General features: G+C 43.6%; 6 protein-coding genes across 9 annotated transcripts in view; 2 read left to right on the forward strand and 4 right to left on the reverse strand.

Annotated features, from left to right (window-relative positions):
- LOC126401338 (formin-like) overlaps nt 1-10,528 on the forward strand; it is a 51,869-nt gene extending 41,341 nt beyond the window's left edge. For both annotated transcript variants that reach the window (XM_050062531.1, XM_050062532.1), the window contains 4 exons: nt 477-528; nt 5,424-5,573; nt 8,417-8,498; nt 8,585-10,528. In XM_050062531.1, coding sequence (XP_049918488.1) covers nt 477-528; nt 5,424-5,573; nt 8,417-8,498; nt 8,585-8,629 — 329 coding nt within the window. In that variant the 3' untranslated portion in view covers nt 8,630-10,528. The remainder of the gene's footprint in view (nt 1-476; nt 529-5,423; nt 5,574-8,416; nt 8,499-8,584) is intronic.
- A 1,376-nt stretch (nt 10,529-11,904) lies between these two features.
- Nucleotides 11,905-14,123, reverse strand: grem1b (gremlin 1b). The gene is made up of 2 exons (XM_050061811.1): nt 13,656-14,123; nt 11,905-13,180 (listed from the first exon to the last, which is right to left on the reverse strand). The coding sequence occupies exon 2, from the start codon at nt 13,177-13,179 to the stop codon at nt 12,631-12,633; it is 549 nt and encodes a 182-aa protein (XP_049917768.1). The 5' UTR covers nt 13,180; nt 13,656-14,123; the 3' UTR covers nt 11,905-12,630.
- Nucleotides 14,124-15,996: 1,873 nt separating this feature from the next.
- On the reverse strand, nt 15,997-23,099 carry arhgap11a (Rho GTPase activating protein 11A). Of its 2 annotated transcripts, XM_050062515.1 has the most exons (12): nt 22,419-23,099; nt 21,527-21,594; nt 21,322-21,418; nt 20,958-21,214; nt 20,672-20,835; nt 20,441-20,581; nt 20,226-20,300; nt 19,447-19,620; nt 19,225-19,354; nt 18,933-19,041; nt 18,120-18,234; nt 15,997-18,016 (listed from the first exon to the last, which is right to left on the reverse strand). In XM_050062515.1, exons 1-12 carry the CDS (start codon nt 22,545-22,547, stop codon nt 16,545-16,547), a joined length of 2,931 nt encoding a protein of 976 aa, XP_049918472.1. In that variant the 5' UTR covers nt 22,548-23,099; the 3' UTR covers nt 15,997-16,544. The 2 variants fall into 2 exon arrangements, with proteins under 2 accessions (XP_049918472.1, XP_049918473.1); XM_050062516.1 differs by lacking the exon at nt 20,226-20,300.
- An 894-nt stretch (nt 23,100-23,993) lies between these two features.
- Nucleotides 23,994-27,253, reverse strand: LOC126400648 (actin, alpha cardiac muscle). The gene is made up of 9 exons (XM_050061525.1): nt 27,212-27,253; nt 26,024-26,174; nt 25,805-25,933; nt 25,524-25,634; nt 25,347-25,431; nt 24,888-25,049; nt 24,612-24,803; nt 24,336-24,517; nt 23,994-24,242 (listed from the first exon to the last, which is right to left on the reverse strand). The coding sequence occupies exons 2-9, from the start codon at nt 26,150-26,152 to the stop codon at nt 24,099-24,101; spliced, it is 1,134 nt and encodes a 377-aa protein (XP_049917482.1). The 5' UTR covers nt 26,153-26,174; nt 27,212-27,253; the 3' UTR covers nt 23,994-24,098.
- Nucleotides 27,254-31,516: 4,263 nt separating this feature from the next.
- On the forward strand, nt 31,517-57,164 carry eif2ak4 (eukaryotic translation initiation factor 2 alpha kinase 4). Of its 2 annotated transcripts, none has more exons than XM_050061513.1 (39): nt 31,517-31,922; nt 32,052-32,167; nt 34,686-34,788; nt 34,873-35,046; nt 35,495-35,575; nt 35,671-35,822; nt 35,897-35,997; nt 36,077-36,234; nt 36,321-36,859; nt 37,374-37,489; nt 37,849-38,003; nt 38,098-38,531; nt 38,610-38,685; nt 38,764-38,853; nt 38,936-39,058; nt 39,282-39,386; nt 39,512-39,575; nt 39,670-39,749; nt 39,848-39,949; nt 40,033-40,083; nt 40,181-40,417; nt 41,040-41,115; nt 41,470-41,591; nt 41,885-41,934; nt 42,243-42,411; nt 43,016-43,132; nt 43,279-43,344; nt 43,451-43,621; nt 43,704-43,838; nt 44,003-44,110; nt 44,507-44,635; nt 49,121-49,207; nt 49,795-49,907; nt 50,001-50,056; nt 50,429-50,532; nt 51,568-51,636; nt 52,491-52,535; nt 53,416-53,531; nt 56,722-57,164. In XM_050061513.1, the coding sequence occupies exons 1-39, from the start codon at nt 31,788-31,790 to the stop codon at nt 56,777-56,779; spliced, it is 4,983 nt and encodes a 1,660-aa protein (XP_049917470.1). In that variant the 5' UTR covers nt 31,517-31,787; the 3' UTR covers nt 56,780-57,164. The 2 variants fall into 2 exon arrangements, with proteins under 2 accessions (XP_049917470.1, XP_049917471.1); XM_050061514.1 differs by having other exon boundaries at nt 40,184-40,417.
- A 1,826-nt stretch (nt 57,165-58,990) lies between these two features.
- Nucleotides 58,991-103,104, reverse strand: crim1 (cysteine rich transmembrane BMP regulator 1 (chordin-like)). Its single transcript, XM_050061521.1, has 15 exons — nt 102,339-103,104; nt 97,228-97,389; nt 96,765-96,938; nt 86,652-86,894; nt 80,236-80,415; nt 76,397-76,600; nt 75,435-75,563; nt 74,925-75,078; nt 71,816-71,937; nt 68,997-69,215; nt 66,849-67,064; nt 64,728-64,949; nt 63,776-63,898; nt 63,219-63,397; nt 58,991-62,022 (listed from the first exon to the last, which is right to left on the reverse strand). The coding sequence occupies exons 1-15, from the start codon at nt 102,634-102,636 to the stop codon at nt 61,828-61,830; spliced, it is 2,820 nt and encodes a 939-aa protein (XP_049917478.1). The 5' UTR covers nt 102,637-103,104; the 3' UTR covers nt 58,991-61,827.
- Nucleotides 103,105-129,921: the final 26,817 nt, after the last annotated feature.

Genomic DNA, 129,921 nt, shown 5'->3' on the forward strand with positions numbered 1-129,921 from the left:
CACATCTGCCTTGCATTTAGACACTTTTACATGGCAGGAGTCCACAGGAGCCTCCAGTTCCCAAGCCTTTCTGCTCAACCCTGCGCCCCTGCTCCAACACGCACACGTATGTCGACACAGGCACCTCGGCAAACAGACCACCGCTCCCCGCCCCATGCCCAGGCGTCACAGGTTCGCACTCTCATGCGTCAACACACAGAAGCATGGCAAACTTTACAATGTGCTGAACTGTCACTTGGATAACACGCTCACTGTGTCACTGACATCTCAACCCAGAGCCCTTCTTCTTCTTCTTTTCTTCCTGTTTGACCACTCTAAGGACGGCTGATGAACACAGCACCCCCCTCTGGACCTACTGGTGTTGCAGGGCTCAGTTCTCAGTGGCTGTCAGTGGAAACATTTAATTATCTATGTCACCAAAAGCTCCATAATCCACCCTATTATATAACTTAATCCAGTATTTTCTCTTTTTTCAGCTCAAAAGGATCATTCAGCTGAAGAGGAGCAACTCAATTCAGCACAGAGGAGGTAAGACACCAACTTAAACAACCCCAAGCAGAGATACATTCAGAATTATGAATGAAAATATTTACATTTCCTGTGGATTTCACTCCTCAACAAGGGAGTCAGGGGTTGCAAACATCACATAGCAGTTATTTAGCATGCTTAGATAATACAGCTGGTTTCTGATAGCACTAATGCTTTCTGTTTGTATAGTTTAACATAGTTATTAGCAGCAGCTGATAAGGTTTCCAGTAAAGAGGGGCTTCATTCACAGCACTGTGCTGAGAAATTCCATTTACCGTTTCATATACGCAGTATTTTGAGTATTTCTACACCTGTTCTAACGTCTAGGCTTTTTGCAATCTGTCTTAAAGACAAATAAACATCCTTGTCAGAGACAGCGGGGGATTTCTACACACACACATAATGTGCCGTGTACTGTATTTTCAGCCTGAACGCCCTGTGCTTCCTCCCCTGCAGTTCCTATCATTCTTATCTGCCATGTTTTGTGCAGAAGACTCCCGAGAGTTTTGGGAGAGATTTATAGACGTAAGACACACTGGCAGCCGCTGAGCTCGCCGTCCGAGCGAAATCATATCTGGAACATTTCATATTGGAAAAAGATGGTGGAGCAGACAAATAAAGCAAATAGATTATTTTTGCCTTGTTTGGATAGAGAGCAGAATTGTTTGCTTTATATCGCAACTCTTCCACTTCCAAAATAAATCACGATCGCACATAAAGGAGAAAGTGAAAGACGCCGGACGCAGGAAAATGGAAACTATAAACAATTAGGAAGTTGATTGCTTTGGACAATGCTATAACTCAGCGCACGGCTCCAAACTGTTCTGTTTCACGTTGCTGTTTTTAAGCCAAGAGAATCGCTGCACCTCTCGCTCTCTGTCCTGGTCCCTCACCCCCACCCTCGCCATGTAGTGATATCTCTACCTGCTAAACTGGACTTACACGTGTGCGTGTGTGTGTGTGTGTGTGTTTGTGTGTGTGCGCCTTCTCGTGCATGAGTGACACCACTGTAATGAAGGCGTTGAACTTGGAGGGGAATATTGATCAAAAGGGCCCCGCAGCTGACAGCACCTTTGCCTTTAATGAAGTTTTCCTTTAATTTCATCTAAAGAGGGGGCTGGCTGACTGGCGCTAGGTATAGCAGGCGGGAGGAGGGAGGGGGGGGGGGGCTCTTTCTCAGGTTCCCACAGAGCCACCTCGTAAAAGTGACACGCTGTTGATGAATATGGGCGTCAGCGGGCTCACCGGGCCCTGGGTGGGCTCTCACATCTGCACTGGATGAGGGATCCTCACACAAACATACACAACAGCAGCAGTGGCCGCAACATTATGGTGTTGATAAAGGAAATAGACAACACATCCTCAGTGCTACCTAATACTTCAGCCTCGTGAGGAGTCTGTGAGTTTAGACTGCTGTGAGTCCAAGTCAGCCTCCAGTGGGAGGGATATTGACAAAATTTGAGCTGGTTTCAACTGAAATGTGGAGAAACTGTCAGTATACTATTTTCTTGATTAATCGTTTGGTCTTTAAATTGTAAGAAAAAGGTTTAAAAAAATCACAATTTCCAGAGATAGTTTGTGGGTTTGTTTGACCAACAGTCCAAAAAAATTGAAAGAAGAATTTGTGATTTTGTATTTTATGTAAATAAGATTGACATCACTTCACTATTTGATGAGATGGTTTTTATTATAAATTAGTTTGGCGTCTTTACTTTTTTTATGTTTGGAGAAAGATATTTTTAGATGCCTAAAACTAAGTATTTTAAATGAGCATATTTCAAAAAATGTGAAAAGGTAGCACATTCTAAATTTAAAGTAAAGGATACAAAAAATGCTCACATTTCACTTGTTTAATTGGCTCACATTAAAATAAAACATGCATCTCAGAGCTTCATCAGAACATCTGAACACTACTTTTTCATACATTTTGGAGAATATGTTCATTAGATTTTAGGTTCTGCACTCTGAGCTCCATTGTTGGAGCGCAAGTATAATGAATATTGAAGATATTATTCGAAATATTTGTATCTAAACTCTGATATTCTAGGAAATATATATATATATTTGAGCCACGCTCGCAGTGTGGCTCTACAGATGTCACTTGGTCAATTGGTCCACCAGTTTGGTCCAAACTGAAATATCTCACCAACTATTGGAACTATTGGACAACTATGGATTGCCATACCATTTTGTATAATCATTAATGTTACCTACTGGAGGAATTATAATAACTTTCATGACCCTTTACCATTTCATTTAGTGACATTATCAGGTCAAAGTTTAGATTTGTCCAATAATTTATTTTCTGAACTGATACCTGCAAAATGAATGACATTCCTGTCAGCCTCAGCTGTAATTTGCGTTCAGTGCAAACTAGCTAATTTTAGCATGCTAACAAGTTAAACTAAGTTATGAACGTACCTGCTAAACATCAGCATGTTAGCATTGTGATTGAAAGCATGTTGACATGTTAGCCTTAGCATTAAGCTAAAAGCACTGCTGTGTGTGACGTCACAGAGCTGCTAGCGTGACTGTAGACTCTTAAGGTGCGATCACACATGGCGCAAAATAAACAAGCGAATTATACCCTCCCAGTGACTTCCATTCAGTGCGAGGGCACAGCGGAGGGTAATTAGGGGTATACTGGGTATACCCGCCTCTTTTCTGGCTATTCACAGTATACATACATACATAAGAGTATACCCATTTCCTCCTCTGTAACCAGCCCATCTACCTAGACATGCACACACTTCATCAACCACCACTACACCACTGTTTCACAGTCTTTATTAGCAAGCTAGCAAACATTAGCTAGCAAGCTAGCAACCTGCCACATTCAGCATGAATATTGCCTCAGCCTGATTTGGTGTGAACACAGCTGTAATCTTTTTCCAGTGTTGATACCATCTATGTGTAATCACATATAACGTAGCTGATGTCAGTGCAGAGGCCTTATGCAAAATCTTTCACACATGTGAGCCTTGATTTTTTGTTGGCCTTAATACTAATTACTCGAGATGTCATTCCAATGAGACGTCGTGTAGCACAGTTATTTGGCCCGTCCGTGGCGAGTGGCAATGCCTTTCCCTCAACATGCAGTTCTAATTTGTCTGCTTCATGTTTGGGTTCACTGAGGTTTTCTGGTTCTGTCCTCAGTTCCGTCTCATTAAGTTCCCTTCTCCCACATCATGCTCAATTTCATTTGGCCCAACCACCTCCTCTACAGTCACCATGAAGTCATGCTTTCATAGATGCTAGCTCGTAAGTTATTCTACTCGCACTATTGTATGACGACAATGGCACAAACCGTCTTAGTGCCTCTGCTGAATCAGCCGACAACACCGAGTTTACTTCTGTAATCTTTTTGCTGGGGAAACAAAGGAATGCAGAGTTGCCTGTCCAAATATTTCCCTGATTCTCACGGCTGCTCATGGTTTTGTAATGGGTCTTTTTTTATAGCTGTCAGTGAGGAATGCCGGCTGTGGGTGCTGCAGTAAACCCTCTCACGGCAATGGCATCATAGCATGGATTACAGAAGTGTGTGTGTGTGTTTGTGTGCGTCTGTGTGTACAAGCGCAATTGTTCTGCGCTCGCAAATGAACAAAGGTCCGCTTGATTTTGTTTATGTTTCATAGGTATACTCGCATGTGTGAGTGTGTGTGTGCATCTGTTTTGAGTGAAGCTTTTGTGTATCTGCTTGTTGCATATGCTCGGGAGGGTGAAAAGGAAAAAGCGCCGTTGCTTGATTTGTGCATGCTTTGACATGATGACCCAGGGTCAGCAGAGGAGCTGATGGAGAGGAGACCCTGTTCATCATGCCAGACCAGGCCTGGCTGCAACAAAGCTACCTGGGACGGAACGTCTGCTCGGCCAGTCTAAACATCCCAGAGCCTCTGATTTCTTTTGTAGCGTGCAGGATGATCTACAGTGTTCTCCTTTTTTTTTTGAGCACCTCAGCATCACTGGGAAATGGGAAGCAGGCTCGTGCAGAAGCGCTTTTCTTCTCAGCTTTTAGTACACCGTCTGCGCAGCATATTGTGCTATTTCACTCCGCATGAACATGTCTTAGATTAGCGTCGCAAAAAGCCACCTAGCATCTGGAGGTCAGAGCCTGATCTGGGTGTCAATGGGACAAGGAGCATCGCTTGAATCATAGCGCCCTTTTGTCAATCCTCTGACAGGCATGGCTAGAAAATGTCTTTCATGTTTGGGTTAGGGAGGGAATCTGACGCAGCGGGCTGCTTCACATGCCATGTGTGTGCTGCTGGGAGCCATGCAAAGAGTTCAGATTTGGTTACAATTGAATTAGGCTGAGGAGCTGGCCTACAACAGCGCCGCAGTCCCATGAACAGAAAACAGAAAATCCAGAATCTGTTTATTCCCACAGATGTGATGTTTTTCTGTGTGCACACCTGTCTGACTGAGCTCACATGTGCATATATCACATTCACATCTTTGGTTGTCTGCCAGTAAATACGTTCCTGGAGGTGTATGTGTGATTTCTACAGTCCTGTGTGTGTGTGTGTTTGTGTGTGCCTGTTCTTGGCTGTCTCTGTCTCCTCTGGCAGTCTTCCCAGCAGGCCGTGGAGGTCAATGTGATAATGGAGCCACCGCTACTGGCTCTCCCCTGTGGCCCAGCAGGGTGGACACTCTCCTTCCAGCTCTGTTTCTCACCTCTCTGTCTGACTCTACATCCATCATTTTCTGCGTGCGCTGTGTCTGTATCGGACTCTTACCATCTATTCATCTGTTTTTCTTGGGCCATTCACACCTTAGCTTCCTTGTGCTTTGTGACCTTAGGGTCGTTTATTGGAAACCAGTCTGAGGTCATTTATAAGTGTTTGTGTGTGATGAGACAACGCTATTTGTGCCTCTGTTCTGTTTTCTCAATGCAGTTTCCAGGACATGGTGAACTACTTTGGGGTTAAGCCAAAGGGTGGGGAGAAAGAAGTGACCCCAAGTTTTGTGTTCATGCTATGGTATGAGTTTTGCAACGACTTCAAGAACTCTTGGATACGACAAAACAAGAACATCTCCAAGGAGAGGTGAGTTTGATTCTGTTGGGGTTGCTCCATTTGTTGATTGATACATAAAGATTACCACCTAACCTGTGAATGTCATGGGCATTTACCAGGCAAAACGGGTCTAATAAAAGATGTTACTGAGTTGCATTTTGGGTAGTCTCGCTCACCAGACCTTTCTCAAGAAAAGAAAGGTCTGGCTGGGCCGACTCTCACTTTAAGATTGGAGAAAAAAAAACGCCCCGGCTGCTTGTATTTCTTTCAGCCAGTCACAATCGTTCTTGGCGGTGCCACAGCAACGGTGCGCTTGCAAAAATATTGCCGGGGGAAACAGGTTTTGGTGTAACACGCCCACAAAAATATCGGCTACAGGACGCGAACCATGGCAGAAAAATGGCTACATCCCCGCAAGATCAAACACCGCAAAAGTTAGTAAAGGACGTGTTGAAAACTGCAACTGGAGGTGGTAGGGCGGGACTTCAGCGGGTGGCTCCTTCCACCCAATGAGAGGCTGATCTATGCAGCAAACTTCCTCCCACTCAGACTACATTTTGGGATATGTTGGAGCAAACTTCCTCCCACTCAGACTACATTTTGGGATATGTTGGACCGAAAATGTAGAATGAAGAGTCTGAATATCTCTGCGTCATCTGCGTAGATTTTTACCATTCTGTTTTAAATCTGACACTTCATGGTCACCCAGCTTAGGGGTCGTATTTCCTTGTATTTTGTCTTATACATAATGTTAAAATGTCAGGTATTCATTTTAAATGTCGCCGAAGTTTAAAAACAAAAAGAGGTAAACCTATGTAAAACTGATCCCTCTGGGCAAAAAACATTCTGATATAGCTGTTTCCAACTGTGCTTTCTAATTCTGAGACAAAAGATAGTGACTGATTTCTTTATTTGGTCCCATGTATCGGCTCCAGGCACGTTATTGCAAGTGTTTACATTACATACTGCTACATGGAGCTACATGCTAACATCAAGGAAACCAATGTTGTTAATTTCTCCCCAATTTCAGATGGCATTCCTGCTGGAACATGTCCAGCTTTGAAGATTTAGGTTTATGTTTTATAATAGAAAGTGCTGCCATACATACCTTATAGTCATTCTCTGGTGCAGAGAACCCAAGAGCGCAAATGCAGAAGACCTGAAAATGCTGACCAATCAGAGCAGACTGGGCTTTTTTTTGGAAAGAGAGGCTTTAAGAGACAGGCGCTAAAAATGTTGTGTTGTTGAACATGGTAAATGTGTTCAAATGGAAACCCAAGACACAAGTAACCTAAAGTTAACCAACATTAGCTACTAAAATTAGCCAGACAGCGGTGCATCCATGCGCAGAGTTGAAATGTAAAAGACAATTATTCTCAAGCACATTTATTCACCAAAAACAAGATGGCAGTTGTTTCAGTCATGGACCCAACTGTACGCAAAATTTAGTCCTCTAGACTCTTGTACACTTTCATCGGCTCACAGTGTGACTTTAGTAACATTAAAAGGGTCTGTAGGACAAAGTCATTTCTAACAACGATTGTGTCTACACGAGGCAAATTGGTCAAGTTGTGGGAAAAATCACTTTTATTCATTTTGTATGGATCTCATCAAACATGTGTTTCAATTTTCTAAAGATACCTGCTGCCAACAGGTTCATCCAACTCTTTTAAGTATTCACTTTCCTCTCTATCCAGTTCACACAGTACATGGATTTATCATTTCCTGCCCTCCATCTGAATTTTGCATGTCATAATAGTCACATGATTGCAAACAATCTTATAATGGTCATAAAAACATGACTGATATTCTCTTTAAAGTGAGATGTTTAGTCTCCAGTGGAAAGATTTCTGTAAAATATCTTGTTTCTCAGTCAGTGGATGTCCGACTCTGCAGAACACCAAACCGACACTTAGCCATTTCATCCTTGGGTGATACTTCTTCTCCGCCACCTTCCGATAGGTGCTTAATGACCTTTAGACATCACGTCAAATTAACACTAATTGTGATGTGCAGATATGCTGAATTAAAGCAGAGCGGGAGGCCCCCAAAAGAGGAGGCAAACAGGAGTAGCTGAGGCCTCGGCCCTCTGTCTGAAGGACTGGGGCCTGAATTTATGATGTTTCCTCTGACCTGAGGCGTCACGTCGGGGGGAGGCATTCCACCGAGGGATGGCAGACCCTCCTGGCGGCCGCCTGGCTTTACTAGCAGGCGTTATGGGAGAACTGATAAACACTGTAATGATGCTGGACATGCAGCCTAAAGGGCAGGAGCGCTGCATGTGCAGAGATGATAACGGGACTGAAGCTGTCCCGCCAGACTGCGTGGTCATTGTGGGTTCATGGCTCTTCACACTCAGAAGTTGTCATATCATGAAACTTTAGTGTCCTCCGACCATCGCTATCTGTCAGATCGTAATCGTAATCGTGTCCCACGTTACTCACAGCTGATTGTGCTTATGTACAATTAACTTTATTTTAAATACTGTTTGCGCACTCATAAAAGCCAAGTGTTTTTTAAAGGCTGCCTCATTATCTCATCAACCCACTGTCATTCTCTACTGCTTCTCACTTACAGGGCTTTCACTGACCGCAAACTCCTGAGAGGATCTGTGTGTGTGTGTGTGTGTGTGTGTGTGTGTGTGTGTGTGTGTGTAAGACTCTACATGGCTCCATGACACAGGGTGCCCCAGGGAGATACTTAAATGTCTTGCCCTTACAAACAGCTTCACTGGAACACAATGATGAGAGGCTTCTGACTTTATATTGTTTTCACGAGTTTCATGATTTCGCTCCAAAGCTTTCAGTGTGTGCGTCTTGTTTTAAAGGGTCTGCAGATATCAAGTCCTCGTGTATGTTTTACCCCCTGCATAGGTTGAAGGAAGCCCAAGAAAACATCAAGAAGATCACGGCGGAGAAAAGAGTGGAAACCAAGAAGATCAATGCCAACAGTCTGGTAAGAGCTGATCTGCATACAGCTGCTCTTTCTTGTCTCTGCGCTGAAATCGATACACTGAATCTTCTTGCGCTTCTCGCCAACAGAAAGAGAGGCTGCGGCAGAAGGAAGCCGGCGTGTCTTCCAGCTGAGTGAAACGACGAGTGACACAGCAGAGGAGGAAACGAGGAGTGGGTGGAGGAGATCAGGAAGCGCGCAGGCCTCATTTCTCCTGCGTTTAACCACCTGCCTCAACAACAGCAGACTGGCCTCTGCGCCCTGTACGGACACAATAAAACCTCGCTGGACTCTTACTACTCCCACTGCCGTATCTCTGCCCCTACTAACACCCTCCCCTCCACCACCCTCATGTTGAGCATTTTCTGTCTGCTGTACAGATTGAAGCCGGGCCTGCAGCGAGGATGCATGGCTGACACAGCCCAAGTGATGAGAGCCTCAGAGGCCAAAGGTTGATCTCATTCATCCAGCAGGGCGCGACCTCTGAGTGCCCAGCTTGTGAAAGGTCTCAAGGGGTCAGTGGGACTGAAAACAGCTGACACATCCAAGAGGTTCCTTCTAGTTCTTCTAGAGCTGAGTTTCTTTCTCCACTGTAGCAGAATGATGAAGCTACATATTCAAAGTTTTATGGCGTGGTAGTTTCTGTTATGTGGACAGATACGGCTGCCTGAAGAGGAAAATCCCCATTGACAAAACGGATCTCTGTCTCTGGAAGTGGTAAAAAAGGCAGTTGCGAGCGTTCTTTGCTGTAGCGAATAGTGTTTCATTCACCACGGCTCATTAGAAGTCTTGTAAATATGTCTTTGTCGTAGCATCGGCAGGGACCGTGCAGCGTTGTGGAGCATGATAAATGATCCGCGCTGGGCTTCAGATGAAGACGTGTTGCGTATAAAACTCGTGGAGGTTTCACTGTATTGTGTAGCACTGCACCAGACTGACCTCTCCTGGGTGACGGCCAGAGAGGAGCAGAACCTGGCAGCGAGCCCCGGCTCCCCCCTCACACGCACATAAACATGTACTTAAAGACATCAGAGTTTTGGCCGTGCACCCACTCACCCGAGATATTAAAACACACATTATGCAAAATTGTAACTCCTTCATTGAGTGCTGTGCGTCACATTACGTCCAGCACGCCTTTAAGCACTTTACTGCTTGCAGTAGCTGTATGTCGTAGCTCGCTATAAAGCCACACTCCCCTGTTCTGCTAACTGCGTGCATTTTTTTAAAAATGTCTTGCACTTTTTTTGCACCTCTTTTCCTATGCAAGGGGACGTTCCTCCTTGTTAGGTGATTTATGAATTGTATTGCTTCATGATTAGATTTTTTATTTCTAAGAAAGCCTATTAAAGTGTATGTTTTATTTTCTCTAATGTAAGATGTAACCACGCTCCTGTGTCACTCAAGAAAAGTCTATTTATGTAAGGAAAGATTTATTTTCTGCAAAAAAAGCATCAGCTTTGTTCCCTTTACAGGATGTATTTGTATGAGTTGTAATAGACTGAGAAGCTTCCTCAGAGGTCAGTCAGATGAAAGATATATTTTCACATGGATGATACTTGTAATGACGTGCCCACTGATTTATGTACGCGATGATTTGTGGAATTTAAAGAATTTGAATGAAGCCTTTTTTTGTTCAGTTTTGGAGAAATGAGGGTTGTGTTTTGAGTATGGAGAACATTTAAGCATATCACCTGAAGCCATGTGAGTTGTTATACCTCAGACAGACTTCCATTATCAGACGATCCGTAAAACTGCACCTTGGATTACTTTTTTTGTTACCCTCCAAAGTCTTTCACATGTGCCATTTATTTTGTAAAAAAAAAAAAGATATTTAATAAACTGCTATGTTTTACTTCAGAGGGTTTGAAAAGCAAAAAAAAAAAAGAGCTGATACTGACCAAGGAACTGCTGTAGCCTCAACTGTATGTATGTATGTCGGTTCATGTAACCTTCAGTAGCTCTCGTATAGGTGCTCTGTAATTTTATGGAATTGTTTTAAATTTCAAGAATAAACTACTGGATGCCGAAACAAACTGGACCAGCGTCTCTAAATTTTCTTCTGTCAACACCTCTGTAAGGCAGGCTTTTTAGAAGCGCCGAGCAGATGTGATATTTATGTAAGAAACTTGAGTCATCAAAGAGGATCTGATGACTCAGAATTCAGCTGCAGCAGCCTCATTTTTAGACGTTTAAACTTGTTCCTTAAAGACTCCTATTTTAGGAATCTTCCAGTTGGGAATGTGTCATGTTAGTTGAACTTTGTTGGGAGATTTTGGCACATTTTATGAGATGGACATTTGAGTGTTTTAGACTGTTTGTTGTATCACTAAAATACCAGTCATTCTGTGCCTTAGTATGGAGATTTAGGACCTGGTTTCACATATTTACAGTCAATTAAAAAACTGCTAGATTCATTTTTGATTGCTCTCAACTTTGACTTTAGTTTTACACCTGTGGGGATTCCCATTTTATCACATTTTTTATTCAAACACCAAATTAATCCTACAGTTTGTGGCTTAGACCAGATATTTATTAGTAGTGTGGAAAATAAAGTACATTTACTCAAGTACTGTACTTAAATACAGTTTTGAGGTAGAGTATTTCCATTTCCTGCAACTTTATACTTCTTCTCCACTTCATCTCAAAGGCAAATATTGTGCTTTTACTCCACTATATGTATTTTAAAAGTTTAGTTACTTAATAATCAACAAATGTATTATAATGTGATATTTTATATTTAAATAAAACTTAATTGATCTGTTAGGGAAATAACTTACATAAAATAGTTTAAAAATAGCTCGTTGTTAAGCTGGTGAACACATTAATGCATTAATAATTAATTTAATAATGTTTATTTATCCTGACAAGGCCCATTACTTACTTGAAATATATTTTGATGCCAATACTTTTTCACTTGAGTAAAAATTTGAATGCAGAATATTTCATCTGTGGCAGAACTACATTACTTTATTCTTCCACCACTGTGTTAGGGTGATAATAAATATGGATGGCTGAAGAATGATGCCTTTTCTTAATATGAAAAAAAAAAAATCTCCACTGTGTGAGACATATTTATGAAACGGAAAATTGGAGAAATCCCACATCATTTGCACTTGAACGCCACATCCTCCCTGTTCAATCCTCCAATAGATTTGCGAGCCATGTAACAAACACACTGAAGTTAAATAACCTAATTTGAAGGGATAATTGGAGCAGCTAACTCCATCTTTAATCATTAAACTGACTGCTTTTACGATGACATTTATTCCAGGCTCTGAGCGCAATGTCTCCACAAGCTGCGGCTGCACGCAGGAGGAGCGCAGCACATGATCAGAGCAGAATTTAACATTCATTGAAGACACCTTCCTAATTTACATCAGATGTAAAGCAGCAGATGATGTACACAACATTCCAACATCCGTTTATTTTATGTTTCCATGGATAATTTAATCAAAGGGATAAACAAAACCGGTTACATCAAAGATGGCTTTACATTTGACAACTATTTAACCTCGATACTGTAGAAACCATCGCTGTACACTGTCCGCTCAAACTAACACAGAAGCCTCTACAAAGTCTTTACAACTGAGTTGGCACCAAACTTTAAAAAGAAAATAGCTGATAAACTTCGAAATTCACAAAAAGATTCTTGAAATATAGAAATAAAATCACATTTTTTTTTTCATTTACAAATATCGCAGCTCATCCGTCAAATTCCACACAGTGGAAACATCCAGTTAAACAAACTAAAAATATGCACACACAAAAAAAAAAAAAAAAATGGACGGGAATGTTTTCCTGTCACACAAAGCGTTTTGATTTATTAAATAAACCGGGGTTATGCAGTCCTCTCGGGGTGTGGAAGCCGTGCGTAAAACGTGCCCATTCCAAGTTCCTGTGCGGTGATGCTTTGCTTCAAACTTGGCAAACTGGTGAGGAGTAAAATGTTGGTTGCAGTTCATAAGTCGCATGTCCATATTTGTTCACACGTTGTGCAAGAAGAGGATCATTGTAGCCTTCGTGGCTGCTTCTTCCTAGATGGAGACAGGCACGTGTTCTTGGTTGTGACCGCCTGTCTTTATTTTAAATCCTGTCCGCAAAGAGTGAGAATATTAAAAAGACGCACAACTTTTCTTTAGTCCAGGTCTATGGATATACAGCGGCACTGCTTGACGCGCTGGATGCGTTTCTTCTTGGTGGGTGGCTGCTGGTCCGGACAGTTTAAAGTAAAAGTCATGGTGGTAAAACGCTTTGGCTTGCAAAACGAACAGGACTGGAAGGCACCCTCCTCCCTGCGGATGTGCCGCGGGATGTAGAAGGAGTTGCACTGTCCGTAACAGAAGCGGTTGATGATGGTGCGGCTGACGCAGCCCTCCTCGTGGATGGTCTGCTTGAGAGGCTGCGTCTTGCACCAGTCCCGTTTCAAATACTGGCGCTCCGTCACATGTAAAGCTTCCTGGCTGGACTCCAGCACCTCGTCGGCCGGTGAGGATGAGCCCTGCCTCTGGCGGGACCCGGAGCCCGCCTGCGGAGGCTGCGGTTGCTGCTCCGATTCGTTTGGGTTGTTTTTGTCAGGATGAGGAATGGCGCCTTGTGAACCTCGGTTTCTTTTGGAATCCACGGGAGAGGAGAGCAGCCCCATGATGAAAACCATACTGCAGAAGATACGCGTTGAGTTGGCCATCCTTGGGGAGAAGGAGAAAATAATTCATCACATATACCGTTTCAACTCTGGACGGGTTACGCACAGCTGTCAAGGCTTTTACGCTGCGTAAAAACGCACAGATAGGGCTTGGTTTGAAGAACAAAAACGCATGCAAATCCAGACTATTGTACAAAACCAACATAATTGTATATTTGAATTATGCCAGTTTAAATATCTGACTGAAAAATATAATGTCTCTTATGTTCCCATACTTTGTAAGACTGTAAATGATCTGTTACGCACTTGAATGCAATCAGATTTAGCCAAAGTGAACGCATATAAACTTTCCTCTAAGTTTAATAAACCATCTGCGTATCCACACATGCGCACCAGTGGATAACAAGTATGCAGTTTTGTAATTTCTATAACCCATAAACCAAATAAAGTTCAGAATTTAAGTGTCGGCAGACGATACGCATGGGTATTATATCCCCAAACAGTCCAAATTTACTCACCTGTTCGAGCCTCCACTGCCACAAGTGCGATGATCTGATCCCGTCACTCCTCTACGGCACCTTCCGACGTGATAGGCACCTACTGCTGTCGACTGTACACTGGCGGGGCTGTGGATGGGTGGGAGACTAACCGCCCCATAGACAGGGGCCAGGGGGTTTAATACAAATTGCTCCAGCGCCGGACTGTCTCCCTTTTAAATGTCTGCCAGCTGAGATGTGCACAACAGTTCCCTCTACATTATTGGCTAAGCACGATGTAGAGAAAATCAAAACTATCCGCCCCCTCAACACTTCCCTGAACCCACTTCAAGAAAACAGACAACCGAGGAACAGCGAGGGCAGGCAGGGAGGAGGAGGAGGAGGAGGAAGAAGAAGAAGAGGAGGGGGGCGAGACAAGCCGAGAGCGGACAGGCCTGAAGTTTAAGCGCACATGGAAAAAGTAAAACTCATCTTTTTCCTGTTTTTTAATCAAAAGACGCATGATGATAATACTGTGCAATATATCACAGATTTAAAACTGAAATGAGGCGTTCAGAGTCCTCACGTAAATTATGAACATGCAATCCAAGGATTCTTAGAAACAAGATTGGGAAGATCAGGAACGCAGTATGGTATGGTGTATATACTGTATTCCTTGCTCCATTATATAGCCATAGCCCTTTAGTTCATTACTGTACATGTCCCCAGTGCATGTTTATTTACGTATGCCCAAATTAGGCTACAATACAAATGAGTTATCAGTAAATTAAGGTGAACGTCTTTTATCAGCACTATGGTAAAAGTAATTACAGGAAGTTTATTATTTATTTATTTATTTATTTAAAAAATGCTTGCACTAATAAACCATACGTTTGGAGTTATAACTGTTAATGAGTTGTTGATTAGTTGATTTTGGTCAGGATAGGCTGCAGGTTTCTCCAAAAGGTTAACCCCCTATCAGAGTATCTACTTGATTAACTAAATTAAGTGTCCTGGTGAATCAGGATGAACACCAGCTAAAGGGATTTTTCACAACCTGGCAACTCAAAAGTGATGTCTTAAATGCTTTTAAATGCTGTGTGAATGTAAATTAGTTATTCAAATATATAAAGTCGCATTCTCAGGCCTTTTAATACTCTGGAAAGTTAAACTCCAGCACTCATATTGCTGTTGGCTTTGTGTTATAACATCCCTCTGAGACTCCATGTCCTCAAATGAGGATATCACATTTTGGGTTTACTTGACCTTGTACTTGATTCTTCTTCATTCGACTTAACTTAGACCTGTTGTTTGTTTGTGGACACTTTTTTGTGCCATCCAGCGGTAGTAAGAGCTCAATACACTAATCCATGTAAAAACAAGATGGCAGCCATCTCTGCCAAGTCAGTCTACAGCCAATCCTGACACAAAGGTGGACAAGATCCAAAACCTGATTACATTTTATGGTTGAAACTTGTTTGTATCTTGATATGGCAACAATTTTGACCAATTTTAGCAACAGTAACAAGCTAAGACATTGTTTATTAGGAAGTACAGCTTGCAAGATTAGGATAGTTTCACCAGGCTCATTAGCAAATTGTCTGTTAGTGGATTTTCTGTACAAGTTTTTTTTGTTTTTTTTACATTTCAGAAAGGGGAAGTGAACCTGTTGAACACATGGCCTCTGCCCAACCACCTAGTGTGTAATATGTATCATAGTGCGACGCCTGAACGTGGAGATTCAGACCAATAAAACAGAGTGTGCTTGTCACTGCAGTGAAAAATAATCACAATAATGATAAGAAGAAGAAGCTCCTGCAGTAACACAGATTTTGTCCAGGTCCAATCTATCCTACTGCACATGAAAAGCACGCGATCCTCCCAGTAGGCTGTGGAGAATAAATCTAAAGGAATGATTTTGACCTTCACCTTTCCACTGTCTACTCTTCAGATTCTTTACAGGAAAAAAAATGCCTCGGCCATTCACCTCTTTCATGTCAACATAAGTCACTGAGCCGGATCCGTTCAGCCCTCTCAGTAGTAGCTGGGCGTTTCAGATACCTGATTTTACCCTGAGCCAAAAGTACATTTTTTATTTCCCGAAGGAATCTCCAGAGACGCAAATGATATCTTTTCAAATGTACCGGAGCCAACTCTGTTCAGAGAATGCTGCAAACAAGCAGAATTACATTATATCAAGATGTAGTTGCAACAGGTCACTCTGGGGTTTTGACAGAGTAAATTCCTGAGCCTTACTCCAGTATGAAGTTTACTGAACGTGTCAGTCTAGTGGGTGTACGACTCCCCCTTGTGGCTCCAACAGTTGCCAATAATTTACACAAACCAGAGGATTCAACTGAAGAGAAACAAGTAGGTGTATGTTGTTTGATTTTATTTGTCTGAAGCAGTTCACAAGGAAGGATGGTTTTGAAATGAACGGACTGCGATAGACAAGATTATGTGATCAATACTGTTTGGCTTTTTTTTTTGTCATAAAATCCAACAAAGGTGCATTTCTCCCATCTTTTTGTTCCTGACAAGAAACAGTTAGAAAAATATTCTGTAATGAAGAAACATCTGCAGCTTCAGTAAACAGTTTAACATCTAGCTAAGATTAGATATAAAATGCATAAATAAAAAGCGCAAGACTTGATCTAAACATTTCCAGTCATACCATCGATCACATTTCACATAATTTGGCCTGCACGCTACAGTCTACACACTATGCAACAGTCCTGTAGGCGGATCCTAAACTTAAGGCATATGAACATCTCCCATTAAGGCCCTAACACAACACATCCAGCACCTACTGTAGCTAAAAATAAATTAAAACCCCTGAAAATATGGATAACATAAGAAGGAATGTTTAATGTCATATCATCCTAGCAGACAGAGGCTGCATAGTGAGGAGGAAACGTAAAAGATTTTAAGCTATAAATCGACAGGCTTGGTGGCAGACAGCAGTCGTACCTGGTTGAGGGGGTTTTTAGGTGAGCCTCTGTAATAGTTCATGTCCTTCTCTACTACCTGCTGCACGAGAGGCTTCAGAGCTCCTGATAGATCAGAGTCAAAACAGTCCACTTTGGTCTTTGCTTGGACCTTGTTGGTCACATCGCCCAGAGCACACACTTTGGACTTCCGGGCCAAGGTGCTTGGCTTCTTGGGTGGGATGGGAGGTGGTTTCTTTTTGGGCAAAACACTGTTGGACAGTTCCGCTTGTGTGTCTTCGTGGTAAGGCTGGAGCTGTGGGCAAGGGGAGAGGCCACTCTCCAGACTCACTGCCTTCACCACCTGACTGCTGCGGCCGATGGTAGCGGGTCTCCTGCTGTCTCCCAGCAGAGAGTTGATCCTACGGACGGTCTGGCGCACGGGGGTGCGCTGGAACTTGAGTGGTGATCTGATTTGCTTGGCGTTGGAGCGTCTGGGAGAACGAAGGGTGAGCCTGTTGAAGTGATGAATGTGGTCCAACACCCGACGCTTCTCATTCTCCAGACTGCATTGTTGTTGGTTTTGGACTGCGATACCACCGTCTGGGGAAGATTCATTTTCTTCATGTACCGCGCTGACTATAGTACCAATCTTAGGAGGTGTGCTGAACTCATGTCTTAGATCACGGCCCCGCTTGTATGGAGTGGACTGCAGTCCAGAGGGGACACCCAGTTTGAAGTGAGCAGGACTCTGGATGTCCAGAGCTTCTATCAGCCGGCTGCAGTTCACCTGCTCCACCTCCTCTTCACTGTCTCCCGCCACAGAGCTGTTGTGGCTACTGACGGGAGCAGCACAGACAGAAACGTTATCAGCTTGTACTGCTGAAGGACGGTATTCACCGGACTCAAAAATTACACTGTCAATATGTAAAGGCGATAAAGCGGCAATTTCAATCTGGCCAAAGGTAATGTTCTGTTCATTCGCCAGAGGGCTCTGCTGGGCAGGACAGCTGTCGGCCTCTGCTTCCACAGAAACAACTGTCGGAGTCTCTGGTGGAGGGACTAAGAGGATGTCTGGTAGTTTTGTTGCGTCTGTCCCCGTAGAGTTGCAGGGCTCCTGTATGACGGCCTGGAGATCACTGCCGGACTCCGTGAAGGCCTTCTTTATTTTCAGCAGGGTGGGGCCCGTTTGGCTCTGGGCTTCAGTAATGCAGCCCTCGCTCTCTAAGCTCTCAGCGCTGGAGGCACAACACAGCTTCTTGGGAAAGCTGGCCATCGCTGGGGGCTTTGATACGATAGCTGGCTCAGATAGGTAGGTGTTCTTTAGGCACATGTTCATAGGGGTTTCAGTGAAAGACCCTCCGCTGAAAGCCTGGGCTCCCAGAGGAGTCTCCCCGCTCCATGAAGTCCGGTGGGCACTTGAGTCACATTGGGGGGTCAGCAAGTTGTCTTCAGACTTACTGATGTATTTGGAGCCTGAAAAACAAAGGAGGGTATTAGCAAGTATTAAAACTCAAAAGACTACTGAAATAGAAATGTTTTTTACTAGCATTTAGTTGGATTTCTTCACAATACTCACTTTTGGATTCTGCTTTTCTCGGCAGAACCGCTGGACTGAACTCTGTCTCTTTGGTGAAACAAAAACTGGTGGTGCTCTCCTGAGTGGCAAGTCGCCAGCCAACGGCCTCAGATGCCTTTATCACCAGCATGGAATGAGAAATGAAAGATGACAGAGCTTAAGTGTTATTTTTGTTAAGAAGGACCCCACAGGTGTTACCCAGAATGCAACATTAGCATGTTAATAAAATGACCGCGGGGGTTAGTTCTTCAGAGGATGATAAAAGTCACTCAGAAGAAACAAGATAGTGGAGGTGTTGATCATCAACTCTTTATTAAGTCATGAATATACATAAAACTATAGAGCATTAGAAAGTTATGTAACGTAAACAGCTCACCCAATGTACCCAAAACAGGTTACAATGTATTTTATTTATATACTATATGGTATATAATAACATTCTTTCACCTGAGTGCTTGACATAGTAAATCTCATAGGACATAACCCTGTGGCTTTGTACCAAACAAGTATGTACACATCTTATTTTGTAATATTACAAATGTGAAAAAACAATCTTTTTAAAACAAACTGTGCATGCTTTATTTTAAGAAATGTTAAATGTTAGCGACTGAAAGTAAACTTAGAGTGTTACACAATAAGAAAGTGCTAATGTGCAACAATTAACCCCAACAACACCCCATGTGCAAACGTCTCTTGATTTGAACACAGTTAATTGCAGCATATGCCTGAATGCAACTGATTAAAACCAGCTGTTAGCGTCTATCTGTGAACCAGATAAGTAGAATGTGAAGTCTATCTGACAACCACACTTACAGCCTCCTTGCTGCTCTTCCCCAGGCTAAAACGCATGCGCAGGGACTTGCGTGGTGCTTCTTTCTTGCCGACTTTGGGAGAAAAGCAGCCGGCTCTTCCAGATTCAACTCTAAAAAGGAGATACATCCGAACAATCATCAGCATTAGATAAGAGTGACATGAAGCTGAGGTTAATGTTTTACAAACTCTTATCTCTCTCATTTCTATGTGGCAGCACTTCTGCGTTATTTCCCTAACAGACCAACAATTTGTAAATTCTGAAGGACAACTGGAGGACAAAGAAATCATGTACCTGTTGATGGCATTTCTGTTGCTAAGTCGTCGGCTCTTTCTCCTTGAAGAGACAGCAGACTGCCTTCTAGACTTCCCTGCCGACGACAGTGTATTTTGGGAAGAATCCAACACCCCTGAAGCACTGTATGCTAAAAGGGAAAATAAAAACATGTAAACTCAACTACATGCTTTTGCGATACCAGAATAGTTGATTTCCATTCGATCAAATAACCATCAATACCTGATCCAGGCGTGGAGGTCCCGCTGAACAAAGTATTGGGAAGTAATTCTATCCCAAGGGTCTTTTTGACAGATCTACGTTTCTTGTTTGAGAATCCGAAAGAGTGACCGGATTCCAAAGGAAGCTTTCTCTTTGAGGTTGGTGTTGCAATCACAGGAGTGGCAGAAGAAAAGACTGGCAAAATCACAAGAGGAATTAATATCTTTAGATGTACAGTATAAGATTTGCTGTTTTTATATTTGAAAACATTCCAAAGATGATTCGGGGCAAAAGCGCTGAGAAGAGTTAGCAAGGACCGACTGAAATTTGCAGCAGATGATCCATGCACACGACAGCCAGACAGGCAATGAAAACAAAAGCCAATAGAGGCATTCAAAACAAGGCATTATTTCACATTATTCAAATGACTTATGTTCATTACCAATGCAAGATGTGGATCAAAAGATTAAAGTGGAACTAGACAAAGTTTTTGCTTTAACTTATCATTATGAAGTCAGTGTTGATTGCACTGTAATGGCTATGGAATAATGACACCATCAGCATTGAAAACCATAAGCGATCAGGTTGTCTTTACGACAGTGTTGCCAACAGTAGTACCACTAAGAAATGCCAGGGGGGTAAAAGTTGTCTGTTTCCACTTTAAACATGAAGTAAATTAAAGAGTTTGATTTCTGTGAAGAACAGAAAGCTTGCCGTTTCATGTGCATAGCAGACGGATAAATGGAGTATCATCAAGCTGTATGACAGGCAACGTTATCTCATCTGACCTCAGTACCTACCAAGACTGTCTGACTGGGTGGCACTTGTGGGTGTTCTATTAGTTTTTATCTTATTCAGAGCACCATTGACCATTTCTGAAATATGAGACAAACCCAACCATGAACAGTATTTACTGACGGTGCTACTTGAATTTATCTGGCCAGTCTGATATCTGATTTAAATCTTTGCGTATCGCAGCTTTCACCAATAAAACAAATCTCTGATAGTATCTTACCTCCGAAGCTGCGTCTGTGCCTTCTCTTCATCCCTGAGTTTAAATCCAGCTCCTCAAGTCCATCGTGACTGGGGGACAGAGCCCCCGCCTCACAGCCCATCATGGCTGGAACTTTCTCTTGAAGAAACTGCGGTAACACACCTGTGACACACAGACACAGCAAAATAATTAGGGCTAGGAAAACTAGACTGACATACAGATGGCCTGCAAGTAAGATGCTTCAAGTCATACCAAAGTTGTTGGCATTCTCTATGAAGCAGTGCACTATGGCTGCCTGGAGCTTGAGGCGTTTCTCAGTGTTGGCGTTCATCTTCTCTGTACCGTCTCCGGTGTGAAGGATGTTGGGAGCCAAGATTACAGACAAGTTGCTGCTATCCATTTTATTCTCTGCACTCCTGTGATTAAGCAAAGAAAAACAGCAGTAATGTAATTATGAAGGTGAAAAGACCATATTTAATTGTAGATGGATGTTTGTAAATAATAAAGTGGGGAAATAAATGTCAAATGTAACAGGCACCTCTTAGACACATTGTGGAGGAAGTCAAAAAAGTATCGCAGGACGCTTAGGTTTTTATCGGGTAGCACACAAGACAGCAGCATGGTGGCAGAGGTCCTATCTTCCTCGGTGGGGAGCTGCTGGGCCTTGAGGAAGGCCTCCTGCAGCTCTGTGGGTAACACGGGCTCCGGCAGCTCCCTGAAGAACTGCTTCAGCAGCCCAGCCACGTCACAGGGAAGCGCAGTGGACAGGCACTCCTCACCCGCATCCAGTTTTGCCTGAATGCACAGACAAAACACACTCTGAAAAACGCTCTGCTGTGTTAGACCTCTCTCAGGGTCAAGATGCCTTACTGAATGCAAGGTCAACTTCAGCCATCACTCACCCTGAGTGCTTTCAGGCGAACGACAGAGCCTGACTTTCTGAACAGCCCCTCTGTGTCGACATGCGCCAGCAGTATCATGCATGCGTCAACCAGGAAGCTAAAGAGGCAGTGAAAAATCATTAGTATAAAATGTACAACAACATTAGACAAGAAATAACTTGTCAACTGTATGCTTGAGTGAAATTAAATAAGCATGCCAACTTGCCTTGGCACACTCCCACATTCCATATTATAGTAGGGTAAGCTCTCCAGGGACACCCCGAAAACCTTTGTCTGAGGAAACAAACAAACATTAAGAATAAGGCATTGAAGGTTAGATTAAGCAGGAAGGCTGAACAATAAGCCTAATCTGTTGATAGTTTCCTCTAATGACCTATCAGCAGCATCACATCCCTCGTGTATTCATTCATATCAAAATCTTGCTTCATTTCTGTTCCTGATTTTTTTTTTTTTTCCCCAAGTCTGGGTTAAAGTTTGTGGCATTCGTTTTTGATTACTACATTGAAAAGGCATTGTCTGCAAATGCAGAAGTTCAGTGTTCATTTGAAAAGTCACAAAATCTCTTGCAACACACCTTGTGACTCCTGTGAGCCAATTACAAGCAAAATGCACAAGAAACAAACAGTGCCTTCAGAGTTATTGAATTAACTGCCATTAAATTAAGTATGGCATATTCTGTAGAGGATTAACTGTCCTATGTAATTTACTTCTATTTCCAGAATGGTCAAAAACACCACTACAGTGTGTGGTAAAGATTTATGAGAAAACATTGCCCCTTTGTGTCCTGTTAGATTTGGCTTTCTATGGCTGGTTAAGAAATTTATGGTGTGAATAATCACGAGAACAGCCAGACAAAGCACTTGTAGAGACTGACATGTGTGACAACAGCGTGTGAACAAACGGGTCTCGTCACTGGGGTCAGGCTTTCAGTAATATGCAAATTAGATTCAATTGTCTAAACAATAGCATGTCCAAGGCTGATACTGTGGGCTTGTTGATTCTTGGTCTCTAATAACAGATTGCCAAGGTGAAAGTTTCAGAGTCACAGAGTATGGTAATGATGCTGCACATTTGTAGTTGGTTTTCTTTCCACTTACCGAGCTGCTGGTTGCTGACTTGAAGCTGGCTGCTTTGTTTTTGTTCCAGTTCTTTGTCTTTATCCCATACGCTGCCCGGAGGTGTTGCACAGCCACGAGACGCATCACATTTTTCTCCATGACTTTCATGTTACACTTCTATCTTGTACTTTCAAATAAGCCTAAACAACTGGTTCACTCTCTTCTGGCAGTGACCACAGTACACTGACATTCACAGCTGTATCAGTTCTGCCCTCCTGAGTCCTCCTTAATTTATCACTTTCTCCAAACCTAAGTCATCATCACGTGGATCTTAACTGTTCACAAGACGCTTAATCCTCACAACTATTCGCCAGATGTGACCTCGACAGTAAGAACTACAAAGTTACTTGATGTTAACGACCTGGCTAACGTCACATAACGGAGCGCCTCACTACTGGCTAGCTTCGTGCTCCGGTTGCAATGCAGTTAGCTCGCTAACGTTAGCCAGCTAGCAAGTTACATTAGCGTATTCACAAGCCTCATACGAAAAAATAAAAACAGCTTCTATGCGTCACACGACTTACATTTGGTGTTAACCTCTTCTCAAACGGTAGACTGTATGAGTTATATCGATTTAACTCGTTAGCTAGCTAGCCAACTGCATTGTGCTGTGGTTAGCTCGTCAGGTCGGTTGCCAGGATGTCTGTTTCCGCAGAGCATTCAAACAGCGGCGCTCCCTACGCTCTGCGCTGTGATTGGCTGCTAATGGTTCGAATAACAATCTAAGGGGCGTGTGTTTTATTCAGCAGGGCAGCCCCACTGGGCGGGGTGGTTTCTGTGCTGCCAGATTAACCTTCAAGTGGACGCTCCTTGACAACCGGTTGACTCGGTGATTAAAGCAGTCGCATCTGTAAAATGGAAAAATGTACAACCGTGTGATTGTATATTCTGATAATATTGTGTACACTGTAACAGACAAACGCCTATGTTTGAGTAGTTTCTAATTATTTGATGTTTTGTGCACCTTTTGCACATGATGCATAGCCATTCACCATTTGACAATTCTTTTGAATACAATATTAATTATCATATTATGTTTACTGAGATAGCTTAAAACAAAATAAGAAGACTGAAAAATGTAAGATTAGCAGGGCCAGTCCTCATGGATATCATGACAAAGAGATTAATCAAATGCTGTAAAGCAACAAATGATGACAAGACTGTGTATTGCACAATAAATTTAACTTCACACACAATGTTAACTGGCTTCAAGAGGACCATGTAGTGTAATCTCATGTGCAAAATTTCCTCATTTGTGGCAAGAGCCCTTTTCAGTCCAAATCCTTCACTGCTCATAAAGCTGTATCAAATTACTCTGGATAGGAAAGAAAGTATTTGGTCAGTTTCTCAAGTGAATGTTCACTTCTGTCTTTAACCACTAGGTGGAAGCACCACCACCCATGTTACAGCAAACTCTTGATCATTCAGGTGAGGGCATAAAGGTTGTTTGAGGCAACATGATATACACAACCTGTGGTGTATGCAGAAATCTACCAGTATATACATAATTATTTTGTGTATTTGCTTTGATGTAATAAAGCACATTACAGGGGATAACTCTCACAAGGGCTTATCTTTATTACAACAGAACATACACATATATATATACAGGAGGCAACAACGTTCGAATGCATGGACGGAAGGAGGTTGGCTGTGTGTTTAGAAGCATTTCCTGTGGACAATGGAGGGACCGGCCTCATCGTACTCCTGCTTGCTGATCCACATCTGCTGGAAGGTGGACAGGGAAGCCAGGATGGAGCCACCGATCCAGACGGAGTACTTCCTCTCAGGTGGGGCAATGATCTAGGTGAGGAGTAGACCAAATTTAAGTCTCATTGAGTGCTGGATCGCAATGTTGATGAACTTAATGACCTAAAATCATTGCAGGTCTCTCACCTTAATCTTCATGGTGCTGGGGGCCAGAGCTGTGATCTCCTTCTGCATACGGTCAGCAATACCAGGGTACATGGTGGTACCACCAGACAGCACATTGTTGGCGTACAGGTCCTTACGGATGTCAATGTCACACTTCATGATGCTGTTGTAGGCGGTCTCATGGATACCAGCAGACTCCATACCTGGTAGAGGACAAGTAAAGGAGATGAGTTTTGTCTGAGAAAAAGCACTGCATTTTTTAGATATGTCAAAAAACAAATGCAACCAATTGCTCACCAATGAAAGAAGGCTGGAAGAGGGTCTCTGGGCAACGGAAACGCTCATTACCAATGGTGATGACCTGACCGTCGGGCAGCTCATAGCTCTTTTCCAGGGAGGAGGAGGAGGCAGCGGTGGCCATCTCATTCTCAAAGTCCAGAGCCACGTAGCACAGCTTCTCCTTGATGTCACGCACAATCTCACGCTCAGCTATGAAGCAGAAAGTTCACGTGTTGAGAAACAGCACTTATACACCTCTAATTAGACAAATTAACCATGATGACATAGACCTACCAGTTGTGACGAAGGAGTAGCCACGCTCAGTCAGGATCTTCATCAGGTAGTCAGTCAGGTCACGACCAGCCAGATCCAGACGCATGATGGCGTGTGGCAGAGCGTAACCCTCATAGATGGGGACGTTGTGGGTCACACCATCACCAGAGTCCAGCACGATACCTTTAACAAGCAGAGAAGGACCACAGTGAGTCAGCTATGCATGCCTGTGAAGGTTTGCCCTCTGCAAGTATGTCTCACATCATAAACTATACAATGCTGCTGACATCACATGACACACACCCAGCAGCAGACAGATTAACACCTCCCCTTGACAATAAGGTAGGAATCTATCTGTTGATGACACCCTCTGAGTGTAAATGTTCAACACTTTCTCCCTTGCCGTTCAATTTCCTTTTATTTTAGCTCACCGCGTATCTAACCACCGACTAAATTGAGAAAAGGCTGCAATGTACTGACCGGTGGTACGGCCAGAGGCGTACAGGGACAGGACAGCCTGGATGGCCACGTACATGGCGGGAACGTTGAATGTCTCAAACATGATCTGCAAGAACAAGTAAGCACGGCATGAAAGGTTTGTCTTAAACTGAAGACAAATACGTGAAAGCAAAGCAGAATGTAGTGAGGGTAAAATACCTGGGTCATCTTCTCCCTGTTGGCTTTGGGGTTCAGGGGGGCCTCAGTAAGCAGGGTGGGGTGCTCCTCAGGGGCCACACGCAGCTCATTGTAAAAGGTGTGGTGCCAGATCTGACAGGCGAGAAAGAACAGCTGATCGTCAGGACTGAAACAACTCAAGTGAACAAACGACAACCATGTTATCCAAATATAAGCAGCTTTTACGACGGCTGTGAATTCTCAAGGATGCGGAAGGTCAGCTGCCGTGAATGTTGTAAATGAGTCTCACTGTCAACACACACCTTCTCCATATCATCCCAGTTGGTGATGATGCCATGCTCGATGGGGTACTTCAAGGTCAGGATACCCCTCTTGCTCTGGGCCTCATCACCTACGTAGCTGTCCTTCTGACCCATACCCACCATCACACCCTGAGGGAAGAAGCACCAGAGGAACATAAGACATAGGAAGATGCTACTTTTACTCATACTTCAGCGATGGAGGAGTTTCTTTCAGCGTACCTGGTGGCGGGGCCTTCCAACAATGGAAGGGAAGACAGCACGGGGAGCGTCATCTCCGGCAAATCCAGCCTTGACCAAGCCAGAGCCGTTGTCGCACACAAGGGCGGTGGTCTCGTCGTCGTCACACATGATTAGACTTTCCTGGGGTGGTCTAAAATTTGCAGGGTGGGGTAGAAACACAAGGAGGTTTAGAGTAGGTGTTAGGAGCAGCTGTCTAAACTGCCAGTCATAGAATAAATAGCACAAAAGCCTGTTATAATTAAACAATCACAGACACTTTATCACTGGAGTGGCTAAAGATGTGATGACGTGACTAGCCCATGAACTAACATAATTAATAAGTGTATTAGCTGTGATTCAGAGCGCCTTTGAAGACCTGCCAACACTCTGTCATAGCTGCTCTAAAGTTATTATCACTTCCAAACACTGATACAACTCAATGGGGGCTATTTATAGAGAGCTAATTAGACATGCCTTTGGATGCTATTTTAGTCCCAGCTTTGTGGTACAACTACTGATACCATATCACCCCAGCCGTGATTGTTCCTGGGACATCTCAGAGCTGCTGAGGTAGCACCAAAAAGGGGCATAACACAGAGACCTGGGATCTATTTTAAGCTAAGCACCCACACTGTGCTTAACAGGGTGAAACAAGTGACACATGGATCTCCTGCTATTTCAGGTCTGAGAGGGCTTGTCTGAGAGCCAGGCCAGCACCCATCTGTCCACACACTGTGACACTTTTGTTTTACTACATGGCTCCATGCCCCAGCTGCCTATTAACTTCATTCATTGGCACATGGGTGAATCTGGCCAACTGCTCCCCCACTGATCCAAATAATACTTCCACAGGATATGTTTGAGAGTTTCAACAGAAACTGTCCATATGACAGAGTGTATTTATCACATAAAATAACATCATATAATATGTTAATTTCAACATCTTATGGCAGCCAACCTAGCGTAACCAGTAACTCCAGTTTTACTTGTAATCATCATGTTCAGTTAGTCATTATTACAACACGTGAAAACCATTAGCTAAAGGTAAATCATTCATTCATTCATTCATTCATTCATTCATTGAAGCCTCATCAGCTCAAAGCACAACCAATGGACTTTGTGAAACTCATCACACAAAAGACAGATATCCAGAGCAAACCAGAGAGACAAGTTGTGAAATGTACTCACCAAGGTGCACTGGTAGGCGGATGCTTCCACTGGGACAGAGGCTGAGGGTGAGAAGAGCCCCTTAAATAAGACCCGGACCGGGTCTGGGGACCAGGGGCGGGGCCGGGGGGTTCACACAAGTCCAAATAAGAGCTGGCAGCAAAAAAATCAACAAGCCAGAGAGGTGTTTTACATACATGGATGGGGCTTCTCTACAGTGAAGTCACTTGGATGACACAGTTTTAATGAAATGTTGATGGAGAATAAAAAGTGTTGAAGTTAATGGATTATTAGTGGATTTAAGATGACAATTTAATTGCTGACATTAACATAAAAGTAATCTGCATTTCTAAGATGAAAGTTTGCCTCACAGACCTATAAGTTAATACATTAAAACAATGCATGTTTGCATGTTATGCAGGATAATTGCTTTATAGCCCTGCAGTCAATAATCAGACAAGGTGAATGCAATGCAATCAGAGTTTTAAAATACTGTATTTCCTGTTGCTCTGATGCTCATATGTCATATCTCTTAGGAGCTTTTTTTCTATACTCAGAGGGCTCACTTTGATGACCCAGTCAGAGCAGCGCCACTCCTGTCTTGTTAAGGAGATGAAAACATTGCATATGTCTGTGAACCACGCTGCTGGTATGTGCTCTGAGCCTCCTCAACAGCGTGGAACAGCTGATGGTAACGCCAGCCGGGCTCTGTGTGGGATCTGGCTGTCTGAGTGGCCTGTCGGTGTCGGTGCTCCTTGCTGATTGGCCCAGCTGTCTCCTTTTATGGTGAGCAACTGAGTCATTAATGAGCGGCCACTGAGGTTCCCGAGCCGCAGGCCTGCAAGAGGAGGTCCATATTTGTGCCACCCACTTTTCCATATATTATTCTTGATGTACAGTGTGCCTTATGTGGTAATACACTCATCTATGCAGGAATGATACACACATTTGACAGATTATTTGTTGATATGACATAATTCCCAGGGAAGACATCATATATGGTCAGATCTCAAGGGAGCACCATTCATGTATATGTAATAATAAAAGCAATTTATTGATTCAGGTCTTCAGGTGAAGAAGAGTGACTCAGATGTGAAAGAGCAGCATGGTGTGAGGTTGTGTTAAGCTGGAGGTATGTGAGAGCATTCCTCTGCTGCAGGCTGCCCCACCAGATACAGTCTCCTATATTTAGCTGTGTTACCTCTCTATCTCCACAGATAGGAGCTGGATGCAGCCGAAGCATCTCGTAGTTATTTGCATGCCAAAGATGATTTTCATAGATCGGATTAATATTGTTTTGATACATGAACAAAGGATATGTGATTCATGGTCAGGCTTTTCCGCCAAGCAACAGTGACAGACAGCGCTCACTCTTACACCATATTATGGGGGAACTCCATTAAGGTCAGTTTACCAGCCAAGAGGGGCTTGAAAGGTGTTTAAAGTCACAACAGAGAGCTGCATTACAAAGTGGAGATGTGGAGTTTAAAAAGACGTGGCATTAGCTTGGTAGAGTCCACTGTGGGAGGTGCAGGATCCAGTGTTTTGGGATGTTAAAGGTCAGGATATCTCAGCCTCTGTTGCATCAATTTTGAGCATTCTTCTGAAGTCTTTCTCTTGTGAGTCCTGTAATTTTATGGAAGCAGGCTAAGTCACTACAGTGTCCCTTTATGGAAATTAAAGGGTTTGATTAAAAAAAATCCCAGTTATAAATCCATTCTTAAAGCATAATTGCTACACAGAGTCAGCACCCTCGACTTCAGGACTCCTCGACAAACAGAAGATACTGGTCAAGACCTTTTGAGTACCAAAGGGGGGCTGATTAGAGTGACTCTAATTAGGATTGCAGCATAGAAAAACTGTAAAACCTTTGTATCTGGTAGGACTGATAAAGCCCCGGCTAGCTTTCGTGTCTGGCAAGGAGGTCATTTACAGTATCCCGTGTAGCCTGGATGAGCTAATTGAAATTTAACAAAACAAACTACCCTGGAAATAGATGGAGGAAATGCTCCACCACATTACCTATTGCCCATGACATAAGGTGGGAGAAAAGCGTAGGACTTGGAGCTATAAAGGGACAGTTCACTCTGAAATCTTGTCTATGAGCACTGAAAATTTCAAATTCACTTATTTAATAGAGATTATACTTACTGTTACAGTATTGTTTTTTTTTATAATCGTAGATGGCCATACCAGACAAAGACAAGTCAGTACTTAATAACAGCTTTAACAGGAGTTCCCTGAAAGTCCTAATATCACATACCAGTAATTCAAAGATTGTTTGTAAAGTAAGTAAGTAAATCTCTCAAGACTACCAAAATACCAGTGGTTACATTACGTGTTGATAAACTGATGTTAACTTCACTTATAGGAATCCTATTGAATACTGTTCCATTTTTATATTATCATTTCATTATTAGAGGCCAAATTCAGCTACCAACAAAGCAAAGGCTGTACAACTGTGTCTATCATTACACATTACTTGTTCTTCTGTTTCATAGGTCAGGCCTCTTCTGTGTTGTTGGCACTCCTGGACAGCTGAGAGTGGATATCAACCAATCATGCCAGGACAACCCCCACACCACCCTCTTCCCCCACCAGCCAAAAGGATGAGGACCAGCCCTGGCCCGACCAGCACAGAGGACACCGTTACCATTTGCTTCTTCTGCTGATGGATTTAGGACACTCCTCACCCACACAGGAAGCTGTCACCACCTGTTTGCATCTGTGCTCTGAAATCAAGAAAGAAACAGACAGTTTAGGCTCAATGAAAGAAAACTTCTTAAAGTAAAAAAAATACTTAGTTTATTACACTGAATACAATATGTGTGGCGGTTGCAAACTGTTTATCTCCTGGATAATACAATGCAGTGTGTCAGACAAACTTACTGAATATTTCTTTGTATTAGAGACATTAACACAATATTTCACATATAATTTAGAAATCTGACAATGTATGACAACCTATTTAAATTTAAAAAAAAAAAACAGTGCAAACTATGATTTAGAGAAGTCAAGTCAAGTATGTCAGAATGATAGAGTGCTGTTCATTGTTATGGAAAAGCTTGATGAGGCCACAAACAATACAGTCATTGAAAAACTTCACTGAGAATGCATTGCACAATATCAAAATAAAAATATGATGTGACGAGGTCATTTCACAACCCTTAGACTATTCTAAAGGTAAACTATCTTTGTTTACCAATGTATCCTCCTCCCTCTATAATGCACAGACATTGATCTGCCATTTTGTGAATACTTCAGACCATGCCTAACACCCTTTGTAAATATGGAGAAGTTTATTCCTTCAGAGGCATAAGGTAGTTACAACGGGCCCCAGTGCACGCTATTATGACGGGCCCTAAGGCACACTAGTTACTTGTTATATGCCTTAACTCGCTACTATAAAATCTTATCAACACATGATCAAATAGAGACTTGAGATTGGATAACACCAACATACATATTACCCAGAAATCATCATCACATATATTTATATATGGAAAAAATTATAAGAAGAAATAAGGGATTATTAATCGAATAGTATAGTTTTATAGTTTGTGTAGAGTGAGCATATATTTTATAACATATTTTGTGATAAATGCTACTACCTTTTCAAAGGCATATATAGCAAATGGCAAATGGAGTTTTTCTTTGAACACAGGCATATTTCTGAGGTAGCAATCTAAATTACTCACAAGGACCTGTATTCTGCCTAACTTATAGTTAGAGGGCCCACTCTCTCTATGGGCCCCCTCACTCCATGGGCCCCAGAGCAATCGCCCTGCATGCACTGTTTGTATTTACGCTCCTGCACATAATGTATCCCCTCTGTGTAATGCAAAAATGATTCCCTAATTAAATATTTAATTTTGTATCATTCAGATCATGCTTATAGGCTACTTGTTAAGAGAGGTGTGGACTCCAGTCACAAATTTCATGATTTCAGAATTGACAAGACTAAAAAAAAAAAGACTTGCATTTCAAAAATACACATTTTGAAAATAATTCATTCTTTAAAATGTAATATATTACTGCTCTGTTGTTAACCTATCATTACATTTAGTGAGGAGGACATTATGACTTGTTTAGGACTCGAAATTCAATGTTCAGGACTTGAGACTTAACTTGGGACTTGTGTGCAAAGACTTGAGACTTAACTGTGACTTGTAAAACAATGACTTGGTCCCAAATCCGCTTGTGAATATAGAGAAGTTAATTATTTCCTGTACATTCTGTTCCCAGCATCAGCTCAGGAGAACTACTGCCCCCTACAGGCCATTGCACGCAGAACAACGTGATGACGTTTCACCTGCGACGCCGCCTGCGACAGCCATGCGCCACTTGGCAGCATAGCTGCTTCAGCCTGCCGTGCTGTCGCCTGTGATAAGTGATAAGTTAGCGACTGCGTAGTGCTTAATGGCAGCTCTGTGAATACCTGCTAAAGTTTGGAGGTAACAAAGTGACAGAGGAGCGGAGGAGGAGGGCGGTGAGTGCAGCGGAGAGCCGAGCGGAGCCTCTTCTTCCTCCTTCTTCCTCCTGACGGCTGTGCGTGTGTGACAGGACAGGAGCACTGCCATGTAGCCGAGGCAGAAGAATGAGCGGTCAGCACACTCCAGCAGCAGCAGAGGGGACAGACGACTACACGGTCCAACAGGAAAATGAGCTGGAGGCTCTCGCGTCCATCTTTGGAGATGACTTCCAGGATCTGCGGAGCAACGACCCGTGGAAGGTAGCTAGAGGTGTTAGCTGAATGCATAGCCTGTAGGTAGTGATGGGGAAGTTGACACGTTATCACTGTTAGCTGCAGTGATCCGAGGTGAGCACATCATCAGTGAGGGTGTGCTGGCTGTGTTTTCAGGTTAAAAGGCCTCCAGAGGTGCACCTCTGCCTGCGGCCCAACGGGCTGAACAATGGACAGGAGTGCTACGTGACTGTGGACTTGCAGGTCAAATGCCCACCGACATACCCAGACGCGTGAGTACTGACCTCTGACCTTTGTCATGTTTTCACTGTTCCCATTATTCCCACTGCACTACAGGGTGTCCATACACATAGTGAGCAGCTGCTCTAAAAAAGTGAGGGAAGTCTCTTTCCACCATGCAACTCCTGTCTCTAAATGATCTTTTGCAATGTAAACTATGTCTATAGGACACTTATTCATTGTCTGTCCACATACTGAGACATCCTGGACTCTACTGGTCAGAGAAATGCATGTTTAGGACACCTTTATCTTATTCTTAAGCTCTCTAAATAACTGCATACTTTAATTTTTTGGTAACCCTAAATTATTTTTTATTTGTAAGATGAGGCGGTGCAGAAAAAACGTGGGCACTTATCTTACTTCTTAAAAAACAACTCCAAAAAACATAAATAAGCAAAAGATATTTATCTGAATGTGGGATTATAACTTGTGACTGATGACACAGCACTTAGATTGTATCAGACGGAAATGCCTCTGGCAACCTTGTTTCTGCCAACAAAACAACTCTTAATTAGTTTTGTTTAGATTTTTTTTCTTATAAATATATACACAGTATCATACTATAAAATATTGTTTTTGCACAGTGCAGGTATCGATGCTGTATTACTTGTATTATTTCTGACCGTTGCACTTTGTTTTTGATGCAACAAAGAAGATAAAAACAGCAACTTTGATGCACAAAAATGGCACATCTTATGGCATTGGCAAGCTTATTTTTTTTTTATTTATTCCCAGTTATAGTCCCCAAATAGTGTCCTGTGCTTTTGGATACTGAGGTTTTTGAAAGCTGAGAGTGTCTTGTGTCAAAGCATGTGACTGTGAACTCAATAAAGTACCCCTCATGCTTGGAGCAAAAATTGTTTTCTTGTGTATTCAAAACAGAGTTGCGACTAAGAGTTATCTAAATCCAACACAATGTAATAATGGCCAAAGCCATTAAATCCCCCAGAAGAAAAAGGCATTAAAAAAGGAAAAAAAACAGTCTAAGAGCACCTGTCATAGGAGACCGAAAATGTATCTGCAGCACTGTTAATGCGACTGTGAAGTGCCAAAGCTGCACTGAGTGTGTGGTCAGATTCAAAATCTTGTCTGCTTGTTCTTTGATCAGATAGTTCCAGATTTAAATCAAAATGTTTGCTTATTTTAAAGGATTTACTCAGGCAAAGGTCTTGTACAGAACCTTGGGCTGCATCGATAGACTAGAAAGCAATAATGTGCTGTCACAGGCCCTTTCTGCCTCCACCTCCACCTCCACCTCCACCTCTCTCTCTCTCGGTCTGTCTTTTTTTAGCATTGTCTGCTCTGTATATTTCCACATTACCGGTTTCTTCCATGCCCGCCCACTACAGTGTGTCTGATACCGTACAAGCTAGAAATCAGAGTTATAAAAACAGCTTGTAATGTGTTGAATGTCAGAGATATGACCTGGATTGACTCACTGATTTTGGATCTAATGTCTGACCAATAGGAACTAGCACATGACCACACTATATGCAGTACAGCTTTAAGGGAATAGGACAAGACGCTAGAAGTGCGGCCAAGGAAATTTACCACATCACAAAAATGGAGGGAAAATTGCTGGAAAAGGTATTTTACTACACCCTCTTAGAAATCCCACTATGTGAAGAACCCCTGTTTGCTGGAGACACTGTGGAAACCAAAATGCAAATGTCTTCTGGGACTGCCCTGTTATTAAAGACTATTGGAGAGGGACACACAAAGCCCTGCAAGATATTTTCAAGAAAGTATGTTTATATTTTTTGGGTGTATACCCCAAGAATGGCTGAAAAGAGACAGATGGCTGATGATATACTGCTGGAGGCTGGAAAAAGACTCCTACCAGGACATGGCTGTCACAGGAGAGCCCAACTTGAAATGGATGGATGGACATTACAATGGACATTTAGAAAATGGAGAAGATAGCACCATATGTGAACCATAAATTAGAACAATTTTACTCCATCGGCCTGATTTTATTTTATTTATTTATTTATTTTATTAATTAATTAATTATTTATTTATTTATTTTTAACAAATTATTGATTATATTGTAATAAAAAAATATTCTTTTTTTTTTTTTAATTTAATTTTTATTTTTTCTGTCTGTGTGTCTGTGTGTGAAAAGACTGCTGTGGGATCTGTGATAAACATGAATGCCTGATGTATACGGTGTATGTTTAATGTTAAATGCCAATTTAAAAAGTGAATTACAAAAAAGGACTCTCACAACTAAGTGATTATCAAGATTTGTCCACTGACTAATAACTAACTAAAAACATTTTTATCCTCATGAGCCCACATGACTTGGGAAATGGAAATGTTGAGAAAGACGCTGCATATTTCTCTACAGGCCAAACTGCGGCTTTTTAACATTCCAGGAAAACTGCCCTGTGCGCCTGATGGTAATCCAGGCACAATCAGAGCAAAAATCCTCTGAGTTTTAAAAGTCATCTCACTGTTTTTACCAGTGATCCTTCACTCTTGGTAACTCACATGTTGTGACACCTACAGGCCCCCGGAGCTGGAGCTGAATAATGCCAAAGGTCTGTCAAATGAAAACCTCCAAAACCTCCAGAGTGAACTCACCAAGCTGGCAGCAGCTCGATGTGGGGAGGTGAGCATACACACACACACACACACACACACAGATACAAGTACATACACAGATTGCTTCTAACCTACCTACCTGTCCACCTAGGTGATGATTTATGAGCTGGCAGACTATATCCAGGGCTTCCTGAGCGAGCACAACAAGCCCCCTTCGAGCTCCTTCCACGAGGAGATGCTGAAGAACCAGCGGAGGCAGCAGGAGAAGCGAGCCCAGGAGGAGCAGCAGAAGATGGACCAGCGGCGCAAGCAGGAGGAGGAGATGGTGAGAAGGAGAGACGTTCATGCTGGATTAGTTTTATCTGGGGTTTTGCACTAATGTTATTTCTAAGTGATTTGTCCGGCCCATTCATGAAGGATCTTAAATGTCCTCTTGTGGGAGCTGTAATGTTAATCCTATCTGTTCTGTGTAATTGAAACTAAATAATTACAGCTAATACTGTGAACAAGAAGCAGAAAACCCATCAGCTAATTAATAGATGATAATTGTATATACCAGAGTCGCCAGAAATTCTACACTTTAATGTAACTACACACAGAAGATGTCTGAGTTTTGGGAATGATACAGGGTAGTTTTTTTTTTCTTGCCTGACCTGTAAAGATTTGACAAACTATGCACCCTTTTGGTATTTCCTTAAATAACCAAACCTTAAACAACTGACATAAGCTCTAGTTAAATGGGGTGTTTACTGAAGTATTTTTCATTCATGTAGGAAAAAGAGATCATGGCTGAAATCCAAAGACGAGAGGAGGAGAAACGAGAGGAAAGGAGAAGAAAGGAGATAGCCAAACAGGTGTCTGTAAAACATACACAGTTTATATTATATTGCCTGCAAATCAACATAAATGGAGTTGTAATTGAACATCTGTGTGGTTTCTATATTCACAGGAGCGACTTGAGAGTATGGAGCAGCCAGTCCTTGCTAACGCCTCCCCGCTAGGCAGGAGCCCACCCAGCCCAGGTGGAGCTACTCCTGAATTGATAGAAGCCAAGAGAGCAGCTATTAACCGCCGTCGGACTACCTCGAATACACGCCACAGGTAGATGGCAAACCAAATGCATTTTGTGTTAAAGAAACTTGTAACAAAGCTTAAAGTTGCATCTGTTTTCCCAGACGTGACACCGTTAATGAAGACAACCCTCGCTCACAGGAGCTCCTTCATTTCAACAGCAGCACTTTTGGAGAACTTGCTGTCCACAGAGGGAAAAGTTTAGGTGAGAGCTGACGCATAAGTCGCTTATTTCACCCAAGTACCCTCTTTGTATGCTTACATCTGTGTTCATGTTGTAACAGGAGAAAGCGAAAGGCTGCGGCGTAATGTTTATTACGGATTTGAGGCAAACTCAGGAGACTTTGTCGTGGTCTACGAGTGGTCGCTGCGCTGGAACAAGAAGAAGAGCAAGTTCTTCACCAGCCAGGAGAAAGGGAGGATTGAGAACTGCAAAAAGCAGGCAAGTAGACAAGGAAGCAAGTTTTATCATTGAGAATGTAGTGATTAAGTAATGTAATTGACTTCTGAAATACCATTCCTGTGTAGATCCACGGGGCAGAAAATGAGTTCAACTCCCTCCTGCGGCTGGATCACCCAAACTTGGTGCACTACATGGCGCTGAGCTCCACAGAGAAGGAGGACTGCCTCGTGGTTAACGTGCTGGTGGAGCATGTGGCCGGCATCAACCTGACCCAAAGCCTCACTGCCCACACTCCGGTCCCTCTGGATAAACTGTGGCACTACACGGCCCAGCTGCTGGCCGCCCTCGACTACCTTCACTCAAACTCTGTGGTGCACAAACAGCTGGGGGCCTCCAGCGTGCTGGTGGACTCCGAGGGCAACATCCGACTGACTGATTACAGCTTATCGAAGAGGTTTGCCGACATCTGCAAAGAGGACATTTTTGAGCAAGCCCACGTGCGTTTCTCAGAGGACACGGTGATGCCGACCAAAACGGGCAAGAAAGGGGACGTGTGGAACTTGGGGCTGATGCTGCTGGGTCTGAGTCAGGGGAAGGAGGTGAAGGAGTATCCAGTGACGGTGCCAGCCAGCCTGCCTGCTGACTTTCAGGATTTCCTCCACAAGTATGTATGGATGGATACCTCACCATGTACCAGTGTTTCAGCCCATCTACTAACAATCATGTGCTGCATGCTCTCCATTAGTGCTGACAGTCTTCCAGAGCTTACTGTTTACTTACCACCATTTAAATTTACCATTTGTTTTGTTTTAACATTAGTCCAGACCCCCAAAATATTTAATTTGCTGCATTGTAAGACCGAGAAAAGCAGAATATTAAATGATCACTCAGTTCATTTTCTCAATTTGATCGATTAACCGACTTATAGCTGCAGCTCTACACTGAGACATATAATGCCTTAAACTTAAGAGAGTTTCATGTCTCTGTGAGTTGATTTTCATGCTGTACAGTGATGAAGGGAAATCAGTGACTGCCATTTGGATTATACAGACTGTTTCTTTGTTTCTGGTGCTGTATATCTGTTCTGTGCTGTCAGCAGAGCACCAGCACACTGTGGACTTGTGCCATAGCCTAGATTGTTCTTGTCTTTCATACTGTACACTGTGTATTTGTCATAGGTGTGTGTGCCTGAATGATGCTGAACGCTGGACAGCCCAACAGCTTTTGGACCACTCCTTCCTCAAGCCTCCATCACCTAAAAACCTGCCACACCACCAGGAAACAAGCCCAGAAGGTGATATATACGTCCATATGCAGTGTGGAAATGAGGGGGATGAAATATTAGGAACACTTTTGAAAGTTGAGGACAACAAAGTCACAAAGTGCAACCAAAGAATCCTAAAATTCAGTCAGCGAGCAATTCATTTTGAGGACCATATAATTTTCTAGTGCAGTGGTTCCCAACTGGTGGGTCACAGTCCAGAAGTTGGTCCTGGGTCTGTTCTGAATGGACCACATGTGACTCTAAACCATGTTACGTTTGTAAAAATGACATTTTATTTTGAAGTACAGTAAATTGATAAATGAGAAAGATCATCTCCAGCAAGACAGTACAATAGTTCGTCAAGTTTGGTTTGTTTTTTGTCATCTCAGATCCTGCGGTGGACTTCCCATCATCAGTCATCCCACGCAGCCACATCCTCAATGCTCCCTTCAGCACCGGGGTGCAGAGGCAGTTTTCTAGATACTTCAATGAGTTTGAAGAACTCCAGCTTCTTGGAAAAGGAGCCTTTGGTGCTGTAATTAAGGTGGGCTCTTTAGCCTTATCAGGAGATGGTGTTACAGTGGCAAAAAAGTTGGCTGTGATTTCTTTATGTCCTCTTTTTCACTTTCCTTCTCCAGGTTCAGAATAACCTTGATGGTTGCTACTATGCTGTAAAGCGCATCCAGGTCAACCCGGCCAGTAAACAGTTCAGACGCATCAAAGGCGAGGTGACGCTGCTCTCCCGCCTCAACCATGAGAATATAGTCCGCTACTACAACGCGTGGATTGAGCGGCACGAGACGCCCCCTGGAGGGGTGCTGAGCAACACTGACAGCTCTGAGCCTTTTAGCTCCCCTGACAAGCCTCCTCAGCGCAAAGAGCCTCCGCGGAGCATCAACGAGCTGGGACTCGCCGATAACGTGGAGGACATTGCGCCGCCTCCGGCTCTGTCCAGCTCGGTGGAGTGGTCCACCTCCATCGAGAAATCCTCCAGTGCCAAATGTGGCGGACAGCAGTCAAGCGATGAAGAGGATGATGATGAGGAAGAAGATGTGTTTGGCGCTTCTTTTTTGTAAGTATTTTTTTTAGAGGCAGTAAGTCCAGCAAGACTTTCACTATCTTCACTATCTTTTTTTTTTTTTGCTTCCAGGCCATCGGATAGTGACTCAAGTAGTGACATCATTTTCGACAATGGCGACGATGAAAGCACAGACGAGATGTCACAGGTTTGAATATTTACACTACATCATTCATTCACTCATTAGTGTTTGTCAGAGCAACAAACATGATGTTTCCTCTCGCAGGGTGAGCCAAGCAAAAGGCCCGTGATTGACATGACGGAGAGCACGGACTCAGATCGACCCCCCCTTATAGCACATTACTTGTACATACAAGTAAGCCTCACCTCCGCGCTCCATTTCTTTACCACTAGAGATCTCTGCCTCACAGCTAAAGCATGTCTTCTGCTCCCGACAGATGGAATACTGTGAAAAGAGCACTTTAAGAGACACGATAGATCAGAGCCTGCACCGAGACCAGACTCGCTTGTGGAGACTCTTCAGGGAAATACTGGATGGCCTCGCTTACATCCACGAGCAGGTGTTCAGTCTGTGTGTGCTTATGTGTTTAAGTGTCCACCCTTCGTTAAAGATCATAAGCCTATTTGCCACGGAAGTGTCTGATTACCGCAAGGATCACACTAAGAAATCCAAGCCATGTGCTTCTCATACTTAAATATAACATAAATGTTAACAAGGAGGATGCCATGTTTTCAATTACCCATGAACCAGCAGAGCTCTTCATCTATCCTCCGCTCTTTCAGGGTATGATTCACAGGGACTTGAAGCCCGTCAACATCTTCCTCGACTCGCAGGACCACGTGAAGATTGGGGACTTTGGCCTGGCCACGGACCATCCTGCTAATGTGGTACGCATTAAACCTAATGTGGTATTCATTTAACAGGCTGCACTGTGGCTGCTTGTGCATATTTAATGCATAATTCCATTGATGAAGACATTATGCACTTCAGGAGATACTCTTATCTCTCTCAGGCTGCAGGTAAATTTGAAGTGGAAGATGGCGGCTCAGCAGTGATGCCCAAACCGGACCCGACAGGTGCAGAAAGTTTAAACACATTAACACAGTGTACTGAGTTTTGTCTGATATTTTCGTTCTTCCCTGACACTGCTTTTGTGTCACTGCTCTGCAGGTAACATGACAGGCATGGTTGGCACTGCACTTTACGTCAGCCCGGAGGTTCAAGGGAACACCAAAGCCACCTACAACCAAGTAAGATGTCAGATTTTTATTGAAAAATAGATTTAATTAAAGCTTGTGCAGCTGCTTCCTCGTGACTTTTGTTATTCATCTTTTCTCTCTGTTCTCAGAAAGTCGACCTGTTCAGCTTGGGCATCATCCTCTTTGAGATGTCCTATCGGCCCATGACCACGGGGGCCGAGCGCATCTCTGTCCTGAGCCAGCTGCGTGTGGTACGTCCATGTTCAGAAGAGAGCAATCCATGTAGGTAATTGAAACTGGCTTTTTACTGACCTCGTCTCTCTCCACGCTGCAGGAGCCCATGATCTTCCCTGAGGACTTTAATGCGTATGAGCAAGGAACACAGGTCAGGATGCTGCAGCATTTTGATATGAGTCTTTTCCCTCTCTGTTCTAAAGTTAACACTAGAATGGTTCTCTGTCATTCGTCTTCGTGTCTGTCAGAAGAAGGTGATTGAGTGGCTGTTGAACCACGACCCGGCACTGCGGCCCACTGCCCAGGAGCTGCTGAAGAGCGAACTGCTGCCTCCGCCGCAGATGGAGGAGTCGGAGCTGCATGAGGTGCTGCAGCACACCATGGCCAACATCAACGGCAAGGCATACCGCACCATGGTGGGCCAGCTGTTTGCCCAGAACACCTCTCCGGTCATGGACTACACCTATGACATAGATCTACACAAGGTGAGGCTGCTGCTGGAGTTGAGTTGGTTCAAGTGTTTGCATTTATTTAAACAAAGCACATGTGGTGTTTAAAGTAGTAAAAATATTAGACATACTTTGTACAAGACCAGAGGGAAGGTCATGTGTCTGACATTTGAACATTTAGGGAATTTATGAGTCATATGAGAGTTTGTAAACAGATGTTTTAATATAGTTTGCTGTTGTTAGACACCCCCACCCTACGACTCCAATTCATCGAGAATTTTGTCCATGTTTAGATCTGTAGTTCATCATGGAGGCATGCAAGGAAAGCTACGTTTTCTTCATAAATTCTATTTCACACAGGATGAGTAATTGATACACAAATGGTCATTTGGGGAACAAAGTGGTCCTTTAAGACTTATGTGTTTTGGGTATGTTGTAAATGTAAGTGTAAAGCTACAGTAAAAAGTTGGCTCATATACTAAGCAAGTAGTTCCTCATTCTTCCTGAAGATGTCACTGCAGACATATGAATAGCAGCCCCAACCCCTCAGTGCTCCTTCACTCATCTGCTCTGTATATTCGACCAGCAGAAGGCCTGTTAGTGCTTAATCGATGTCTCCAGATCCCTAACAGAGGCTGTTTGTTTGGTCTCCCTCCAGGGCAGCTTCAGCTTCAGCAGTGCCAAATTGCAGCAGCATGTGTATGAAACAATCACCAGGATCTTCAAGAAGCACGGTGAGTACACTACACTACACTACACCACCTGGCCTGTTTGGTGTGTGCGTGTGAACGCGAGCCTTTGTTGACACTCCACTGCAAACCACTTGGACTCCTGACCCTGCTGTAAGCCCTGTTTTCAGGACCCCGACATCTGCTCCAGTGAGTGGCAGCTAAACAATAAGCACACTGTTGGGCAGCGCAGATTCTGTGCAGGTGCGGGTGTTATTTCTGCGCACGCCGCTGATGATGTCCAGCTGTACTTATTTGTTTACGCTCAGTTCGTCTCGGCTCGCATGCATCATCTCTTTTAGGGCGAGGGTTGTGTTGTCTTATGCAGATGTAGCAGTAATACACCATGTTTGTTTTCAGGTGCGGTGCGTCTCCAGACTCCGCTGCTCCTCCCCAGAAACAGGAAGCTGTACGAAGGCAGCGAGCTGGCCTGCTTCATGGACCACAGCGGAATGCTGGTTACACTGCCCTATGACCTTCGCGTGAGCCCAACACACGCACACACTTTACACGTGCAGGCGTGCATGTCCGTGCTTGCACACAAACACTAATTACACAAGTATTTGCATTAGCACATGCAAACACACACACACACACCCACAAACACACACAGTGTGAGGCTGCAATCAGCAGCCGCCTTAAGATCCTGCTACCTCAGGAAACCCTGAGGACTAAATGGTTGTTTCCACACTGTGATTGATTACAGCCTGTTATGCACTGACTTCACTGTCATTACGCGGGGCACCTAATGTCTCGCCTCTCTTTTTTACTTTAGATGGCGTTTTCAAGGTTCATCGCTCGCAATAATATAACTCACCTGAAGAGGTAAAGTTTAATGATTTAACACATTGTTATAATGATTTTAAAAAAGCTCTACTCAAAATGATGACAGGGTTTGCTGCATATATGGAAATCACATACTGTTGCAACAAAATTATGAAGGTGGAGAAAATTTTTGAAACAATGATTGTATTTTTGTTCCATAATAAGTCAAATCAACATCAAATTAAACTGTTTCGCTAATTCAGAAAGCCTTATCACAAGTAATGCTGGTGCTTTTGAGTCTACATGAAAACTGACATCCCTGTTGAGAATAAACAAATGTGTCTGTGTCCCTCTCACTCCTTCTCAAGGTACAGCATTGAACGCGTATTCCGCCCCAGGAAGCTGGATCGCGCGCACCCGAGGGAGCTTCTGGAGTGTGCCTTTGACATCGTCACACCCGTCACAAACAGCCTTCTCCCTGATGCCGAGACTATTTACACCATCTCTGAGATAATCCAGGAGTTCCCCGTGCTTCAGGTCACGCACATGAACTGTATTTTAAATGATCCAGTGCGCTGCTGCCTTGTCTCGATTCACATTCAGAGCATTTTTTCGAGTGGTTGGATGCATCATTGTTCCTTATTTTCCTACGGATGCCATCATGACAACCTGTCCTGTCGTTGTTTTTTCCCTTTTCACTTCCCCGCTCACATTCCCAACATACCAAAGTATGTGTAAGCCTGACAGATTTACACTGTATTTATTATTTGTATAGTGAATCTGGTATGCGCAGCTCGGTCCACTTCCTTCCCTGCCTCCCAGTACAATCCATTTCCTGTCCACATAACCCAGTGCTGCGTCAGTCTCCAGTCGCAGCTCTCCTTGCACGCTTCTTGAACCCGGTCACCTCAGGGTCTGGCCTCTGGTTCATCCCTCATAGATCCTGTTTCTGATCCCCTCCACCACCCTGCTCTTTGTGTGAAAGCTTTTAAGAATACGTGAGTCAGGCAGAATGAGAGGGCAGCCGGACACAACAGTCATTATTCACTCAGGCGCTCATTGTGCAGCAGTGCTCTTGGTTTTGACTGTAATTGCAGCTGAGAGGGTTAAAGGTGTGCTTGTGTGTGTTTTGTGACCGCAGGAAAGGAACTATAACATTTACCTGAACCACACCAGCTTGTTGAAGGCCATCCTTCTCCACAGCGGAGTCCCTGAGGACAAACTGAGCCAGGCCTCAATGATACTGTGTGACGCCATGGTCAGTGCAGGTCACACATGCATCACAGATGTTGTTCACATTGCGTGACTGTTGCTGATATGCTGGTATGAACATAAGTAATAGTTTTCTTCCCAAAAATAGCAGTGGTAACATTCCTATGGCCCCTTTTTTTCCGTTTGCCCCAGAGCGAGAAGCTGACCAAACGTGAGGTGGAGGCAAAGTTCTGCAACTTTTCCCTGTCAACCAACAGCGTAAGTGTCCGCTGGGTGCACTAACCTCCTGTAAAAACAATCAGTCCCGCTGCAGCACACTTGCTCTCACTCGTAAACACTGAGATCCCTCCTCTGTTGCGTACAGTTGCAGACGCTGTACAAGTACATAGAGCAGAAGGGGAGTCTGCAGGACCTGGCGCCACTGCTGACATCCCTCACCAAACAGAAGACCGCCGTCACCCAGCTGGCTAAGCAGGGCCTCAAGGACCTGGAGGAGCTCACAGTGCTGCTGTGTAGACTGGGAGTTAAACTGCAGGTGATTTGGATTCTGGGTGAATGAATGTTTAAAGAATTGTGTATGTTTCCCCCCCTTTAACCCAGTTTTATCCTCTCTATAGGTGGTGGTTAACTTAGGCTTGGTGTACAAGGTGCAGCATCACTCTGGGGTCATTTTCCAGTTTGTGGCTTTCATTAGGAAACGCAAACGAACTGTGCCGGACATAGTGGCTGCTGGAGGACGCTACGACCACTTGGTAGGTTTTACTGCCGTTCATCCACATTTTTGCATGTATGTGAGCCACATTTCTTCCATCTCAACCACAGCTCTTGTGTCTGTACCCCATTAACTCCATATGAAGCGGTGCTGGTGCTGCAGTCTACGTGGTACCTTTATGTGCTTTGCTCTCTGTGCTGCTAGATCCTGGAGTTTCGTGGGCCAGCGTCCACAGTGCCAGTACGTTCTGCGGTGGGGGCCAGTGTGGCCTTGGACAAAGTCTGTGCTGCTATGGCCAACATGGAGGAGCCAGTGAGACACACACACACACACACATACACACACTTAGACAGACGCACAGACACAGTGGGATCTGACATTCCTAATCATTGTAATGAAGGAGCAGCAGACAGCTACATATTTAATGATGCCTTATTACAGCAGTCGGCCGCCACACAGCCACTTTTAGAAACATGTTAATAACTATGATCACTGTGGCTCTTGACGCCATGGAGATATTTTTGGAAGTGCATTGTTTTCCATATTTCATAATGTGTAATGATTTGCTTAGAGAACTGCATGTAGGTGTGAAGACGGAGAAGGGCAATGAAATGACTCATTTTATAACAAAGAAGTTATTTTAGCACAGTTTACTGCAACTTTCAGTTTTTGACAGTTTCTACATTCTCTGTTTTTTCTCTGTATCAGCCACCAGTGAGCTCCTGTGATGCTCTGGTGGTCCCAGTGGGACATTCTTCAATGTCCAGAGCCATCAATGTCATCCAGAAGCTGTGGAGCACAGGCGTCTCTGCAGACATCGCCTATGATGTCTCCCAGGTGAGCGGCCTGCCTGATAGACCTGCCCTTTTTAGACCTTTATAATTGTCCATGTTTCTGGACGGTTCTGGTAATCCACGGTTTCAGACTGTGGAATGATTTGACTGTGCACACATCCCAACCTTAACAAGACGGCCATATAGTCACTCCTCACGAACACAAGCAGTGACTCTGCTCTGCAGCTGCAGGAACAGGACAGCACCTCACATTCCCACCAACACACCAGTCCTTATGCACCATAAAGCACACACCTCCTTCCCTTCTCTCGCCATAGTCCTCTGCTCTGTCAGATCGGCATATAGGAAAGGAGTCACAAGGTTAAATGGCACAGTCCAGGATTTAGCCAAGTTTTTGGTGAACCAAAGGACATTAAGTTCCTGATATCCCGTAGGAAACTGAGCAGCACAGAGGTCATCCAGTTTGTTTTCAAACACCTTTACAATGGGTAGCTGGTTGCTAGTTCAGCTGGTGTCCATTCTTCTCCATGTTTCCTCGATGTTTATGATGTTTACATTTGAAAACATCAACATTTTTAGTTGGCAGGAGGAGAGTTTACAGAGTGTTGAGTTATTGTCCTCATCCTGATGAGTAACCTGAAGCCACGTTCTACCAAGCCAACTACAAAAAGCACCACCAAAACATGCAAAATTGTACAAATTAAGTGAAGCTGAAACAGACGGTTGGAATCGTCCACACCTATCAAATCAAATTCAATTTGAAGGTGCTCTGCGGAGTTTTTTTGTAATCATAGTTAGGCTTACATTCTGTTTTATTTGCCAAAATGCATTGTGCGAATCCTTGAAGCCTTACAGAAGTGTAGAGCTTATTTCCTTCCACATACAGCATTAGATTAGATTAGATTAGATTAGAAAGTCTTTATTGTCCCCGAGGGGCAATTTGATTTGCAGCAGTAGACAACCAAATTCACACCATAAAAACAGTACAATACATACAGTAGATTTAGTAGCATTTACAAATATTTTTTAACATTTTGAAACCCACATCGATGTTTGCTTGCTAGTAGTCGTCTTCTTCCCTTCTTCTACTTGTGCATTTGTTGGCACATCGCCACCACCTGGAGTTCAGTGGGATAGTGTGAAACCATTGGTAGGAATGGGTAGCCTGTCAACTGTGTAGACATGAAATGCTGCACCTTAGCGCTTCAAATGGTCAAAAACTCCACGTAGCACCTTTAAGGTTTGGTGTGTAGGATCTAGGGTGATATGTTGGCTGAAATGGAATCTTATATTCATAACTTTGTTCTCCTTAGTGCACAATCACCTTAAACTAAGCATTATGTTTTTGTTACCTTAGAATGGCCCGTTTATGTCTACATACGGAGCAGGTCCTCTTCCATGAAGTCTGCCATGTTGTTTCTACAGTCGGCCAGAGTGGGCAAACCAAACACTGGCTCAGGAGAAGTTTCAGTTGGTTGCAATCTTTAACCTCACCACTAGATGTCACTAAATCCTACACTAGACCTTTGGTGTCAAGTGGATTCAATGAGAAATGTCTTCAGTTGTGATCTGCCAGTTGAAAAAGCACATTAGGGGTTGGAACTGGTCTGCAGTGAAACTTTTAAACTATGAACATACACTTTGCCTGCATTTATAAATGACAAAAATGACATCTTTTTCACATATATCAAGTTAAGCATGAGAACCAAATATGCCATAAAGTTTTGTAAGCTTCTCATATGTTTTTTGTCAAGAAAATATTGAATTGAAAATAACAAAGTGTCAACAGTCAACATGAAAAGTAGCAATAGTGTTGTAAAAATGCACAACAAACATTCAGCATAACAGACCTAATCACGCCAGAGCTATTAAGGCTCAACCCTGAATATATCTCAGCTAAAGGAAACAGAGTGGACTTTTGATTAAGTCACTCCCTTATTGTTGCTTCCGGACCTGCAAAAGGAAGGAATCTGCAGAGAGGACGTAGCTACAGCAGCACTGTACATGGAGTAGTTCAAGCAGAAGGATTTCATTTAGTGTCCATCCACTAATAACTATGTAAGTGAGACCTCGTGTTTGTTGTTAAACAAGCACTCGACTACCTTTCTGACCTTGTAGATCCATGAATAGGAAGTAGCCTTTGTGTAAAATGTTTCATTTCCCTCATGTCCTGTAGTAACTTCATCCTCCCTACAGAGGGCAACACGTGACTTCCGTTCTTGAGGGAAAAAAGCCCCTAATCTGTCAGCAACAGACTTATCGTGACGGCATCAGAAATAGTAAACATCCCGGAGAATGAGCTGCACTTTGTGGTTTCACTTGAAAGAGGCTCACAGGCCATATTGGGATAATACAGTGTGGGGTCATTTCTGCAATAATCAACTCAGTCATCTGTTAGACAAGCTGCCAATAAACTTTTATGATTAGCTCTTGTTCGGGGGGAAACAGTCACGCTGAGATCAGTCCCTTCAAAGTGAAGTTATTTATCTTCTGGTCCAGCACTCCGCATGCCATAGCGCTGTCACATTCTTCATGTTTATGTGACAAACTGATCTCAGCCTTGTGTTTGTGTGTTGGTGTAAACGCCCTCCCTGGCATACTGCTGCACTCACATTTAAATACTCCTTGTGTCTTTTTCCTCCTTTTACTCCTAACAACCTATTGTTTTAACTTTCCACTTGTGCAGTGGACAAGTGTTTGCTTTTAATGGTCGTCATTGTCTTTTGTACTGGCACAGGACATAAGTGATTGGCCACCTTCGTTTCCCCTTACAAGTCCTTAGAAGCATTTAAGAAAGGTTGGCTGAAAACAAGCGGCATCATGTCCAAACTGTCGACAGTGTGTGTGTGTGTGTGTATTTGTTGATTATGTATGCAGTTGGTGCCTTGAGCAGTGGCGAGATGCTGAGAACACCTAGTTCGGACCTCCTCGCCCATCCCTCCCCCCTCGCTAGACTTTTGTTAACACCTTTCACATGCTGGCCTCTTAACAGGCCCGAATCTGCAGCTTTAATTCGTCCTCAGGAGGCGGTTCCACTCTTTTAGCTTTTATTAGCCAAATATGGCAAACCCCTTCCACATGCGGTCAGCTTAGGCGCATGGCCGAGAGCCGCCCACCGTCCCCTCAGGCGATGGTTTACCTTTGACTTAATTTGTTCTGTCAATGAGAAAGCTGTAAGAAAAGAGGAAGTGCTAGTGCTTACGTGATGACGAGACAAACTGACACATGCACATAAACACACTTGTGGTACACAGAAGGGTTTGTACTGCACCACAGTTAGCCCGTCCAGCCAAGCAGCCAGATGAAACTCTCTGGCTGAATTAATTGGGCTGACATATACATATACATGCATACAAACTGTCATGGTTGAATGCTTTACCTGAATACACTTTGGTTTGGGTTGTGGCTCCCAGCACGTCACACACCCACACTCTGGTTCCAAGCAAAACTCAAACTGTAGGAGAATTTTTGAAGCCGCGAGTCCAGTGTTCCCCGAGAACGAGCTTTTTCCTACCTAAACGTCAAACTTGACTTACGATTCTTTTAGTAATGAATGGAAGAAAACACGCAACCGCCTTCTGGCCGCCATCCTCAAGCCCCAGCACTCACTACGTTTTCATGCACGAAATATTATTTTTTCTTCCCTTATTCTGAAAAAAGATAACAATTCTAGTAAGCTGTTTACATGGCTAATGAAAATTAATATTCCACCAATAATCCCGTTGATATACAGCCATGCATACTCGCTTGTTATTTTGCTTCTTTGCTTAAAAATAGGACTTTGTCAGAGTCCTAACGATGGCAGACTTGTTGGACTTTACAAACACAGCCTCCCTCTTTCATTCCTTCAGCCACCTTGAAAAGGTTGGTGGTGCGATATTTGGGCCTATCCAGAAAACCATTGGTACCCAGGTCTTTATAATATATATAAAAGTAGGTGTGTTTGTTCTTCTGACCAGAAACATGGGCTTTTCTTTCGGGCATGCATCGCTACTCCAGCCTTGCAAACTGTTGGGGAGTGTGTTTGTTTGCAATATAGTCAATGCACCGAGCTGACTGTAAACAGACAAGAGGCTGTGTGTTGCAAACTGCGGTAAAAAACCCCAATTGAGACGCTGTATATATGTTAAAAGAATGCTATTGAAACCTAAATCATACCGGCATATCCCACGTCTCATTCGGAAAATGCTAAATTCAGAAAAAAGCCTTATTTGGAATATCTAAACAGAACATGCTGTTTACATGACCCGTATCAAATTTAGAATACTGTCATATTGGGAATAATAGTGGAATATTAATGTGCATGTAAACGCAGCCAGTGAAACATGAGGAAAGGTCATTACTGAGCCGCTGCAACAAGAGCTCTAGCAGTGAATGGCTCACATGTGCAGTATGTTGTGAAAATGATTGTTCTCAGATATTGTCAATCATTTTTATGTCCTTGTAGTTCAGCCGAGTTGCACCCTTTAAATCACCACTTGCATTGTGCACGTGCATAATTCAGCCTGTTGTCATTTTGTGTGTTTAGTCTCAGGAGACGTTGATGGAGCACTGCAGGCTGGCCGGCATCAACTGCATGGCCCTGGTCTCGGACAAGGAGGGGAACTATGTGAAGGTAAACCAGCCTTACCGTGCAGCAAAGCATTGTGCAGCGTTTTCCAATAGGGCTGCACAATATATCATTTTTTAAATCGTTATCATGATATAAAATTGTGTGATAAACACATTTTGAAAAACTGCAATATTGCACTCAGGGATTTTTTTGGGTTTGTTGCCGTTAGGTGCCATTTGTTCAATAAAATAATGTTGGAGATAATTTCCTTTCATTCTTTTAGTGTAACAAGCAGTTTGTTGTGTTTTAGCAGTGTACTGAAAACAGAAAGGCAGAGCTGAGTACTCTTTAATATCTGTTTATTACTTCTTATTAATATTGTTATCGCAGCATTCAGTGTTATCGCATGTCTTGTATTTTTCTCATATCCTGCAGCCCAGTCTTATCGGGAAGTCCATTGACGCCTGAAATCATTAGACCGTAATACATTTTGAGAAAGCAATGTCTTTTTTTCTTTTCTTTTTTTTTTACACACACGAGAGCAGCTCTTCTGTGAGTAGCATCGCAGCTCGTGATTCTTTTCAAACTGTTTTGATAAGAGAGAATTATGGGAACATTGTATACATGTTAAAGCCATTTGCACTCCTCAGGTCAAGTCCTTCGAGAAGGACAGACAGTCTGAGAAACGGATTCAAGAGTCGGACTTGGTGGACCACATCATTCAGAAATGTCGGACCAAATTCTCCGAGGAGAGAAACATCAGGTAAAGACATTCTGGTTTAATGTGCGGCTCAGATGTCTGAATGATGTAAGAGGGGGGGTGTTCTTATATAATGTTGTCTTTGTGCCCCTGCAGAGAAATCTCTGAGAGCATGTCTCAGAACCCTAAAGGATCACTGCTCAACACCACAGGTCTGATATCACCACTTATTCTTTATAGTCACACCTCTGTTTTCATACAGTTGTGCTGCATTAAAAGTGTTAAATCATTTAACAAAATATTGTGATCAATGTGGCATCTGCACAGTATGACTGATCCCAGTGTTGCCAACTGATTTGTTACTCATAGCACTGTACAATTAGTGCAATAGAAGAAGAAGTGTAACATTCCACCTTCTGGCATGCACACAGGTAGCATCAAACTGTTAATTAAATTGTATTAGTCAAACAAAGGTAGTTTTCACTTTTGTCTCATTAGATGGTGTAAATGTGAGATTAAGGTGTGACTAATTAGTGTCTCATGATTGGAACAAATGTGGAAATGGTTCTTTTGTCTGTCTGTAGGTTTATCAGAGCAGCATGGGAGCAGCGGCATCATGAACATGAATGTGAACGTCATCAGCCCGGAAAAAGTTTCTGCCAGTGCGAGACGACGCTACGAGACTCATGTTGGTGACACACACACACTTCATTCTTCAGTTTGCTCTCTAAAGTGCAGCTTAAAATTGAATTCAAACTCAAGTAGGTTTTTAAAAAAATTAAAGTGCTTTTATTGTCATGGCATGGTCATGTTAGACTTTAAAAAAAAAACGGCTGATGCCATTCGGCATCAAGCCTCCCTAATGAAGGATGCTGAAATGCATCTGAGTTTGTATGTAACTCTTAAATGACCATGCCGTGACAAAAAAACCATTTCAACTGTTTAAAAATAGACAGCATGGGATTTTTTTTTAGTAATTTTTGTGTCAGTGTGTATCCTCATCTAAAGAGCACAGCAAACATATATAAAGAGGTTGTCTCCTCATAACTGCGCTCGCCTTTATTTGAAACCACGAAAGCTTTGATGCAGGATATACAGTGTTTGTGCATTCTGCATACATCTTAAGTGTGTTCACCCATTCATATTAAAGCAGTGCAGTGTCATATCCATGAAAAGACCAGTTCTTGACTTCCATTGTCCACTGACCCACACCAACAGTAGTCTCTCCGTCATGTATTCGCTTCCTCTTTGCATCTCTGCGTGCTTGTCTTAAACTTCGGAGCATTTACTTAATGGACTTGCACTTGTATAGCGCATTTCTAATCTTCCGACCACTTAAAGCACTTTCACACTACATTTCACATTCACCCATTCACACGCTGGTGGCCGAGGCTACCATATAAGGTGCCACACACTCACACAGCCATCGGGAGCAATTTGGGGTTCATTTCCTTGAGCCGGGGATCAAACCGCTCATCTTCCGATTGGTGGACTACCTGCTTTACCTTCTCAGCCACAGCCGCCCCATACTGTCCTTGTCTTTAACAATACGGCGCTGGTAACTGTAGACCAGGACATTGGTTTGCCTATAAAAGGAGTGCACATGATGATTTTCTTCCTGCCAGTTCATTCTGATCATGGGAACAACTAATATTTACGTCCACCCTTCTCCATTTATTTATTTCTTGCTTTGTTTCTCTTCAACTCTTTCTCTCTCTCACAGATCCAGACCAGATTACAGACTCTCGGTAGCAATTTGCAGAACAGGAGCAATGACATTGAAGTCCTAGCAGTAAGTCATTTGTTTGTTTACCCCTTTATCCCTCCCAATCCCAGCTCCCCTTTTCTGCTCTCCCACCTTATCTATTGAATTCATGTGTGAAATCACAGAGTGAGAAAGGGGGCCTTTGATAGCTAAAACCGCAAACATCACTGGGAGCAGCCCTTTTATAGTGATTTGCCTGACGCTAAAATCCCCTGCTGGAGGTTAAGATGGCTGTGAATCCATTCCAGTCGCTACAGAACAATGAACACTAAACAGAAGGCAGTCACCGTGTCATTTCGGGGGGACGCAAATGGCTGCCATATTGAGTTTATTTGTGGTTGCGTTGTAGATTTATGGCCAGATATTCTCAAAGTAAATCATCCCTGCTTGTCTTATTTACCATGTCGCCGCATATTCCAAATACATTTGTCACCCCTGTTGGGGTCTGGATTGCATCAGCGACGCAACAGTAAATACAAGTTATTGAAACATAATCACCTTGATTCCGGTAAGCAGTTGCGAGAGGCCTATAAGTCTTCATTGCTGCATGTCAGCAGCCGCTTGTCTATCAGTCTGAGTGGAACACAGCACTACTCATTTTCCAATGATAAATCCAGGAGGCCATTAGGCCCTTCCTGTAAAAGGGACATGGAGTGCTTTCAGGCCTGGCGAGGGCATTGTGCAAGTGGAATTATAAGTAATTTACTGATGTCAGAGCGAACTGGATTATCTTGTGTTGAAAGAATTACACAAGCTATCGGGCAGCGGGTGCAACGCTTGATATTTTTAGCTCGATTATGGATATGTTTGTGGGATTGTTGCGACGTGAGATAAGGCTCCATTGTGTCTTTGTGTAACCTTGCTTGTTTTGTATCCCACAGGTGGACCTGCTGAAGGAAACACTGATCAACTTCCTGTCCCTGGAGGTTGGTTCCCTAACAGCTTCATCAAGACCTTTGCAGAGTTAATAAAAGGCCTCATCCTTGATGAATAGTGGGACGGGTTGAGGGAAGTGGAAAGAACGGCCAATAGAGGTCAAGATCGCAGACAGGAAGAGGGGATCCCGTCTGCTTCCTTACAGTCCTGATGAGGAGCGGAGTGAGGGAACACCCCTGGCTTTTTCCAACGCTTAACAGTCTAACTTGCACGCCGTTAACTAGGCTCACATATGGGGCAGACACACACTACAGTTAACAAAACGCATACTTGAGAGGTGTTAATATTCACATTCCAAACTCCTGACCAAAGCTGCACTCGTAAAAACCTCAGAGCAGAGATTTAAAAAAAACAACTTAAATTATATTGTGCTAAGAAACATGAAGAAAGCTGAAAAAAAGCTCTTAACACCACTGTTATATAAGCACAAGCCTCCACTCCATAAATGAATGGGCCACCTATACAGTGAGTCGGCCCCTTACAGCACATGTGTCAAAGAAAACACGTTGAGTATATAAAAGGCATGACAATACACAGTGGGTATAGCCAGGCGTGCAGGAAAGGCCTGTTTTAAATATGGCAAATTACCCCAAGTCACACAAGGAGCCAAGGAAATCTATAAACCCTCTGTAGCTTTGTGACTCCACTGCCCCGCTACACTTGACATGCAAAAATATACTCCCAGGCTGCACATATGAAACCCCATTTATTCCTCCAAAATGCCATCTAGTTCACGAGCAAGGAGAAAAGGTTGAGTTGGATAGTCTCTGCAATTTTTTACCTTTGTTTGATGTCAGTGATTTTGTCACCTAGCTGCCATGTTCCCATTTTGTTGCATTAAACTCTCTCTCTTTCTTTCCTTCTCTCCAGTTTGATAGCGAAGAGCAGTTCAACAGCAGCGTGAAGACTCTGCTGTCTCGTCTCCCCAAGCAGCGCTACCTGAAGTCCATCTGCGAAGAGATACACCATTTCAAAATTACAAAAAAGTGAGTAGGGTGCCTCTGCACGTTTGTGTAGTCCTGAATTGTTGAGTTCCTTGTGTCGTTATCATCAAAGCAAAACAAATTGTCGCAGATCTTTTTATGTTTCCTGCCAGCGAATGTGCGTTTCTCAGGAAAGGGAAGGCCAAACCCACCACAGTCTGCCTCTGATTGGCTAGTACTTGTTAAGCCAAGTTCAGACCAAAGATTCGCAAGGAGACGAGTTGAAACAGGCAACTACTTGCAATGCGACGTTCTGTAGGGTTCCAGGGTGTCTGCGGGGTCTTAAAAAGTATTAAAAGTTGATAAATCAAATGTTGGAAAATTAAGGCCCTTAAAAGGTATTAAAAAGTCTTAATCACGATTTTATGAAGTATTAAATTTTCTTGGCATTCAAGCTTTGACAAAAAGTATCCATGAATGTATAATTTATTTTCCTCCTCGCGACTATTACAAACAACGATGTGTAGGTAGGCACATTCGGACTGCCACTCAGGGCCGTGTGCGTACCTGTGCGACATCACGCGACGGCGCACGTCCAGGCACCAAACAGAAGAGCAAAAGACAATAAAAAATCCTTCTCATCTTATCTGAGTTCTGTTGTATGTTTGTGCTCCATAGATTTAATTGCAAACTACAACTGTTTAGTAAGTTAAAGATGCGTTGTTGCTAACGACAGCTTGAAGTGGCGATGAGGTCTTAAGGTTTTTTTGGGAAGGTCTTAAAAAAGTCTTAAAAAGGTATTGAAATTAACCTCAGGATTCTTGCATATACCCTGGGTTCTAAAAACCTGCAGGTTCACACCAATGCAACTAGATGAGATGGTGTATCATCTCTATGCAACAACTCTCTGTACCTCTGTTCTGATTTCCAGCTTTTCAGGTTTATTTTGTGGCTGAATCTAATTTGTAGCTTCTTAAAATATGAAGGAGGATAGATGGATTATAAGCAGATTGGCTGTAGAGACAGGTAACGTTCCAAAACCGCTTCATCTCGTCCTGAATCTTTGGTCTTAATTGGGCTTTACCTTCGTTGGCTGGGTTGGTTATACCAAGTGGAAACAGGCTCACATTATACCAACCAATGAGATATTTTAAACAGGGCCAACATTACTTTTGAATCATTTAATTGAATAATATTTAGATGAATGTGAAACTGTTTTTAAACTTCATTTGTACATGCACAGCCTTGTCTTGAGTGTCAAAATGTTTTCATTGAACTCCCCCCCCCCCTTAAAAGAAAAGAAACAGCAGGAACTTTACACTGTACAGACATTTTCCGAGCAAACCGTCACAGACGTCTCGTCTCAGCAGGAGTCCTTTTGGAAGATGAGCCACAGACCCCACAGTCTCCCCTTTCTGCTGACCCCCACAGGTTTCTATCCACTACCGACTTATTTTTAATAAAATGAAACCCGAGGCAAACAGAGGAATACATTAAAGACCACTTAAAAAGGCAGACTTCCTTTTACGGGCAGCTGCCACTCCAAAGCTCCGACCAAGCCCACACACTCCAGGTGTAACAGTGACAGTCAGTCCTTCAAAGGGAGCTGTAATACGGATAACTACTGCTTTGCAGAACATCAAATCCTCAGCTGATCCCATTTCCTGAGGTGAAATCTGGAGGATTTGCCTTGTTTGGTCTTCTGATGTCTGTCTCTTAACACCCAAGTTGATTGACATAGACTGCAGCTTGAGGAGGGGGCGGGTTAACTTCATCCATTGCTGTGGTTGTGGATGGAGCGGTTAATATTCCCAAGCTTCCCAGCAGAACGTTTTTTTTTTTTTCAAAGCCAAGGCTAAATCCTCAGTGTTTGAGCTTCTAGTGTTGTGACGCTTGTGAATGCCCATAGAGAGCAACCCTGTGAGGGATTCAGAGGATTTACTCTTTCATGAATGAGATGGCAACGAAAAAAAAGAAAGAAATCAAAGCTTCTCTTTCTGGCTTCCCGTCCGCCTCTTCAGAGCAGTTGGTTTTAATTTCCTGTCTCTGCTGTGTGTTTGATTTGCCATTTAGGGGGGAAAAAAGTCTCTACTGATAAATGAGCATCACAGAGGCAACAATGGATATATTCAGCATGTGTTTGTTTAGTTGTTTTCTTCCAACGTGGGACGCAGGCAACCGACGCCAGATGAGTGGGCTAAAGGTCTCGTGCAGTCACCTGGCTGCAGCAACACCACAAACTAAACTTATCCCAAGGGCTTCGCAATCACTGAGCTTTCCTTTCAGCCAGCACTACTGTTGGCACGACCTGTATGTAGGACGTTTATATCCAATGCTCTTCACACGGCTACAATAAACTACTGTTTATTTTCATTGCCGATTAATTTGTCGATTATTTTCTCAAGTAATCGATTAATTGTTTGGTCCATAAAATGGTGAAAAATGTCGATCAGTGTTTACCAAAGCCCAAAATGACGTCCCCAAATGTCTTGTTTTGTCCATGACCCAAAGATATTTTGACATTTTTTTTCCTTAAAGAATGATTCAAACTAATTAATCGATTATCAGATTAGTTGACAACTTAACCCTAAATTGTTGCAGCTCTGCGGAACTCAACATGCTCACAATGACAACGATAGCTTGTTGATGTAAAGCAGGTGTTTACTGTGTTCATCTTAATTTAGCGTGTTAGCATGCTAATTTGCTAATTAGCTCTAAACACAGTACAGCTGAGGCTGATGGGAATGTATTGGCATGTATTTGGCATGTATTTGGTCACAATAATATAATCGTATTGGACAAGTTTGAATTTTGACCTGATGATGGCGCTACGTGAAAAGTGATGGGTTCATCAAACTGTTACAGTTCACACTGAGGGGAACATTAATGTCCCCTCAGGATGAATTAGATGTCGGCAATGTGGCTAACATCTGGAGAGGATCAATATTTTAAGCACTATTGAAACTAAGTGGAGTAATTTTGACTTTTTTTTTTTTTTGGTAATAACCGATTTTAATTTCTGCACTTATTTCTGGGACTTAGTTACTCTGGACACGGACTCTTGGCAGGGTTGAATCCTGTGTTATTTTACCCAGACTCACCTCTTTATCTCGAGCAATCTAAGCTCTTGGAAACCCTCCCGGCTGAATTTCATGGCATTGTCCTGATTTTGAAATGTCCCATTTGGAAGGTCTCCACTATGTTTTTTAATATTCTTTCACGTCTCATAACTGACAGATGTGTCCTTTTGCAGGGTGGCTGTGGTGGTCTTGTACAGCTACAAGGACGACTACTACAAGATCCTCCTCTAAAGACCTGGGAGATGTACCCCTTAGCTCGAGACTCAGTGGACTCCCAGGGACTGTTTTCATGCTTGGACTTATAGAATCAGCTTGAAGAATGACAGACTCATAAAGTTTCTTTTTGGGAAACCGGAGCTCCAAAGACACACGTTTTTATTTACCATGTTGAATGGTAAATTGGTTAACCCAAAATAACTGTCACAAAACCTTCCAGTGTTTTGTGGTCTTTCTCAGACGAACCTGGACAAGAGGTTTACTTGACTTTACTGCCTTAATAGAAGCTGGAAGAGAAAGGGCTTTTTACTGAGGATTATGTGTCATGAAGGCAACAATTTTACATTTCTATTTAGCATCAGGATCAATAGGAGGAATAAATCACCTTTTCCCAACCGGAGCTGTGATTTTGTGTCTGTTATAATTCTACATGTGTATGTAAGTCACCCATTTTAAGCTTAGTGTTACCTCATAAGCTAATGCTTATCTTTATTTTAACTGATACTTAGAAATCCACAGGGTTCCTGCAGATCTTTAAAAAGTCTTAGAAGGCATTTCATTTATTCATCTAAAAATAAGGCCTTAATTGGTAGCGAAACATCTTAAATCAGTCTTTCAAAAGTCTCAAAAATGCTATGACATGGCAAATTGGGTTGTATGAATCATTTTGTTTGACATTGGGTATCAAATCTCAAAGTAACTGGTATCATTTATTTTAAAAAAGATAATTTACCTCTTGGTTTAAGGTCATGCGGGTCATAATAGTGGAGTCAGCAACACTGTTTCCAGCCTGAATGGTTGGAGCAGAGGATCCACTGTCCGCTAGCTAGCTGTCACTTTGCCCTGGGGAAGTGCAGATTCATTGATGCAGTGCAAACAAGGCTTGGTGTAATTTTTGCAAAAAGCTTTACAAACTCAGCACAATGGGAATCATGGCAGTGGAACCTCACATGCAAAGTGAGAACCACAAAATCGCCAAGAAATGCCAAGTGTTGACAAGCTCTGTTCTGCGCCACGAGACAAAAACCATCATGCTGTGTGTTACAGTAACCATTTGGGCAAAATTACCCCAGAACCTAAGAAACCGATGTCAGTTCATGTTTTTTTCTTTCCCCTTCAATTTTGGTTATTGTAAAATCGGTCTTAAATTTCACTGAGTGGCATTTTAAAGCCTTAAATCTAACTTGCCTTGAGCTGCAGGAACCCTTATTGAATTATCACTCGATTGAGACATTCATTCATTTTCTGGAACTGCTTATCCTATTGGGGATTGCGGGGGGGCTGGAGCCTGTCCCAGCTGACATTGGGCAAGAGGCAGGGTACACCCTGGACAGGTCACCAGACTATCACAGGGCTGACACATAGAGACAGACAACCATTCACACTCACATTTACACCTACGGCCAATTTAGAGTCACCAATTAACCTACATGTCTCTGGACTGTGGGAGGAAGCTGGAGTACAGGGAAAAAACCCATGATGACACAGGGAGAACATGCCAAGTCCACACAGAAGGGCTACTCCATCCTGGGATTCAAACCCCCCCACCCTGGATTCAAACTGGGAACCTTCTTGTGCTTCTTGTGAAGCGACAATGCTAACCACTGCACCACCGTGCTGTCAATTGAGACAGGTTGGGAATGTTCCGGAAGTTGTGAAAATATCTCAAGTCAAATATCACTACTTTTGATAATCTGAAGGCTTTTTTTTAAGTATTTGACACATTCGCAGCCTGGGAAACTGACCCTAATATTTACTTCATTGATCTTCCGGAGCGGCTTCCTCACCTTGAAGTTTATGAGCAAGCTTTGACGGACAAGTCAGAACAACAGCACGATCTGCACTGAAGATAATCCAGGTTTCCAGGTCTGACCTGCGTGACATTTTTCAGGCTTTTAATAGCCCACTGGATAGATGAGAGGTCTTCTTACTCTCCGCTAGCTCTCAAATCTCAGAGGACCCCCCTCAGAAACGGCCTACTACCACTAAACACATCTGCAAGTGCTACTGAGATAAGAGAACAAGGGGAAACGATCAGATTTAAAGCAACTACGAGAAGACAAAGTCCCATTTGGAGCACAACTCCAAAACCAGATGTGCATGAGCCCGCAAATCTGCGAGTGAAGTTAAAAACCACTAACAGATACCATCTTGAATGACATCACTGCACTCTGGGGAATTGTTCCTCCCACCCAGTTTAAAGTATCATCCATGCGGGGCCACCTTGGTTCACACATTTATTTTCAAAATAAGTGTAAATGTTACAGTTCATCATCTAGGAAACATATTTACAGGTTTTGCAACAGTAAAATAAATAAGGTTGTATAGAATATAGCAGATAGAAATGGTAAATAGTCTACAATGTACAGCAGCTTTGGCTACCAAGAGTTCATTTTTCAAAAAAAAAAAAAAAAAATCTCAAACTATAGTTTAGTAATAATAAATAAAGCTATGTGAAAAAATAAATAAGGTACTCTTCTGTCCTACTAATTTAAACTACTTTTTTTTTTTTTTTTTTTACACATAGAAGAACAAAGAATTGCGTAAGCTTTTACAGTCACCTCTTCATTTTAAAGCACATGGTCATGATTCAAACAGACACAAATCTACTGAGTTACTAAAACACTTCAATATAAATTGGTCTCCAACCAATTTTGGCATCAGAAAGGTCTTTGTGTTGAGAGAATTGGCAATGGATTGAGAACTCTGATCCAAAACCTTTTCCTATGAAACCCCAGTTTGTTTCGTAATGCTTCTCAGAGTCTACCCTTCCCCCCGTACTGATCAGATTGGTACAGAGCCTCTAGGTGCAACAGCGTGTTCACTTGAGTGGTTTAACATCTCCGTGGGCTTAATATGCCTATATCAAATCCCTGATTAGGGACTTTATCCCTACAAGAATCCTGCAGGGAGCTTTCTTTAAAAAAAAAAAAAAAAATACACTGGCTCCAAAGAAAAGTGCTACGTCTCTAACATGCTCAGACGTTGTAATGTGTACCATTATGTACAGGTTCTAGCGAGCTCCACTTAGACTCTTCCACGACACATTAATCATTCGAATATGAAACGCTGAAAACTGTCTTTACAACACAATTTGTTCGTCTCAATACTGGGGGAATATACAGCAATCGGCCACAACATTTAAACCAATGACAGGTGAAGTGAAGAACATCGATCTTCTAGTTACAATACCGGGAAACCTTGGGTCCTGGCATTCATGTGGCACATTAACACTCCATTAGAGACCAAGTACACCCCCTCCTCAAGGCAACGGCACTCTCAAATGGCCCCCCCAAAGAGCTCAAGGCATCGACCTGGCCTCCGAATTCCCCAGATCCCAATTCAATCAAGCATCCATGGGATATGCTGGTACCCCTGAGGTCCTGCATTCGTGCCTTGACAGGTAAGAGCCAAGTCCGATCCACGATGGGACCTCTGACCTGTTGAGGGATGGACACAGGACCTCTGGGGGTGTCCTGAGATGTCTGGCACCAGGGCAGTGGTGGTGGATCCTCTGAGTCCTATGAGTTGCAAAGTGGGGTACATCCCACGGATAATCGATCGGAATTGGGATGTGGGGAATTCGGAGGTCAGATCATGTCTTGAGAGTGGCATGATGCATTGGAAGGGTTGGGGGGGTACTTAGTCTGTAACGGTGTTTAAGGTGGGTGGTGTGTGTAAGGTGGACCCAGGGTTTCCCAGCAGAACATTGCATTGTTAACGAGATGATCAAAGTTGTTTCATGTTGTGGCTGTAACTGTTTTTAGATTGCTTTATATTGGCTAACACAGTTATTAAAGGAAAACAAGATATGCATTAAGGCTGTAAAATTAAGGCTTTTAAATGAATCAATGCTATCACCAGCATTCAGTGTGAACAGTAGCTCCACTCGCACACAGCTGTGAATGAAGTTAGAAGTGAGTCATGGTATCGGAGACATTCCTCATAGGTCCAGATGAAGCTTCTGGCACCACTCTGCAGTCAGTAAAAATGACGTTGTTCCTGGATGAACATCGCTTCAACCTTGCAATTTGTGTGATGATGAAGTACAACTGATTCTTTCTGGTCGGCTGAGACTCAGGGGAAAGTTAAAGACCATTGGCTACTGTATTGCCGATGAGTTCAGAGGGGGAGTTCACATATTTCACTTTGTAGAATTGTGGTTTGCTGTCAGAGTTTTTCTGAATGGAATGCCTCGGGTTGTTTGAAGGTAGAAATTATTCGGGGAGTGTGTCCTTCTTGAACTTGATCACGGGAATGTTTAGACCGGCATTTTCAAAATGTTTTAATCTGGCCCCACGGAGACACCCATGATAAAAACGAGAGGTGGCCAAGAACAACACTACGACTAGTACAAATACTGTAGAAATATACAAAAACTAAGATGGAAACCACACATTCTAAAGCAGGGGGTTGGATCTGGGGGTGATATAAAGCCTGTTGACTTACAATATTTGGCTGCTGATCCAACTGGATTATCAGTTCCTTTGGCCTCCCTGCTGCAAAAAAATGATTACATCCATGAAACACTGCTGACCTCAGGGGGAGCAGCATCCTCTACACCCCCTTGTAACTACAGCCCATCCCCTGCCCTAAAGCTTTTTATGCTCCTCTTATTGCCTCAAAGTTCCAGTTTCAAAAGGAGGCAACAATAAGCATTAATATTACAATGTTCACAGTCAAAGTCTGATTCTGACAGAGGAGCTCCTCTGGCTGCCTCCCTCTCTGTTTTAAAGCAGAGCCCGGAGTGGCTGTGTCTTTTATGCGTCCACCCGTCCATCCACCTCCCAGCGTCTCACCTCACCACAAAGATCCAAACATAGAAGAATATGGACACAGATTAAAAGAAACAGAGGTCAGTTGCTTTGTCTCTTGTAGAGCATCCTCGGTTTCACACAGACAGAAGGGTGGGACCAAGGCGGCACCCAAGGTGTGTGTGTGCACTGCTTGCACTAATCACCATGGAATGGAGACAACAGTGAGAGAGAGTGGGAGGTGCCGGACAGCTCTGATCTGCAGAGTTTTCGCTGTGTTTTTTTGTTGTGTGTGTGTGTGTGTTTGTTTTAGCGCGGCGTCCAGTCGTTGCCCATGCTCAGCTTGGCCCTGGGGATGGTCATCTTGTCCGCACAGGAGGAGCTCATTTCTGGGGAGAAGTGGATGATGCCGCAGTCGTTCTTTACGTTCTGGAATTTGTTCTCCTTGGAGGGCTCCATGTAGACCACCGAGTTCTTGTTTATGTGCTTCTTTAGGATCACCGTCTAGGCAGGCAAAGGAGAAAGAACATGATCCCTTGTTGTTAGACTGAAGCCATAGTTCAGGTCTTGATAGCTAGTAGGTCATAAAAGCTTGTATGTTAGCTTTCATGAGATGGTTCTGACAATACTAACTCTGATTTTGATTCTGATTCCATTACTAATTATGACTTTCTGACACTGCAGTCTCATTTCATGGTCGAGTTGTAGATTGTAACATGGCTTCCAATTAAAAGGGCAGGACAAAGGGAAACTTGGGATGCACCAATTTTTCAGCCTAACATCTGCATCAGCTGATATTTGCGTTGTTGAATGCCATCAGCAAAATAGATGACATGCACCAACCACAGTGGCCGAAGTTTTATCTGCTGTGTCACATCAAGTTGCCCAGGCTAAAACGCAGGGCTCCAGACTAACCTTGTCCTGTTGCCCTGGGGACAATAGAAAACATGTTTGGGGTGAACATAGACCTTTCATGGTGATGCCTTCAGGTGAAAGCACACAGTAAATTTATGATCAGCGTGTCAGGAGACTCACCCTGTTGTTTCCCTGATAATGCTACATTGTGAACATCTGTGTTGAAATGGGCAGGAGGGGAGCTAGTTAACGTTAGCTGTTAGCAGCCATTGGCGAGAACTAACCAGTAACGCAGGTTGCATTGAGTTATATTATGATGGGTTCAAGCTCTATTCAGTAAAAATGACTATTAGGCCAAGGTAAATTATAACAATGCATTATAATTTAATTTAAAAAGTCGTTTTTGGCCAGAAACTTGAATAAATAATGTTTGTTGGTGTTTTCACAGCAATATAAAATTGATATTAAAGAGGGAATTATGATATATTTTACATAGTAAAAAGGATATAAAACATTTAAAGAAGATGCATGTTTTCATGTCACAAAAGGGGGAATAAACAACAAAAAAACACCACTGATTATTGCGTACTGGCCAAATTGTTACTTGAAACATTGGTATTCCAGAGTTTCACAATCAAGCCATCGCTTGGGGAAAGATTAATCCTAATGTCATGACGGCTTTAGCACTAGTTGTAGCAGAAGATGGAAGATGAAGGAAAACTCCCAGTGTCCCATTCCCACATTAACATTATCCACACCGTTATTTATATGAGTCACATATATAAGCACAATTAAAGCCTTCAAAACAATCCGCTGATTTATGCAATTTAAAGATAACTCCTCACCTTCTTCGGTGCACTGTAGCAGGACATCTGCACCCACTTCTTCTTCTTGTTGATGAGCAACGCTACGACGAGGAAGATGATGATGGCAAGGAGGAGGCCTGCCAGGATCCAGGCTGCTGACTGGTAGATGAGAGCCATCTCCGTTTGGCTGGGGTATATCTCACCCAAACCTGGCTCATCTGTAGAACACACAGACAACGTTGTTATCTGATAGCCGATAGCTTTTTCATTACCGTACCCACATTGTTTACCAAATCTAAATTGAAAACAGCTTATTTCTTTGCTTTTGGCAGAAATCCCGGCAGAAATTAACGCTGGGCGTCTCAAGAGAGATCATGCTTAGCCAGTGTCCATTAATCTTATTGTTTTAGTTCAGCATGAGTTAGTATAAGTTTCACTCATTTATCAAGGCAGCCCAAACACCCTTTATTATTATAAACATTTGCAGGGGCTGGCAGGGAGAGTACACACAGTGACGGCAATAACTAGAATGGGGTTACTACTACAGAGTGTATTAAATGGAATAGTGTGTGTGGAGGGATTTAATGAGCAGGTACCTGTATCAGCAATGATGGGCGGTACTGTGACAGTGGTGATCCACACTGCACTCTCCACTGTAATGGTGGCCGTTGTCTTGGGGGCGTTGGTGGACACCATCACCGGCACTGACGTTGTAATTTCTGTTCAAACAGTAATAAGATCAATTACCTCTATCACTGATGTAATGCAAAACCACTCAAGACATAAACATTCAGACGATGAGTTAGTGTATGAGGTCAGCGGTGTCTCAATGGATAAACTGCGTTCATAGAAACGGTCCCCTTAACTTCCACTGTACTGCTTTGTAAGGGCATTACGTAAAAAGCTCTGTTTTCCACAGGGCAAATAACAAAAACAAAGGCCAGAAAACGGCTACATATCAGGGTGAACAATGGGAGCCTATGCTGAGGTTTTCCTCTATAGGAAAAGCTGACATGGAGCTTTGCCTTCCTGTGCCGCCACAGAGAGAGCGTTGCGGGGCCGATTCAGCCGGCGACAGGAAACACGTGTGAATGTGCGGATGCTTGAGGAATGTTTTCGCTGTGAGCGTGTGTGTGTGTGTATGTCACATGGAATGTTGTTGCGAATGATGGTGTTTGCCCATGAAGCGCCAGAGTGGCGATGTCTAACGAACAAACACACACACATTCTGTCTGGAAACCGGCATTCCCTCAGTTACGCCCTCTTTTTGACATGTAGCATTATGAATTAGAACTTTCCCAACAACAGGCTGTGCCTTGTTCCAGTGGTACCACTTATTACGAAAAGCACATCTGTGACAGTTCTCGTTCTGAGCTTGTGGAAGTGTTACATAAACGACATTTTAGTATGCAATATAAACCATATTTAGAATGTATCAACTCAAAGGTGAGAAAATTTTTAGTGTAATAAAAATACTCAGAGCCACACTTTGGCACAAATACTAATAAAGGCAGCTTTCTCTTTAATGAGACGCACCTAAATACTCACCGAGACAGTGTGGGCAGCACTGGCCCTTGCGTAAGACGGGCACCCTGCAGTTGGCAGCCGGACAGCGCTGAGAGAAACACTGAATGGTGCCGTTGTTGCAGGTGCAGCTGGTGCAGGCGTTGGCCTTCCAGGAGTCCCCAGCCAGCAGCACGTCTCCGTCGCTGGTTATGCAGTACTCCTGCTGGCTGTTGTTCACTGGCAGCAAGGGGCTCAGCGTCTCCTCTGTGGTTGCACACACGTATAAATACGGTTAATAATGAAAATACACAAAGGTTAAGGTAAGACATGGGGCTGTGGGCTGAGTCACGTTACAGCCTCTTTCCCTCACTTAACAGGAGTTGGCCGTGTAAGATTATAGCTAAAGTTAAGCTCATAGAGAGATGCCATTTTCAAAGTAAAACTAGAATTACTGCCTTGCAGTTGTATGCCTCCACGTACTGGTCAAGTTACACTTACAGTTTACATGCATGTCTATGAACACATGGATGCTTCACACACATCAAATCAGAATCTGGCCAAATGTTTCCCCTTCTGTTCCTGAGATATGACGTTGAGCAATGGACAGTTTTTATGTCACACTGAAGTTGACCTTTGACCTTAGATAAGATAAGATGCACCTTTATCGATCCCACAATTGAGAAATTCCAGTGTTACAGCAGTCAAGGGTAAAGAGTCAGATTAAAGACTTCAATATTTAAAAACTTAAATAAACTAGGCATGCAAAAAAAGAAAGAAAAAGAAACAGCAATAAATAATAAATAATAAATTATTGTGTGATATTTTGTCATAATTAGCAAATTAATTCTTAAGTTATGGCCAAAAACATGTTTTGTAAGGTCACAGTGACCTTTGACTTCCAAACTCTGATCTGTTCATTCTTGAGTCCAAGTGGACGTTTGTGCCAAATTTGGGGAAACTCTCTCAACTCTCTCAAAGACACTGCATTCATGAGAATGAGACGAATGCAAGGTCACAGGGACCTTGACCTTTGAAATCTTATCAGTTCATCGTTGAGTCTAAGTGAACGTTTGAAAAAACTCCCTTAAGGTGTTCTTGACATATCACGTTCACAAGAACTGGACATATAGATGTACAGACAAAGGGACAACCTGAAAACATAATGCCTCTGGCCACAGCTATCGTCAATGCAGAGGCATAAAAATGATCTCTGAGTTATATATAACTCCACAGAGCGGCCTACTTCTTCATGACTCCCGCATTTATCCCATCTGTGTAAAATCTCAATCTGCTAAAGTTATTAAGCCTTTAGGGTTACGTTCAAGATAAGATCATTTACTGTATGTTAAACACAACACAAGTGACTCCATATGGCAGATGTCAGTTCAGTGGAAGGCCTTATCTCTCCGTCTCCTCAGTCCCCCGCAGGCCTGAGATCTATGGCCTTCTCATGACCAAAGACTTCGGGTAGCTTGTACACACTGCCCTACCCTATTGTACACATACATCATAGGGCCTGTCAGTGAGATGTGTATTATTCCCACATTCCTGGTGACCAGGCCCATACATATATCAAAGGCTGGCCTCTGACAATCTGCTTTTGTGAAGGGAGATGCAGCGATAAGGCGGGCCAGCATTCTCAAGGAGCGGCTCTCAGGCGCAGTCATGCATTGCTGATTTGTGGGCCTCATGCTCGGGAGTGCTTGGGATATGTTGACTCTAAGTGTATGAGAAGAAGCTTGAGTGTTTGGGTACAGTTGTAAATAAAATATGTGTGCGGTTTTGCCTCGACATTTGTGTCAAAGTTTATTCCCATAACCGGAGCAATAGCACAGATTTAGTGAAATTAGTTACATTCCCGCCCCTCCAGCTATAAGAGAGTTGGATGAAGCTCCGTTGTGGGCTGCTGGGTGAAAGCGGTCCACATGTGCTGCTGCCTGCCTGGAGGATCACTATGTAAATCCAACCAGTCTGGGCTGGTTTCTTTATGAGTCTGTGTGCCTGACATAAAGCTGCCCGACAGAGTGCAATAGGCAAGACCTTCCAAAACCACATGCTGATAGCACATCCAAAACAGCTTTATACTTCCCTACCCACAACCCAAACTTTTGTGGCCTGCTGAGTTTCATCTAAAATCACCCCTGCTTTACTGTTTTCACTTACCTGGGCACACGTGGCAACAGGTGTCCTTGTTCCTGATTGGTGTCTGGCAGAGGGCCGGGGGACACACTTCGGTGTCGCACAGGACACGTCCCTTCCTGCAGGTGCATCGTGTGCATTCGTCCAGGTTCCAGGTCTCCCCCTCCACGTAAAACTCCCCCCCAGGTGCTCTGCACACAACCATGTCCATCCCCTCTGGCTGGCCGCTGCCTGACTCATCTACAGTAGAAAGAGGAGCGAGGAAAAGAGAGGAAACAGTCATGTGTATGCTATCAAATTCACATTCTGGTCTGTGCCAAACAAACATTCACTCAGCCCCAAACAATAACTGCTACGCGATGAGTGAGACAACCATCCTGAGAATGTAAACAGTCATAGGTTACTAGAATAAAGATCCATGGGAGACCATTAGCCATTAAAAAGAAGCCTCGGGCAGTTTCAGATGGTGTCCAAGTTGTGTTTTGACACTAGTTTGGTTAAAAACATCTTTCTGTCCAGCAGAGTAGCAGACATCTGCAAAGAGTTAGCCTGTTGTCCCCTGACTGCAAAGTGTGTGTAGCTTCTGAAAGTTGTAGACATTCTTTCACTCCTAAATATTTGAACAGCCAACTGAGTCACTCCTCCATAAATATCCTGCATGAGTCGGAGGGTTGTGGATACAAAAAAAAAAAAAAAAAGTGTGGGTGTGGATTAGTGTGCCTTCCATTTTTAGAGAAACCGACAGAGACTGTGTGTTTGAGAGTTTAAGTAGTCAGTAAGTCAACGCGATACGGAGCTACATGCTACACGCAAACACACACCTCCCACACATGGGGCAAGTTCAATCTGAAAACAGTGTGCACTGTTTTACTGCGGTTTTCAGGGCTGAACGTGTTTCTTCAAAATGGTGTGAGATGGTGCGCAACAAGCTTTTCTCTCATTTGGTGGGTGTGCCAGAGGTGTTGCCCAATCAGTAGTGACGTGTATATGAACCCCACCTTTGGTAAAATTGCCTAAACCCAGTTAGTGTGAGGAGGGTGAGATAATGAATTAGACCTCAGCCATTGTTTTGGAAATGAAAACAAAGGTTTTGCCCACTGATATCCAAACACACATATCTCTTTCTATGTCTCCATATGGCTTTGTTAGCTAATACAACCCACACATAGCAAAATGCTGCTTCATATGACTGGTGTAGCTGGCTGGTCTCCCAAAGTATCATTTGACTGGATGAATTTTTGTAACACCCCTAAGTACAGGTTGAGTCGTCAAACATTTGAAACCGTTTTAAGTTCTGATACTTAATTTTGGACATATATTTGGCATATAATGATAAATAAACAATTTAAAATGGGGACACAGGATTAAAAGTGATTTTTCATTTCACTGGATCTTTAACACTTGGGTCTCATTTTTGTAGTTTTGGCCATCATTTTTATTGGCGGTTTGTTAAATGCTGTCTCACTGTGTGATGCATTTCTTGCCAAACAATTATTCTTCTGAGAAATGTCACCCCATTTCCAGATATCAACAACAAATTTGTTGAATACAATGTTCTTGTAAAACAACACAATAAGACCCAAGATGTAATAAAGACAGCATAGTGTTAGTTCAGGCAAGACACAATGTCAAGTTCAGCTCACATCCCAGCTACATCAGCTGATCTCAAAAAGCCCAATCAACTGATGGAGCAGCTGATTGATGAAGGGAGTCAGCTGATAGATCACATGATTCCTTTCTATGCAACCAATTGGTGGATCTCATTCAGGGCGCCCTATTTAAACTGCTCTGGCCTGCCTACTGTTGCTGCTTCCTCTGCAAGCCGCTTTGCAGCCCTTAGGCTTTACATGCAGGCGCATGGAAGGGCAGGCAGGTTAGCTCCCTATGCCTTAGGCTTTCCTCATTTGCACATGGAAGGGCAGAGAGGTGTGCTCTCTCCGCCTTAGGCTTGCTACTAAGGCGCATAGAAGATGCTTTCTGCATAGGCCCAAGGAAAGGCAGAGAGGCCCCAGAACAGAGCCATACCGCAATATATAAATATGCAAATGGAAATATATATTTTTTTGACTAAGTGTTCCTGACTGAACTAGGAATCATCCTTTAAAACTGGATATAATTTAAAACTGTTATTATTCTTTAAAATACAGTCACATTTGAATCGTAGAGACATACCTTCACATGTTGGGCAACACTGTTCAGGCCTCACAACCGGATTAGAACAGCTGGGCACAGGGCAGGATATGAGCACACACATCTCCCGTCCAGAGTGGCAGTAGCAGTCACGGCAACCGTCGTGCCAACCGTCACCTTCGTCGTACCGGTGCCCATTAGAGGTGAGGCAATAGCTGGGCATTGGGGCTGAGGCAGTGGTGCTTGGGACGTGGCCACTTTCTGGAGTGACAAAGATGAAAGGCACAGACATTACTGGGGGATGCTGAGGGCTTGTGGAATAGTTGTGCAAAACTTCAAAAAGCAACACAGCCTGCTATGGTAGGGAACCTTGTAAATTCTCTGTGGAAATTTCATTAAGTACATTTATGATTTACAGTAAAATGGACCAGTATTGCTGTCTTAGGTCCAATTTCATTAGAGGCTAAAGTGGTTATGGTTCCATATACTGGAACATTCACCAGTCAGAAATTGTTAATCTTCCTTTATTGCATACTTATGTTCCAATAATCAATGTATAATCCAGCCGCAAAAAAAGCTTAATAAATTCCAACAATTTTAGTCAACTGACAAAAAACTAAAACTTTGTAGCTTAAAGGCACGCAGACATTATGAAGGGCCGAAGTTGCCAGTAAGTGGGCCCCAGCATGTGTTAAACTCAACATGGCTCTTAAAATTTGGAGGGATCCACTGGGATCTGGAGAACACAGTGAACTGTACAACGCTGCAGAGTTCAGGCAGATGTTTCTTGTCTCTTCTCTTTCATTTAAATCTTAAAAAAAACACACTAAAAAAACAGACTTCCAAAAAAACTTTCCTCTCCGTAAATATTTTAACAGTCCACAGAGAGACTGATACAAGAGTTTCCAAATCAGGTAAATAGCAGTTTATTTGCAGTAGGCGCTGGTCTGTGCGTGTTTGTGCAGATGAGGAGCCAGCTGCACTGATCACCTCACCATTCAGGAAAACCACAAGTATATTTGAATCTGAAATATTTATAATGACGCTAAACTGGCAGAATAAACACATAACATAAAATGTGGTGCAGCGTAAATATGGCATCTGCATACTCGCTTTAAACTTTGGGGCTGAGGGAATCTAATTAGAGTTGCACACACAGCCCTTGGATGAAGCTAAACACCAACAAGAACCAAAACAAGCACACATTAAAGGCACCTCAGCAGAGCAGCAGAAGGTCACAGGAAATTATGCTGCAGCTTAGTGGCACAAATTCAACTCTGTTAACAGAGCTCTCCTATCACCTTCCATCCTCTAACCTGTACACTGCTTGACCTTGTGGTGGAACTGTAATCATGTATCAGGAGGAATTTGTAAAGAATTTTTTTTTTCTCATGTGCCTCTACAGTGAACGAAGAATCCAAAAATAGAGAAAATTCTTGATAAACTGCAGAGAAAGGGGGATTGCATTTAACATGGCAACCCTATATCAAAACATCAGTTACAAACTCTTGCACAACTCACGCAGAATAATCAAATCCAATCCATTTATCCAGTCAAATGCTCAGTACCTTCCAAACATGCATTTTCACTAAAACCTTACTATTTGAAGCACTTATGCACACAAGTAGCATGCCTCGGCAAGCGCGTGCATTCCACTGAGCAGAGTACAAATGCATGCACTCTCATGCACTTCTCATGTGTGAGACTGTTTATGCGTTAGTATTTTAAAGGAGCAGTGTGTGGGATTTAGTGGCATCTAGTGGTTAAAATTACACATTAAAAGCAGCTGAAATTTCTCCAATGTGCCAGGTGTGAACTCCCATGTAGGATTCCTTCAGTGTTCATTGTTCTGGAGGTTTTAATCGGGAGCCGAATTCTCCACAGAGGTCTCTTTCTCTCCAAAATAAACAGGCTGGGTGATTTAAACTGCTAAAAACACTGAATAAAGCAGTTTCATGGTAAAAATCAGCATTTTTCCAATGCTGTTTGGCTCATTGCGAGGGGCACTGCTAACTATGGTGGCCGACTCAAAAACCCAGATGGCCCTATCTAGAACCAGTGTTTGGTTTGTTCAATCTGGGCTACTGTAGAAACATGGCCATGCAACATAGCAGACTCTGTGGACAAGGAACTGCTCCCTATGTAGATACAAACAGCTACACAGCTACGATTTTTATTTTCAGGTGATTACACACTAAGGAAAACATACTTATTATATTATATTTCATTTGTGCCAGTGTACCCCCCTGAATCCTACGCACTGGACCTTTAAATAGTAAGGAAAGCAAAAATGCACGTGTTTGGGAAGTACTGAGCATATAACTAGATAAATGACACCTGGATTATACTGCACAAGTTGTGTGAGAGTTTGTAAATGCTGTTTTAAAATAATTTTGCTGTTGTTAAACGCAAACCCCTTGATTTCAGTTCATCAAGAATTTTCTCTGGTCTTGGATTCTTCATTCAACGTGGAGGCATACGAGAAAAACAAAGCTAACTTGACAAATTCAATGTAACACAAGCGAGTAATTGATATACAGATGCTAATTTTGTGGGTGAAGTGCTCCTTTAAGATGCAGCAAGAATCATTTTAAAGTATGGATAATATATTGATATATCATATGGATATGGATACTAAGAGATGTGTTATGTTTGAGTCAAAATTTTGGCCTGAGACTAGTGGTAGAGGGAAGGTCAATATCTTGCCATAGTTAGCACGATTCATCTTCTGGGGACCATGCTTTTTTAATGCTACATTTAATGGCCTGCAGTTGTTGAATCTGTAGTATTATTCAGTTGTAAATATCTGAATATTGCCCTACATTTTGCAGCAGTCGATACCTATACAAGAGCTCAGTTACCTTTACACATGCAGATGGAGCAGCCCTTCCTGTTCTGTCGATAGCCATCGCTGCAGTGCTTGTCACAGGTGAAGGGAGGACACTTGACACAGCGGCACATCTCACACCCATGCTTGTTCCTCCTGCAGAGCAACAAACATACACATGATGAAGCACACACATGCACACATAAAGGTCCAAGCTACTTCTGTGCAGCTCAAATAATAAAAAATAGACGAACAATGAGGATAACTCCAGGATGAACAGAGGTCTGTGGAGCAATATGGTGTTGTGACTGAGCGAAACCCAGATGCTCCAGTCGGTATAATCAACATCTGGACCTGCTTTCCCCCTCTCTATATTAGCTGCCTTTGAAGAAGGCCAAATAAAAGGCCAACACGTGACATCCCTGTGGTTTGCACATCATACCAACCCAAAGACTCTGGAAGGAGCGATCTAAAGCCAATTCAGATGCTTCCAATTCACCCTGCTGCCATCCTTATTGCTCCAAAAGCTTCTGGCTGACATACAATAGCACCAAAGATAAGAGCTAATGTAGGCATGCTGATTGGAGAGTACAGAGAAGGAAGGGCAGACAAACAGAGGGGGCTGAGGCCTTCTGATGGTCAGGTGAATTAAGAGAGGATTTAACTGACCAGAAATGAAACGTGTCAGAGAAAAACAACATTAAAAGGATATTATCAAATTGAAAGGGAGAGGAGCAGTATGAAGTGCGGAGGCTAAAAATAGGACCAGTTGGATCCAATTATCTGCCTAATAAAACATGGATGAGCTGCAGGTTGATAAATTGTGAAAAACCCAGATGAAAGAATGACCTGTATCTACACTTTTCACATTCTGGACACCCTCTCTATTCCCCCCTATCTCTTTCAGCCTCTGTCAGCCTCCCTAGTGTCTTTCCCTCAAGGTAAGTGATGATACCCATTTTATGAAGCACTGGCCTCATTAGGCCCGGGTAATGACTCTATTAATCTTCATCTGCCAGGGCAGTATAAATAAAAGAAGCCCTCGAGCCCATGGATGCCACTGCGTCCCATAAAGAGGACGGAGCATCTCAGGCTCAGCAAACAGAGGACCCTATCTATGCTGAAACAGCAATAACAGCTATTGAAACAACACTGCGAGGGCTCGGCCAGCGCCTCACTGTACAAATACAGAGACAGAGAGTGCTGCGACCTTAGAGCAAGGCTTTGTTTAAAGATGGTGTGTGGAATGCCAAGCAGCGCTATGGGCTCCAGGGGGATAGAGGGGGCTTGGGGAGGCTCTAGGGGCCCCGGGGCCCTGGGGACTGCTGGCTTGGCACAATTTCCAGTGTGCAGCAACTGTGATGGCCAGAGGAATGTCATTCATGACCCCGTGAGGTCACAGTGATGATTTTGAGCTATAAAGGATAGTAAACACAACTTTGGTCATAGAGCTAACTTGAGAATGTCCTTCATCTGGTCTGTTAACACAAGAGAGGAGTGCTCAGCACATGGTTACACATAGTTTACATTCATTCCGCTTCGGAGGCCTGCGTCTTTAGTTTTGGATATGTTCATTACAGTACTCACAGGATGTCATCAATACAACCAGTGTAAACACAGAGACCCTTTGTGCCTTTTGTTTCTTTGTGGTGGCTGCATGCAGAGGTCTTGTGTGAGAAGACAGATCTGCACTGTCAGGCTGGCAAGCTCTCACAGGATTTCAGACTTCTGAGGCTAGACCTAAACAGCTACTTATGAAGGATAAAGCCAGGACTTCCTGCTTCTTCTTTTCCCCACAGGGTCCCCCTCATCCTCTCTCCTCTCCTCACTCCTCTGGTCTCCTCTCCTCTGGTATCCTGGGCAGACATATCGGGCCCATCTTGAGCCATGGCTCCGCGGCACGCATGGTTGAGATACCCGAAAGAATCCCAACTGTATACGTTTCATAAAGGCCGCTTTTGTCCTGATGTGTTTTTGATCGTTGTTTTGAGACGGAACGATGATTTATGAAATGAGAGTGGTGCCTGGGGACCAAGCAGTCCCGGTAGAGAGCACTTCCAGATGTTTGATTGGGTTAAATGGGATTAGGAGGAGAGGAATTGCAAGGGGGCTGAGAGGCTGGTGAGGACCTCACAGTGAATTACTCACACACAAACATGCACAAACACAGATTCAGAGACCTGGGATTGGCCACCAAGGTAGGCCCTTTGATCTCGGATGCCAAACTACTGTTGCAATAGCCTGGTTGACTTCCTTTTGACTGGGACCAAACAGGCACATGATAATGTATCGGACTTCTCATTCAACCATACCAGTGTAAACACAGGAGGAGAAAACTTTGTTAAAACTGGGATAGGCTGTTTAATTGTAGCATCACTGGGCAAAAATCCCATGATAAACTTTGTTGTAATGCAAGTGGACTGAGAGGAGTCTAGACTTCTGCACTTCCTCTTGGCTCTGTTTTCAGGCTTTAGACAATCTAGCCTGTGACAGCAGACTTTGGCAAATCACAGGTCATTACAGAGGGAGGGCGTTCCTACTGACTGTTCTACAAATGCAGACACATGTGCACGTCCCCTTTGGGAGCATGATTTAGTAGTGGAGATATTGGAGAAGCGCTTCAGAGATGGACAGAAAAATGTTGCTGACGTTAGAGGCTAGAACCTCAAATCACAGTGTGTCCTCTGCTTCTCTCCCTACCGATACAAACCACCTCGCTGGAGGGGGACTGGAGCAGCAGCTACAGAGACGGACCCCAGTCAGTGGCCGCAGTGACCTGAATCCAACCAGCACAAACCCAAGCTCCAGGGTACCGTCAAGCCCTGACTCCCCACCAGATCAACAAACTTTCTGTTATTCTGTTTTTACTGTTAACACAGGTTAGTCCTGGTGCTGCCACCAGCTACCAGACTGCTGTGACAACTGGCTAGATTTCTGCCTATCCCAGCTTTAATGGAATCTATTAAAAAAAACACCTTTTAACACACACATGTAAGAGCTTAGTGTATAGTTTCCTCATATATCTGCATGTCACATCACTGAGAGCCACAGATGCCTTTAAACAGGCTGAAAACACAGGTTGACAAATGAGCATAGCTGGACTTAGGGGATGCGAAACCCACAGGGTCACTGGGTGTACTTACACATATCCATAAGGGCAGGTCTTGGTGCAGGACAAAGGTCGGCACTTGGGCACAGGGATGCTGCACTCGCACACCTCACAGCCATAATCGTCTCTCTCGTACCCCATTGGGCATTGCAGGGAACAGTATTTTCCCAGGTCAGGGCAGGAGTCATCTGAAAAAGTTGAGGGAGAGGTCATTTGATCACGGGCACAACAATCCATCATCAGTTGCTATGGGGCTGCTCACGGGAACATTCTTGTGACAGAGAAGCTTGCAAAGGCTGTAGCCATGTACGCAAATAAGCTGTCACGAATATAGGTATGTCTTGTATTGCTGTCAAAACCAAGTGGTTGTCATACTGCTTTGACATTAGCATGAGCACATAGGTAAATACAGCACTGTTTGTCCAGCGTTATAATGCAAATCTGCAAGAGGCAGCATGTAATGAATCACATTCATGCTTCTGCAAGCCGTTCCCTGAAACATCAACCCTTTGGCTTCAACGTAAAGTGAGTAAAGTGAACTTACTGTTGAGACAATGGCAGAGCAGACATCCATTTTTGTCTTGGTGGAAGCCGTACGGGCAGTCACTCCCTGACAGGGAGCAGTTTTCCAGGGGAGGGCATAGTATGGGGCTGACTGTCTCATAAGAAGGCTCTGGAAAACAAAAGAGATGATGAGGGTAAGAACTTTGCATGAGAGCAACAACAAAGAACAAACTGTGATTTCTTTTATGATTTCCTTTCTGGTTTTTTTTTCAATATGTGTGGAGGATGCCCTCAGGTGTTATATCTCATCGATGCTTTTGGTGCCAACTGTAATAGCTACCTATTTACACTGCTCTTATTTTTGGAGTAAACAGTAATTACACATAAATGTAGAGCAATTACACCAGGGTGGGTCGCACTGTAAGGGGTATTATACCTCACCGTCTTATTGTGTGGAACTGTCTCCCATTAATAAGTTGAACGTTTCTAAAGAGTATAGCTGTAGGACTGCCAGCGAAAACAATGGGGTGTCCCCTGGACTGAAGTTCGACAGCCCAGACCCTCTTGAATCAGAGCCAGCTTTATTGTGAAGCCACAATAAAGGATGAGGAGAGCTGGGAACACACAGACCTAGCACCATAGCAATTCCCGTCAAACGCCTCTCGCCACGTTCTGTGGGAGGAGCAGCCCAACGAGCTGTAACTAATTACGCTCACAAAAAAAGGATCCACTTCAATTATGCGGCCTCCTGCGTTAAAAGCACGGCGCAGCCTCACACACACAGGTGGGTCTCATTTTGGCGGGCAAGGGTAATAAAGGAACACAAAGAACCCTGCAGCTTGAAGAATGCTTCGTGGCCTCCCCTTTAATGAGCCCATGCCGACATGGCCTCTGTAGCAAAGCTGCGGGGCCACAGGAGCCTCCGACATGTGGTATGTGGCTTAATATGAACCTCATATCTGTATGAGCTATATATTAGATATGATAAATACAAAAAAGCACCTTCACAGAAGGGACAGCACTCTCCAGGGATCTTGACAGGGTACTGGCAGCTCTGTTTGCAGGCCATGGCCGTGCAGTGCGGTTCTCCATCCACACACTGACAAAAGGTGCAGTCGTCCTCTTTCCACTGCTCCTCATGGGCCCGCAGCTTATTATTCACCCAGCAACTGGCCTTAGTGCTGTCCATCGACAGTAACTCCACATCTGTGGGGAAAGGAAGAGACATAAATATTTTGGGTTAGGGAATCTTTGATGTGTTCTTTGCAAAGTCACATGTATAGCTTAGTTTTCCAATGAATGTAACTCAAACCCAAAGCTACAGCCCAATGTACCTTATACTACATCCTCTACTGTAATTGAATTAACAGGAGACAGAGGGAAAGCAGAGCTGAGGGAAGCAGGATACTCCATGAGGGAGCTAACAAGATATGGAAACTGGCTTGTTACGAAAAGCTGTTGGATTTTAGCTGACTTATCAACATTCATAAGTGGGGAGAGGCCTCCTGGCTTTGCGACAACATACATAGAGATTTAAGTTGAAAAGAGACAGACAAGTTTTAGGGTATCACTGTGTCGTCCTGAGAGAGATTTGATCATTGTAAACACAGCAAGTGTAATGACATCCATAACTGCTGGTCCCCACAGTGTCTACTCACCTTTTGGCTGACAGTCTGAACTCATCCATGTGAGTTTCAGCTGTGAGGCCTATGGTCAAAGGCTAGGTCTAGAGCTCCAGTATCTGGAACTCAGTACCCTTTTTTCAATGCTCAACTCCCTTTGTAATTACAAAAATGTAATTTTTGAACAAGCTCCTAAGGTGACGTAGTAGTAGACCCAAAAGAAATTCTGCTCCTTTGGTCTTTTCTATGCACACATAAAGCTTATCTTCTGTCTCGGATTGTCTGTCTGCTTGTGTGTATGTGTGTGTGTCTACTTGTCTAGCAGTGATACTGGGCTATTACTAATGGACCAGATGCTGAAACTCACACAGTACATTGGCACTGCAGCGATAGTTTTGGCTGTGGAGCTCTCTCCCTCAGGTACCGAAACTGGGCACTGATGGATTTAACATGGATCCGAACTCAGTGGTACCAACGTCATTTGGTCGGTACCCTTAAAAGTATTGTACTCAATGGTATGGTACTCAACCCTAGCTGGGTCAGAGTCTGATATCATAAATTTCACCACAAAGCAAACAAAGAACTTTGCATAGAAAGCTACATTTTAGATCTGTAGCTATTAGTCTTAAGGAGGAACTATAAAGTTTGAGACAGTTTAAAAGCCAATCTGTAAAGGCATTCGGCTCAGCTTGAGGTCATGTATGATGCCTGAGCCCAGCACTAGGAGATTTTTTTTTCCATTTACTGTAAACAGTTTTAATTGTTTTTGTTGCACTGTTTATTGGTAACAGAGGCAGGTTAGAAGGTGGTCTCAGAATTTTTCCTGTGTGTCAGTGTGAAACAAAGGTGCGTTCATATTTCTGTGTGTTTATGTGTTTGGTGCAGCTTTACTGAATCTGTGTCAGAGGGAGAAAGGGTGCTGTGTATTGTTCACAGGAGTCCAATTTGCCCTATCTGATCCCAGCTGAGTTTTGGCTGCTGAGGTCCCATCCATCTGGTCGTGATTAACCTGAACAGGACCTATTTTTCTCTCTTTCTCTGCTTCAATGTGTACATCTCACATATGCTGTACCATGACCTTTATAATGAAACTTTAAAGGGTCACTCCAGGATTTTAACATTTTACTTCCACGAGGCTGGGGGACTCATGACAGACAGATTAAAAACAAGAGTGGTCTGAAGTGATGCAGCAGATGTCCAGCCATCCAGACTATTTGTCCATAATACTTATTAAGCCCTCCAAACTCTGAGGCCTACACTTCCCATAATGCATCTTTCAATTTGCTTCATGTTAAAAATATGTTGTCTCCAAGTCCATGATGAGAAATAAACTTTGTAGTACAATCTCAGACAAAAAATGCTGTGAGTTTTCAGTGTAAAAAACTTGCTACACATTGACTTAATATGCAGATGACTACCATATTTATTTTGGTAAGTTACTTCTTTATTGAACCTGCATTTATTGATTTTTTTTTTGGCCACTTAGGTCAAACTGTGTTTTCAGATTGTACTATTATTACCTTACAAATTTTATCTGGCAGATATGGTGCAATGTTTGCATGTATTTGGCCCAATATTCAGACTCCTTTTAGCTCTGTTTTTGGTCTCCAACAACTCCTGACAAAAATCTCTGGCTCTAAAACTCCTAAATATTGCACTATGTTCACTAGCTAGATGCTACCTTTGTCTGTCTGATGTTTAGTTAGCTCTTTTGCCAGAAACAGTTGCCTGCCCCTGCCGTATACAGTAAAACTGTGGGCTGTAAAACAAAAACAATGGGCTGAAAGAAGCAAAAGCGCTCCGACAAGCTGAGGGGAACAGCAGAGTCTGGTGATAACTCCTTGTGGCTTTACTATAAGAAACCCTTTTCACATTACACCTAAACACTTGATCCACTGTTAATGTGGAAATATTGAATAGTACAGGTTAAAGTATAATCACAACCAGGTAAATTTAAATACATCTCTTAATCCAGATTAAGAGCATTACAGCCGATGTTCTCCGCAGTGAGCCATGCAGTTAAGTAAGAGCAGCTTTCCATAAGTAAAAGATGAAAGCATTCCATACCATCTAAACGCCTACATATTCCAGGTGTACCTCCAACACAGACCTAACATGATCTCCTCTGCAGTCTCGCTCTTTGTCTTCTTCCTTCGCTCTCATGCGACCGAACTGTAGCCAAGCAGGCAGAGGCTAAAACTGGCTTCCCACCTCAATCCACTGGCTTCTGGCAGACTGTAATGTGGTCACCATATGCGCTGCAAACCGATTTTTTTTTAACAACTGCTCATATCAGAGCTCCCTACCTGGCTTTGAACACATGTGTTTTGCGATTGGGTCCCCCCATTAAGCCAGTGCCAGATATTACAAAGCCAAGCCCTACACTCTGAATAGGGATTTTATGTTCTTAAGTCTCCCAAGTGGAAATGAATACCGGGCTGGTGCTTTAGTGGGCGTCTTGTATGCCAGGCATGTTAACAACTGGTTATATGAGGAAGCCATTAAGGTAGGGTCACTAGAGGTAAGTGTCAGGCATGATGGATTTTGATATCACCTCTACCTCTCCTGCATCAGCTTTCCACTCTGCCAGCTGGCCACACAGGCCTTCTCGTCTGTGCCACATCACCTGTGGCTTAAACCTCAGAAGCCCAAGTATAGAACAGAATCTCCCAATTCCATTGCAATGGTTGGCAAATTAAAGAATTAAGTTGCCAATGAAAACTGTATAAGAGAAGTGGACGTGGCCTTCGGGTGTGAAAAGAGCAGCCAATGCGAAAGTGCCTGAAACCAGGTGGCCACTGCACTGGTTGCAAAAAGATGTCTGATTGTATAGAAGTCAATGAGAAAATGACCCTACTTCTCACTTTATTTATTACCTCAGTAAAAACTTTCCTAATGAATTTATGGTCTCAATCACAAGTCTCAAGTCTACTTGATGGTCATTTTGTAATTTATGATCCTATTTAAAGTAAAATGCATGTTAAAGCATGGTATGTTTTAGGGGGTGGCTAACTTCTGATTGACAAGTTGCTACCATGGCGACCTGTCAATCAAGATAGAGGTGTAGTAGTAAACCAAGATAGTGATGGCCAAAGTGCCAAACTCAAGGCTTCAAAACTGCCCACAAACCACTGGGTGACATCACAGTGCCTACATCCACTCTTTTATACAGTCCATGTATGTCACATCTTAACAACATAATAAGGTAAAGGGGTGTACCTATGCAGACAGGGCAACACTCGCCCTCAGGAATGTAGAAGTTTTCACAGTCCAGTTCAGCGCACTCTGCCTTGGAGCAGAAGGAGATTCCTCCCCGGCACTGACACAGCCAACAGGGGTCCATGCGGTACACCTCACCCTCGGAAAACTCCTTCCCATTGTGGACACACTTGGGAGTGACTGAGGAGAAGAACAAGAAAGAAAAGAATCAGACACCACGTGAGGATGGTAATGCTTTACACACACTGCAGATGACGAATAGGGCACAGTGCTCTGTCAGGTGTCCATCACATTTGGCAAAGATTAACACAAGGATTTTCTCCTTGTGACTTTATGACAGAAAAATGCAGTTTTCAATCGCACATGTCAAGCTTGATCAGTGAGAGACTATCACGATGGTATACAATCAATTACAAATTCATAAACACATCCATTCATTTTTCTGCAATTGATGGAAATGTTTATCTGAACCAAATGGTGCTGAGGCAGACACTGGTGGCTGAGGTTAAGCCTGCGGGCTGGAATGGCATTCATCAGACAATGAAGCCAAGTCCATGAGGAGGAATTTCACAGGGATCTATCAAATCTTGAAAAGGCGTCGAACTCTTGCAGTGGCGGGTAAAAGAAAACAGTAGTGGGTCTGAGGCTTTGGCAGAATCTGGGCTCAGTGTGCTGGTGGCAGGTGGAGTGAATCAATGCTCCGGCCTGCCTTTCCCAAAAGCATCTTAGGACCTCGCTGTGTTCCCACTACTATCAAATAAAATGAGCTTAGTTACAGCCCCTTTGGAAAACCAAGGTCTGGTCTTGTGTCCAAACAAGTAAAGTACCAGTAAAGACCAGAATACAAAGGGAAAACCTTGCACACAGGGACCTTAAAGGGACACTTCAATATCAAAACCACATATTTTCATTTGCACATATGGGTTCTTCTCTGGCTACAAAGTGAATGTGGACAAAACAATGGCAATGGATAGGTGGTAAAATTTCAGAAACAGTCAAGCTTCAGAGCAGATTCAAATGGCCAAAAGATCAAATATCTAAAAATTAAAATCCCCTCATTGTTAGAAAAGTTGTATGACGCAAACTACAAAAGCATGGTCCAAAACATTAGTAAGGATTTGGACCGATGGTCGACACTTCCACTATCTCTGTTCGGTCGGATCGAAAGTATACGCATGAATGTATTGCCTAAGCTTCTTTATTCATTTCAGATGTTACCTACTGATATTCCTAAATCCACATTTGATCAATTGGACAGGTTTATCTCAAAATTTATATGGCAAGGAAGCCATAGAATTAGACTAAAATCATTCCAGCTTTGTAAACCACATGGAGGGCTCAAACTCCCGAACTTAAAATGCTGCTGCTTGGGCTGCACAGTTAAAACCTTTAACAACAAGGATTTAGAATCTTTCCTGTCTACGTTGGCTCAATATAGAAAAAAAACCATAACTTGTGTATGGCCCCTACAGACTCCGCCTTTCCCAGACAGCCCCTAATGGAAACCCAAATGGGTGAATGTTGGAGATATCGGCCGTAGAGATGTCTGCCTTCATTCGAATATAATGGAACTAGATGGCACTCAGCTTGTGGTGCTCAAAGCGCCAGAAAAATACTTTTAAAAAACTCAACAGCAATGTTTCTTTACAGAAACAATGGCCCAGTTACTTAAGAAAATCCGCAGGCCTTGTTTTGAGCAGTTTCATGTAGGAACTATTTTCTTTCTATCGAACCACACCTGCTAACTGTACAGAAGGAAGAGTGCATCTACTGCCAGCCCACCTGGCACCACTGAACCAGCTAACACTACTACAAAATAAGGCCTTATAGTTGACATATGGGTAAGCTATTTTGACCTATTTTCATCAAAAGTATATCATTTTTTTTGTTGAGTCTTTATGTTTGGATTCTAGGTTTTTCAATTCAGCCTGAAAGGGGTGAAGTTTTTCTGCTCTTTGTTTCTTAAGAAAAGATGTTACTGCAATTGCCTTCCCCATCATTACTGTCTTGCAGGCATCCCAGTGCACTGGTGGAGTTGACCCTTGGTTGTCATTATATTCTAAATAATCTGCTATTTCTTTTGAAAACGGATTGATCCTGTGTTTATTCAATATGCTAGAATTAAATCTCCAATGTGTGAGCTTTCTTCTATATGTCGTTGTTACAGACAGATTCAATGAGCAGTGGTCAGAGAGATCTGTTGTTCTAATACAACATTTTGCACCTTGCCGATATCCGTTCCAAATAATAAAAAGTAATCAATTCTTGAATATGTTAAGTGAGGAGATGAAAAGAAAGTAAGGAATTGATGGATTTAAATGTCTCCAAACGTCAGTCAGTCCTTTCTTTATTATTTTTTTTTAATGAGATATTCTCGTTTGATGAGTCAAGGTGAGGGTTTAGAATGATATTGAAATTGCCTCCACATACAAGAGTCCCTTGTGCTTCTATTGCAATCCTATCCTAGCAGATTATATACATTGTAGAAAGTAAACAACTGTCCGCCAACTTTCCCTTTATCAGTATGAATCTACCTTCTTTATCAGTAACCATGGATACATGTTTCATAGGCTACTCTTCCAGAAATCAGTACAACTACCCCTCTTGTATGTTTTCATGTGGGTTTCCTGCAATGAGTTTATTTCCAGTTAATAAACTCATTGTTATTTTTGGTTTCCAGTCTTTTAATAGTGGGGTGACCTCTTGTTGACACAGAAATGCTTTCAGTATATTCTCCTCCATGCTGGTGAAGACCGTGTCATCTCCAACGGTGGCTACCTGAAGTCCCTTTGCCCTCAGCTCCTGTGCGGCCACCTGTGCGTCCTCGAAGGTGTAGGACCAGTGCACTATTTAATTCGGATCCCGGTGAAAGGTTTTTGTAATCGGCTGTCTTTCTCTTTGAGTGCTTTTCTAATTCCCCCATATACACTCTTGACCTTGGAGTAGCATCGGATCCTGGCCTCTTTGTCAGAACTCCATGTGCACCCTGACATACCATCGGGTAAGGGGAGCTCCGTTGTTAGCAAGCTTTCCATAAATGTAATCATCAAATTGCCCTCCAAGTCCACTGGTGCACATTACATCCAAATGTTGTTTCTTCTTAATCTGCTTTCCAGAACAGTGACTTTATCCCGCAGCATGCGTTGTTCCTTCAACAGACACAGTAGTGCCTCTTTAGTCACAGCACTGCTTGCTTCCATATCAGAGATGCAATCCTCTACCTCGACAATAGCCTGGCCTTGAGTTTGGAGTGTCGCACCGACCTCAGATAGCCTCTGGTTAAGCTCGTGTTTTAGTGTTCTTCATTCAAGTCCTTCCTTAAATCTTCTTTAAGCTCAGAAATAGCCACCTGTATATCTTTTTTGAAGACCAAGAATTCTTCGAAGACATTTCATGGAGCAGATGGTCTACCAACTCAGAAGCTTCTTCTCTCCTAACTTTAACTAGCAAGACGCCATATTCCTCATCTGAGGGCTCCTCTTGGTCTTTTTCAATCCCAAGCATGGCTTCACTTGAAGTCCTGCTGTTGAGTTTTTCAATGTATTTTTTGGCGCTCTAAACACAAGCCGAGTGCCATCTAGTCCCATTATATTGGAGAGAAGGCAGACATCTCTACGGTCAACACTCAGCAGCTCACACCAAATTGATTGAGATTTATATAGCGCTACAGGTAAGAGGAAAAATGTGTTTATTTGATTTTGGGGTGAATTCTCCCTTTAAAGTTTTTTGAATCCGTGCATAAATGTCTGTGTGCATAATATCTATAATACCATCCTAAGTTTCAGTTTCCACAAAATGAGGCTAATATGATTAATTATTTAAAATGAATGGTGATAGTTTTGTAGCTGAAGGAGAAGTAAGATTACCGCATAACATCTCAATGGTAATACTAGATTTACACATTCAAACGCACCACATTGGTTTGGGTGACTCAACTTTCTAAGACCTTAACAAACCACACAGCACTTTTTCATCAAACACACTCCTACATTAGGGGAGTGAGGCAATGTGGTTATGTAAGAAAGTCTCCAGACTCATAGACGAGTAGCTACACTAGTTAGGCGAGTAAATGCATTGCACAGATGCAAGCAGATGTGGGGGCCAGCGGTTGCTATAAATGAGAGGCGAGGGTTACAGCGGCATCTGTACACCATACCTTTGGGTGCAGACTTATAACGTCTGCGCCGATGACCCCATGCCTCCTGACAACCAGCACTGTGCTCTAATACAAAGCAGGTGGGCCAACTGAGTTGAAAGTAGAGCGGGATTTGTTGATCTTTTATTCTCTTCGTTGCCATCTTCTTGTTCCATTCTTTCTTTTCCTCTCTGCCTCTCTCAGTATTCCTGCCGTCCTGCTTTGCGTGCAGCAAAACCAAGCAGAGAAAATGCAATAAGCACTTTAGCTGGCCGAAATCAAAAGGCACGGCAACGTTTTTTAACGCTCACAGAAGCAATAGGAAGTCACATGAGAGGATGCTCACATGTGATTTCCGCAGTGTTTGTTAATGGTAATCCCTATAACAACTTGCGGCACAGAGTCTAAATTCCAATCATGCTTTGTGATGTTCAGGCTTCTCTAAATTGAGGTGAGGATTGGATGTGGAGATGTGCATGGGCTATAAAAGATTGACCCAAAGCTTTTCTAAATCATTCATAATGGACTGTCATGCTGACGCTTCTCGTGGTTTACAAGCCAATGAAGCAAAACCACAGTGGGGAAACTTGAGTTTTTCCCAGAGAAGAATAATGATGGGATTTATTAAAATCAACTTTGCAGTGATACTGTTGATCAGCTCAGAATATCAAATGACAGGGAAGAAATACGAGTTTAAGTTGTGCCACAAAAACAACCGCTCATCAGTGCCTGAGGACATGCTTGTTGCGTGTTTATAACAAACTCAAGCTGAGCCCCCTGAGAACCGTTATGGTAGTGATGTCAGCCTTATTGCTTAACACTGGCGTAAATCTCAAAAGAACATGTGCTGTCCCGAACCTACTCTGCATCCAGGGCTCACTATGGGGGACATGATGCGGAATCTGTGCCAGCTAAAGTATTGATAAACAGCAGACAACGGCTAAACAGGACCATACAGGATCATCTGTAGCATCAGATGACATCAGGTCAGGACGGTGCTGCCAGGTTTGCTCTGCCACCCAGATACAGCCATTCTCCGGCCAACAGTGGAAAGAGTCTATCATCGACTGAGGCCAAAACACACAGGTGGGATTTATTGTCACTGCACACACTGACCCTGACTAAATATGAGTCCTCAGCCAAGTGGGCAATGGAAACAAGTTAATCAGTCCAAGCCAGACATGCAGAGACAATGGGGGGCCGTGCTAAAGTTCCATTAGAGGATAGGTATTGAAAGCAGCGTAGACTTATAAGATACAGTATTTGTTGCCACTGCTTTAGGGGCCTCTGGGGAGGTGACCAGGGAGCCCAGTGTGTGTCCTTGTCCGTGTCCCTGTCTGCGGAGCTTTCTGACACGGCGCGCAGTCATGCAGGCCTAACGGACGGTAGGGGCAGCACAAAAGGCATCAAGCCCCAGGCCCAAAGAGCAGCAGACACTTGTTATCAAAACACTGATCCCATGGCCCCCACGGCTGCCATTCAGCCCCCGCCGGCCTGCCGGACTCGATTACCCTCCCCACTGGCAGACTGGAGCACATAAAAAGCATTCCCATCAATGAACTGTTGAACCTTTTCCCTTTGGACGTGTGACCAGACAGGAACCCTTTGACACTGCACTTCTGTTGAGCAAATTCATAGCCTAAGCACTTTTCTGGTCACTGGGCTCGTTAAGTCCATTAATTCCGGGACACGGCACTCATTTATGCATGTGGAGGGGCCAGAATGGGAATTTGTTCTGTTGGTAAAACAGCGAATATTTGTTGGGAGCACAGAGTAAACACACCAATACCGCAGGTCCCCTCCCTGCCTTCCTGACTCTCCTGGCTGCCTCTGAGCCACGTCAGAGAGCACTGAGGTCTCTCCGTATGTGCTCAACATCTGCTCTCTCTTTCTCTGCATTTCCTGTCTCTTACTCACCAGGTGAGAAAATGGCGCAGGAGCGCACTTCACACCAGCAATCTACTTTAAAAGACCCATTATATTTAATATCCCTTCAGGCAACAGAAATATTTGTGGATACACCCTTGAAAAAATGCCTTTGAACCGTGGTCTTAACCCTGGGAGGCATCGACTCGGCCTGATAAACAGCCCAACAGTAATTATCCAATCAGCAACTTTCCTTTTCATCTGTGGACATTTGGTCAGCAGGGAGGAAAGCCTTACTCTGAGGAAAATAATTGCCTCCTCAAAGGCGATGAATCTCACACCGACTGTGCCATTGCTACCCCCAGTGGGAGGCCAATCGAAACAGATTGTGTAGTGTGCAGTTCAGTGCAATAACCTTTCTGGCATTCAAAGACATCACAGCAGTCTCCTGGCTGACCGCTGGCCTGGCTGAGCGGTACGGCGCGCTGTCCGCTTGGGCACTGGGGCTTGTGGCAGGCACGGAGGTCGCAAGTGCACTGGGACGGGATGGAGGGGCAGCAGCCAGCAGGGGGCGTGTAGCTCTTGGTCAGGACTGAACCCTTAGGGCAGGAGGGCACCTGCAGAGCGGGGCACGTCACACCGGCACACCTCAGCTCCTCTGAAACACACAGACATGGATGCATTCACATTAAGAGACAGGTGGGTATGTAGCATATCTTAGTCCATCTTTTTCATTTACTGTAACACCACCTTCAACAGCTCTAGACCCGACAGTGCCCGCACTGTTCTGCAAGAGGAATGAGTTTTTTCAGTGCTTTCACATGTGTGCACTTGTGTGTGTGAGGGCTCCTTGTAGTGTCAGTTGAGCCACTTTAGAACAGCGCTACTCGTATTACGGTCTAAAGGCCGAGTTCACACTGTCACCCAACACAAACTCTGTGCGCAGTCATCAGATCCCCACTTCACTTCGTCTGTGACAGCTTCACAGCATCCTGTCAGAGAAGTGAGAGCGGCGCTGTAGACACGACAAGGCTCTCTGCATATCCTGTCTGCGGGCCTCTGATCCCACCCAGCCTGGCTCACAATCCAAACAGCCCCTCACGCTCTAAAACCAGTCATTAATACCAGCCAACCTTCAACAGAGCTTCTCTTTTTAGACAGTTTAGAATCTCCCCTTCGCTTAGCATACCAGGATGTGTTTGTCTTTTCATTTGCCAGAGCCAACATAATGGCTCTGATACCCCTTATAAAAGGAGGAAAGAGGTGCAGGGGCACTGGAAATCTGGGCAAGGGGCTCAGGGGTGTATTTTGGAGCCTGTTCAGGAAAAGAAAAGTGGAGCGCCCCTCTGTACAGCCATTGTATGAGAACAGTAGCTACCTTACAAAGATTGGATTACCCAAACCAAAGGGATGTGTTTATTTTGGTTCTCAGTGTCACTGTAATGTATACAGTGCAGGCAGAAGGGAAGGATTGGGGAGAGCAGATTCACGTCCTGTCCTATAATTGTCAATCACTGAGTAATTTCCCAGATCCCCTGCTGAAAGCACACTAAATGAACGCTTTGTAGCACTTTGACAGCTGAGAGGGAGAGTGGAAAAGGCAGCGTTAACTAGCGCAGAGATTACGGATGAGAAAGAGGAAAATCTGGTAATCGTACATCTAGTTTAAATCATCACTGACATTTAAGGGAGAAAATGTGTCAACAAATGACTGTTTTATAAGAAAGTTCAATTAAGTGGATTATGATTTAGTTATGAGGAATGCTTGACAATCTTTGCATACATATGGTTTTTGAGGATAGGAGCTGGGGTTGCGTAACAGCATTTGGGGTTTCGGTAGTGTTTCCAGAAGCTGAGTTTTCTTGATGGTCTTCCCAGACTGGCCCTGGCTCCACGGCGCAACACGAGTCTCTCAGAGGATTCGCCTCATCCCTGACATTTGAAGACCTGTAAGCGGATCCCTCTGGGTTTCGCCACAAGATGAGGAAACTGGACCGGTGAGCAGTTTGGGGTTCAGACTTCTGATCCCCTGATAATGGTTCTGATCTGCCATAGCTGGCCCTCTGACTCATAGTGTCTATTCTCAACCATTCCATTTCTTTCAGACCTGATGCTCTGCTGGCATTGACATTAAGTAGCTGTTTGATGTCTACCTGGCCTAGAAAAAACATGGAGGAGAGGAGCTGTAAGACTGTGACTGCTGTAGTCTGGCGGGCGGGGGGAACATTTCTGACAGATGAAATTGAGGATAAGGGAAACGTTGAATTTTTCTGGCTCCAGATAAATAGAGCAGGAGTGTGAGGTATCTGTACTGTACTGTTTACTCAAGCAACCTGGGAACAGTGAGGACCGCCACAAAGCTCTCATTGATAAACTTTGTAGCTGAATAGTGTCATAGAAAATGAGGGGGAAAACCCCTGAATTAAGGGAGCCTACAAACCTTTTAACGGTTTTTGGCCTAATTCCTAAGCTGGAGTTAAATAAACTCCAGTTGGAAGCGCTGATTGGTGAATGTTTTACTTCCAATAAAGTCTAACGAAGTCTGCTGCTGCTCAGTTGAAGACCGGTTTTGCATATGAAAACCCACACTGTTTAAAGCCATAGAAAACGCCCTGGGACGATCCTCCACAATGTTCTGCACTGAAAAACACTTTCTGTGTATTGTATGTGCCCCAGAGAAGGCTGATTACTCCTTCAGTTGTGATAATGACTGGGGTTAAAGTGCGCTGGGAAAAGCAGCTGGCAGACATACCATTGTCATTTAAATGAATAGAATTGTATCCATCCGTGGAAATGGTCCAACCCTTGCAGGTCCAATTAATATAATTTTCTAGCTGGCACATTTGTAAGCACAATAGGCAGACGGAGAGGATGGAAAAAAGTCAGCAGCAAATGGATTTTATCCTGCGCTGTTTGTGTTCTATCTCTGAGCATAAATGGCTGTAATTAGAGAGTCAGCAACCACAGAACCAATCTTCGTATCACAATGGTGGCCATACTCCAGCTTGCACAAACACAAAAGGCCTGATTTGGTATGCTTGATAAATTCTCTGTGCAGATTAGGCAACATGTGCTCTCGTACGACTGTAAGATTGCAAAGAATTGAAAACCTTCGACCTCAATGCACACCCTGCGACAACATACACACACAGACACACACCTGATGCTGGTCTGAAAGAGGTGGGATACGGAAATTGCTTCATTACCACAGAATGGTCTCTTTTGTAACAAAGCATATTTCTGGCACCTCAGCAGCTCATTGAGGAAAAAAAAAACACCTCCTATCTAAATGGGTTTTTTCTTTAAGCCCGGGTACAAGGAGCGCAGTCTTTCCCCCAAACCAGAGTGGCTCGGCCAGGCAGAGGAGGCTGTGTTGACAGCCTGAGTTTACTCATGGAAAAAGCGCACAATGTGAGTTCTGTTCACCGGCTGACTTTGGAAGCAAGTCAGCAGAGAACAAAGCTGTCTCAGTCCAGCTGCCCTCCGTGGGTTTCTGGTCTGTCCTCAGGTTTTATAAAGTTGCTCAGCAAAAGGGACACATCAGGGCCGTCTCTCACGTAAAGCTGTGGGGGCCTGGCCCAGTGCCCACCAGCAGTTACAGCTGAGAAAGTCGGCATTGTGTTCACCGTGTGCATCAGCGTGTGTGTGTATATGTGTGAGGACCGTGGAGCAGGTCTGGGACGGGGTCCGGGCCAAAAGGCACAGACGGGGTCACCAGGAAGAAACACTTGGTGGGAACTTCACACCACGGTCAGAAGCTTGAGGTAGACGGCGCGTAGGCACACAGCGGCCCAGCAGGCCTGCATCTGTTGCCTGCACGCCTTGCTCTCTTGCTCTTTGGCTAAATATTTGCAGATGAAAAATGTGATCTCAGTGTCCTGAGTAACACTGCTTGCAGCTGTGAATGAGCATGTTTGGGTGAGGTAATGAGTATGTCCACATGTAGGTGTGCATTTGCACGTAGATTTTTCATGTGTTTGTGTGTGTGCATAGCAAGAGCACATAGCAGCATGTGCGCATTCCACTGAGACACACCCTTTCCTTGCCATCAGATGGCCAATAAGATTAGGCCACTGACAGACAGCATGAGGGACTTCTATCTTGCTGAAGGGCCTGTCCCTTAGAAATCAACACCATGCATGGTCTATCGTTTTATCAGGCACAAAATGCATATGAAAAGAGTGAACTGACTGTGCTCCAGGGTACTTTACATAAAGCACTGGGAAACATAACTGAACATTTGTCACGTGTACGGCCACTATTCCTCAATAACTCAGCCCTCATCTGTAGCAAATGTATGGAGACCTGGGGTGTAGACAGCTGTTAGACAAATTGTAGAAGAGGCAGTTGAGTTATGTATGGATTTTGGATTTGATCCCTTTCAAAGAAAAAGAGAAGAGAATGGCTGGTGATGGATGTAATGTGTCTGAGAACTGAAGGAGCTGGCTTAGCCCGCAGTTGGGGTGTCTTTGATTTCTTAATGGTTACGGTTGGGTCTAGGGTTGTGGGTCTACACTTATTGAATGGACTGTGGGTTGGAGCTGGACATGCAGGAATGGTCTTCATGTGTGTGTCTTGGCTTTTCCCGCTGGCCTAATACTGGCTGGTTTGGTTAGCGGCTGACCACGAGTAGTGAGTGGGTTGACAGCAATCCCAACATGCCTTTAAGGGAAGTTCTTTGTCTCAATCGCCACACAAGAGTTTTGTTTCCTTTTTTGAAATCCCTACTCACACTCATACAAGTACACACACACTGGGAAAACCAGCAGCTTGCAGGGTACAACAGGGGCCATAGCTTCCGCAGACAAACACACAGTGCTGAGACGTCTCGCACCCCTGCCAGCCGGCGGCGGTCTGGCTCGGCCAGTAATAGCTCTGCCACAAAGAGGCTGCAGCCAAGCAGAACTAACGGTCCTTTCACAAGGGCAGAGAGGGGCTGGATGGGGGTGGCATAGGTGGGCAAGTAGATTTGTGGGAGCAAGGTCAGTCTGTGCCATGCCATCATAGTGGGCACCACTCCCTTGTCTGATTAACTGCTCGTGAACTTCCACATGCCTGTGAGGGACAAAGTTTATTCTATTCTATTTCCATTAATAGTCCGCAAGAGCATGTCAAGCATCGTTTCCATTGCATGGTGCTGACATGGCTTGACTCGACACCTTGCTAGGAACCTTTTTTGGTTTTCCATTGGCAAAATTTGAGGTTAGTACCAGGTACTTTTTTTAGTATCACCTTCGTCGAGGTTTTTAATGAGCTGAGGGTGTGAGTAAGATGTTTAAACTGTCACAGGTTAGCATGATAACTTAAACCGTCACTGATCATTTGGATAGGTCTAACAGATCATAATCTTCTTGCAGTCTTCAACAAACAAGCATTACCTTAAAAATGGAGACCACTTCGGGTTTGTATTTCTTACGTAATGAGAAAATCAGTGTACCACTACTGTACCTCCAGCAAAACTGATCAGATCAGGGCTGTTGTCTCCCTTTGACTTCCTCACAAGCTCCTGACTTTTCTATTCCGAGCAAAAAAGATCTCTGTTGCAATCGTCCCCCTGATACTTTCATCCCAGCTGTCCCCTAAGTAGACAATCTGACTGCTTCTGCATCTTGGTCTTTCAACTATCCCTATTTCCGAGCATGTTAGTATTAAGTGATGCCAGTTTTATGAATCACCTAAACACTTCCAAAAATGCAGCGACTGCCGCTGCTCGTTCCCGTCAGTGAGCCACAGCTGGGGAATTCCTCTAAAATAGCAGTTAGGGGCCTTATCATGAATGAAATATGTAAACCATCTGAGTGTACAATTGCCAAACACCACCCTACCTAGACCCCAGGGCCTGTACTAGACACAAATACCTTAAACAAAATGGTTGGCCTCAGTTGCGATTTCCTATCTTCCTGTGTCTGCCCCCCGCCCCTCTTACACTTATCACTTCCTCTTTCCCTGACATGTGGGTAAACGCCTGTTGCTCCTGATTGAATGTTTGCAGCCAAATTACATCAGTGTCTTGAGTACCAGCAGAGAACAGGATCCCGCTGAAACAACACGAGGCAGCATTAGGGCGACTGAACACCAACAGTGGTGAAGCGGAGATGTTGAGTTTTAACAGATCACAGTGTGTCACAGGGGAGGGAAGAACTAACAAGACCACTGAGTGAGTCAGAGAGAAAGTGAGAAGCCAAACCATTACCATGTGTGAGCTTACTCAAGAAGAGAATCTACATTCCGACAGATGTTGGGACGTAAAGTCTACTCTAATGCTCCTATGCGTGTGAAGTAGGGATGGGCGATTTATCTAATACACTCAAATCATCGCGGTTTGTTCCCTACGGGGTGTATAAAACGACTGTATCTTGAACATCGAGAATAAACCTTTCTCCTATGGCTCTCTCCCTCTCATAGACACAAAAAGAAAAAAAAGACTCACAAACATGATACGTCACATGCACTCTCCCGCCCATCCAGACTACTATCTCCTGGGTGATACTGTGTGAGCAAGCATGGATTGTTTTTTATCTGCAGGGCTCCAGACTGCCACTATTTAGTCACATTTTGCAACCATGGAGCACCAGCGTGTCTTGCAAATATTATTAATATATGGATTGAAGAGCTGTACAACAGTACTTTTACTTTATGGTAACTGTAGTTTATTCATTTTATTACAACAGTACTTTATTTAACATCCTGGTAACCGTAGTTTATTGACTTGACTATAATAGTACTTCATTTAACTGCATGGTAACCGTAGTTTATTTAACTTTATTACAACAGTACTTTATTTAACTTTATGGTAACCGTAGTTTATTTAACTTTATTACAATAGTACTTTATATAACTTTATGGTAACCGTAGTTTGTTAACTTCATTATAACAATACTTTATCTAACTTTATGGTAACAGTACTTTATTTAACTTTATAAAAAAGTACTTTATTTCACTTTCTGGTAATCGTAGTTTATTTAACTTTATTACAACAGTTCTTTATTTCACTTAATGCTAAACGTGGTTTATTAACTTTATTATAACAGTACTTTATTTAACTTTATGGTAACCGTAGTATATTTAAAGATATTTTTTGCGCATTTTTAGCCTTTATTTGATAGGACAGACAAGCGTAAAGGGGGGAGAGAGAGAGAGGGAGTGACATGCAGCAAAGGGCCACAGGCTGGAGTTGAACCCGGGCCACTGCAGCAACAGCCTTGTACATGGGGCACCTGCTCTACCACTAAGCCACCGACGCCCTGGTAACCGTAGTATATTTAACTTAATTACAATAGTACTTTAGGTAACGTAATGGTAACTGTAATTTGTTAAACTTTATTACAACAGTACTTTATTTAACTTTATGGTAGCCGTAGTTTATTTAACTTTATTACAACAATACTTTATTTAACTTAATGGTAACCGTAGTTTATTTAACTTTATTACAACAGTACTTCATTTAACTTTATGGTAGCTGTAGTTAATTTAACTTTATTACAACAATACTTTATTTAACTTGATGGTAACCGTAGTTTATTTAACTTTATTATAACAGGTCTTTATTCAACTTTATTGTAGCAGTAGTTTATTTAACTTAATTACAACAGTACTTTATTTAACTTAATGGTAGCTGTAGTTTATTAACTTTATTATAACAGTAATTTATTCAACTTTATTGTAGCTGTAGTTTATTTAACTTAATTACAACAGTACTTTATTTAACTTAATGGTAGCTGTAGTTTATTTAACTTTATTATAACAGTACTTTATTTAGCTTAATTGTATCCATAGTTTACTTAACTTCATTACAACAGTACTTTATTTAGCTTAATTGTAACCATAGTTTACTTAACTTCATTACAACAGTACTTTATTTACCATTCTGGTAACCCTAGTTTATTTAACTTTATTACAGCATTCATAATGCCCAGCCCTGGCAGGAAGTGCAATCAGTGGAGCTTTCACGCCCTTGGAGCAGGTTCACAGGGACACATTTACAGTCAAACACTAGCACGGCATGCTAACACTTTTTAATAACTGCTTGTGTCTAAAGGCAACAAGCGGTTCATGGATGCAGACTCTGTGGAGACCAACAGGACTGAGCGAATAAGATCCTAACCACAGTGTCTCGGTCTTGTCTTGGTGACAGACGAAGGGAAATCTCTGTCGGGAACATCTAGACAAACAAGATAATTATCACACACAGTCGCATGCACAAACACAGACACACATGCTCACATATAAAGGCTCATCACACACATGCACACGTGATGATACATAAACACATGTGTGCATCTTTCAACATGTACACTTGCAGACATAACAGACACACACACATCCTGGTCTCTTACTTAATGAGAGGCCATCAGAAAGGGTGGGTGTGTTGCAGTGAGAACTCATAAGCTGCTGAAAAATGTTGTTTACAGTTTTCACTGGTGTGAGTTTAAACTGTCATCCGTTTGGCTTTGCAGATGAGGGAGTTACAAAACAGAGGACTGGCAGTATATCTTTCATTGTAACACTAGACCTCAACCATGATACGTGTAAACAATATAATGTTTGATGAACACAAGTCCTGTGGGATTTACCGATCAGAACACAGCTGTACTTCAAATGTTCTGTAATAACCTTGGTCTTACTCGCAGACTAAATAATCTCAAATATGTTGAGGTGGCGCGTCGCCAGCCACCGTTTTGTCTATCTTAAGAGCTGCTCTTCATCTGAGATGCAGGCGAATTGCAAAGAGAGTATCAAAGGAGAGCAACATGTGGATCAAAACACAAGCAGTCACAGTCACATGCTTTGGACTTAATCTGTTCACTACAGCGTCGGACCATTTTGCCTCAGGTTTTGCAGGAAGGTTTTTTCTGGCTTGTTCAGTAAGACGAGGTTTACACAGGAGTTCAGCGAGTTCACTCAGTGGCAGTCCCATCCCATTTTTGCAAGTGTCAGTCAGGAGGCAGCCGCCAGTTAGCGCCTGTCTTTCTACCAGACACCTCACGATCCAAAAGTGGAAGCTAAATTCTCTGTGCCAATAACTTTTTTTCACTTAGAAGTGTCAATCACAGAGACTGCTGAGAGTGGAGGTAAATGCACATGCTGGTATTCTCTCACGTCATTCAAGGCTGTCTGTTTTCAAGCAATCATCTTACACTGTCTTCATTTAAACCTTAAGGACTTCCATCATCAGTCTGAGCAAATCCTTCTCTTGTAATAAAGACCTTTTGTGTTATTGCTTCTCTGTCAGTCAGATTCACACCTTCTTTTTTCACTCTCGACATCTTTCCCTCTTGTTTTCTTTTCATGACATCACCCTTCTTTTCCTTTACTTTTCCCTTACTCTGCACGTTAGCATTGGAAGTGCCGTGTATTATACTATCTGCCTGTTGAGCTTTCCCAGTGACTCCATTAGGGTGACCAGACATCTCAAAAAATCCCAAATCCTGTCCTGTTTGTCCCAAAAATTAACCATTATAGTAACAGATATAAGCCTAGGACAAGATAAAACAAAAGCTGCCTGTATGCTGTGAGACCCAACATGCTGAGGAGACCTGACTTGGTGACACTAATTTGCAAAATGCTGCTCTGAACATATTGAGTATTTTGGAGCGCTGCCAAATTGTCATGAATAATTAATAACATAACGGAGATGCACGCAACAAGCCGCTGCTGTCACCTGAATAAAGAGGAATCTAAATTCAAATGAGAGAACGCTTTCATTAAATCATCAAGTACTCTGCATAAATTAGTAGCTCAATGTTTTTTTCACTCTCTGAATCCCTGAAAATATGATTAAATCACTTTAATTAATTTTTCTAAGATATGCAAGCGTATTATTGTTGTGTTTTCACATGTCCGTTACCTTGATTAGGCTATCACAATGTCATTCTACCTGTTTCAAACCACATGACAAAGAATGCAGACACCGCTACAGGAGGAATTTATAATAAAAATATTGGAAAAACAATCTTAGCTGCTGAAAAGATGTTTAAAATGGCTGTAACATACCTGTCACCTCTGGGTAATGCTTCATGCGTCTTGTTAACACAACCAAAACACTGCACACACACATACACACACCTCCCCTGTCCCAGATTTCAGCCATTCTCATCTGTCACCCTTGACTCAATGCAAATATTCAGGTAGACTGATATGTGCAATTACACAAGTTTGGAACACTTGATGTTTAAATGATCCCATCGCTTAAAGTGAAAGGTGCCCAATGTTCGAGTCATGAGGCTTTCACTGGTCGTGGGCTATATGCTTCTTTTCAAACATAATGAGCTGGGACATAAGGAATTCTGCGTCCCACTCAGGGGTGGAGGGACAAAAACGTCAGCAGACACTCTTCATATCAATGTTTATACTGGGAAAGGACTATGAATGATACAATTCTGTCAAAGTGACTTTGTAGTTGTAGAATCTATTTCGGACGCAGGTATAAATCCTCACATCTTAACACTAAATAACTGTAGCTGAGTGAAGCTATTGGTCAGCTGCTGTGTGGTTTGTCAGTAACAGTCGCAGGTCATCTGAAGGTTACCTGCGGCTTCCTGGCACTGGCTGCGGTTGATGTAGGCGAAGTGGTGGTGGCAGCTCTGAGACTCACACACACAGCCCTCGGCGGTCAAGTTACACCCAGAGAACATGCAGGCCGGGTTGGATGGTCCCACATACTTCTCTCTGTGTCTGTCCCGGTGCTCATGCCTTCGACCTTCTGAAAACCAGCCGTGGACACACACACACACGCACACACACGCACGCACACACAAAACCACAGTCATCAATGAGTCAGACAACAGCACCACTCAAGAGTGAGTGGGGTACCACTGCACAAAGTCTTAGCATGTGTGTCATCACTATGATATGTAAGTAGCATTAGTCACCTCAGAGCCACATCTGTTATGGATTAGCTCCTCTCAATGGACAGCATTATTCCCTCTGACTCAAATTCGGTGCGTGCATCTGTGTTGCAACATACCGTGTGATGGGAGGAGAGGGCTCACCTGACTTGCTGGCCTTCATGCAGGTTTCTTGGTCTGGGTAGGTGAAGGAGCCCAGGCAGGAGTGACGGGCATCGCACACACACTGACCTCCAGCTCTGTCGCAGCCTGTCATCAGGGGACAGCGCTCGTCCTCCAGGCCTGCCTCTGGGTGCTCGGGGAGCACTGCAAGGGGGAGAGAAGAAGACAGGATTGAGAAAGATTAGGGTTGTGCCAGAATCAGAATTTTGTCAGTTGAATCAGATTTGGCAATTCAGTACAAATATTCGACTATTTTTTCCTTTTTTTATTCATACAGACAATCAAGCAACACTTTATTGAACGGCCCGATTTTGAACGGGCTTCAACAGGACATTCAGGGCATCAGTGACATTTGTGTAATATAGACAAGCCAAGTTAGCCCTCCAAGCTAATGCATGCTAACTACGCCAACGACGCACGCGATTTTTCCTGACACTAGATATAAACCAAAAGCCAAAGACTACATCATATTAAGTTGCTGTGAGCTGTAAATTCACTTCTTCTAAGCAGATGGTAGACAATAACGTTGTCTCAGAACCTGACTGGGCAAAGCCTCTCTTCCTCCAGGCAGCTGCCTCCATCTCACTCAGACTGACCCTGGGTCTGGGTCAGCAGCTGCCTGTACTTATTCCAGACATCCTCACAAAATGAACAGGACAACTTCATGTTATAACATGAATTTACACTGGAGAGCAACGTGAAAGCAAAGAGTCCTGACTCTGCAGCTAGATATCGACTTCACATCTTCAACTTTTAGGGGGCAGCTCTACGAAAGATCATGAACCTCTCACTTGGACTGGTTTGTCCATTTTACCCATATTAACTGGCAATAAACAGACATTGGGCAAGGTTACAGATAAAGTGTAATCACAAGGCAAAATGTGCCAGAAACTGAGATTTGTTTCCCCAGAAGTGCGGAAGGGTTAGGCAGCTTACAGCCTCGGTTGCAACACACTGCCCTGGCACCACCATTACTGAAGTGACCAGTGTATTTCTGGGCTGCCATCCCTCCTCCCCCCTCGTCGCGCCACGCTACTTCAGCCATTGAGCCCATTTGTTTGCTTTTGTTCCACAGCATGGGGCCCTCCCAGGGTTCCCATCTCTGCTGGATGCTGGAACGCCTCCTCTGTACCAAGGCCACTTGCACCATACCCACGTATTGTTTCCTCCCCCCCCCCCCCCCCCCCCCGAGATGGCACCTCGAGGCTTTACCCAACTTGGATGAAACTTTGCCATACGAAGGAATGTGCGAGGGAGTAAAGCGCCCCAGCTTACGCATTACCCATAGTGTTCCTTTCACATGCACGCATGAATAACCACATATTTATACCCTTAAATTAGCCTCCTTCACAGTTGTCCAAGCACACTAAGAGTAGCAGCAGAGTAAACAGGATGAGACAAACTGAAACCCAGAGTAACCTCTTCCAAAGCATTGAGCTCCCGGGCCTCAATCAACAGTGTGGAAGTGTGATTGGAGCTTATCATAATACTCTGGCTTTCTTCTCCAAACAGCCACGCACCACAATGCACCAGAGGAAAAGGTGAAAAGGTTTAACTCTCCAATATAAACAGGGGCACTTCATGGTATATTTACCCAACTACTGTAGTGATCCTACCTGAAATAAAGCCTCTTAAAATGAAATGATTTTCATTTTCAGTTCAGGGTTAGAGAAACAATAATGGGACGACTCAAATAACAGGAAAGGAATTGAATTCAGATGCTGTAAATCATAATAAAACACATATGTTGATCCATATGAATTCAAAACAGATATTACACTATGGGAAAAAGACAGTCTCTAACTGCAATAAGTCGCTCTGTTGAAGTGAATCAATGTGACTGCAGCAAAAAAGTTGAAGGTATACAATAGGCAGGAGTGTCAGCTAGTGTTTGTACAAAGTATCGCCAGCAAAAGTGAAAGTGAAAGCCAACCCCAGTGTGTCCACTTGGCATTTCACCTCACTCTATTTGCGTTTTATTCTGTGCTGTGTCCCTGATTTTTGTAGCTTCCTCTTGGATACATCCTGGTTGCTACCTTTTAATGTAGTCCCACCTCCCCTGAGCGCTATGCCCAAGAACCCAGACAATACAGGCAGAGGGCAGGGTCTCTGCAAATAGATACACCACCACACACTTCAATCATAAGTGATGATGAGAGAGAACACTTTGGTATGAGTATATAGTGTTTTTTTAGGAGTACCTTTGAGGTTGGTTACGTGCATGACTCCTCAGTGATGGAAGATGCTCACGAGGGCTATAATAAACCTCCAGCCAATGGAACAGGTGAAGGTAATACTACCTTTAACCTGAGCCAGCCTGTGCCGTTAATAGCTCTCCCAGACGGCCAGCCAGACTGGCCAAGCACAAGCAGCCTTTTCAATAAACCGCACCAAAACTTTCCCTGTGATTTCCTTTCACCTTAAAATGATCCTTAGCTCCACATTTTTTCCACCTCGAGGCTTTCCTGTGCCTGGGAGGGTATTTTCATTTGCCTGTCTGTGTGGGGTGCTAAATCTGGCATGTAGAAAAAGAGGTAGAAGTCCAAACAATGAATGAAAGGCTGGACACTGAAGACATTGTCTCGTTAACTAATTTTTGCGTGACCCCGGTCAGCCCAGTTTGTTCTAAGCTGGTCTGCCTCATCTTAGCCCCCCTTTAGCATGACCCTGGTCTGGTCTGGCCTTGCTATCTATTATCTGGCCTGGCATGACTCAAGCCAAGGTCTATGGCTTCATCCCAGGGGGATTCCTCTCTCAGCGGCTGAGACTGCTTGTCTTGGCATCCAGGGCCAGGATGGGAAAGCTGACCTCTAGAGGCCCTCTGGCTGATAGCGAGCTAAAAAGGAAGTCTTTGAAACATTAGATAATACCAGAGGAAGGGAGAAGAAGAAGGCATGCGAAGGAGTGCAGTGGACATAGCGTCCCTGTAAAACAGACATTCTGTTACGTGGTATGTTAAGTGCTTCTGAAGCTTGGGGAAAATTGGTGTGGGAGGACAGGCACGAGACTACAATGAGAACATCAAAACAAGTCATTCAGCTGCAGAAACTGAATGATTTCACTTGATCACTGAAGCAAATATGATAAGGTAAAAGACCCGGATGACTCTTTACCGGAGCAGGTGCCTGTGTGCTCACATGACACCTGACGGACTCAACCTAAAGCTGCAGCATTTGATTCACTTGTGTTTGTCAGCTGCAGTGTTTAAGTGCCAAATTCCTTCATGAGAATAACTGATTTTAATATTCTAGGTATTGTTTTTGGAAAGCCACAACCATTTCTTGGGGTTCAGGCAATTATTTCTGCTTATTATACCTATTAAATAGGAACAATGACTGGATTTAAACACTCCCCCATTAAACAGTTAATCTCCAGCACATTTCCAAGTCTATTTAGGTACCAATATCCTACGTAACATTTAACCAGGTCTGGAAAATACTAGTTCAATGACTACTGCAGCTTTCCCCTTGACGGCAGGAGCCCTGTAATGTCCATACTAATGTGTGACAATGATTCTAAGTTTTTCACTCCTACCTACAATAACTGATTCAATAAACCTAAGTGAAGACTCATTACATAGAGTATACCTTTCATATAATATGCGACATTTCACCTGTGTTGGAGGGTTGTTCCATCTCTCCACTGACACATTTTGACCACCCAGAAAATCAAAACTGTGAGCAGAAAAGCAGGGGATCAGAAAGCGGAAACATTTACCCCCTACTCCTGATTGCGAGTCTAATCACTTTAAGACTCTTGCAGCTTGAGGAGGGAAATCTGGGATCAGCCTCCAGCAGCCTGCCTACTGTGGCCCCTGGAAACACACTAGGAGGTGTTGATTTACCCCCACCTCAAAACCTCTGGGATATTGGGATTGTGTGTGTGCGTGCGTCGGATTTGGGGGGTCAGCAGCGTGCTCTGAGGTCCCTGGAGCCGCAGGACCAGAGGCACGACTCAATCACAGGAGCCATTAGGTCTCCAGCCTCTTCAAAAGCTGTTAATTTGCAGAGGAGATGTCCTCCAGGCCACAGCCTAACCTGTACATGCGGCACAATCAGTGGCAGAGTCTCCTGGGATGGCCTAGGGGCTTGAGACCACTGGAAAACCCTTCTTGAGCCCTGACTTGGACCACCCCACAGAGAGGTGATGGGAGGGCAGGGTCAGGGGATCCAGACACCCACTGAAAGCTGCTTACTCTCTCCTTCAGTCCTGTCAGTCCATTTCAATCGTTCTGAAACAGGCTGGAGACAGTGCAGGTGGAGGGGCTCCCAGCGGTTATTTGTTCCACAGGGGAAGGTCATTGCTACTTATTTCGCTCACTGCAGGGAACCCGATACCCTTCACATGTCTTTGAAGTTGAGAAAGTTGCTCAAATTGTGCGTAAAATGAGCACAAACTATTGTGTTCGTGCTCAGCCCTGCTCTGCTTGGCAGGAACAGCACAGTACAGTACTGTAACCCTGCAGGGGACTTTTGCAATCGTGCCGTCAAACCATTACATCTCTGAGGCACACACCATGCTGGTAAACAAGACAGAAAAGAAAGGGGGAAGCTTATTATTAAATTACAGTGTGTTATTACTGGCCACGCCATGAGTAATCCACAATTTTGCCCTCACACTGATTCAGACAATCATTTTTTGGCTTATCTCAATTTACTGCCTTTTTATGAATGTCTCTTTGAGTTGTAAAGCAGAGTGAACAGAGCCTGCTGAAGCTGAAGTGTAACCTTGTGCCAAACCACCGCTGCCAAGCTTATTGTCATGCCTCTGAGCTGAGAGTGAATGAAGCTTTGAGGGGAAGAAAGAGCAGTTGAACATGACTCCTCTCCTGGCAGTCAAGAGCCCCTCAGACCTGGGGAGCTGCTGCAGGCAGCCAGAGACAAGGTAAACACTGACACAGTCACTGCAGTCAGGACTTAACTGACATGTGAATAGTGATGCCCTCCAGCCACTTAAAGGAAGGGGATGGTTGCCTACCAATTTAATTGACACCTCCAGCTCCTTTGTGGCACTGCTAAAGAACTCAAGAATACATTAAGTCTTTTGATACTGACACAAGTTATATGATTTCATAAAGAAAAGACACTTCCCACCTTTACATACTCCCGTTTCAGGGATTGTGGCTGCTCCTGTTTTGTTCACAGACGCGCAGGTCAGTCCCAGGGCGCAGTAGCCGTGCGCCCAGTCCTGTCCGCCGCAGGGCTCCCACTCCAGCCGGGCACAGTGGTCACAGCATCCGCACGGATCCCTGGCCAAGGTCCGGCCACCCTCGCAGCCGTGCGGGGCTTTGACGGGACAAGTCCAGAGATTACACGGTGTGCACTCATGAGCCGCGAGCGCACGTACCAGAAAAAGGACATTCAATAACACAACGGAGCACTTGCTGAACATGTTGTTTTTTGGGGGTTTTTTTAAATTAAGTTTCCCAGAGAAATAGTCTGCTTCTGTCAGATGGTAAACCACATGAACTCGCTGCTACATGTACCTCCAAAGTTGCAAAGTCTTCTTTAAAGTTTAGTGATGAGTCTCCCCCTCGGGCGTGCTCTTTTTAACACACAGCAGCTCAGCTCCAGAGCAAAAAACACCACGAGACTCAAGTGGAAGTGGCAGCAGTATCCAAAGGTTCAATGTGGGCAGGTAGACGCGCGTCTCGAGCGTCTCATCTGATTAAGTAACATGTAGAAATCCCACACAGAGGCAGTGGACGTCCAGAGAGGCTTGCTGCTGGTACTGACAGCGACGCACGAGAACGCAATCTGACTCTTAAATTGACATACAGGCATATAGAAATTAGCGGTGCACCCTCCCCCTGACTGACACAGGCACCGACCAGTCACAAGGAGCGAAAGGAGGGAGGATTTGAAACTGATGTATCCCTGCTGTGTAACTCCTCTCTGTGTTGCGCAATGATGCAACTTTGAATGCGCTGAGTGCAAGTTGCGTTTTGCTTTTCTGCGTCATATTCAGTGGCGCCCCAAGGGAGGGGCAACTGCTGCCCCTTGCTGCCCCCCTGGCAGCAGTTGTATCAGCATTACTCTATGTACATCACTGTTTCGTTTTACCTGCATTACTGTTGTATGTTAAAACCTGATTGGATTGGATTTTGATTTGATAATTAATTATTTTAAATACCAGTATGCAATTCCATAACGTTTCATATTGACATATGATTTTTGGTTTTGGTGTGCCACCCAATGATTTTCAGTGGCTCCATCTGGCCACCCTTGTGAAAACTTTCTAGTGGCACCATTGAAGGATCACTTAATAGACACAGGCCCAGGGCATAGACTGTAAAAATAATGGATGTAGCAACTGTGATGTCACCCACTGGTTTGTGGACTCCTGTTTTGAAGCCTCGAGTTTGGCATTTCGGCCATTGCTATCTTGTTTTTTTGAAGCCGGAAGTGACCATATTTGGGCAAGAGGATGGAGCTGTGTAGGAGCAAGGGGTGGATCTGACTGAGAAGCAGAGAACACAATAGGCAGACAGCCCAGCCCTAATGCATAACTTTGCGCATTTTTAAAACATCTCCAGGTACTCCGGTTTCCTCCCACAGTCCAAATACATGCAGGTTAGGTTAACTGGTGACTCTAAATTGGCTGTAGGTGTGAATGTGAGTGTCTCTGAGCCCTGAAATAGTCCGGCAACCTGTCCCGGGTGTACCCTGCCTCTTGCCCATCATCAGCTGGGATAGGCTACAGCACCTCTGCGACCCCCAACAGGATAAAAAAAAAATTCAACCCCTGTACAGCTGTTACGAAGACGGACATTAGCTACAGAAACCAAAACTATTCTTGTACCAGGCTGTAAACAGGTTTTCTTCTGCTGTAAAGTTGGGCATTTTAACATAGAGGTCTATGTGGATTGACTCACTTTTGGAGCCAGCCTCAAGTGGCCATTCAAGGAACTGCAGTTTTTGGCACTTCCGTGTGGGCTTCATTTTTCAGCCCATGAGGCGGCCCCCTTGCCTTCAACTGCAAAATGTCACTGAAATGAACACATACTGACCAGGAAGAGATTCAAGACGACCACAATGAGATGCAAAGGAACTGTAGAGACATGAAATAACAACAGAAAGGTTGCAAAACAATCACAAGAAGACACAAAACGACCAAAAAATGACACAAAATTACCTCAAAGAGACATGAAATAATGACGGAGTGACTAAACCAAAAAAATGATGAGTTACTACCACAGAGAAATGCAAACCCATGACACAAAAAGAGGCTAACCCTAACTATAACGTGTGAGTGTCTTGCTTCTGTGTAGGAGATGTCGGAGGCCCTTTGCATACCTCTCCCCAGGGGCACATTGTCTTATAATCTGCCCCTGGGGGCACCATTTACACAGTACATTCTGTAAATCACTGCAATTTTGTGTCTTTTGGAGCTATTTGAAAACGAGTTTAGTAGTTAACATAATTCAAAAGTGTTTAAAACAGTGTTTGTTTTTTTAAGACAAGCATGGATGACTCAATCTTCAATCTTTCTTAAGTCATGCTGTTATACATTATGGATTTAAATCATTTACACATACACCAATAAAGATGATTAGACTGTAATTTACCTAATATAAGTATATGAAATTATGGCAACACAATCACAGTACAGTGTCACTACACTCCCTCCCTCATTAAGATCATATCTTTCATGTCACAGAGTGATTTTACAGCTGGGCTCTTGTCACCAGCCTCCTAATTGTTTTCTATCTCCCTTCAACAATACAGCCATAAAGTATGTCAAAGCCTCACAATCAAACATGATCAAGGCTGTATATCATTCCTCAGCTTTACCATTTGTGTGTGGATGAGTGCGTGCTTGCTTGTGTTTGTAGAAGCCTGATTGTGTATGCAGGTGGCTTTGGAAAGGCAAAAGGTCATCTGATGTTTGTTGAAGTGGTGTTTGTGTGCTTACATTGGCAGATGGATGGTGTGTGTGGGCAGCGGGCACAGCTGGGGGCTGATTGTGTCAGTGCCACAGACACTGAAGGCCTAAAGAAAGCAGTACAATACATAAAAAAAACCACTGCTTGTCCCCCTTTTTCTACTGCACAAGAGAGCGAGAGCAAAGCAGACAGATTTATTTTCCCACGGTGACAGATGATGTAGTCTTCAGAGCCAGTCAACTGTGATGGTAACACTTAGACTGCTTTACATGAAGCTGACTGCCAGCTCTGAGCAACTAATAAGAATGACTGGAAAGTAAATGATAGAGTAACAGATATCAAATATCAAACATATGAAGATGGTCCAGGGATTTGGGAAATATTTCCCCTTCAAACACCAATCAGATGTCATCCGGGATGATTTTTCGCCACAATGTCAACACACAACAGCACCTCCTTCATTTGCAACATCTGCCTGGAGCCACCGGCTCCAACACAAACACAACATCCAGGAAACAAGCCCCGCAGCACGCATAATCAGCCCTTGCAACACAACTCGGCTCTTGTCCTCCAGCTCTCCCTCCACCCTCCCTCGCTCCGTCCTCTCCTTAAAGCTCTTGTCAAATGGGCCGACTCGCTGACCGCTGGCTGGACACCTACTGCTGGTTGACGACAGATCAGACCAGGACCTTGGAGGGCCTCGGTTTCCATTCACTTGCAGAGATTGTGGCCCAGCGGCACTGACCTATTTGCCTGGGTGATGGGCTTTCAAACAGGGCCAGCTGGCTACTCTCAGAGACCCCTCATCCTGCTATCATGGACCAGAGGTTTGTTTTTGCCAACTTGAAGGTCACCACAACACCCTCTGCCTCTCAGTCGATCTATCTGTACTAGTAATTAGATATACAAACACTCTTGGGAATCATAAAGGAGGCATTTTACTCTCAGATGGGTAACAGGGGCAGCAATCAACAATGCAAAGCATGGGACCAAACTGGAATACGCCCTTATTAAACTCACCCTGTGCATATGCTCTGTGTCAAATGTTGCATGAATTTGGCGTTTGGAAAACTTCTCTATTGTCAAGGCTGGCGTCAAACACCACAGTGACATTATCCATCATTTATGCCTTGTGTTTGATTTCAAATAAGTGCAGAATTAGGCCCAAACAAAGCTAATCAAATCAGTTGAGTGCCATGTTCACAAAAACCAGAGCAAAATCTGCTACGCCATGTGCCTGTGAGTCTCTGAATGGAGCAAACAGGGGGAGAAGGTGGGGCAGTGAAGGGCATTTTGCAGGGCCTGAATTACAGTAGTGTATGTGTGCTAATGATGTTCTGAGTCACAGATCTCTGGGAAAATACAGCAGTAGCGGCACCAGGTTTTCCTACCCTGAAGTCCCTGGTGTGATGACTCTGATCCAGGCTTGTTGTACCGGCTTCAGGTGGCCGTAATCATCCCTGACCCCATAATATTGAGGGGCCTTAGTATGGGATCTGTTCCAGAGATTAGATGACCTCTCTCTGTCATCCACCCCTGTTGCTTCTCATCCATCCACTCCACAGGCAGCTGATTTACACCCGCCTGCTGTGGAGGCGTCAGGCTGATGCTGAGGAGGTGTTTCTGGGATGCAGATGGGTGTGAATGATGGTTTGTAGGTGAGCTATCTGGCAGCAGCAATACAAGGCTGAGCGTGACACAGGGCCGAATGTGGAGTGTGATATGGAGTGTTGAGCGTGTGTCGAGTGGACAGCGTGCAGCACACCTGATTACAAGTCCCCAGGATGTGCTCCGGGATATTTCCCCTGAGGATCAGTGTACAGTGCTGGTTATCGCCCTTGCTTAGCTTATCTGTGAACACATGGTGCTGGACTGAAGCATACTTTGCAGATCCAGGCCAAGGGGTGGGGGCAGTGGTGAGGAGCGGTTGTATAATGGCAATGCGTACTGACAGTTGAAAGAGTTTCAAAGCTGTTCAGACATCTACTAAACTGCGGAAATATGGAGCATTTAGCGTGGAGGCTAAGCAACACAAAGACTAATGAATGGCCTGTTTCAAACTCAGAAGGGATGAGATCATCTGTTTTTTTATACAAGCAGCCAAAATATGAAAAAAGAACACGAGATACATGACAAAAAGGTGTGAACAAAGCAAAACACATGAGAATATAAGCCAAAAAAGATTAACAGCACAATGATTTCTGTTGAAACAAACACAGTGTATTGAGGTAATAATCGACAGAGATGGTTACTTCTCTTTTCCATTACTGACATCCATAGGGACTCACAAGTGCTTTTGTTTCTCTCTTTGCACTCTTCATTTGTTTGGACCTCTGTACAAGAGGTTTGGAAACAGTCAGAGGACTCCAACAGAAAGAGTAACTCATCTTGCAGGAGATCGGAGCTGATTCCCAGGTCTAGTTTACAAAAACACTAAACAGAATTTCCTTATCATGCTGTCCTCCTCTCTTTCTATGGCCTCTCTTTTCCTCTGTCCTTGACTCTTTCTCTTTTGCCTCTGTGCTGCTCCTCAGGCTGTGTTTTTTCTTTCTCTCTGTGAGGTCTGGTCCAGTTGCTGTTTTCCATGCGGGGACTATAATAATGTGTTTTGACACCGTCAGGTCTCCTGCTGTCTTCTTCTCTGTGTCTCGGATAGCCCCCCAGAGTCATCACAGCAGCAGTGATACAAAACTACAAGCCTCCCCCTTTCTTATTCTGGCTCTGAGAAGCCCTGCTTGGACGTTAAAGGGTTCAGTGAGTTCAACTAGCCCTGAGGGTTAGGCACTCCACTTTGTCTTTGTAGTCTGTGAACTGGCTGTTTTCTGTGAGGTAATGGGGAGAGGACATAAATCTAAGCAGATGCACGGTCATCTAGCAAGTGGTGCATCCTCAGCATGACATGTAAATCACTGTTGTGTGAGGTAATATAAGCGTTTTCTAAGTTGTTTTCACGAGGAGGGCAAAGCAGATGAGATGTGATTGGACAAGTTACATGTCACGAATACTTGGGTTTGGTCAACTCTTCTCAACAATTATTTGATGAGTTACCCTGAAATCCACTACAGACATTCATGGTACCCAGAGGATGAAGCCTACGGACATATTCTATGAAATATCTAGACATCTATGAGATGGATTGGCTCCACATTTTATACAGATATTTATGGTTCCTAGATGGTGTGTCTGAATGACTTTGGTGATTCCCCACTTTTCCATCAGCGCTGCCGTGACAGTTCTGATTTAGTGTCAAATGTCTTGACAATTATTGGATGGATTTCCATGAAATTTGCTACAGACATTCATGTTCCCCTTAAGAGGAAGTGCAACAACTTTTGGAACTTCTTGGATAGCCCTGTTATGCAACCCAATAGGCAGAAAAAAATTATTATGCATTATGTTTTTGGAAACCATGGACACGTTACACTTGCATGTGTATATGTAGCAGATACACTGAACCAACACTGCGGTTAAGGTGTGGTAAGGTTAAGGCACAAAAACACTTGGTTGTGATTAAGAAAATATCATATTTTGGCCTAAAATACCCAGTTTTGGGGGCACAATCCTCACTGGAAACACAGAGATATCTTGCTTAGAAACAAATCACTTTTTGTGCCACTATCCTGGCAGAAAACACAACAGTGTCTCAGTAAAAAACAACTGCTTTTCATGGGACTATTCCGACAGAACATGCGGTGATATCTCAGTTAAAAAGTTGTGGCACTCTCCTGGTGAAAATGCAGGTGCGTCTTGGTAAAAAAACAAACAAAAAAAACATTTCAATCAGGACGACTTTAGTCAAAGAAAACTTTATTTCCATTTGAACCACCTCCCTGCCCTTCCATGTGCCTACATGGAAGGCCTAAGGCAGAGGGAGCAAACTTCCCTGCCTGTCCATGTGCTTACGTGGCAAGCCTAAGGCAGAGAGAGCAGCAGCAAAAAAAACCCTGGGAACAGAACAGAGCAGCATCAATGACAAACAGATATGACATTGATAAGTCAGACACAGCATCAAAAGGAGGAGCTGGGTGGAGGCAGGTTGCAAAGCAGCTTGCAGAGGAAGCAGCAACAGTAGGCAGGCCAGAGCAGTTTAAATAGGGACGCCCTGAATGAGATTTGCCAATTGATTGCATAGAAAGGGATCATGTGATCAATCAGCTGACTCCCTTCCACCAATCAGTTGGTTCATCACTTGACTGGGCAGTTTGAGATCAGCTGATGTAGCTGGGACATGAGCTGAGCTTGACACTGTGTCCTGAACTAAGGCTATACTCAATATCTTGTGCCACTATCATAAAAAACACAGCAGTGGCTCTGTAAAAAAAACAATCACTTTTCATGGTACCATCCCTACTGGAAAAACAATGACACGTCGCTAAAAACATTCACATATTGGAGCGAAAAAGCCACAGGAAACACAACAATAGACCCTAAAAATACTCACATTTGGTGCCCAAAAAGCCACTGAAAACAGCAATGGTTCACTAAAAAACAACTGGTGTAGTTGTGTGTTGGTCTCAATCAGTGGTCTGCAGCTTGACAGGCGTCTCGCCTCTGTGACAGACCATCCACCATCCCCTGTACCTCCCAACGTCAGCTTTTCTGTTGTGTCACTTCAGAAACTTGTATGGAACATGCAAATATTACATATTCATGGTTTGCAGAAATGTATAATACCAGCATTTTCTTCTGACGACTAGGTCAAAATTTTAGTTTGTCTAGTACTTTGGTGATAGATAAATCCAAAAATAGTTAATAACAGGCCTAACTAAGGTGGTTAACATGATAATCATTGTTTTTGCTAAAGATCAATATGTACATGATGTACAAGTACAGCCTCAGAGAACAGCTAGTGTGGCTGTAAACACTGTTTTGTGAGGAGCACGTATCACTCGTGGATAAAGTAACAAAGTGTAAGTCAGCTTTCAGTGCTAATAAAATAACTCTAAGCTCTACACCACACACAGTGTCGACTTACGACATCTGCTGTTACCAACAACATCAACACTTTCTAAAAGCGCTGTAATGACACATGAGGTTTCTGGGTTCGATTGGCATCAGGAGTCATTATGACTCAGCCTCAGACCCTTCCTACAGTCATGGCTCAGATCCTCTGGCTGCAGATTATGCCCAGCTCTGGGCCTCACACTCTCCCTCCATCCCTTTCTACCGTGAGATCCTGTGACCTTGCGGAGCGAATTGCCACCAGCTTGTTTGACAATTAGAAGTGGCAGACTTGCTCAGCTCTGTCGTGCTCTGGCGGACCGTTAAGTGGACCTCTCAGAAGTTTTAATCTGAAAATCTATGTGAAGATGATGAATTCCTCAGTGGATTGGAACCTAAAAGAACCCCTGTGTCCCATTCCCACAACACCTGCCTGATGTTATCTTCCCTTTCATACTTTGGATCATTGAGAGAATTCAACAAGCGAGCCTCAGAAGGTCTACGGTTACAGTAAATGAGTAGAGGGCGAGGCTGTAACCCAGATTTTCTACCTGGTCATATACTACTTTCAGTGGGTGGTAGCTGGAGACATTTGTCATGTTGATGAACTGAAACTGTCTTGTGCTTATGTAGTGTTCATGTGGTTCTCACATACAAGTTCCAATGTGCCTGGTAAAAGCTTCACATTTATAGGCAGAGTACTTGGTAGCCTTATGTAGCTCATTGTGTTGGACATGAACTGACATGACCTTGTATTTCTAAACTGTTTGAAGGCATTTTATTGTGTGATGTCATTGTAACACAGTTTAAATGATTTCCAGAGGGAGAGGAGCCGATCGTCTATTTGTCCAAAGTTATTGTAAACCCTCATTACCTGATAATTTGTCCACTTGGGGGCAGTGCACAAATCTGTGACATATTATCACCTTATAAAGTTGTTGTTGTTTAGCAGATGTGTGAGCAGATAGTTGCTTATTCAAACATTTAGCAGAGAAGAAGCTTTGGCAACACTGTGGAGTCGTCTTTCTGGCCATAGATGTAAGTATTTACTGTCCTTTTAGCTCCATTTTGGTGTCAACCAACTTCCAAGGGAGCAATGGGGAGACATTACATGTGACTAGGGTAAAACTTTTAACTGGTAGAAACTTCCACAGCGGATTTCTTACATTAGGACAATCATTTTTTGTGTTACAAATTTTCTGAAATGTTATTTTAAGCTGTGCAAATAAGGCATTATCTAATTGACAATGTGCTAAATTGCTAACATTTCCAGAACAGAAATCTGGAAATTGGATAAAGCCTGGTTCAAAATTCTTGTTTCAGTGTTGAGAATCTGAGAAAGGTTTTTACAGAAATTCTATCAGCAGCCATTAAAAAGTTTTAAAATACACTATATTTAGGACATTTACGACTTTGCCTCTACTCTGATAAGGATATCTGTGTTAACTTTGTCCTATATGAGTAGGTCCACATGTGTCATCACGGTTACTGTCTTCCAACCATCTTAACCTTTGGCTCTTCCTTGGTGGAGAAGGTTGCATCCCTGTTTCTCTCCTCAGATGTTGTCCGTCTATTCTTCTCTTTTTTTACCCATTGAGAATTTAGAACAACTAAATCATACACTTTCCTGTCTTGACAAAATCAAGAAAATGAGCAAAAAAAGTAAGTAATCTGATTACACTTCACTCACCAGATGTCAACTCATTATCCTCAACAATTAGTGTGTTCATTTAATAAAAATCAATCAAGCTAAAGAGACTTCTTATGAATAATAAAGATGTAATTTACTCTATCTCTTTGCAGTCCATCAATTTTATTAAATCATATTAAATCCTCGGCTCATTCTGCACGTACACACACACAGACACACACACACCAGTGACTTTACATAGAAGGTTCTGGAGGTTTCTGTGGGCTTCGAGGGGAGGATCCTCAGGTAAAGGTGCCAGATTTACAGGCAGATCTCCAGCTGGCAGAGGAATGTCACAACCTGTGTTTCAGCTGTAAATTCTGACATAATTACAGTGCCACTAACTCAAACATTGAGGTGAAACAACCACCTTGCGAGGGGAAAATGATCACTGCTTAATGTTATGTCTGGGACACAGATTTACTCCTGTCTTCGTGGGGGGAAGGAGAGGCGCGGGGAGCAAGAATGTGAGAAATGTATGAGCTCTCTGACCTTTATGAAGGTGAAGCAACGGGCTGACATCATTACCATAGCCGGCATGTGTGTGCTTGCAATCACATGGGCGAAAGGAAAGTGGAAAGTGGATCCAGGTCAAATGAGGGATAAGGCTCTGTGTAAATACTTTACACTTTATGTTTACTTGATAAAACACACGTCAGAGATGCAAATTGCTTAAAATGTGACCTAATGGTAAGGGTGAAAGTGGAAAGGCCATTTTCTAAAAGACTTTTCCTTGAAGGAGTAGTGTGTAGGATATAGAAGCTGAAGCTACTGGGAGCTGAATTATTCATAGACGTCTCTTCCTCTCCAAAACAAACAGACCACTTGATTTAAATTGGTAAAAGCACTGAATAAAGCCGTTTCACGTCACAAATCAGTGTTTCTGCAAAACTGTTCAGCTTGTTGGATTCCTTTTCCTTTGGACAGAGGCAGGCTAGCTGTTTCCTACTGTATCCATCCATCCATTTTCAACCGCTTATCCGAAGCTGGGTCGCAGGGCTGAGCAAAGCATTCCAGACGTCCCTCTCTCCAACAATGCTTTCCAGCTCCTCCTAGGGGACCCTGAAGCATTCCCAGGCCAGACGAGATGTGTAATCCTTCCAGTGTGTTCTGGGTCTGCCCCGGGCCTCCTACCAGTGGGACGTGCCTGGAACACCTCCAATGGGAGGCACCCAGGAGGCATCCTGATCAGATGCCCGTACCACCTTAACCGACCCCTTTTGATGCGAAGGAGCAGCGGCTCTACTCCGAGCTCCTTCCGGATGTCTGAGCTCCTTATCCTATCTCTAAGGCTGAGCCCAGCCACCTTACGGAGAAAACTCATTTCGGCTGCTTGTACCAGTGACCTCATTCCTTCCGTCATTACCCAGTGCTCGTGACCATAGGTGAGGGTTGGGACATAGGTGGTCCAGCAAATCGAAAGCTTTGCCCTCTGCTTCAACTTCCCGCTTTCTCTTTTGCTTCCCAGTGTATCCAGACTGTATGCTAAGATAAGCTAACTGGTTGCTGGCTTAAGCTGTACATTTACCATACGAAAATGACAGTGGTAGCAATCTTCTCATCTGAATCTTTCCATGAAAACAAATAAGAATATTGTTTCTCCAAAATGTCAGACTGTTCCTTCTCGATAATGACCCACATGGTCATCACTGCAATGTCTGATACCTCTGTTACATGTCATTCCCCATCTGTCTCTCCCATCATTCCCTGTTGTATCTAAAAAACAGGGCGACCCAATTAAAAATGTACATCCTGCTTGACAATACTGTACTAAATTAATGAAACCTATAAAACACATTTGAATTTGAGAGAGAAAGGATTTGAAAGGTGTGAGCTTGAGGGCCAGAGACAACCTATTAAAATGACCCTTTCTTCCTTATGTAGTGCTGCCATCGTGTGGTAGAATATAGGCAGTGCAGTGTAACTGGAGGTTCCTCTTGTCCCATTTTGTCTCAGCCCTTTTTATCACAGGTAATATCAACTTGATGATAATGCTGCCTGCCCGCCAGTCAAGTCACGTGTGAGAGGAAACATCTAAAGACAGGAAGCCCTTATTCCTCCTGGGCCTTGGTTTTTACTGGCTTAGTCACACACTCTTCCTGTTTTTCTCTCACCAGTCCAACCACCAACAAACAATACTAGGAAGGGGTCTGTTCTTTGTCTAGACGGTGATCTGTCAGCTGCGTCTGATCTGATTCAGTGTGGGGCTCAACAACAGCTACGACAGCTGACCTGTCTGGCTGAGGTCAGCGAGACTATGAGGCAGGTGTACAGTCAAATAGGATCAAACAGAACTTTTTTCTACACTCTGCAGCCTCTGAATGGATTAATAGAAAAATTACAGTGTCTACAGTGTAAGGCATAGGCGGAGATTTGCGGGGTGGGCAGGGTGGGGGGCACAGGGGACACACATCCCCTCAATAATTAGAACATGTGCAGGACTTTTATTTTGACGAAATAAAGGACATTTCCAACAGAAATTGATGCAGAGAACGCACAAAATGGAGCAGAAACTTTCATCAGAAGGCAGGAAATGAAGTGTTTGACACCCAAAATGCTTGATGCGACCTTACTGTTTTCTTTGCTATGAAAACAATATGTAAACTGTGATAAAAGAAAATGATAATTTAGGAGAAATTAAGAATGCTTGTAAAGTCATTTATGGAATAAGATATTTAAAGCTCTGTTTACGTTGTAACCTGACCACACTTCTTGGCTTATAACACAGAACAGAAGCTATTGGTTCAGCAACAACAGCAAAAAAAAGGCCAGACGAAAAATGAAGGTATCAATTTGCATGCATCTTTTTAAGTAGTTCCAACTACTTAATTGTGTATTTTATAGTCTGACAAACTCAGTTAGTTTAGTACAACCAACATGATTTGCTTTGACCTCAAAAAGCTTAATTAAGTTAAACCAATTTGATATTTATCCAAAAGTTGTGATGACATTAGCGGTCAAATTATTTTATTTAAGATATTCAGATTTTTTAAAATTCCTACTCAAAGGTGTCAAAAATGTTTTTGATTTTGACCAGTTTCTTAAAATAAGTCAAATAAGTTAACTGACTAAAACATTTTAATGAGACAAACATATATTTTTTCAAGCTGAAAAACTTCTTTAAGCATTCTCCACTAACCCCATGAAACGTTTTTAGAGTGAAGGTTTGCAGTGAACAGGAGTAAAGCTCAAGTAATCTGGTTACATTTATCTATTAAACTATGTAGGAGTCAAAATGATTCACTCATTCTTTCATTCATTTGCCATAACCGCTTTTCCTGTTAGGGGTCGTGGAGGGACTGGAGCCTAAACCAGCTGACACTGGGGAGAGGCAGGGTACATCCCCCAGCCAACATTTGTATGTGGGGCCCATGTGGGTAGCAACTGGGCTAAAAATGGGCCCTATATGGGATTGTTCATGGGTTCCATAATGGCCCCATGCCACATGGTTTGGTTTAATCAAGTGAGCCCACATAGGTTATTCTAGGGCTACCTGGGTACGAAGTGGGTATGGACCCAAAATGAGCACCTTATCTGGGGCCCACTTCGGTAAACCCACCCATGTGGGCAATTAGCATAGGGCCAGTGGTGAACCCATTTTTCCGTCCATTCATGAGCCAAATGGGCCCCCACACAAATGTTGGCTGGGCCTGAACAGGTCGCCAGTACATTGCAGGGCTGACACATAGAGACAGACAATCATTCACGCTCACATTCACACTTTCGGCCAATTTAGTCACCAATTAACCCGCATGTCTTTGGATTGCAGGAGGAAGCTGGAGTACCAGGAGAAAATCCACACTGACATGGGGAGAACATGCAAACTCCACACAGAAGGGCTCCCACCCGAGGGTTAGAACCAGGAACCCTCTTGCTGTGAAGTGATGTGATGCTGACCACTGCACCACTGTGCCACCTCAGTCTGAATGGCCATTAATCATATTTTAGACAAAGTGGTTCTCTTCTTTGAACAAGCTGTCAACAGGATCAAAGAAAAGAAAATTAAGAATCCTCAGTTTGGATGTGGATTTTTGTCCTTTCTTCATGTTCCAAGCAATAATTGTTTTCCTTCTGGTAAGAGGTAAAAATCCTTTGGACTAAATTTACCTTGCAATTGCATCATGTTATCAATAGAGGGCAGAATGATACAACTATCCAATATTCAGAGTTTCTTTAAGGTCACTGCCAACTGCGAAGAATAAAACAAGATTTTAATTTTAATGGCACAGTGAGGTTTTTATTGATCAGCTCAGGTCAAGACAGAATACATAATCATTTTACAGAGAAAGTGTTAAAACAACTTTCATCATTAGTGACTATCCTGCAGTGATCCCAGTGGGCAACAGAGCGGTGGGTCTCTGCTGGTGTGAAGGCTCAGAGGTGTGCATACGATCGACTGTGATGTTCCTCATTATCTGGAAAATCAATGTTAAAGTAATTACAATAAATTCACACTACAAACTTTCCTCCTGACTATCAACTGCCTCCATCAGCAGGAACAGTTGCCGCCATGTTAGTCTGTGTAGCCTCAAACGGCAGAGAAGAAGCACTGAGGTGGAATCTGCCTAACATCAAACTGTAAATGTCAGTGCGGAGGTGTGTTATTCATTTAGAACAACCACTAACTTCATGTTGTGTATGACTCAGTTGATATTAGCAACACCTTTCTCTCTTTGAACCTTCAAGACTCCTTTGACTCATGTCTTATCTGACATTTGACATGACTGGTCCACCATGCAGGCTGCAAACCACTGTGAGTATGTGCATGTGTGTGTGTAAGTGGAAAAGAAAAAGAGGGAGAGCCGATGTTAAAGTAGGTATAGGGGCAGACTTTCTGGAGCCGACTCCCACATGCCCTCTGACTACCTGTCAGTGGTCAGACCAACCTCATGTCTCCGAGCAGATGATGTGATAAGAGTGGCAGGGAGAAGAAGAGAGGGAGATGGAGCGAAAAAGAGGAGAAGTGTGACAGACGAGAGGGTGCAGAAGTGTGAGCAAGTGAAGGAGGGTGAAAGAAAGAGACAAAGGAGAGGGGGATCAGGAAAAGAGAGAGATGGCAGAGAGAAGAGAGAAGAGGAAGAGAGAGAGAGAGCAGAAAGTCTTGCCCCGAGGTGTTGTTTCTCTGTCTGCACTCGGTGCAGGGAGGCCAACAAAAGTGTCATACACAGCTGAAGACATTCACTGGCAGCCAAGAAGCACATCTGGATTTCTCATAATGAAATGCAGTAGGCTGCAAAGTTTTCCTGTGCAAATATACAGTAGAGAGGGCAGTCACTGCGAGTGTCAGTTGTGAGGTTTGTTTTCTAAAAACTTGGCACCACCATGTTTTTAATGCACATGCATGTATGCACAATTGAATGAGCAGCTATTTACATTTTTCATATCGTCACCACGGGTAGACACTGACACATGGATGAATTGCCATCTAACTGTCAGCAAGTAGAAGCCGTGTGTCTAATCCTGCCACTGACTGCGGCATTGCCAGCCACAGGGTACGGAATCTATCATTTCACGGTCCTATTACGTATTTACTGCTTCCAAAATACACTCGATACACACACACACGCAAACTCACCGCCAAGCTGTCCAATCCTCTGCATGTGCAACATATCCTCAACCCCCCCCCCCCCCCCCCTCCTCTTTTCAACATCCTTGCACAATACAGAAGAGTTGCACTCAGGTTACACGTTCAGGTTGGACCTCTCGATTGCTCCCCAGGGCTTTTGGGAAGAGAAGAGTTGGAGATGGAGGTGGAGGGGGGGAAAGAAGCCGAAAAAAGAGGAGATGATGGAAGGAAGGCCCACAATAACAGTCTGTTTCCTCACATGTTGGGGCCTGCAGCCTAACCTACTGCACCTGTTGTGGAGGCTCACACTAGCTGGAGAGCGATTTGTAGTGGGGCGGGGGGGGTCTTGCTGGTGATCTAGCGTGGCACCTGTATCGTGGCCCAAAGCCAGCTGGGAAGGAGCCAGGCCTGGACGCAACTTAATGCACTTTGTCAGTATCCACTCGCACCCTCTGTGCACTTGACGACCCCTGTAGCCTCCTGCTAACCCTGTGCGCTTATATGTGTGTGTGTGGTGTGTGCCCCCCACCTGCCCAGTCTCACTAGGTAATTGGGTAAGTGTGTAATAAGGTTGGTCATGGGTATCTGCGACCAGGCTGGGGTAAATGTGACCCAGGCCGCAGCGGCGTTTCGAGGATCTGTTTATGATTTTGAGGAGTGCTGTGAGGGACGGAGGGCGTGAGTGGAGCTGCGGTAGCAATCGCGTTTAATTTTGGTTGGAGCTGCAGGATTGTAATATGAATCACTCACATCCCCCATTTTATTGGTTTCTGTGTAATCCCGTTTTGTTGGAGTGCATTTTATTTAACGGCCTCTGCTGTATTTTACATGTTGAAGCTTGTTGCATTTGTTTTGAGAAAATAAGAGACTTTATGGGACACAAGGTTTGGTGGCGAGCAGAGCACACCCTTACTCATCCCTCCTCATAACCCATCACAATTGTCTGACAGCAGCGTAGAGCCCCCTTTGGCCAGAAATATGATCTTTTCAAGTTTCCTCGCCAATGTTCCTCAGGGGACTGCCGCTTTTATATCTGACTGGCTGTCTGTGCCACACCACACCAGAGGAGTGGTTCACTGTAGCCGTCACTTCAGACAAGAAGATGAGCAATCTCCTTTTGGTTGCGTCGCATTTTGTGGTCTCTGTGACATGTTTTCAACACAGTCTTCCTAGTTTTCTCCAAGGGGGGGGGGGGGACATCCATCATTACAAGAGGGGGGATTTACCGAGACAGCTCTTTGTCCTGCCCTTTCTTTCTAACTCTCCTCTCACTGGCGTATTAGTAAGGTTGTGCGACCGCATCATCAAGAGCAGTAAGAGTAGCGTCGAGCTTATTATCCCTCATTGCCTCCGCCAGGAACAGGAAATGAACTAAGCAAGGGCTAGGGGCTGTTCCAGGGCATGAATCCTCTAAGGGGTTTGCACCAGAGTGATTACGCGACTTTTTATACCGACTAACCAAAACACAATTACCCAATTCCCTTAACTACATGTTACATTTGTATAATAGGTTGCAGTTGGTTTTGATATGTTGAGGTAAGTTTGTGGGGTGCATTCGAAGGAGGTTTTTTTTAGCTGCTTATTTTCTAGCTCTGGTTAAATTTTACGAGTTTTGTTTGTATTCCAGAGAGTATGTACCGTTGTTACCTGGGCTGTCAGCTGCTAGACAGATGCCTCAGATGATTGACAGCTGCTGGCAGTGTTAAGGTGAAGTGTCGGGTCAGAAAAACCTGCCACACGTCTACTATAAACATGTCTTCATGCTGTTTCCTCAGACGAAAAACGGCTGTCAGGGGGCATTACTGCTTACTAAAGCCTCCCTTCACTTTTCTTTTTCTGTTACTACCATCCTGTGTTGTCAGACTACATAGACGTAGATTCCCACCCCCAATATTGAAACAAAACCTGCACCCTTGCCTCACTAGCACCAGAGTAACCTCCCCTGTCTTTCAAGAGCGTCCATCCAGCATGTGGCTTTCTATTAAATGCCTTCTCCATTTACTTCATAGTATACATCTCAACCTCTCAGTGTCCCTTTCAACTCTTTTTCTACCCGATTCCCTTCTCCCTCCTCCTTCCTCTGTTTGACCAAGTCTGTAGTTGTTGTCAGACAAGGCGGTCTCTGTCTGAGCGCCGTGCTTGTGTGAATAAGTGCATCTGTGTGCACGTCTATGTGTGCGCTCGCAACTGTTGATATCTGCGTGCATGATCATGCTCTGTGTGTGTGTGTGTGAGTGAGTGTGTGTGTGTGTTTAAGCACGCCTGGGCTGAGCCTTGGGGGCAGTCCTCCTTTGTCCTCCCAACCATCTCCCAGAGATGGATGTGTCTCCAGGGAATTGGCCTCAGAAGAAAAGCACCTCCAGCTCGCTCATATTAAATTCTGCTGAGCAAATACAATCTACCAGCACAGTTGTTTTTTTCTTCCACTCTCTCTTTTTGAAAGGAGCTAATTTAATGTGTGTGCATGTGTGTGTGTTTGAGCAGAGGAGCAGGAGAAAACTAGTTCCACAAAGTCAATAGTTGAGCTACAAAGAATCTTCACACATATTTGGAGATTTTTATGTCGGGAGTTATTCCCGCTTCTCTCTCTCACACATTTTGGAAAAGCTTACGGAAAGCATTCATCATGCAGCGGTGCAAGCATATGTCATGGCTCGGATATCTTTAGAAAACGCTTCAGTTCCTTTTGTTGACATATTCGGATGTCACGCTATTCCCTTTTAGCCATTTTCTGTCACAGGCCTTGACGTGCTGTTGGCCCACTTGTCCTGTTCGAGGACATTTGCTGTTATAGAGTCATAAAAATGTGTGCTGGCCCTCATTTGCCCATCCTCACTGGAGAATAACACACCAGCAGAGAAGGTTTGGAGGGGAGCTGCTGGCTTCCTCTCACCCTCCCTCTCCTCTCTCCTAGTGCATCCACTTGCCTCTCCCTGATTTTCTCTCCTTCCACTCCTCCCCCAGGCTTAAGTCTCGGCACCTGTGGGCCCCTCCCCCACCTAAACTTTTTCACTCCCCCTCATTTTGGCAGGACGCCCGATGCACTGACACAATCTCGGCTCTTCGCGTGAGAGGGAGTGCCTCACTCTCCGTGCCTCGCCGATTCCTGTGTGAGGAGCTACACATGCATGTGTGTATGAAATTGAGGGAGCATATTTAATTACACACATCCCTGTGTGTGCAGCGAAGGAGTCAGACAAAGAGTCAAACTTTTCGCAGAACAACAGATAAGCTCGTGAACTCGAGGTGGTTCAACTCTCGCAGCACTAACCTCTAACCCATTACTCCTCCACTCCTCTATCTTCACTTGCTACTGCCCTGCAACAACTCCTTATTTGTCATTACACCGACTGGCTGCGCCAGTCATTCTGATGTGATTTTACTAGTAAAGGGAGATTTGAATAGCCTTGCACCTGCTCTCTAGTAAATGGCACTATAAAACAGCTGGGGATGTAAAACTTTATTTCGACATCCCCATGGCCGCAGCTAGCCAACCCCCCCCGCGATCCCGTACATCTGTGCTTTAATTCTTTGTCACTTCTCTCCCTGATTGAAACAAAGAGCCAACGCACAGGCTTGCGAAATCACCCTGCCATCTCTCCTTCCTGGCACCGACGGCTACGTGGCACTGCCCCAAACACATGGTTTTAATAGCCCTTCCTCTCTTGCTCTTTTTTTTTTGGATTCACTTGTTTTGCATTTCTGTTTCAGCACACATGTGTACATTCACACGCAGTAACCCCATATCAAGACATTTCTTAACAGAAACATAACTTTAAGACCGTCTTGTCACGGAGATGTGATGGATTCCTGCTCTGCATGCGTTCGCTCCTTGCGGCATGTGGCATTGATTGCACTATTCTGATCCCACTGTCAGCCGAGCAGTCCCTCAAGGTTAGGCAGTAATGTATCACTCATGGCCTCGGGCTCATCTACTGTTTCCACTGCACATCTTCCCCCCGGCCAGAGGAATTGTGTATGGTTTTCATTAGCAGAAATACTGCCAAGGAGCAATCATTCTCTTAGGTTTCCTCAGTATTGACCAGTGTACTATATGAACTAACTGCATGTGTTTCCCTGCAGGATCTGATGTTGCATCCAGAGCAGCAGAGTTACAGCAGATAAACATATGGATCCAGAGAAGCAATCCAAAGTTCAGAGGAGTCATTGACTGAATTATTCCAAAAGTACAATCAGTTCCCTGCAGTTTTGTTTTGCAGTTATCCCTATTCTCTTTACACTGATTAACCAGCTTGAGACTTATGAATATGCACAAGATCTGATCACTGATAGCCTTTGTTTCTTAAAGATTTTGTGTTGCATCAGGCAGCGTAATGCGTCGATGAGATGAAGCTGACGAGGGAAAGTGTTTTGTTAGTTGGTGTGTTTGTGTGATCAGTGCTTCAGAGGCTGTGTGATCTTCAAACAACCAACCGTGACCACGAGCAGCTGATAATCCCCATCATGTGACCATGGAGCAATTTGAGTGAGACATGAATGAATGAAGAGCAGTAATTAAAGCAGCGGATCTCCTCCATCAAAAGAGGCCGGGATGAGATGGCTGCTCTTGAGTCATGCTGGCTGCTTTAATCTAACTCTTTAATTACGCACCAGAAGAGCAAACGAAGAAGAAAAAACACAACGGCCCGAAATGCTTTGTTTTCCAAAATGACTCAAACACTGGAGATCCATCTTCATCTGGCTGCAATAACTGCACGTTGTAGTAGATTGTGTCTGACACGAACAACAATTACACAGTGTGTTTGGTTCTCTGGCTGAAGAAAGTTTTCACACAAAGACTCAACAGGCGCTGCCAAATGCTGCAAGCTGGCCGGTTTCCAATGAGAAACTCTGTGAGCCAGACGCACACATACACAGCAAACAGCATCCACTGCCCTCCTATAATGTATCACCTGGATGCTGGGCAGTGGCCAGTGAAAGGCTCCCGCTGCACAGGGGATTAAGGTTTTTAAAACAACCCCCTATGGCCAAAAGCCTCCTAATGGGACAGTGATTACTGACTGGTACAATAGGCCCTCAACTGTATGCTGGTGTGCACATGTGAATATGACTGAATGCTCATGTGTGTGCGCACAAGTGTGTATGTATGCACCCCATGTGAACCAACCCACTACTAAAACCCTTTTTGACTGTTCCTGTATTCCCTACTCCAGGTTTCTGCAGCCTCTACTAGAACAGACAAACAATTCAAATGGCAGCAGACAAAAGAAAAGGAAGTGTGTGTGGACAGAAGAAACACTGTCACTCATCACAGCATATATGCCATATTAGGTAAAAAGTAGTTATTAACTACCAGGATGCTCCAGGTTTACAAATCCGTTAGATAGGTCCCAGCTACACCCCAGCTCCTCCTTTTCATGCTGTGTCTGACTTATTAATGTAATTTCTGTTTGTCTGTGATGTCACTGTGTTCTGTTCCCAGGGGTCTTTGCTGCTGCTCTCTTTGCCTTAGGCTTTCCATGTAGGCGCATGGAAGGGCAGAGAGGTGTGCTCTCTCCACCTTATAGGCTTTCCATGTGGGCTTGTGGAAGAGGCTTTCTGTGTAAGCCTAGGAAAGGCAGAGAGGCCCTAGAACAGAGCCATATCGCCAAATAAAATACTGCAAATGGAAATAAAGTTTTCTTTGACTAAGTGGTCCGGACTAAACTGACCATAGTTGGAAGAGAGGGCGGAGCTGTGGATGAGCGAGGGGTGGATCTGAATGTTAGACATTAGCAATGCCTGGCAAAAAGCCTTAAACAGCAGCCATGCCAATATGCGTGACTATGTAAATAGGTGAGTTATGAAAAAATTGTTATGTATGTTGAAATTAGCTATAGAGACAAAAACTGTTTGTTTTTTTGTTGTTTTTTTTTAGCCTTTAATGTACAGGACAGACAAGCGTGAAGGGGGGGGGGGGGGNACCACTAAGCCACTGGCACCCCCAAAAACTGTTTACACGTTAACTTCAGCTGTAAAGTTGGGCACTTTAACAAGGGATGATTGACTCACTTCTGGAGCCAGCCTCAAGTGGCCATTCGAGAAACTGCAGTTTTTGGCACTTCCATGTTGGCTTCATTTTTTAGCTCTAGAGGTTGCCACTTGGTCAAAACAAGCTAGGAACAGCAATAAGGAAGGGCACAGCTGCGTGATATTGCAATTAAGACAAACATCACTCTTTATAGTCGACTCCTACAGAAATGTGTCAAATGTAATATCTTTTTCTAATACACTGACAAACCCAAAGTCAGTGTGGTATAAGCATTAATAAACTCACTTGTGCAGCTCATAGCAGGTAGCTGGTAGTTAACATATTGGCTGTGGTAGATGATATTTGCCTCACAGTCGTAGTAGTTGTAGTTGTCCATCAAGAGTCTCCCTTATAAAGTTGCCATAAGTCTAAAATTCACACTCCTTTTAGCCCCACTTTGGTCTCCACCAACACCCCCCTCCCCCAAAAATGGTAACTGTTGCTTAATAAATTTGACTTAATTCACAAGCCAGTTGGCTAACTTTCTTGTTTCAGGTAGGTGTGGCACAAAGTTGTAGTATATGCAACAGGGACTTTGGAGGTCCTCCCCCAAGAAATTTTGAGCGTCAAACACTTAATTTCCTGCATTCTGGTGATTTTTTTTATGCACCAATTCATGCTTTCTCTGTCAGATGTCAGATTGTCTGTCAAATCAAAGTCCTCTGCTACTTTAATGTTTTTATTTTGGGGGACAAATGCACATGTTATAAATATTAAATTAAATATTAAATGTACGTCTATGGTAGAAGTTGAAATCAACTGTAGCATTTAAAGTTATAAGATGTTAAATTGCTCATCCATCTTTGTGTGTTGAAGCACTAAACCTCTCAATATGTGTGGCCTTTATGCCATGATGACAGGATAAACGTCTTCACTGAGACCTGGTGAAAATCTTGTCATTATTCCCTGCTAGACTTTCTAATCTCTGGCCGTGTGTGTGCTTGTGTGTGTGTGTGTGTGTGTGTGTCTGTGCGCAGCAGAGGTCTGACCCCTGGTGCCAGCTGTGAACAGTAGTCCCTCATTAGCACTATTTTCATGTGACCAAGCTGCACCGCAAGGGACACACACATGCACACACACTTTGAAACAGTTGCATACAAAATCACACGTGCACACACACTCACACACACACTCACACACTCACACACACACACACACACACACACACACCACATGACTAGATGAAGAGGAACCATTGTTCAGCATCACAGGACCTCTTAACACAGACACACACAATTCTCCTTCTGCACTGCCATTCGTGTGACCACCAGAGTCGCCCTTGTTTAATATTCTGTGGCTTACATGCTTCCACATGCTTCTACTGACTATAAACGCACAATCCCTCTGTGTTCATGTCTGTAACTATACAGCTTCTGTGTTCATGTGTGTTTCTGGCATAACAGAAATCAGTGTTGTGTCACACTAACGCATATAGAGACCTGAGGCACAGAGGAACCCCCTCTGCCTGCCCCTTGGCCCAGCTCCCCAGTTTGCCCAGTGTGATGAGGACTCATAGAGCTGTCAAAGCTGTGGAAGGCTGTGACAGTGGCAGGCCATTAGCTCGCTGAGCTAGGTCAAACCCCTGACCTTTGAATCTGAGGACTGAAGGGGGACCCAGGGATCGGGGTCGAGAGGTCATAGCGGGTGGAGACGTTTGACCAGCTCTAACCTCTGTTCTCCTTTCTGTGGAGACCAGTCACAAGACAAACATGTTCAGCTATGATTTATGAGCCAATAGAAGTTTGACTTTCATTACACATGATGTGACTTTTGTTCTGGGACAGCTTTTTTCTGGCTAAACATTTACGACTTTAACCTTTTTCAGTCTGTAACTGCACAAAACTACAGCAAGGATAACAGAGCTTTAAGTAATGTGTTTATGAGGATCTTTCATCTTGTTGCTGCTGGCATGCACTGAATATGCTATTGACTAACCAGATAGTGTGAACATTAAAACATTATGTCACAGTACTTCTTACAACACTGACCCAGACAAATGTAATTAATCATAAGCTACGTATAAAGAGCATTTCCCGGCATTGTAAATCAGCTGTTTTCAATGTTGCACCACACTCCAGCATGCAGAATTACATTAACAGTAAAGAGCCGTGTTAATCAAAAAATATTCTGGAAACTCAGGGTCATGTAGCAGTTTTTAGCAACGCATCTGTGCAAAAGTCAGCCCTGCATTTCTCCAGAAATCATTTGGTCACTATCACTCTTCTTACTGAAACTCCGGCAGCTGTCGTCTCTTTTGTTTCAGAGTGAAAGCAAACACGCACAGCTGTATGACTCGTATGTAAAACCACAGATACTCGAGGGAAATGCACCTGTGACAGAGTGAGATTATCACCCCCCCCCCCTGTCTGCGCCTGACCTGAGAACCACATCCCTTCACCAGGCACATACACCCAAAACCAGTACACAACACTATATCTGCCCCATTCCCGCTCTCTTCATTTTTCTAGAGGTGTCTTGTGCACTTGTGCAGTCATATGATGAAAAGTGAAGCCGAGGTGTGAATGCGACGTGGAAAATTGAACAAAAAGCAGCTAAACTCAGCACTATCTCTGACTGCGTGCAGCAGAATATATTACCACCCATTGCAGTTGACAATCTTCGGGGACGTCACTGCTGTTCCTGTTTTCGTTGAGGTGCACAGCCGTGTGTCACAATATCGCCTCATTCCCCGTGAAAACAAGCAAGTGCCACACTGTCACTTCCCCTCTTGCACCATGACCCCTGCTGGCATCCTGTGTCAGAGTGATAAGCAATCCCCTGATACCTCCCAGCCCCTCTCTGAACAAAAGAACTACAGGAAGAGGTCAGGCACTTGCCACATAAGCCTGCCAAGAAATTATAGTGCTCCATATGTTTCAGGTTGAGGCTAACTCAAAACAAATCCCCTGACTGCACAGTCCAATCGTATACAATTAGGAGAAGTACAACTCACTTATAGATGGGCCGGTGTTATTTGGCTTAGGTAATGATGATATACTTGCACGCTGTCAAATATTGTCAGTCCAATCATCATTCATCAGTACACTCACTGACCTGCTAATTACGTTGTTTGTTGTGACTGTGCACACGAGCAGGATGCCCACGCTTTGCACTTTTGAGTGCATTTGAAGTCAAAGTGTCTCACCTCTGAGAAAGCGGCTCCCCATCACTGCTATTAGTCTGATATATTCTGCTTTATGGGTTGTTAAAGCTACAAAGAGGCTATTTAACCAGAGTCAGAGGGGATAAGTCTAATGTTCACCAGGGTCAACCAGAGCCAGGACATTATTCACTCAGCTCTTAGGGAGTCCAGGCGGAGGTCCAGTGGTAAAAGAAAAACCTGGCTCTTGGTATAAAACATTGTCAGCAGTGGTGGTGACACTGTGGTCGTGTCATGACAGGCCTTTTCTCCAAAACAATCAAATGATCTGTTGCGGTAACATTTATTTATTTTCACCACGCTGGTTAAAGAGATGTCACCCAAACCAAACCAGAAAAGTAGTATTACCACTGAGTGTTTTTTTATACCACCTGGCCTTCCCACACAATCTCATGAATGTAGTAAACCCCAGCTACAGAGAAGTGGGCAGAGCGATGTGGTGCTGATACGAAGTGGAGGTGGCGCGGTGCCACATTTGAAAAGCAGTCCTCACTTGAGCCAGCCTGTTGAACATTAATCCAATTCAGTGCGAAGGCAAACACCCCCAGCTGCGTCTGCCGTCTATACTGTGTTTTCTCTCCTTGTTCGGTCCAATGTAAGACTGTAACCGTATCATAAATCACCAGGGTGAACCGAGAGCTGATTAATAAAACTCAGAGCAAATGGAGGGCAACCCAAAACAGCTGTTTGTGCCTGCGTGAACCCCTCAGTGATGGCTTATGAATCCTGAGAAGCCAGTTTCTTTTTTGGTCGGGTATAAATGCTGAAACTGAACCCTATCCAATGTGAAAGGGTGCCAAGCTCTTTCCACAATAGAAAGGAGACAGATGTTGGATCTCGAGTTTGTACACTGGCAGATTTGCTGAGTTATGGTCCAAACAGAGGCTCGGAGGGAAAAAGAGCTGCACTTGTCAAAAGGGTGGAAGAGAAAGGGAGTGTTGCATTTTTAACTTATTGGCTTCCTCAAGGTCAACATGGTCAGTAAATAATATTAAATGCAGAACAGTCATAAGAGATTGTGTTAAAATCCAAGTCCAGCAATAAACCGACATTATAGGATTTCAGTGACTCTTGCAAAATAATAGTATCGTAATTAAGGTGAAAAGTTCAGTCTTAACTTTGCAAACTGCAGTTGATAAAACATGCCCACCTCATTGTGCATTTAGTAGCTTTTCAGGAGCTTTCAATCAGATCACATGTTCTTCATCAGTAGATGGAGCTTGCTCACTTCCTGTTTTTTCCTTGAGCACTTAAAGCCTGCATATTTTTGTAGCCATTTGGGGGCAGTATAACAAACTGTGATGACAATATTCACATATTATGTCCTGTAAAGTTGATATGGCAAACATGCCGGTTACCTTTTTTCACATCCAAAAACTTTAACATTCATTTGTTGTGTGTCTGGCTGCATTATAAGCATAGGCCCAATATTAACTTTCTTTTAGCTCTAGTCGTACCTCCACTAGCTCCTTAGAGAAACAAATTAGCACCTAAAGGTCCAGTGTGTAAGATTTAGGGGGATATATTGGCAGAAAAGAAATATAATACAATAAGTATGTTTTCTTTAGCGTATTGTCACCTAAAAACAAGAATTGTCCTGTTTTTGTTACCTTATAGAATGAGCAATTTATATAGGGAGCTGGTCCCCGTCCACAGAGTCCGCCATGTTGCTTCGCCATGTTTCTCCAGTAGCCCAGTGCAGACAAATCAAATACTGACTATAGATAGGGCCAAGTATGTTAGCATTTTTGTGTCTGCCACTTTAGTTAGCGGCCCCTCCCCGACAAGCCAAACAGCATTGAAAAAACACCGATTTTTAAGGTGAAACTGCTTTATTCAGGGTTTTTACGGGTTTAAATCACCAGGTCAGTTTGTTTTGGAGAGGAAGAGACCTCTGTGGATAATTCGGCTTCAGGTAAAAGTCTCCTGAACATCTGGTTCTTAAGTTATCAGAGAAAATAGGTGAGCACACATTAGCAGTTGTTTGGCTAGTAGTCTGTCTACAATGAGCCGAACAGTGTTGGCGACACATAGCCCCTTTTCCACTGCAGGAACTTTTATCATCTACCCGGGATTTTGAAAAACCTAGGGGCGCTTCCACTGAAATTACCTGGGGAAAAAAACTTTCCCTCAACCCCAAACTTTCCCTGAAAAAAGTACCTAGTAGGGGGGTAGGATTTTTCTGTTTGTTGAAGAACGCTGATTGGTTGAACACACACATGCAGCGTTTCGTACTTTATTTAATTTCTACAGGCTTTACTTCATTTAGGTTTTGTTTAAGGATGGGAACCGAAACCCGGTGCTAAATTAGCCCTGGGGCTAAATGATCAAAGACCATAGTATTGATAAGCGCTGGTTTAATTCATTATCATCCTGCAGCCTCCTCCTCTGCACTCTGTGCTGGCCCTGAAATCCTCCACATACACACACACACACAAACACACACACACACACACACACACACACCTACACGACACAGTAACCGGTGAACAGCCGAGCGGCCGAGTTGACAGCAGCTACAATCGTTACTGTAAGTGCAATTTAACCTTAGCGAGTAAGAAGCCAATAATTTATGTGTTCAGCAAGCATGAACATGTAAACATATAGACAGTGATATTCAATACGCTCCGTCCACAGTCTCTCATCCACCATCACTCACGTTATGTTTTACACGCTGGTTTAGACAGCACGCTAGTTCGGGTGATAGCGAATTGTTACTAATAAGCTCAAATGACAGCTGTCTGTATGTAGACTAACTTAGTTTGACACTACTTACTTACTAAAATACTTTCAAACGTAGCTGCTGGCTGAGACAAACAGCCCTTACTCTCTGTACCAGCACTAATGTTACCATGTTACCAGCCAACGAGCTGGCAGAGCTAAATATAGGGCACACGCCGAGTCATGTACGTCATCAGCCTGATTTGAATAAATTTTCCGGTGGAAACGCAAACCACACAGATTACCAGGAATTCTTTTACCCAGGTAAATATATTCCTGGATTTAAAAGTTCCTGGAAATGTTGGTGGAAAAGGGGCTATTGATTTGTAATGTGAAAGAGTCCTCTGCAGATAATTCAGCTCCCGCTAAAAAACCTCCTGAATAATGAACACTGAAGGAATCCTAATTGGGAGTTCACACATGGCACATCGGGAGAAGTTTCAGCTGGTTGCAATCTGCAATCCTCACCGCTAGATGCCACTGAATCCTACACACTGCTCTTTTTAAAGGGCCAGTGTGTAATATTTGGCATGGTTTATTGTCAATCTGAATCTGAATCTGAATATTCTACCCATTAATATGTTTATACAAGTGTATAATCGCTATAAAATAAAATTCGTTTGGTTTTCGTAGCCTTATAATTATGCTTTTATATATATACTGTATATATAGCAAGGGCCTT

This window comes from Epinephelus moara, chromosome 14 (assembly GCF_006386435.1).
Source record: "Epinephelus moara isolate mb chromosome 14, YSFRI_EMoa_1.0, whole genome shotgun sequence".
In the NCBI taxonomy this organism is placed as follows: Eukaryota; Metazoa; Chordata; class Actinopteri; order Perciformes; family Serranidae; genus Epinephelus; species Epinephelus moara.

What these genes read in the sequence shown, in the direction of transcription:
- grem1b (XM_050061811.1), bottom strand. Translation starts at nt 13,179, where the DNA reads ATGGCCAACTCAACGCGTATCTTCTGCAGTATGGTTTTCATCATGGGG.
- arhgap11a (XM_050062515.1), bottom strand. Translation starts at nt 22,547, where the DNA reads ATGAAAGTCATGGAGAAAAATGTGATGCGTCTCGTGGCTGTGCAACAC. An exon ending in GAATGTGGGAGTGTGCCAAG is followed by an intron (nt 21,419 to 21,526) that starts GCAAGTTGGCAT and finishes CTGCCTCTTTAG; the next exon opens with CTTCCTGGTTGACGCATGCA. An exon ending in CTCCACAATGTGTCTAAGAG is followed by an intron (nt 20,836 to 20,957) that starts GTGCCTGTTACA and finishes GCTTAATCACAG; the next exon opens with GAGTGCAGAGAATAAAATGG.
- LOC126400648 (XM_050061525.1), bottom strand. Translation starts at nt 26,152, where the DNA reads ATGTGTGACGACGACGAGACCACCGCCCTTGTGTGCGACAACGGCTCT. An exon ending in CTACTCCTTCGTCACAACTG is followed by an intron (nt 24,804 to 24,887) that starts GTAGGTCTATGT and finishes TCTGCTTCATAG; the next exon opens with CTGAGCGTGAGATTGTGCGT. An exon ending in CTTCCAGCCTTCTTTCATTG is followed by an intron (nt 24,518 to 24,611) that starts GTGAGCAATTGG and finishes GTCCTCTACCAG; the next exon opens with GTATGGAGTCTGCTGGTATC.
- eif2ak4 (XM_050061513.1), top strand. Translation starts at nt 31,788, where the DNA reads ATGAGCGGTCAGCACACTCCAGCAGCAGCAGAGGGGACAGACGACTAC. An exon ending in GCCCAAACCGGACCCGACAG is followed by an intron (nt 39,576 to 39,669) that starts GTGCAGAAAGTT and finishes ACTGCTCTGCAG; the next exon opens with GTAACATGACAGGCATGGTT. An exon ending in CAGGATCTTCAAGAAGCACG is followed by an intron (nt 41,116 to 41,469) that starts GTGAGTACACTA and finishes GTTTGTTTTCAG; the next exon opens with GTGCGGTGCGTCTCCAGACT.
- crim1 (XM_050061521.1), bottom strand. Translation starts at nt 102,636, where the DNA reads ATGTTCAGCAAGTGCTCCGTTGTGTTATTGAATGTCCTTTTTCTGGTA. An exon ending in TGAAACGGGAGTATGTAAAG is followed by an intron (nt 97,390 to 102,338) that starts GTGGGAAGTGTC and finishes TCCCCCTTGCAG; the next exon opens with TGCTCCCCGAGCACCCAGAG. An exon ending in GTGTTGCCCTGTCTGCATAG is followed by an intron (nt 76,601 to 80,235) that starts GTACACCCCTTT and finishes CTTTCCCCACAG; the next exon opens with ATGTGGAGTTACTGTCGATG.